This window comes from Artemia franciscana, chromosome 6, assembly GCF_032884065.1.
Source record: "Artemia franciscana chromosome 6, ASM3288406v1, whole genome shotgun sequence".
NCBI lineage: Eukaryota > Metazoa > Arthropoda > Branchiopoda > Anostraca > Artemiidae > Artemia > Artemia franciscana.
The window spans coordinates 7,991,736-8,135,914 of NC_088868.1; the positions used below are offsets into that span (position 1 = coordinate 7,991,736).

Sequence of the window (144,179 nt, forward strand, 5' to 3'; positions counted from 1 at the left end):
TACGTTAAACGAACTATACATTAGATATGGAGGTAATTGTATAAAGCTCTAATATCCTTTTATAAAAGGGAGTCCTTAAGGGGGTCGTCCCTTTTTATAAAAGGGAGTCGTTAATTAATAAATACGTTAAACGAACTATACGTTAGATAGGGAGGTAATTGTAAAAAGCTCTAATATCCTTTTATAAAAGGGAGTCCTGACTGAAAGGTTCTTCTCCCTGAATATGAACCTTTTTGAATATATTGACTACTATACGTTAAATATGTTGAAGCGTCATTTGAAGCGTCTCATCTTCCTAATGACAGCACTACATTTTCGACATAAATAAGAACATTGCTCTCATTCTGTGACCTTGAAAGATGTTTTTAAACTCAGGGCGATGAAAAAAAAAAGGTTTTGTTAAATAGGAAAGGCACAGAGACCTTTAACAATAAGGAACAAATTGAATTGTATGATAAATCTAAGGAGAAATGTTCTTCACCAAATAAAAACGCTATACAGGGCTTAATAAGCTTAAGCAGGGCCAAAACCTGGTTTGCTATATTCAATTTGCCAGAAAAACTTTATTTGGGAACTAAATTGAATCCAAAACTTTTAAATGTGTTAAAACGAATATACCCTGAATCAGAGAAAAAATAAATTTCGAATGAGCTATTACACAAACATATATGAACTAGTCCCCCCAAATAGTATCTGAGGCCTTAGAATACCCTTGCCCTGGGTTAATTTTGTTCCTGGTCTTACTCGTGGTGAGTGACACCTTCTTTAAAATGTATCATCGGTCTGTTGACAGCGCTACCCTTTTTGATAAGGATAGCAGCATTGTTCTCATTCTGTGACATTGAAAGTAGAATTTTATTAACAGGGCGATGGAAAAATGGTTTGTTAAATAATATAATCACAAAGAACTATAACAATGGTGAAAAATTGAATTTTAGGAAAAATCTAAGAATGAATATTCTTCACTAAATAAAAACGATATGCAGGGTATAATTTACCAAACCAGGACCATCCTCCCTTCAGTTAATTTAAATTTGACACATTTATTTAAAAGAAATTGTCAAAGAGAAAAAAAGGGCGTCAAAAAAACTTGGGTAAGGGCCCACTGTCAACCCAGCACCCTTTCTGTAGCCACCCCTGGTATCTTTTTTTGCCGTCTTTATATCCGATTTGCAACATATTTTTTGCTAATTTTAGCAATTCAATAGAAAGTTTTTTTTATTCTATGCTGTCTTATAAAATATTTCTTAAATTAAATTTTATTAATAAAAAATTTGGGTGTGAGAAACTATTCGGAATCAATCATTCTTTAATTTTGTCATGGCTATACACCCTACCTACATGTTTATTTAAAAAACAAAGACGTTGCCAAGATTATATTTGAAAATTAAATACTAAATGAGCATTTCTATTATTTAATATATTTTTTATGGATCTTTAGGTTAGTATAAGACAAAATACATCATCACTGTAATTAATTTTATAGATTGGGCGATCGACGAAGGGCGTTTCCTACATAATTTGTCAACACTGTGCGCTGGGCAATAGCCAGGGTGACGGGTGATCGGCTATTTTTTCAGACTAGTGTCCATGGATTCCACGGATAGATGTTATGGTCCACACAAACACCGTCGGTCTTCTCCAAGTGGTCCTGTCCTTGGTCCAGTTGGTCCACACATGGCTTCATCCTTAACAGAACTTCAGCGGGAGGAGATTTTTCCATAGTTATCGGAGCGCCCATGCTTCAAAGCCATACTTGCCTATTGTCTTTAATACAATTTCCAATATTCTAATCTGGGTTTACAGACTTATTCTCTTATTCTTCTAAGTTTTTTTTTTCAAAAAACACCATGGGCCTTTGTTATTATATTTTAAACATCTTCACTGTACCCACGACTCTACTAATATCACGGAAATGAGGAAAAAGTATACTAATAACACGAAAATGAGGAAAAGATCTTGTTTGAAAAGATCTTTTAATTACAAAAGGTCCGTTAATTACAAATCAGTTACTATTACCCAATTTTACGGGCAGGCCGAGTAAGACAAACCCAGCGCGCCGACTGAATCCATCTGTGAAACAGAATTCTTTCATGTAGTAAATGGCTCAGTCGTACCAATTTAAAATCAGGTCCCAAAAAGGTAATTACAGACCCCTTAGTACACCAGAAAACATATTCGTCCATAAAGAACACACTATTTAATCAACATTTTTATAAATCTATTTTTATTTTTAAGTAAAAATTTAAAATTTTCAACAGTTGGGAAGTTTGAAGCATTTCCACCATTTGAAGAAAAAAAAATAAGTCCCTTTTCACGATACGGCTAGTGATCATTTCAGTGACAGTGACACTACAAAAAAAACACAGACCTTTTAAAAATAAAAATTGCTTATATTTTTCTAGCTCAAATTGTACGGAATGAACGAACTTTCTTTTCTGATATGAAAAAAAAAGTTTGTTACCTTGAAGAAATTTTGAGTTTTTAGCCTGTCTTTGAGATATTTGACGAATTTTATAGCACTTATTTTGAAACTGTAGTAAATAGAGAAAAAAACCGTGTTTCTTTCAATTTAAAAATCATATTCTTGTAGATCTATATCTCTCCTTTCGATTGATATAACAATACCCCGGATTCCTCAACCCGATAACTCGAAAAAAAATATCCTGAATCGTCACACTTAGTTATAGGCTAACCAAGTTGGCATTTTTGGTCTGTATCTCAGAAACGCCCCGACGGCGAACATGCGCCCTGCGATATTCGTATTCAGCATGGTTGGCTACCCTAGGATCCATCCTCAGCACTTTCGTACCTTCCGCCATGGGTGGGTGCACGATACAGAATTTGGCGCCCTGGCTATTACTATGTTAAAAATATCATGGCCAAGAGGCTAGGCCGAGTAAGTACGTTCCAATCTATTTTTTCTGATTAGCTTGTTTTTTTTATGTTTATTGACTCAAAACTGTGAATTCGGCCCATATTATGATACTTCTTTTCCAGAAAGGAATCTAAGCTAACACAGAAGTTTCTCCTAGGGAAGGAGGGTTTTTAAAAAGAACAAACTATACCTTAACGAACTATACGTTAAATATGGAGGTAATTGTAGAAAGCTCTAATATCCTTTTATAAAAGGGAGTCCTGACTGAAAGGTTCTTTTCCCTGAATATGAATATTTTTGTATATATTGACTACTATACGTTAAACATGTTTAATACGTTATGTTAAATACGTTAAACAAACTATACGTCAGATATGGAGGTAATTGTAGAAAGCTCTAATATCCTTTTATAAATGGGAGTCCTGACTGAAAGGTTCTTCTCCCTGAATATGAACCTTTTTGAATATTTTGACTACTATAGGTTAAATATGTTTAATACGTTATGTTAAATACGTTAAACAAACTATACGTTAGATATGGAGGTAATTGTAGAAAGCTCTAATATCCTTTTATAAAAGGGAGTCCTGACTGAAAGGTTCTTCTCCCTGAATATGAACCTTTTTGAATATATTGACAACTATACGTTAAATATGTTCAATACGTTATGTTAAATACGGTTAATTAATAAATACGTTAAACAAACTATACGTTAGATATGGAGGTAATTGTAGAAAGCTCTAATATCCTTTTATAAATGGGAGTCCTGACTGAAAGGTTCTTCTCCCTGAATATGAACCTTTTTGAATATTTTGACTACTATAGGTTAAATATGTTTAATACGTTATGTTAAATACGTTAAACAAACTATACGTTAGATATGGAGGTAATTGTAGAAAGCTCTAATATCCTTTTATAAAAGGGAGTCGTGACTGGAATGTTTATCTCCCTGAATATGAACCTTTTTGAATATATTGACTACTATACGTTAAATATGTTTAATATGTTATGTTAAATACGTCAAACAAACTATACGTTAGATATGGAGGTAATTGTAGAAAGCTCTAATATTCTTTTATAAAAAGGAGTTCTGACTGAAAGGTTCTTCTCCCTGAATATGAACCTTTTTGAATATATTGACTACTATACGTTAAATATGTTTAATAAATCATGTTAGATACGTTAATTAATAAATACGTTAAACGAACATATACGTTAGATATGGAGGTAATTGTAAAAAGCTCTAATATCCTTTTATAAAAGGGAGTCCTGACTGAAAGGTTCTTCTCCCTGAATATGAACCTTTTTGAATATATTGAGTACTATACGTTAAATATGTTTAATACGTTATATCAGATACGTTATGCTAAATACGTTAATTATTAAATACGTTAAACAAACTATACGTTAGATATGGAGGTAATTGTAGAAAGCTCTAGCATCCTTCTATAAAAGGGAGTCCTTAAGGGGTCGTCCCTTTTTATAAAAGGGAGTCGTTAATTAATAAATACGTTAAACGAACTATACGTTAGATAGGGAGGTAATTGTAAAAAGCTCTAATATCCTTTTATAAAAGGGAGTCCTGACTGAAAGGTTCTTCTCCCTGAATATGAACCTTTTTGAATATATTGACTACTATACGTTAAATATGTTTAATACGTTATGTTAAATACGTTGATTAATGATCACGTTAAACAGACTATACGTTAAATATGGAGGTAATTGTAGAAAGCTCTAATATCCTTTTATAAAAGGGAGACATGACTGAAAGGATCTTCTCCCTGAATAAGATCCTTTTTGAATATATTGTCTACTATACGTTAAATATGTTTAATACGTTATGTTAAATATGTTACGTTAAATACGTTAAACAAACTATACGTTAGATATGGAGGTAATTGTAGAAAGCTCTAATATCCTTTAATAAAAGGGAGTCCTGAGTGAAAGGTTCTTCTCCCTGAACATGAACCTTTTTGAATATATTGACTACTATATGTTAAATATACGTTAATTATGTTTAATACGTTATGTTAGATACGGTAATAAATAAATACGCTAAACAAACTATACGTTAGATATGGAGGTTATAGTAAAAAGCTCTAATATCCTTTTATAAAAGGGAGTCCTGACTGAAAGGTTCTTCTCCCTGAATATGAACCTTTTTGAATATATTGACTACTATGCGTTAAATATATTTAATACGTTATGTTAAATACGTGAATTAATAAATACGTTAAAAAAACTAAACGTTAAATATGGAGGTAATTGTAGAGAGCTCTAATATCCTTTTATAAAAGGGAGTCCTGAGTGAAAGGTTCTTTTCCCTGAATATGAATCTTTTTGAATATATCGACTACTATACGTTAAATATGTTTAATGCGTTATGTTAGATACGTTAATTAATAAATACGTTAAACAAACTATACGTTAGAAATGGAGGTAATTGTAAAAAGCTCTAATATCCTTTTATAAAAGGGAGTCCTGACTGAAAGGTTCTTCTCCCTGAATATGAACCTTTTTGAATATATTGACTACTATGCGTTAAATATTCGTTAAATATATTTAATACGTTATGTTAAATACGTGAATTAATAAATACGTTAAAAAAACTAAACGTTAAATATGGAGGTAATTGTAGAGAGCTCTAATATCCTTTTATAAAAGGGAGTCCTGAGTGAAAGGTTCTTTTCCCTGAATATGAACCTTTTTGAATATATCGACTACTGTACGTTAAATATGTTTAATGCGTTAAGTTAGATACGTTACATTAAATACGTTAATTAATAAATACGGATAAACAAACTATAAGTTAGATATGGAGGTAATTGTAAAAAGCTCTATTATTATTTTATAAAAGGGAGTCCTTAAGGGGGTCGTCCCTTTTTATAAAAGGGAGTCGTTAATTAATAAATACGTTAAACGAACTATACGTTAAATATGGAGGTACTTGAAAAAAAGCTCTAATATCCTTTTATAAAAGGGAGTCCTGACTGAAAGGTTCTTCTCCCTGAATATGAACCTTTTTGAATATATTGACTACTATACGTTAAATATGTTTAATACGTTATATCAGATACGTTATGCTAAATACGTTGATTATTAAATACGTTAAACAAACTATACGTTAGATATGGAGGTAATTGTAGAAAGCTCTAATATCCTTTTATAAAAGGGAGTCCTTAAGGGGTCGTCCCTTTTTATAAAAGGGAGTCGTTAATTAATAAATACGTTAAACGAACATATACGTTAGATATGGAGGTAATTGTATAAAGCTCTAATATCCTTTTATAAAAGGGAGTCCTTAAGGGGGTCGTCCCTTTTTATAAAAGGGAGTCGTTAATTAATAAATACGTTAAACGAACTATACGTTAGATAGGGAGGTAATTGTAGAAAGCTCTAATATCCTTTTATAAGAGGGAGTCCTGACTGAAAGGTTCTTTTCCCTGAATATGAATATTTTTGTATATATTGACTACTATACGTTAAATATGTTGAAGCGTCATTTGAAGCGTCTCATCTTCCTAATGACAGCACTACATTTTCGACGTAAATAAGAACATTGCTCTCATTCTGTGACCTTGAAAGATGTTTTTAAACTCAGGGCGATGAAAAAAAAGGTTTTGTTAAATAGGAAAGGCACAGAGACCTTTAACAATGAGGAACAAATTGAATTGTATGATAAATCTAAGGAGAAATGTTCTTCACCAAATAAAAACGCTATACAGGGCTTAATAAGCTTAAGCAGGGCCAAAACCTGGCTTGCTATATTCAATTTGCCAGAAAAACTTTATTTGGGAACTAAATTGAATCCAAAACTTTTAAATGTGTTAAAACGAATATACCCTGAATCAGAGAAAAAATAAATTTCGAATGAGCTATTACACAAACATATATGAACTAGCCCCCCCAAAAAGTATCTGAGGCCTTAGAATACCCTTGCCCTGGGTTAATTTTGTTCCTGGTCTTACTCGTGGTGAGTGACACCTTCTTTAAAATGTATCATCGGTCTGTTGACAGCGCTACCCTTTTTGATAAGGATAGCAGCATTGTTCTCATTCTGTGACATTGAAAGTAGAATTTTATTAACAGGGCGATGGAAAAATGGTTTGTTAAATAATATAATCACAAAGAACTATAACAATGGTGAAAAATTGAATTTTAGGAAAAATCTAAGAATGAATATTCTTCACTAAATAAAAACGATATGCAGGGTATAATTTACCAAACCAGGACCATCCTCCCTTCAGTTAATTTAAATTTGACACATTTATTTAAAAGAAATTGTCAAAGAGAAAAAAAGGGCGTCAAAAAAACTTGGGGAAGGGCTCACTGTCAACCCAGCACCCTTTCTGTAGTCACCCCTGGTATCTTTTTTTGCAGTCTTTATATCCGATTTGCAACATATTTTTTGCTAATTTTAGCAATTCAATAGAAAGTTTTTTTTATTCTATGCTGTCTTATAAAATATTTCTTAAATTTAATTTAATTAATAAAAAATTTGGGTGTGAGAAACTATTCGGAATCAATCATTTTTTAATTTTGTCATGGGTATACACCCTACCTGCATGCTTATTTAAAAAACAAAGACGTTGCCAAGATTATATTTGAAAATTAAATACTAAATGAGCATTTCTATTATTTAATATATTTTTTATGGATCTTTAGGTTAGTATAAGACAAAATACATCATCACTGTAATTAATTTTATAGATTGGGCGATCGACGAAGGGCGTTTCCTACATAATTTGTCAACACTGTGCGCTGGGCAATAGCCAGGGTGACGGGTGATCGGCTATTTCTTCAGACTAGTGTCCATGGATTCCACGGATAAATGTTATGGTCCACACGAACACCGTCGGTCTTCTCCAAGTGGTCCTGTCCTGGGTCTAGTTGGTCCACACATGGCTTCATCCTTAACAGAACTTCAGCGGGAGGAGATTTTTCCATAGTTATCGGAGCGCCCATGCTTCAAAGCCATACTTGCCTATTGTCTTTAATACAATTTCCAATATTCTAATCTGGGTTTACAGACTTATTCTCTTATTCTTCTAAGTTTTTTTTTCAAAAAACACCATGGGCCTTTGTTATTATATTTTAAACATCTTCACTGTACCCACGACTCTACTAATATCACGGAAATGAGGAAAAAGTATACTAATAACACGAAAATGAGGAAAAGATCTTGTTTGAAAAGATCTTTTAATTACAAAAGGTCCGTTAATTACAAATCAGTTACTATTACCCAATTTTACGGGCAGGCCGAGTAAGACAAACCCAGCGCGCCGACTGAATCCATCTGTGAAACAGAATTCTTTCATGTAGTAAATGGCTCAGTCGTACCAATTTAAAATCAGGTCCCAAAAAGGTAATTACAGACCCCTTAGTACACCAGAAAACATATTCGTCCATAAAGAACACACTATTTAATCAACATTTTTATAAATCTATTTTTATTTTTAAGTAAAAATTTAAAATTTTCAACAGTTGGGAAGTTTGAAGCATTTCCACCATTTGAAGAAAAAAAAACTAAGTCCCTTTTCACGATACGGCTAGTGATCATTTCAGTGACAGTGACACTACAAAAAAAACACAGACCTTTTAAAAATAAAAATTGCTTATATTTTTCTAGCTCAAATTGTACGGAATAGAACGAACTTTCTTTTCTGATATGAAAAAAAAAGTTTGTTACCTTGAAGAAATTTTGAGTTTTTAGCCTATCTTTGAGATATTTGACGAATTTTATAACACTTATTTTGAAACTGTAGTAAATAGAGAAAAAAACCGTGTTTCTTTCAATTTAAAAATCATATTCTTGTAGATATATATCTCTCCTTTCGATTGATATAACAATACCCCGGATTCCTCAACCCGATAACTCGAAAAAAAATATCCTGAATCGTCACACTTAGTTATAGGCTAACCAAGTTGGCATTTTTGGTCTGTATCTCAGAAACGCCCCGACGGCGAACATGCGCCCTGCGATATTCGTATTCAGCATGGTTGGCTACCCTAGGATCCATCCTCAGCACTTTCGTACCTTCCGCCATGGGTGGGTGCACGATACAGAATTTGGCGCCCTGGCTATTACTATGTTAAAAATATCATGGCCAAGAGGCTAGGCCGAGTAAGTACGTTCCAATCTATTTTTTCTGATTAGCTTGTTTTTTTTATGTTTATTGACTCAAAACTGTGAATTCGGCCCATATTATGATACTTCTTTTCCAGAAAGGAATCTAAGCTAACACAGAAGTTTCTCCTAGGGAAGGAGGGTTTTTAAAAAGAACAAACTATACCTTAACGAACTATACGTTAAATATGGAGGTAATTGTAGAAAGCTCTAATATCCTTTTATAAAAGGGAGTCCTGACTGAAAGGTTCTTTTCCCTGAATATGAATATTTTTGTATATATTGACAACTATACGTTAAACATGTTTAATACGTTATGTTAAATACGTTAATTAATAAATACGTTAAACAAACTATACGTCAGATATGGAGGTAATTGTAGAAAGCTCTAATATCCTTTTATAAATGGGAGTCCTGACTGAAAGGTTCTTCTCCCTGAATATGAACCTTTTTGAATATTTTGACTACTATAGGTTAAATATGTTTAATACGTTATGTTAAATACGTTAAACAAACTATACATTAGATATGGAGGTAATTGTAGAAAGCTCTAATATCCTTTTATAAAAGGGAGTCGTGACTGGAATGTTTATCTCCCTGAATATGAACCTTTTTGAATATATTGACAACTATACGTTAAATATGTTCAATACGTTATGTTAAATACGGTTAATTAATAAATACGTTAAACAAACTATACGTTAGATAAGGAGGTAATTGTAGAAAGCTCTAATATCCTTTTATAAATGGGAGTCCTGACTGAAAGGTTCTTCTCCCTGAATATGAACCTTTTTGAATATTTTGACTACTATAGGTTAAATATGTTTAATATGTTATGTTAAATACGTCAAACAAACTATACGTTAGATATGGAGGTAATTGTAGAAAGCTCTAATATCCTTTTATAAAAGGGAGTCGTGACTGGAATGTTTATCTCCCTGAATATGAACCTTTTTGAATATATTGACAACTATACGTTAAATATGTTCAATACGTTATGTTAAATACGGTTAATTAATAAATACGTTAAACAAACTATACGTTAGATAAGGAGGTAATTGTAGAAAGCTCTAATATTCTTTTATAAAAAGGAGTTCTGACTGAAAGGTTCTTCTCCCTGAATATGAACCTTTTTGAATATGTTGACTACTATACGTTAAATATGTTTAATAAATCATGTTAGATACGTTAATTAATAAATACGTTAAACGAACTATACGTTAGATATAGAGGTAATTGTAAAAAGCTCTAATATCCTTTTATAAAAGGGAGTCCTGACTGAAAGGTTCTTCTCCCTGAATATGAACCTTTTTAAATATATTGAGTACTATACGTTAAATATGTTTAATACGTTATATCAGATACGTTATGCTAAATACGTTAATTATTAAATACGTTAAACAAACTATACGTTAGATATGGAGGTAATTGTAGAAAGCTCTAGCATCCTTCTATAAAAGGGAGTCCTTAAGGGGTCGTCCCTTTTTATAAAAGGGAGTCGTTAATTAATAAATACGTTAAACGAACATATACGTTAGATAGGGAGGTAATTGTAAAAAGCTCTAATATCCTTTTATAAAAGGGAGTCCTGACTGAAAGGTTCTTCTCCCTGAATATGAACCTTTTTGAATATATTGACTACTATACGTTAAATATGTTTAATACGTTATGTTAAATACGTTGATTAATGATCACGTTAAACAGACTATACGTTAAATATGGAGGTAATTGTAGAAAGCTCTAATATCCTTTTATAAAAGGGAGACATGACTGAAAGGATCTTCTCCCTGAATAAGATCCTTTTTGAATATATTGTCTACTATACGTTAAATATGTTTAATACGTTATGTTAAATATGTTACGTTAAATACGTTAAACAAACTATACGTTAGATATGGAGGTAATTGTAGAAAGCTCTAATATCCTTTAATAAAAGGGAGTCCTGACTGAAAGGTTCTTCTCCCTGAACATGAACCTTTTTGAATATATTGACTACTATATGTTAAATATACGTTAATTATGTTTAATACGTTATGTTAGATACGGTAATAAATAAATACGCTAAACAAACTATACGTTAGATATGGAGGTTATTGTAAAAAGCTCTAATATCCTTTTATAAAAGGGAGTCCTGACTGAAAGGTTCTTCTCCCTGAATATGAACCTTTTTGAATATATTGACTACTATGCGTTAAATATATTTAATACGTTATGTTAAATACGTGAATTAATAAATACGTTAAAAAAACTAAACGTTAAATATGGAGGTAATTGTAGAGAGCTCTAATATCCTTTTATAAAAGGGAGTCCTGAGTGAAAGGTTCTTTTCCCTGAATATGAATCTTTTTGAATATATCGACTACTATACGTTAAATATGTTTAATGCGTTATGTTAGATACGTTAATTAATAAATACGTTAAACAAACTATACGTTAGAAATGGAGGTAATTGTAAAAAGCTCTAATATCCTTTTGTAAAAGGGAGTCCTGACAGAAAGGTTCTTCTCCCTGAATATGAACCTTTTTGAATATATTGACTACTATGCGTTAAATATTCGTTAAATATATTTAATACGTTATGTTAAATACGTGAATTAATAAATACGTTAAAAAAACTAAACGTTAAATATGGAGGTAATTGTAGAGAGCTCTAATATCCTTTTATAAAAGGGAGTCCTGAGTGAAAGGTTCTTTTCCCTGAATATGAACCTTTTTGAATATATCGACTACTGTACGTTAAATATGTTTAATGCGTTATGTTAGATACGTTACATTAAATACGTTAATTAATAAATACGGCTAAACAAACTATAAGTTAGATATGGAGGTAATTGTAAAAATCTCTATTATTATTTTATAAAAGGGAGTCCTGACTGCAAAGTTCTTCTTCCTGAATACATACCTATTTGAATATACTGTATAGTTCAGAGTTTGGCAGTTTTTCTCACCAGGAGGATTTTTCCTATGAGCACTGAAGGTCTACTTTTCAGCAAAGCTCCTGTTGCTCTTTTTAAATGCGTGTGTTTTTTTTTATGAAGTTTTGTGCACATATTTTTGCTAACACCTATCTAAAATCTATTTATATAGTCAATATTCTATTTTTATCCATATATTTTATCGATCAGCGTGTTCCCATATGTCAACCATTACATCTCGGAATTGAAACGAAAAACGCAGGTGCTATACTCTAATAAATATAAAGGTCACGTCTGTGTATCTAAGGGTAAAAGTGTCAGTGTATCTTCAGGTGGGTAAGGCTTGTCTAATATTTCACATTTTGGCCATGTATCTTCAAATGAACAGTCAAATTACAATTTTTGGCAAATCTCCTCTGACATATTTTACATTCGTATGGCTTCTCCCTGGTATGAACCCTCCTATGATCCCTTAAATTCTGACTTTGGACGAAGCGTTTTTGACATAACTCACACTGATATCGCTTTTCACCTGTATGAGATCTCATATGTCTATTCAAGCGGTGTCTTTCAGCGAATTTCTTTTTACACAATTCACACTCATGCGGCTTTTCACCTGTATGGATTTTCATGTGACTACTCAAATGTGGTCCTTGACTGAAGCACTTTTTACACTGTGGACATTCATATGGTTTGTCACCAGTATGGGTCCTTCTGTGTCTAGTTAAATTCTGTCTCCGAGCAAAGCTCATGCTGCAGTATTCACACTGATATGGTTTCTCACCTGTATGAATCCTTGAATGATCAATCAACGCCCGTTTATTGGAAAATGTTTTACTGCAAACATCGCAATCATAGATCTTTACTGCAGCTGAGGACAGCACTTTCTGCAATCGAACGACAGGATTCTCTATCTCTTCTTGTCTAGCATCATACATTCCAGAAATCGTTTCCACTTTGATGAAAGTGAAGCTTCTCATCTGACCTTCATCTTCTTCTATCCAAGGTTCATGGGTTTCTGGTTCTGAAGCTGATTCTATTTCTTCCTTTACATATACCTTCGGATAGTCTGTCATATAAGGTGGCTTGGCTGATGACAGATTCAAATCTATACCAAGAAAAATAATCTTAAAAATAGCAAAAGAATTACCACTGGGTTCTTATCTTAGTCGATTTTTTTTTTTTTTTTTTTTTTTTTTTTTAAATCAATGACTTTAAAATGTAGAAGCAACTGTTCCAGCAAATCTTAATAGATACTGATCAGGTTGTTGTTGGCAAAATAGTTTGCTTTTAAGGATTGCTGTAAGAAATAACGTTTTATCTCCCTCCCTTTCCATAAGAAAAACAAAGACATGACAGAATACACACTGCATATAAGCATGATCAAGGTGCCTATATATAAACTATACATGTGCACATATAGGATCCTGATAAACAAAAGAAGGTTCTTTAATGGCAAAATTTCGAGCCTTGTTCATCTAGACATAAAATATTTTTTAGTTTAAGAATAATACTTATTTGAATATTTTTCAAAATTAAATTATCAAGTCCTTTTATTTTGGCCTCTTTTTAAGATCATTCTCAATTTCAACCGGAAGTTATGGAAAAGTAAACTACAATGTTGCAGTGGCGGACCTATTCTTTTCTTAGGAGGGGCAAATCTACATTTTGCCACCCCTACCATACTATTAATACTGTCAATATTACAGTTTCCGTTTAGAGTGATGGTTAGATATATGTCCTGGAAAAAGATGATATTTATTTATTATTTTTATGTTATATATTAAGTATGCTGGGTTTATCAACTCACAGTTTAATTCCACTACTTTTTGAAGATGCATGGTATTGTCGATTTAAAAGGAACTTTACACTCTCTTACATAGCCTAAGGCATAAACTTAGCTAAATATAGTAGTAGTAGTAGTAAGTAAGACGGCACTAGACCATTAAGGTCCAAACCGGCGGTGCTGATCTCCGTTTCATGGTCCTTCAGCCAGGAAGTGCAATGGGGGGTTGGGGAGCAACCATCGTGTGCTTTCACACACCCTTCCTGCCTACCTTCCCCAGATTTCTCCAGGTACCCATTTAGAGCTCGTGCGACTCTGGCTGAGCTTACAGAGTCACGCTACTGACCCCCCCCCCAAACTAAATAACTGGTCACAACTGGGATTGAACCCGTGCCCCCTAGCTAAATGGTATTGTGTTAGGCTATAAGAACGTGAATCATAACATTTATGAAGTATAGAGTTGAAGTCATTAAGACACCATAAATTTTTTCTTCAATTCTTGCGGATGCCGGATCGAAAGCAGTAGCAAGTAAACCCAAGATCTGTCAAAATGAAGGCAATTTTAAAGCTCTATGAAAAAACCGTAGGGAGCGAGATATTGAGGAGGTGGCAAGCCCCTTCATATATGAAATGTTTTCTGTTCGTTTTATGCTTTAATTTCGCTCTTTACTTTCATTTGAAGAAACTTGTTTTTTTGTTAAATAAAAAGTAGGCACAATCAAGGTCATATCAAAGGGGGGGGGCTGTAAGGGGATTTGAACACTCTCCTTCCCCCACAATGTGTGTCGATTGCAATAAACGTAACAAAAATGAATGAAAAAAAAAATGATTATTTTTTTTTAAAGTTTTTCAGTAAAAAAACCTACTGGGCGACCTAGCGTCTAGCAACCAGTACAAAACATGACCGCAGTCAGAGTATATCTTAGAAAAGAGTCACCTTGTGCAAGGAAACACTTATCTTTCGTTGTTGTGAATTGTACCCAAGGCAATAGATGAGAAAACCAATATTAGGGCTGCTTACATAAGAATATATGGTACCTTTGTCATTACCAGCAGTTGAACCAGATTCGGAGAATCCAGAGACAATATCAATCTGACCAGAGATACAGGGCGAAACAAGTAAGGAAGAATCTTCGCAAATAGGTTGGATAACCGAACTTGTAGGTTCAAACGAGTCTTCAGCGTGGCTTTTTGTTGTGTCTTCAATATCTAAAAGCAGACAACATTGATGGACCTGGCTAGACTTCAAGAAAATTACAAGACAAAAAGGCATATTCTCAAACTTCATTGTGGAAATTTTTTAACTTTGTTTTTAAACTAGAAATGAAATTTTTGATTGCAACCGAATTTTATCAGGACAAATTTGAAAATGCACTGAGGTTTTCTTACAAAACGGAAAGTGAAACAAAGACACTGAATACACCCTTCCAACCAAGGTTATTACCCCTGCACCCCCACACCTCTGAGCTGAATTTCAGAATCTTCTCTCTAAATAGGTAGGTCTCGTATGGATTGTCTTCAAACCATTTCTTTTTAACTTCTAATGCGTCATAAAGAAGATGTTTTCGGGTCCCCTGAAATATCAAACAAGAGCTAATAGCTCATATGGCACTTGTGAGGAGGCAAGAAGAGCTATGAGCCAAGAGATTATATGGTAAGAGCTCTAGCAAAATTCTATAAATCCATATATTGATTTAAAAGGAAAATAAGAGGCTTAATGCCGGTAGAATTTAAAATAAGAGCTATGAGTCATGATGTCCTTCTAAAAATCAAAATTCATTAAGATCCGATCACCCACTCGTATGTTATAAATACCTAATTTTTTCGAATTTTTCCTCTCCCTTTAACCCCCCATTTGGTCGAATCTGGGAAAAAGACTTTATCAAGTCAATTTGTGCAGCTCCCTGACACGCCTACCAATTTTCATCGTCCTTGCACGTCCATAAGCACCAAACTCGCCAAATCACTGGACCCCTCCCCCCAACTCCCCCAAAGAGAGCGAATCCAGTACGGTTCCGTCAATCACGTATCAAGGGCATTTACTTATTCTATCCACCAAGCTTCATCCCGATTCGTCTACTCCAAGTGTTTTCCAGTATTTCCCCCTCCAACTCCCCCCAATGTCAAAAGATCTGGTCGGGATTTGAAATAAGAGCTCTGAGACATGAATTCCTTCTAAATATCATATTTCATTAACATCCTATCATCTATTCGTAAAATAAAAATATTCCAATTTTCACGTTTTCCAAGAATTCCGGTTTCCCCCTCCAACTCCCCCCAATGTCACAGGATCTGGTCGGAATTTAAAATTAGAGCTTTAAAGCGCAAGACCTTTCGAAATATCAAATTTCATTAAGATCTGGTCAGACTTTCGTAAGTTACAAATACCTCAATTTTCAAAATTATCCACCCCCCAACTCCACCAAAGAGAGTAGATCCGGTCCTATTATGTCAATCACGTGTCTTAAGACAGGTTTTTATTCTTCTATCCAGTTTCATCTTGATCTAACCGCCTTAAGTATTTTCTAAGATTTCCGGTTCCCCTCAACTGCCCCCTCCCCCAATTACGCTGGATCCGGTTCAGATTTAAAATAAGAGATCTGGGTCACGAGGTCCTTCTAAATATCAAATTTCTTTGAGATCCGATCACCCGTTCGTAAGTTAAAAATACCTCATTTTTTCTAATTTTTCAGAATTAACCCCCCCCCCCCCAACAACCCCAAAGAGAGCGGATCCGTTCCGGTTATGTCAATCATTTATCTAGGACTTGTGCTTATTTTTCCCATCCCAGCTCCCCCCCCAATGTCACCAGATCCGGTCAGGATTTAAAATAAGAGCTCTGAGACACTCAGAGCTTTGATTTATCCTTCTAAATATCAAATTTCATTGAGATTCGATCACCCGTTTGCAAGTTAAAAACACCTCATTTTTTCTAATTTTTCAGAATTAACAACCCCCCCCCAACTACCCCAAAGAGAACAGATCCGTTCCGGTTATGTCAATCATGTATCTAGGACTTGTGCTTATTTTTCCCACCAATTTTCATCCCAATCCCTCCACTCTAAGTGTTTTCCAAGATTTTTGGTTTTCCCCTCCCGACTCTATTTTTTCCGAATTAACGAGCCCCCCACTCCCCTCCAGATGGTCAAATCGGGAAAACGACTATTTCTAATTTAATCTGGTCCGGTCCTTGATACGCATACCAAATTTCATCGTCCTAGCTTACCTGGAAGTGCCTAAAGTAGCAAAACCGGTACCTACAGACCGACAAAATTCGCGGTTGCTATATTTCACTTGGTGAATACCAAGTGCCATAAAAAGAGTATTTTGTATGGAAGTCTCTAATATTTCTTAAGATTACAGGAGCCTAGAACCCATTCTCCAGGGAGCCCCTTGTGTGCACGTATGTTTGAGGTAGTAATGTTTGACCGTTTCTAATCAAGGAACAAATATATGCAGGAATCATCTTTTTTTTGGGGGGGGGAAGGGGGAAGGTTAGTCTAAAAACTAATATACTTCATATAAGCCAGAAGCAACACATGATTTTTCATCCAATTTACAAAGGTGGAAAAAATCAGAAAAAAAAACAAAAAAAAACATATGGATAATTATATACATTTACTAAATAAAACATATATAAAATTTATATTTAATACGTATTTTAAATTAAAAAATGTTTACATATATAAAAAAAAATAATTTATGCATATCATGACAGAACTAAAGAGTGATTGAAAGCAGTCAAATTAAAATACGTCCGCCAGGGGGTGTTATTGTTTGGATATAAAGAGGAACAACGAGACCCGACGCATGGCCATGCAATATACCTCATTCGTTTTTGAAGCGCCAACGACGGAGAGAAAAAGAACAACTCGTGGCAGTCATCTTGTTGGTCAAAATTGTTCATCTCTAATAGGAAGAAATAATAAAATACAAACAAATTCCGTCTCCCACCATATCTCCAGTGCAGTTAGAACACAAAATTTTAATCTGGCCAACAGAGAGGGAGTACTAGAAGGGCACTAACTACAAAACAGTCCAACTATTGTCACCTTTGTAGCAGAATCTAGCCTAGTTATTTTTCGTAATGGTTCAGAATATTAATTTGTTAGGGTCAAATTTTCCCTAAAAACTGGAAGGTCAAACCAGTTTCTTGGGTCATAAACATCTAGACATTGTCGCAGAGAATCTGGCAGATCTTTCGGTTTTTTCTTTTTAGAAATTCGTTGCCTTTTTTGGCATCTAAAGAAATACTTTTTCCAAGATTTCAATTAGGCTATTCTTCCAACAGTATGTTTGAAAATCCTATCATAGGCAACGTAATTGCGCTGCCTAAGTAAAGAGCGATGTGGGCACAACGTGTTATTTTTTTCACCAAGGCACTTCGTATAAAACGAGTTGTCTTAGAAACTGTAGAAGGAGCTTATGCGATTGGATTCTGAAAGGTCTGCAACGAGTACTACCAGGGCTGGGGGTATTGAAGTGAAACTTTCAGAAAATGTTGAGGGGAAGGTTGAGCTAAATCAAAACATACTATCTGCATACAGATTGTATGCACAAAAACGATCTGTTTATCGTTTTTGTTTATTTACAATACTCTGTACTTTGTGATTTTTTTATACTTTTACGGGTAACAAAGTTCATTCATTCGTTCATTGTCATAAGGGTGTATCAATAATATTTAGGGAACGGCTTACAATATCATGCTGAAACTTCCAGGGATCATGAAGAGGATGTTCAGCCTGCTAAAAGGCAACACATATTACTACTGATATTAATACTGCTTCTACTACCGTTACTACAACACCAGCACAAGGATACTACTGCACCTACTATTACCGCCACTAGTATGATACTAGTACTATTAAGACTAAGGGTAAAAGGTGAAATATTTGAGAGAATACAGAGGGAAAATTTGAACTAAATCTCAACACACTATGGACCTGCAGATACTCAGAAACAGCATATCTCTGGAATGGATTAAGGTATTAAGTTGGAACTTTCAGGGAATGCTTAAAGGGGAAGATCAATTGACCAAAGGGTAACCTTCGCACAACACTACTACTATTACTGCTACAACTACTACTACCACTACAACCACTGCTTTTGTAGCGAGTACTACCAAGGCTGTGGATATTGAAGTGGAAATTTGAGGAAATGTTCAGGGGAAAGTTGAAATAAATTAAAACATACTATGTGCATAGACATTGTCAAAACAGTGCATCAGCAATATCTTTGGTATGGCTTGCCGTATCAAGCAGAAACTTCCAAGGCATCATGAGGGGGATCCTCAAGTGGCCAAAAGGTAACATGATCATATTACTACTGCTATTAATACTGCTCCTAATACTGTTACTGCTACTACTTATACAACACTACAACTGCTACTACTGTTACTACAGCTAATAATACAACGCTAGTACTGCCACAACTACTATGATACTAGTGTGGAGGGTATGAATGTGGAAATTTGAGAAAATATAAAGGAGAAATTTGAACAAAATCAAAACACACTATGTGCATGCAGATTGTCAACAGAGTGTATCTCAGGGATGAATTAGGAAATTAATCTGGAACTTTCAGAGAATGCTTAAGGGGAAGATCAATTGACCAAAAAGTAATATATGCAAACTACCACTAACACTACTACCGCTGATACTACTATTGCTACAACTACTACTTCAACTGCAACTACTACTAATGCTAAGAGTATGAAGATAAAAATTACAATAATTGTTGAGGGAGAAGTTGAACTCAACTAAAACACTACGGATGTACAAGTTATCGAAAACGCATATCAGCAATGCCATAGCAATGGGTTTAAACTTACAGGGCTCGATGAGGGGATTTTTAAATCGACCAAAAGGCAACAGGTTCATACTACTGCTGCTACTAGAGCTAGTGGTACTAAGCCTCTCCGTACTGCTGCGACAGTGACTACAATTACAACAATGGCTAAGTGTATGAAGCTGAAATTATCAGGGGATATTGAGGGAGGAAGTTGAACTGAACCAGAACACGCTGTCTGCATGCTGGTTCTCAAAAGGGGCTTATCAGGAATATCTTAGGAACGACTAGGTGTATAAAGTTGAAACTTATAGGACTTGTAGATGTTGGACTAATCAAAAGGTGATATTTGTATTCATCTACTACTACCTCTACTACAGCTACTACTACTACTGCTATTACTATTACTAATGCTAAAGATATTAAGGTGAAAACCTTAAGGAATGTTGAAACAGTATTGAACTAAATCAAAAGTGCACTTTTGATTTGATTTAATTGATAACTAAATCAAGCACTGCCTTCATGGAAAAATTCCCTTCCCCCATGAAACATTACTTCATGGAAAGATCCTTCAACGTAAACTCCCAGCCACCAGAAATCCCCCTCGGAAACATTTGTATACTCTGCAACAACCAATACTATACGTAAACAATGAGCAAAGTTCACAGCTTGCAGCCCTTCCCGAGGGGAATGTGGAGGATTAAGTAATCCTCTAAGACATAATTATTACATTTTCCGACTATGCTGACCAAAATGCCTATCTAAAAATTTCAATCAGGTGACTTTGGGGAAAAAATGGGGGTGAGAGGGGGCCTAATTGCCCTCTAATTTTTTTGCCACTTAAAAAGGGAGCTAGAACTTTTTCGAAAATAAGGCGAACTTCTTGAGGCTCGTAAGTTTGTATGGGTAAGACTAAACTTGATTAAACTTATACATTTGAAATCAGCATAAAATAAGATTCTTTTGACATTATCTATTGGTATCAAAATTCCGTTTTTTTAGAGTTTTGGTTACTATTTAGCCAGGTCGCTCCTTACTTACAGTTCGCCACCACGAACTGTTTGATGATGAGGGGGATGAGCAACTGACCAAGGGCATGTTAAACTAACCAAAAGGCACTATGTGCATGTTGTCACTATTGCTACTCTTGCAACAGATATAACTACTACTTGTACTGAGGTAAAACTTTCAGATTATATGGGGGGGGGGTGTTGAAGTAAATCAAAACATACTTTGTGCATTCAGGTTGCCCAAAAGGTGTATGAACTATTTTTCAAAAATAGCTTATAGTGTTAAGTTAAAACTTTCAGTACATTTTGAGATGGATGTTGAACAAGCCCAAAGACTATGTGCATACTACTACTATTGCTACTACTGCCACTATTATTGTTATGGCTACAATTACTGAGGCTAAGGTTACGACGTTGAAACTTTCAGTGAACGTTTAGGGGGGTGTTGAATTAAATAAAAACACACTCTGTACAAGCAGGTTACCAAAAAGGCATATCAGCAGTATCCCGGGAAAGGTCTATGGTATTAAGTTGAAACTTTCAGGACATGTTAAGGGGGATAATGAACAAGACAAATTTCAAAATGTGCATATTTCCTATAACTATTAACACTACTGCTATAACTTTTACTGCTACAACTAGTACTGATTGTATACTGGAAGGCTTATAGCATTTAAACCTTTAAATGTCACTTTCAAAACTTCAGGGATTGAACAGTTTTAAGGGTGTTTGCATAAAACTGTCTGGCTGATCTCTAAAAGATGCTTATTTCTCTTCTTTCATTTCTTTGTTTTTATTTCTACATAGACTGTTTCTTAAGCATTTCTGATTTTTTTTTTTGTCTGCATGTTACACAGTCAAATTTGAGAGACAAAAAACACTGCTCTTGGAGGTATCTCAATTATGCCAGATATACAATCAGATCTTTCAGCTGGCATAACTACTGCTGAGGTACATTTGGGATTTGCTGACTGAGGTCAAAATAAACTTAGTGTGCTCTTTAAAAAGAACTAAAAAGTAATCTCGAGACAATAGGGAGATAGATAATTAGATATGTACATATTTATGTGATAATATGTGCACTTGTATTTGGCTGAGCTACCTCTCTCTTATCAGTGAGTATTGCAGAAATAAGCGAAAATTTATTGGTTAATATCAACTGCTGGTGTTTGGTATTAAATTGGATAGATCAAGTGTAAATATTGAATTAGTTTTTTTCTTCCTCATTTACAATTATTATTCTTCATACCCCAACTATTTATTATTAGTTTCCTTTACTAGCCTTAGCTCTGAGGGCATACTTAAATTGTTGCATTACTGCAGGGTTCGGACAGGTCGGTTCGTTTCAAATTATAGGCTCTGTCCCATTTTTATAGGATTTCCCGGGCCCAAATATAGGCCAATTATAGGATTCGGAAGTCCTCGGGATCAGATCTGAGGTAGATGGCGTGGGATACCTGGTCACATAAATTACCAAGTTTCATCCCGATCCCTCCAATCTAAGCGTTTTCCATGATTTTAGGTCCCCCCAAATCCCCCCCAATGTCACCAGATCCGGTCAGGATTTAAAATAAGAGCTTTGAAACCCGATATCCTTCTAAATATCAAATTTCATTGAGATCAGATCACCCGTTCGTAAGTTAAAAATACCTCATCTTTTCTAATTTTTCAGAATCAACCCCCCCCCCAAACTACCCCAAAGAGAGCGGATCCGTACTGGTTATGTCAATCATGTATCTAGGACTAGTGCTTATTTTTCCCACCAAGTTTCAGCCCAATCCCCCCAATCTAAGCGTTTTCCATGATTTTAGGTCACCCCAAACTCCCCCCAATGTCACCAGATCAAGTCGGGATTTAAAATAAGAGCTTTGAGATACAATATCCTTCTAAATACCAAATTTCATTGAGATCCGATCACCTGTTCGTAAGTTAAAAATACCCCATTTTTTCTAATTTTTCAGAATCAACCCCCCCCCCCCCCGCCAACTACCCCAAAGAGAGCGGATCCGTTCTGGTTATGTCAATCATGTATCTAGATTTTGTTCTTATTTTCCCCACCAAGTTTCAGCCCAATCACTCCACTCTAGTGTTTTCCAAGATTTTAGGTTTCCTCCTCCAAACTCCCCCAATGTCACCAGACCCAGTCGGGATTTAAAATAACAGCTCTGAGACACGATATCCTTCCAAACATCAAATTTCATTAAGATCTGATCAACCGTTTGTAAGTTAAAAATACTTCATTTTTCTATTTTTTCTGAATTAATGGGCCCCCCACTCGCCCCAGATGGTCAAACCGGCAAAACGACTATTTCTCATTTAATCTGGTCCAGTTCCTGATACGCCTGCCAAATTTTATTGTCCTAGCTTACCTGGAAGTGTCTAAAGTAGCAAAACCAGGACCGACAGACAGACAGACCGACAGAATTTGCGATTGCTATATATCACTTGGTTAATACCAAGTGTCATAAAAACATCATGCTACTATGAGATTAACCGAACAGACGGACCAAAGGACGATAAGGCGATAAACGATAAAAAGCTGATTCCGACAATCTTCCATACAGGAGAGCCAACTTTGCACTTATATCAGGGACATCAAACTTACGAATTATCTTACCATTGCTATACCATGGGGGGAGATAAAGTAAAAATTTACAATATCTGAAATAAAAAGTCCGAATCTGATTAACATCATTTTTCTTTAGAAGGGGATAAAGACTAGATAGATAAAGGACAGATTGATCACGGAATGTAGCATATAGCCTACCAAGTCCATGTCTAGTACACTTACCTGGATTAGCAACTATCTTAGAATAGCCCATTTGAATAACTGGGCCGTATTCACATCAGCCAGCCAGCATTCAGCCAGGAAACACATAAGTCGCAAGAACTCCAGTCTCATTAAGCAGAGACTGCTAAGCACAACACAAAGCATTAGTTCAGTTCAAAAAGCTCAACAGTTGTAATTAATTACCAATCTACACAAAAAGACAGAAAATTGCAAATCATGAGCAATGTTCTTAGTGCTCTTCAGCCGAAAATATAGGAATAATAGGATTTTAGCCAAAATATAGGCATTTTATAGGAGTGCATTAAAATATAGGAATTTATTGGAATTTAAAGGGGAGTCCGAACACTGTTAGAGAGAGAGCTTTGTTTGTTCACTCGGCTTTGTTTAGCAAATCCGTAAAAAAAGGTACAAACGAATTTGCGTGGCGGTTCGTGCGTGAAGCTATTGGAACCAGTTTATTTTGGTGACGCGTACGGTTGTTGGGCGGTGCAGTAGGTGGTAAGATGTATCGATGCTGGGGTTTAGAGAGAAGAAACTTCCCAAACCTCAGGATAGTCTGGTCGTATCTTTGGGCCAACGTGGGGAGGTCGAGTTTAACAAGCGCTTCACCATAAAATAGTTGTCGATCGCCAATAATAATGAACACGGCTCGCTTTTGCACCGACTCAAGTTCTTGGATGAGGTAAACAGTTCGCAGTGCTGCAGGCCCCCATAGTGGGCTTGCATATTCCAGAACTGACGGACGTATGTAAGATAAGCTAGCAATAGGCACTGGACATCACAGACAAATCTACGCATTGTACTCAAAGACTGCAGACATGCATTTGCGTTTTTAACAACATTTTCAACGTGCAAGCCGAAAGAACAATCACTTGAAAAAGTAACTCCCAAAATCTTTATTGAGTCGACAATCGGAAACGGAACATACGGTTGGCTGAATGTGCGCTTCAACGGATTAAAGCGTAAGACCTTTGACTTATTCGTGTTAATGATCAATTTAGAGACATTGCACTCGGCAATAAACGCAACGAAGAAATCGTCAATGAACTCTTTCTTAACAATCCCGTTTTCAACTAAGTATTTCAATAGAAAAGAGATATCGTCTATAAACTTGTAATGATCCTCATATTCGACTAGTAGGTAGTTGATCACGGCTATAAATACAATGGCAGCCAACTTTGTGCCCTGCGGAGCTCCACATGTTATACTTGTCCAATCGGAGTCAGAATCCCCCTCAAACAGGGCATAAAAACGCTGTTTCCTATTAGATAAGAAATCCATAATCACGGATAACACGCGCTTTTTCGCACCCATTATCTTCAAATTTTGGCCAGCAATCAGGTGGTTAATGAAATCAAAAGCTTTTTGGAAGTCTATTGCACCTAGATCCAGGAACCGATTACCTTTATTCAGCCATGTAAGTATACAATCATACATACGCACTAGATAAATTGTAGTACTGCACTCCTGGAGTCCACCATACTGGTACTTATCGATAGAAGAACTGATTTGGTCGAGCAATCAACGGAGTACAAATGCTTCCGTAACTTTAGCCAGGTAGGGGGTTATCGAGATAGGACGCAATTCATCACATGCTTTAGGGGGGCCCGACTTCGGAATAACCTGGATATATGCCTTTTTCCAAATATCTGGGAAAGTACCAAGCATGAAACACAGGTTAATCAACACGGATAATGGCTTGGCAATGAAGGGGGCGTATTCACGAACATGTTTTACAGGAAGTTCCGAAGGATAGGATGCACTGTTGGGCTTAATTTTCATTAATTCTTTGAAGACGTCTTCTTCAGTGACTTCAATAACTTTCTCTTCTGAGCAGCTGTACAATCGGCTTTTTGGGACTCGGTGGGTGGAGGGTGGGTTGTGCAGATTTCAGTGAAGAAGAGTTCACATCTGTCGCAGTGAGAATATTAATGAGAATATCGTCCAATATTCTCACACTAGAGGAAGTGGATTTTCTCGACATTTTTCGAACATACTGATGCCATTTCTTTGGATTACTGACGCGCATAGGTGACACTGATAAATGGCCTTATTGAAGTTTGGCCTTCCGTATTACAGTGACGGTGTAATTTCGTAGTTTCTTTGTGTTTACTAAATCACCGATAGAATATAGGCGGCATCTCTCACGGATGAGTTTCTTTATGGCAGGAGTAATCCATGGCTTATCAAACTCACTAATGGTAACTGACTTGGTGGGGAAGATTTCGGTGTATTTGGAGTACAGATTGTTGCTGAATCTTTTAGTCTTTTCGTGGATGCTTTAATATCCGTCAACTTCTGGGAAACTATAATTGCCTATCCACTGACCATAGGCTCGAATGGCAGAGTCCGTTAGCGGGCGGGTAACCACGCGGCTTAGTTTAGGCTTGGGCAATGAACTGTGGGCTTTCCACAGAATTGCAAAATGGTCGGGCTTGGCCACTGGTCCGAGAGAAACAGGATTACAGTAGTAGGCCTCACATTTCGTAAGAATGAGATCCAGAATGCTGCCTGAGACGTGAGTAGGCATGTGAACCACTTGTTTAAGGGATAGACAGGATGAAAGCCAGCCTTTTTTCGTCTGGTTGAAGTCGCCTGCTATAAAAAAGCAGGATTACTATAGTGGATCCGAAGCAGATCAACAGTCTTTTGCAAGTAAGAGACAAGGTCTCGGCGATTCTTTGCACTTTCTGGGTAATATACTGATGCTACAATTATGCACGAGTATAAGCGGGGCAAGTAAGTCGGTCTGCACATCGCCCAGATTACTTCATGGTCCGGATTAGCGAAATCAGAAAGGAGTTTACAGGGTATATCTTCTCTTACAAACAGACCAACACCGCCCCCAAGTTTCGATAGACCACGATTAGAGCGAGTGTTCAAGAACACAGAGTATCCAGCCACACAACCTTTATTTTCATCGAGGTTCCATGTTTCAGTAACGGCTGCTATGGCAATGTTGTTCTGGCGAATAACAGCTTCAAAATCTTCTGTTTTGTTGCACAGCGATCTAGTGTTGCAAACGAGGAAGTTAGGAAGGCCACGACGAGCGTTGAATGTAACAGGTCTTAGGATAGGAGGCGTCTCATTGGCATAGTCGTAAACGGGCAAACTGTCGAAGCGTTTGATTACGGGTAAGTCTGTGAGACTCGATTCAGTCAGTCTGCCTACATTGGCGTGGGTGTCACTTAGAGCGGATAAGTTACTCGGTTCCACTAGGGGATTCCTCCTCTCAGAAACGCGTTTACCACTTCTGCAACCGCGACTCGTTTTAATGGGAGGCTTAGAAGTAGCTCTACTGTGAACAGTGCTGACATCTAAAAAAGGGGCGGTTGCAGCATCTGGTGGCTTCGTCAGAAGATTAAAAGTCACCAAGTTCAAAAAAGTAGATGGCGCTACCATATACAGGGGTGAAGAAAGGTCAAATAAAGTATCTTTCTTGTACTTAATTTGCATATTGATGGCACAGAAAACTGTCAGGATAGCCACTGCTTTAACTGGTTACCCAAGTAACTGAAATAACCCAAGAACAAGGGAAGCGTAAGGACCCCCTCACCTATTCCCCGCCATTTACGGGTAGCTGAATACCGGCGGGTACAATACGGCACTTCCGGGGGGTTCCTTCCCCTCTTCTGCTTGTTCTGAGAAAAAATCAGCACTTAATGAAAGGTTTCTCCAAATGTAAAAGATAAACGAATCAGTGTAATTAATCTGCGGACTTTTGGAAGACAGATATATGAAACCGGCGCTATATGAAAAGCCACAAAAATATTGTTCTATGAAAAAGGCGATGTAGATGGCGAGCTGGTCAATATGAGAAAAGAGATGGCGCTGATAGAAACATCCAGAGAAAAAGACCTATACTAGGAATTGGAGAGGGTCTCTCAAATTCTCCTTAGCTAAAAATCTATCTCTAGAGTGTAGAAATCAATAAGAAAAAAACATCAAAGTAATGCAGAAGCTTTATCCCATTAACAGCAAAAAATCAAACTCAACCACAATCACCCTGGATTTAGCATAGATGAAAACTACCATTTACTGGGTTGGAGCAAATGGTTATGACATGGTTACATATAACCCCTAGCTAAGATGCCCCCCCCCCCCAAAAAAAATTCCTTTGCCCCTGTAATTGAGCAAATCTTTTACTATAATTCTCACACTTATTAAAGAGCTACATCACTAATAGAGCTTAACTCACCCTTTTCTGCAACAGGAGGCTCTGAATAGCTTACTGGTTTCACCATTTTTGGAATTGGTATGAATTTTATTGACAATTCTCCAAATGATATTAGTATGTTTGATGATGTGATATCTTCAAAGCTACAAGTTGAAGAAAGTAGAAAACTCCTTTTCTGTGTGATAGAATGTCAGCAAATTATCCTAAAATGCACAAACGACAGTAATGAAAAAAGTAGTAAGTAGAAATAAATCCTCACTATTAGAAAGCAAAAACTAAATACAAGGATGAAATTTTGTGATAGCCTACAGATCAACTGCAATTTATAACAAGGTGCTCTTCTAGAAACATTTCTATTTCTTCCTTTGGAGAACGAATTCACATTAGGATATCAAACAGTTCATGGTAACAAACTGTAGTAAGGAGTGACCAGGCTCATTAGTAACTGAAACTCTAAAAAAAGGAATTTTGATACCAATAGTTACATCAAAAGAATTGCATTTTAAAGCTGATTTTAAATATATATATAAGTTTCATCAAGATTAGTCTTACACATCAAAAGTTACGAGCCTGAGAAAATTTGCCTCATTTTAGAAAATAGGGGGAAACACCTCCTAAAAGTCATACGATCTTCAGAAATCACCCCATCAGATTCAGCATATCAGAGAACCCTATTGTAGAAGTTTCAAGCATCTATCTACAAAAATGTGGAATTTTGCATTTTTTGCCAGAAGACAAATCATGGATGTGTGTTTATTTGTTTATTTTTTGTTTGTTTTTATCCCAGGGGTGATCGTATCAACTCAGTGGTCCTAGAATGTCACGAAAGGACTCATTCTAACGGAAATTAAAAGTTCTAGTGCCCTTTTAAAGTGACCAAAAAATTGGAGGGCACCTAGGCCCCCTCCCACGCTCATGCTCATTTTTTTCCTAAGGTCACCGGATCAAAATTCTAAGATAGCCATTTTATTCACCATAGTCGAAAAACCTAATAAATATGTCTTTGGGGACGACTTACTCCCCTACAGTCCCCATGAGAGGGACTGCAAGTTACAAACTTTGACCTGTGTTTACATATAGTAATGGTCACTGGGAAGTGTACAGACGTTTTCAAGAGGATTTTTTTGGTTGGGGGGGGGGGGGAGTTGAGGGGAGGGGTTACGTCGGAGGATCTTTCCAAGGAGGAACTTCTCATGGGGGAAGAGACTTTCAATGGAGGGGGCGCAGGATTTTCTAACATTATTTAAAAAAAGTGAAAAAATAAATATGAAAAGTTTTTTCTACTGAAAGTGAGGAGCAGCATTAAAACTGAAAACGAACAGACATTATAACAAATATGAGGGGTTTACCTCCTCTTAATGCCTCGCTCTTTACGCTAAAGTATTTTTAGTGACTACAACTACTTATTCTACAGCCTTTGTGATTCAGGGGTCATTCTTAAGGAATTGGGACAAAATTTAAGCTTTAGTGTAAAGAGCAAGGTATTGACAAGAACAAGTCCCCTCATATACGCAATAAGAACATACGAATACAGAAGTTCACTACATAAGTTAATTTGTAAGTTATGTATATTTTTTACTTATGAAAACGTTCATAAAAATTTAAAATTAATGCCTTTTTAAGTAATCAAAAATTGGGGGCAACTAGGCCTCCTCCCTTGCTCCTTTTTTCTCAAAATCTTCCAATTGAAACTATGAAAAAGCCATTTAGCCAAAAAAAATTAATATGCAAATTGCGTTTTAATTATTTATGTGCAGAGAGCCAAGATCAAAACATGCATAAATTCAAAAACTTCCCGAAATAATAAAAAAAAACAAGTTTTTTAAATGAAAGTAAGGAGCAACATTAAAACTTAAAACAAACACAAATTACTCCATATATGAAAGGGGCTTTTCCTCCTCAACGCCTCGCTCTTTACGCTAAAGTTTTTTACTGTTTTAAAAAGTAGAGTTAGGAGAACGAGTCAAACTCTTTGTCTTTGAGTCCCAACAAATTCAGTCCCACATTTTGTATACAAGTCCAGTTGACATTGTCCATCATGAGTCAACCCAAAAATGTCAATCATCCCTTAGTTATATGACTATCTACCTTACTTCAACCCTAGGATAGATGAAAGACTACGTATCAAAAAGTGAAAATTGCCTCATTTTTATACCATCCTGAAAAAGGCATATGCCAGCTTTACCTCTTGCTCAGACTATGTGTCCTGGCTTTATCTCCAATTAGCCATGGCTTGATAGCAACTTGGTTTTATTTCAATTTAAGCAATATCTAAAAATTCCTTCTTAAGAACCACTGTTCTAGGCTTACAACCATAATATACAGAAAAACTGTAGTTAACAGATTCTTATTGGGATTCAGCTGCACTTTGCCCAAACCCCCCTCCTGATACAAAAATATATAGCACTAGTTATGTATTATTGGGATATCTATCTAACTGGATATTTTTTTGCATATATTGAGCAGTCCACATTTCTGACAAATGAATAAAGTGAAAATAACACTAGATATCTTTTTGTATGCTCTTTCTGAATATAATAATTGCTTTTGTTGCAAATTCAATTGTAAGCCCTTTATGGATCCTCAAAGATGATACATTTTTCTTTTATTTTAGATATTGTTAATATACCTTTGTTATAACTCTTGTTAAAACCAGTTTCCTCAAAAATGTGATCAATGGTGACCAAAACAAGAATAAAAAAAAAAAATAGGAAATAAATAATATGGGCTACAGTGCACTAAACCAGTTACCAGCCCCCTACAAATAAAGTAACATCCCCCTCCAAAAAATGAGGAGACTACTTATACCTCACTGATTTCCTTTCTTCTGTTTGAGCAGACAAGGCCTTTTCAGTCAAGATTATTCACCCTTTAACTTTTAACTCCCTCTATGAATTGAAATGGACTATTGCAAGTGGTTGCTCCTTATTTGACTTGTATTGGCTTGAATCTGATTAGATATTGTGCAGTAAATCTTTTGATTCTAAAAGTTGAAATATACCAGTGCTCTGGGTGCAGGTATGGTCAGCTAGACTCTTAGCTGATGGTGAGATTGTGTAATGTTTGAAGCACTTTAACCGTTTATAATGGAGGTCAATCTGTGCAGACGTCTGCATTACATTCAAATAGGCAATAGTCTATTATTTCATGTTTTATATTGCAATGTCTACAAAGAGGGGTTGAGAGGAATGAGCCACCTGAATTTGAAAACTGATGCAAAAAAGCCTGAAAATTTAGTCAATTTGACCCTGAACAAATTCTATGATATATTTTAGATAGGTGCTTGCTGGGGAAGGGAGATAAATTTGGTTTATTCTTATTTAAGTGTACCTTTTATAACCTCCAGCAATATATGAGGATTGGTCTCCCACTTGGCTGGTCAATATTTAGGGAATTTCTTGCAATTTCATCAGTTTGATGGTTATTAGTTATACCAGAGTGGCTTGGAACATTGAAGGCATGTTCTTGTGCCTCTTGAAGAAAAGAGTATGACTGATATTAAGACAGTAAAGTGTTTCAGTATCAATCTTATGTTGAGAAGCTGAGTACAGCAGGTCTAGGCGTGGCAAAGACTCAAAATGTACAATAATATTTCATATATTAGGAACCATGGGATGATTTCATTTATTGTTGATAATCCACTCTCAGTAAGTAGAAACTTAGTACTTATTGGTTTCCTAAGACTAAATATGAGGTAGATTATATCCTTTTGTGCTGTTTCAATTTTTTGCAACTGGGTCTTTGTGCAAGCATCATAAACAATGAGCTCATTATCAATTGGGGCCTTATATGTGATTTATAAAATTGGAGAAAAGTTTTCTCATTACAACCCCAATGTATGGATAGAAGTCTTTTTTTTAACTCTGATTTTCCGATGGATTTTTTTTTTTTTATTTTTACTGCATTTGTGATGTGAAGGTGGAAATGGAGTTTTTGGTCAACTGTAAGACCTAGATAATTTATTTGATTATCCCCTGGAATGGTTATGCCATTTAGCATTAGTTTCGCATTAATAGTTTTGCACTTATGGTAGAATTGGATGATTTTTGACTTGGGAGGTGCAATGGGTAAATCAGATTATTGAGCAAATTTTTCAAATTGGAAGTGACTTTTGCAACTTTGACTGTGCAATTTCAATAGTGTTGCCAATTGCCTATAATACTAGATCATCAGCATATTGTAAATTAGTGTGTGTGAGGTTCATGTCCCAGAGAAATAGGGAGAACATGAGGCAGCTCCAGACTGCACCCTGTGGAAGACCTTTAGTTATTGTAGTTTTTGGCTGCTGAACCTGCATAAACAAAAAACATCTATTTCCAATGAGAGATTTTATGAAAGATAATAGCTTTGGGGTAATCTAAGACTTGAAACATTGGCTAAAAGGATCTAGTTGTTCAAATTGTCATACATCCCTTCAAAATCTAGGAAGGATGCAACAAGGACATTATTTTTTGACAGAGATTCATTTATTGCATTTCTTAACAATACAAAAGTATCTGTAAAGGAATGGTGTTTCCTGATACCACTTTGAATATAGGGTATACTTTTCCCAGCACAGGAGCTGGGAAACAGGCCTAAAATCATTTTAGGCCTGTACACCATGGGGTCAATTTTGGGTATATTTTTCTTTACAATTAAGTGGATGGAAGAGCATTTTCAAACATTGGGGAATGTGTATGTAGCCCATGCAAAACTATAGCAATTTAGAAGTTCCTGTTTATATGAAGGGGTGATTTTTTTTCCATGTAGGGTGAATCTTATTATAGCTACTTGTGGCCTTGGCCTTAATGTGATGTATAGCACTATTCAGTTTAGGAATTGTGAATGGACAGGTTATGTACTCTGAGCCTGGGCAAGGCTGGTATATAGGATTTATGGTTATTGGGGCAGTGTTACTATTTTTATCTGATGTGAGCTTATTGGAAAAAAATTTACAAATAATCTTGCCTTTTCAATACATTATCATAATAGGTATTATTGGGAAAAAGGTCAGGCTAGAGAAGGTTGGGAGAGGTTTTTTCCCAACAGATGTGGCTTATAAGTTTGTTTATGATTTGCTCACAAGTTTCTTGGGAAAGACTATTTGCAACATTATTTCAGACTATTTGCATCCCTTTAATATATTTTGCAGTTGACCAACTTGCTATTCTGTAAGCTTTTGAATTGAATTCTTAGAACTGTTATCTAACCTTTGCTTATTGGGATTTGAATTACATTGTTTCTATGGGGTTTATGTTTCTGGAAATTGGAAGTAGGATAGTAGGTTTATTATTTTATGGTGTTTCCAGACAAGTAGAACTCAGATAGGAAGTTCATTTCTTGTCTTACCTTGGTCAAGTTCTAGCCTTGTATTAGCTTCAAAACATTGTAGTTGTCTGCTGTTATCCTAAGAAAAGTGTCTGCTTTTGGGTTATGTGTGACAGGTGTGAGGGGCACATGTATTGGCAATGTATCCCTACAGTTCTGTCAACAAATAATGCTGGATCATTGAAAGAGCTTGAAGAGTTCTTAAAGTTGAAAAAAAAAGTTTTACTGCTAGACATGTTTAGAAGAATAGAAGTTCTATTTTCTTAGTTAAAACTGTTTCTTTTTTAAATTTTTTTTTTTACTTTTTGATATCATAATTTTATTTGTTTTCAATACAAGTATCTGAAGATTGAATTTTTCTTTTTGATATTTTTACTTTTATTTGTCTTCAATACAAGCAACTGAAGGTTTAAATTACTATTACAGGTTTAAATTATTAAATTACAGTAATTACTAATGATAACTGGAATTAGCATCTAAAACATAATTTCAGTCATATTGTACAACCCCAAATTTTCCCTCAGCTTCAAAACCCTGCCCACATTACACATTTTTAGTTTGCCCCATGGAGGAGGAGGATCAACCAGAAATGGATGTGCTTTTTGAATTAGCATTTCTAAGTGCTAAAGTATGGAAACTATGCTGCTTTGTGGCCTGGTTTCCAGTTTAGACAGCTAGTGATGGAACTAAACAATTACCAAAAAGTTTTACTGCCAGACATGTTTAGAAGAATAGAAGTTCTATTTTATTTGTTAAAACTGTTTCTTTTTTAACATTTTTTTTTTTACTTGTTGATATCATAATTTTATTTGTTTTCAATACAACTATCTAAGTTAATTTTTTTTAACACATAATTTTCTCTATCATTTTAACTTAACTCATTTTAACTTTCAGAGTTAATTTTTTTCTTTTTGATATTTCACTTTTATTTGTCTTCAATACTAGGAACTGAAGGTTTAAATGTAGAGGAACTAGTCTGATCCCAGTCAGAAAACCAGTTGTTTCCCTTGCTGGTCTTCAGGTTAACACGTCTGAGTATGTGAATGAAAGTAAGTGTTGGAAAACTGTTTTGGCATGTCATGTTGTAAGTGTTAGAAAAGTACTTTTATATATTACCAATGCTGCTGTTAGCATAAATTTCAAAGTGGATGAAAATATACAGTGACAGAGCATTTTAGATGAAGTATAAACCATATGTCAGTCAGTTGTTTTGTACTGACTAAAGTGCAGAATAGTGTTCTAATGTTTGGCAAACCATTTTAGTATGCTATATAAGGGTAAGGTTAGGGGGATAAATATTCATGCTCTTGCAAATTCAATTTTAAGCCCTTTTTAGGCTCTTAGCTTCAATCTTGTTTAAACTGGTTAACCCATAAATTGACTCAGTAGGGACAAATTTGAGAAATAATGAATACATGTGAAATAAGCCATATAATATGTTCTACATACTTGGTTAAAGTTAGAAAGGTTAGGTAAAAAGGTAAAATTCTACTTGAGTGACTTCTTGTTATCTCAGAAAGGAGTAAGGTTAGGAAAATGAAACTTTCAGGGTTGGGTCTACAGGCTCAAGTACATCCTGGGAAGGTATTTTAAAGTACCCACCTCTACTCCTTCTCCCTCTAGAGAGCCCTGAAATTTGTCTACATGATAGGTCTATGCATATTGAAATTTTGACAAAACAACATTTTACCTTAATTTTCAGTTACTAATTGTTTTTTCTCTGCCTTTAGTTCTGAAAATGCAATTCCTGTTATTTGAGAAGAATTCTGAGCAATATCAATGTTGTTTTTTTTTCAAAATTTAGGAAATGTATTTGCATATCTTTAAAACCTTATAAATTGGGATTGAGCAAAGTTGTGAAGCTGAAAACAATTTTGTTGTAGTTCATTCAAGCAGAAGATCTATTTTACAAGATCTCTTTTTATAACACATATTTTGAAGGTCATCAAAGGTTAGGGCCTTCTAGAGGGGGAAGGAGTGGAGGTAGGTACTGCAAAATATCTTCTTTGTACATACTTTAGCCTGTAGACCCATCCCTGAAAGTTTCATTTTCCTAACCTAACCCCTTTCTGAGATAGCAAGAAGTCAATCAATCAGAATTTTACTGGTAAAAATCAGATTTGCAACAAAAACAGTTATTATAATCAGAAAGTGCATTAAAAAAGGTATCAAACAGAAAGCTATAGCCTGTTCACTAGTTTAATTTATATGAATCAAGAATTACCAGGTTATATTTAGTTAGGTAAAAATTAAATTTGCAATAAAAGCAATTATTATAATTGGAAAGAACATAAAAAAAGACTGAGGGGTAGGCCTATGTTCACTTTAATTTAGGTCAAGGATGTAGACTGCTCAATATTTACTAATGTTTTGCCTTAGATGTAAAGGTAAGATTCTAGTTAATTGACTCCTTGCTATCTTGGAAAGGGTTTAGGCTAGGAAAATGAAACTTTCAGTGATGGGTCTACCGGCTAAAGTATATCCCAGGAAGGTATTTTAAAGTACCCACCTCTACTCCTTCTCCCTCTAGAGGGCCCTGAAACTTGCCTACATGACAGGTCTATATCCTACCTATTGAAATTTTGACAAAACAACATTTTACCTTAATTTTCAGTTACTAGCTGCTTTTTCTATTTGAGTAGAATTTTGAGCCATACCAATTTTTTTTTTCAAAATTTAGGAAATGTATTTGCATATCTTTAAAACCTTATAAAATGGAATTGAGCAAATTTATGAAGCTGAAAACAATTTTGTTGTACTTCAATTAAGCAGAAGATCTAATTTGCAAGGTTTCACTTTTATAACACATATCTTTAAAGGCCATCAAAGGTCAGGGCCCTCTAGAGGGAGGATTGGAGGTAGTTGCTTCAAAATACCTTCCCAGGACATACTTTAGTCTGTAGATTCACCCCTGAAAGTTTCATTTTCCTAACCTAAACCCTTTCTGAGATAGCAAGAAGTCAATTAACTAGAATTTTACCTAAGTAAATATGGTTGGATATTTTCCTTATCCATTAGGTTCTCAAGAAAATCCACTAAGGCAATTTTCCATAGATGAAAGCCCAGCTCAGGCATAATGGCTCATCACAGAAGTAAACATAGGGTCTATCCTACAATGGCATGTTATAATTCAGCCCTGTTATAGACTGGATGCATAAAAATTACTCAAAACAAAACAAAACGTTAGACTTAACAAAGGAATTGCAATTCGTCAAGTAGTATCATCACCTTTCAAATCTTCCAAAAAACATCTTCAATCCTTTTCTTCTTCTTCTTCATCTTTGGCAGACGTGGGTTTTTCAGTAGAGAATTCAGCCCTTTTCCGTTTGATCCACTTGAACAGGGTTACTGATTCGGTTGCTTCGTATCAAACAGTTCGTGGTAACGAACAGTAGTAAGGAGCGCCCCGGCTCAATCGTAACTGAAACTCTAAAAAACGGAATTTTGATACCAATAGTTCCATCAAAAGAATTATATTTTAATACTGATTTTAAATATGTAAGTTTCAGCAAGTTTAATCTTGCTGAAAGTTATATGCTCGCAAAAGTTACGAGCCTGAGAAAATTTGCCCTATTTTAAAAAACAGAGGAATCCCCCCTAAAAGTCATAGAATCTTAACGAAAATCACACCATAAGATTCAGCGTGTTAGAGAACCCTGTTGTTAAGGTTTCAAGCCCCAATCTCCAAAAATATGGAATTTTGTATTTTTTTCCAAAAGCCAGATCACGGATGCGTGTTTATTTGTTGTTTTTTTCCCTCAGGGGTGATCGTATCGATCCCGTGGTCCTAGAATATTGCAAGAGCGCTCATTCTTAGGGGAATTAAAAGTTTTAATGCCCTTTTTAAGTGACCAAAAAAATTGGAGAGCACTTAGGCCCCCTCCCACGCACATTTTTCCCCAAAGCAACCGAATTAAAATTTTGAGATAGCCATTCTGTTCAACCTAGTCGACAATCTAATGACCATGTTTTGGGGACGACTTTATCTCCCATAGTCCCCGGCGAGGGGCTGCAAGTTACAAAATTTACCATTATTTACATATAGTAATAGTTTTTATGAAGTGTACAGACGTTTTCAGTGGGAATTTTTCACGTTGGGGTGGGAGTGGGTCGGTGGAGGGAGTTATGGCGGAGGATCTTTCCATGGAGGAATTTATCATGAGGGAAGAGAGTTTCTATGAAGGGGGCGCGGTATTTTCTAAAATTATTTAAAAAAAGAATAACTATAAAAAAAAAACTTTTTGGCTTTTGTAATTCAGGGGTCATTCTTAAAGATTTGGGATAAAATGAAAGCTTTACTGTAAAGATCGAGGTACTGATGAGGGGTCAAACCCCCTCATATACGTAATAAAAATACACAAATTTAGAAGTTCGTTACGAAAGTTTATTTGTAAGGTACGTATGTTTATTACTGACAAAAACATTAGTACAAAAAATGAAAAAATCTAGTTGCATTTTTAAATATCCAAAATTTGGAGGGCAACTAGGCCTCCTCCCTCATCCTCCTTTTTATCAAAATCATCCGATCAAAACTGTGAGAAAGCCATTTAGCAAAAAAAAGTAATATGCAAATTTGGTTTTAATTATTCATGTGCAGTGAGCCAAAATCAAAACATGTATTTATTCAAAAACATTCAAAAATTAAATTAAAAAAAACAAGTCTTTTTAACTGTAAGTAAGGAGCAATATTAAAACTTAAAAGGAACAGAAATTACTCCGTATAAGAAAGGGGTTGTCCCCTTCACAACGCCTCGCTCTTTACGCTAATTTTTTAATGTTTTGAAAAGTAGAGTTGTGACAGAGTCAAACTTTAGCGTAAAGAGCGAGGCTTTTTGGAGGGGATAACCCCTTTCATATACAGAGTAATTTCTGTCCACTTTAAATTTTAATATTGCTCCTTACTTACAGTTAAAAAAAACTTGTTTCTTTTATTTTTATCTAGAATCACCTCAGATTTCTTTCAGTAGGTCTTTTGATTCTAATAGTTGAAATATAAGACGATAAATGCTGATTTCTGAATTCTGTGTGCAGGTGTAGTGAGATACTCTTGGCTTATGGTGAAATTTTTGTAGTGTTTGAAGCATTTTGAGTTTACATTGCGGAATATTCTGTGCGTCAGCCGTCAACCTATTACATTCAAAAATGCAATGGTCAATTGTTTCATTTTTCAAATTATAAGACCTGCAAAGGGAAGAATAGGGAATTGCTCCACTTGAATTAGGGAATTGATATGAAAACGCCTGAAAATTTAGCCCATTTGAGCCAGACCCAATTCTATGATAAATCTTAGAAAGGAGCTTATTGGGGAAAGGCAATAGGATCGGTTTATTTTTATTTAACAGTACCTCTGATAATCTCCAGCGGTAAATATCTCTAATGAGGATTGGTCTTCCACTTGGCTGGTCAATATTTAAAGCATTTTTTTTGCAGTTTCATCCGCCTTATGGTTACTAATTATACCTGAGTGGCTTAGAACATATTGGAGATAAGTTCTTATTCCTCTTGAAGCAAGTTTGTCAGTAATGCTAAGAAAGTGAAACGTGTCTATATCTATCTTTTGCTGAGAAGCTGAAGAAAGCAGCTCTAGGCTTGATAAGAGTCAGAATATTTTGCAAATCAACAATCATAAATTCATTATTCGTTAGGTGCTCTAATGCCATGATTATGGCGTTTAACTCAGCAGTCATTACAGACGCATTGTCATGCGATTTCTCTCCCAAAGTAATATTAAGGGTTGGGATAAACGCTCCATTCGCCACTTTCTCATTCATTTAGGACCCATGGACAAAAATTTGGAAATGATTTTATATGTAATTGTGTAAAGCTCGGCAAAATTTTTCTGAATGAAAACAATGGGGGTACGTTCTTTAGTCCACTTTGAAAAATAATTATTTATTGCGGAGATTGGCGATGGGAATTTCTTCTGGGTATTGGCGTGATCATTTGCAATCCCTCTGTACATGAAGGAATTTCTTAACCAGTTATGCAGGGTATGAGAGCTATTGGCTTCAATTTTTGTAAGATAATTAATCAAAAGAAATCTTCTTCTTTCGTTTATTGTTAATAGACCACTCTCTGTAAGCAGAAACTTAGTGTTTGTTGGTTTCCTTAAGACCAAAAATGAGACGGATTATATCATTTTGTGTTGTTTCAATTTTTTGCATATGGGTCTTTGCTCAAGCACCATAAACGATGAGGCCATAATCAATATAGGATTTTATATGTGATTTACAAAATTGGAGTAATTTTTTCTCATTACAGCCCCAAGGTGTGGTTAGTAGTTTTTTTTTATTATTCTTGTTTTTGCATAGCATTTTTTTTATTGTGACGTGAAGGGTGGAAATTAAATTTTGGTCAAGTGTGAGGCCTAGGTAATTGATTTGAATGTCCTCTGGAATAATCATTCCATTTAGAGTTAGCCTTACATTAATATTATTTCGCTTGTGGTGGAATTGGCTGATTTTAGACTTAGTGGGTGCAATAGGTAAATCAGAATTTTGAGAAAACTTTTCAAATTGGAAAAGTGATTTTTGCAACTTTGAATGTGCAATCTTAAAGGTGTTGCCAGTTGCCCATAATACCAGATCATCAGCATGTTGTAAATTGGGGTGTGGGAGGTTCATGTCCCAGAGAAATAGAGAAAGGAGGAGGCTGCTCAGGACTGCACCATGTGAAAGACCTTTTGTTATTGTAGTTTTGGGTGAGGAGGCTGAACCTACACGAACAATAAAACTTCGATTTTCTATGAAAGATTTTATAAAGGATACAAGCTTGGGGAGGAGGAGGGGGGGTTATTCAAGATTTGCAAGTTTAACTAAAAGAGTTTGATGGTTAACATTGTCATATGCCCCTTCAAAGTCTAGGAATCCATGGATTAGGACATTGTGTTTGGATAGGGATTCATTTAATGATTTTGTTAACAATATAAAAGCATCTGTTGAGGAGTGGTTTTTCCTGAAGCCAGTTTGAGCATGTGGTATCATATTATTCTTCTCAACAAACCATAGCAATCGTTGGTAAATCATTTTCTCCATTACTTTTCCCAGCACAGGAGTAATCATTCTAGGTCTATTTGACTCAGGGTCATATTTAGGTTTATTTTTCTTTAAAATTGGTAGAAGAGATGAACATTTCCAAACATTGGGGAATGTGGGTGTAGCCCATGTGTGGTTATAGCAATTTAGGAGTTCCTGTTTGTACAAAGGGGTAAGATTCTTCATCCATGTAGGGTGTATATTATCATAGCTACTTGTAGCATTGGCCCTAATATGTTTTATTACATTGTTCAGTTCAAATATTGAGAATGGATGGCTCATATACTCTGATCCTGGGTGGGGCTGGTAAATTGGATTTATCAAGATTTGAGTGGTGATACTTATATTATTTGATGTTAGGTTTTTTGAGAAAGGGTTGAAAATAATTTTGCCTTTTCGATATCATTGTCATAGTGGGTATTACCGTGTAGTAGTTCACATTGAATAAAATCTTCGAAAAATTAATCGAAGTGTCTCTTCTCTTTCTTCATGAGGAGATTTGACCATGATATTTTTAAGATAGTAAAACCTACATAGCAAGGGCTTTACTGGCGATGTGAAAAAAAAAAATCATGGGCGAACCTTCTCATGAAGAAACAGAATCATTTGAGATTGAAGACCAGTTACTCGTACGAAATTATCTTCTTTGGATTTTTAAAACAATACCTTTTTAATTATCAATTTGTAAAGTTCTACCTTGATTGCCAGACTCCTGCGCAAAATTATGGACCATATAAAGGCAAGATATGTCGACAAATGGGTCCAAATATGACTGAAAGTGAGAGATTTAGTAATAAACTTTGTTAGAGATGTACTTCAAGTCATATAAAAGAAATGAATCCTAAATATTTTTATAAAATAAAACATAAAACAGTACTTAACTATTATTTAAATTCGTGTAGTAAGATGCAAAAATGCGTATAGAGTCTAGTAAGACAAACAAGAGAAACTTACACTTCAGTTCTATTTTCATCTTTATATTACCAATTTATATGAGGGTCGAAATGGATAAAATGTTTATTTTTATGGCTATTAAGACGCATCGATTTCTTTTTGGCGGCAAATAGTTGATTTTTTGTGAAAACGGCGGCTCACCGCTAATTTTTTATGGTAGCGCACTGGCTGACGCCGATATTTATTATTAGGGAAGAGGTTCAAGTCTACTCAAAACACCCTGAGCGACTTATTAATCAAATTAGAATAAATAGAAAAGTCTGTTAAAGCCTTTTAGAACTCTATAATCACCTACTACATAATGATACACATAGATTCAAGGAATGCGCAAAACAAGCAACAACACTCAAAATTCTGATGATCAAAAGTCTTTTCCAGACATTTAATCTCTTGCTTTTTTAATAAACGGTAACGTTTATTTTCCTCCGTGTTTATGCTTTCGCGTTATCTGTTGTTGTGCTCAATAAAACCAAGAAATTGCAGTATCAAACAGTTCGTGGTAACGAACTGTAGTAAGGAGCGACCCGGCTCAATAGTAACAGAAACTCTAAAAAATAGAATTTTGATACCAATATTTACATTAAAAAGAATCGTATTTTAATACTGATTTTAAATATATAATTTTCATCAAGTTTAGTCTTGCCCATTAAAAGTTACGAGCCTGAGAAAATTTGCCTTTTTCATAAAATAGGGAGAAACACACCCTAAAAGTCATAGAATCTTAACGAAAATCCCATCATCACATTCAGCGTATCAGAGAACCCCACTGTAGAAGTTTCAAGCTCCTATCTACAAAAACGTGAATATTGGTATTTTTTGGCAGAAGACCGATCAAGGGTGCGTGTTTATTTTTTTTTCATGGGTGAAGTCAGGTCAGGTACCGACTCAGTAGTCCTAGGATGTTCCAAAAGGGCTCATTCTAACAGGAATTAAAAGTTTTAGTGCCCTTTTTAAGTGACCAAAAAACTGGAGGGCATCTAGGCCCCCTCCCACGCTCGTTTTTTCCCCAATGTTACCGGATCAAAATTCTAAGATAGGCATTTTATTCACAATAGTCTAAGAACCTAAGAACCTAATAATTATGTCTTTGGGGACGATTTACTCCCCCACAGTCTCCGTGGGAGGGGCTACAACTTACAAACTTTTACCAGTGTTTACATAGAGTAGTGGTTATTGGGAAGTGTACAGACGTTTTCACGGGGATTTTTTGGTTTGGGGGAGAAGTTGAGGGGAGTGGGGTTGCGCGGGAGGATCTTTCATGGAGGAATTCGCCATGGGGGAAGAGAATTTCAATGAAGGGAGCGAAGGATTTTCTATCATTATTAAAAAAAAAACAATGATAAAATTAATATGAAAAGTTTTTTCAACTGAAAGTAAGGAGCAGCATTAAAACGTAAAACGAACAGAAATTATTACGCATATGAGGGGTTTACTTCCTCGTCATACCTCGGTCGTTACGCTGAAGTATTTTTAGTAATTTCAACTACTTATTCTAAGGCCTTTGTGATTCAGGGATCAGTATTAAGGAATTGGGAAAACATTTTAGCTTTAGTATAAAGAGCGAGGTACCGATGAGGGGTGAACCCCCTCATATACGTAATAAAAACATACGAATATAGAAGTTCGTTACGTAAGTTAACTCTTAAGTTGTGTATATTTTTACTAATGAAAACGTTCGTAAAAAATTAAAAGTTCTATTGCCTTTTTAAGTAATAAAAAAATTGGAGGGCAACTAGGCCTCCTCCGCCACTCCTTTTTTTTCTCAAAATCTTCCGTTTAAAACTAAGAGAAAGTTTAGGCTGGATTCATCAATCCAGCCTAAGGTCCACACTTTCCATAAAAACCACAGAAGTTAGACCCTTACCACTTTCTAGGAATAAGCTGAAATCAGGGTGCTAGAAAAAAAAAACATGACAAAACCAAAGTGTTGCTCTCGCAACACAAATAAAAACAAAGAAGAGAGAGAAATTACTCAACTGGAAAAAACCGACGAAAAACTGCCTCTGCAGAAAGAAATAGAGGGACATCCGGAGGGATGGAGTTCCATAATAGAATTGACTTATAAACAGGATAACTCTGATCGTTTGGTAAAATAAATCTGGGAGAAGAATTATGTACAAAAGAAGAGTACCTACCTGAGCCTGTCTGTGAAAAAAATTGCCACAGAGGCGGTGGAAGTGTACCTAGAAAAGCAGAATATGCTAAATAAAGATTACTTAAAGATCAGAGGAAGGGTAAAGCAGAGGAAGAAGAAAAGTAGCCTTCACTACCCTATTTCGGCCTCTTTGAAGTGAGCAAAGAAGATATTTATTAGTAATAGGAGATAAAACAGAGCAGCAACAAGAAAGGTAAGGCAAAATAAAAGCATAATAAAGAGAAACCATAACATGTTGAAGAAGAAATGAAATAACCCATTGCAAGATGGAAGACTGGCGAAGCATGAGGGAACGACTGTGAATTATTTGCGGTTTAAAAGAAAGAAAACAGTCAAGATACGCATCAAGAAATTTCACCATAGTAGCTTGTGGTATAATATCATTCCCATAAGTGAGGGTGATTGGCTCCTGTACGTCTCTCATATGGTAAGGGGTCCTACAATTGACAATGGCACTCTTCCGGATGTTAAGAGCCATTCCATTTGACCAGCACCAATCCTTTACTATATCAACAAGCTATTGAGCTATGGAAGTAGCAGATGGCAGGTCCACTGCCGCAATGAAAAAGCTACTGTCATCAGCAAAAAGAACAGGGTGAACATGGGGATGAAGACCATTAACAAGATCATTAATGTAAATTAAAAACAAAAGTAGTCCAAGTACAGAGTCCCGTGGAACACCTTTTAATATAGCCAAAATAGAGGAGAGAGAGAGAGAGAGAGAGAGAGAGAGAGAGAGAGAGAGAGAGAGAGAGAGAGAGAGAGAGAGAGAGAGAGAGAGAGAGAGAGAGAGAGAGGTTTATTTAAACAACAACGTAGCTAACAGCTAATTTGCGTTGCTTCACTATGCTAAATAACACACTAACACAAAAAAAAAGAAAAAAGAAAATATCACTCGGCTTTGTTTAGCAAATCTGTAAAAAAAGGTACGAATGAATTTGCGTGGCGGTTCGTGCGTGAAGCTACAGGAACCAGTTTATTTTGGTGACGCGTACGGTTGTTGGGCGGTGCAGTAGGTGGTAAGATGTCTCGATGCTGGGGTTTAGAGAGAAGAAACTTCCCAAATCTCAGGATAATCTGCTCGTATCTTTGGGCCAACGTGGGGAGGTCGAGTTTAACAAGTGCTTCACCATAAGATAGTTGTCGATCGCCAATAATAATGAACACGGCTCGCTTTTGCACTGACTCAAGTTCTTGGATGAGGTATACAGTACGCAGTGCTGCAGGCCCCCATAGTGGGCTTGCATATTCAAGGACTGGACGGACGTATGTAAGATAAGCTAGCAATAGGCACTGGAAATCACAGCCAAATCTACGCATTGTACTCAAAGACTGCAGACATACATTTGCGTTTTTAACAACATTTTCAACGTGCAAGCCAAAATAACAATCACTTGAAAAAGTAACTCCCAAAATCTTTATTGAGTCGACAATCGGAAACGGAACATACGGTTGGCTGAAAGTGCGCTTCAACGGATTAAAGCGTAAGACCTTTGACTTATTCGTGTTAATGATCAATTTAGAGACATTGCACTCGGCAATAAACACATCGAAGAAATCGTCACTGAACTCTTTCTTAACAATCCCGTTTTCAACTAAATATTTCAATAGAAAAGAGATATCGTCTATAAACTTGTAATGATCCTCATATTCGACTAGTAGGTAGTTGATCACGGCTATAAATACAATGGCAGCCAACTTTGTGCCCTGTGGAGCTCCACATGTTATACCTGTCCAATCGGAGTCAGAATCCCCGTCAAACAGGGCATAAACACGCTGTTTCCTATTAGATAAGAAATCCATAATCACGGATAACACGCGCTTTTTCGCACCCATTATCTTCAAATTTTGGCCAGCAATCAGGTGGTTAATGAAATCAAAAGCTTTTCCGAAGTCTATTGTACCTAGATCCAGGAACCGATTACCTTTATCCAGCCATGTAAGTATACAATCGTACATACGCACTAGATAAATTGTAGTACTGTACTCATGGAATCCACCATACTGGTACTTATCGATAGAGGAACTGATTTGGTCGAGCAATCGACGGAGTACAAATGCTTCCGTAACTTTAGCCAGGCAGGGGGTTATCGAGATAGGACGCAATTCATCACATGCTTTAGGGGGCTCGATTTCGGAATAACCCGGATATATGCCTTTTTCCAAATATCTGGGAAAGTACCAAGCATGAAACACAGGTTAATTAACACGGATAATGGCTTGGCAATGAAGGGGGCGTATTCACGAACAAGTTTTACAGGAAGTTCCGAAGGATAGGATGCACTGTTGGGCTTAATTTTCATTAATTCTTTGAAGACGTCTTCTTCAGTGACTTCAATAACTTCCTCTTCTGAGCGGCTTTTTGGGACTCGGTGGGTGGAGGGTGGGTTGTGCAGATTTCAGTGAAGAAGGAGTTCACATCTGTCGCAGTGAGAAGTTTGCCACTATCATCCAATATTCTCACACTAGAGGTAGTGGATTTTCCCGACATTTTTCTAACAGACTGATGCCATTTCTTTGGATTACTGACGCGCATAGGTGACACTGATAAGCGGCCATATTGAAGTTTGGCCTTTCGTATTACAGTGACGGTGTAATTTCGCAGTTTCTTTGCGTTTACTACATCACCGATAGAATGTAGGCGGCATCTCTCACGGATGAGTTTCTTTATGGCAGGGGTAATCCATGGCTTATCAAACTCACCAATGATAACTGACTTGTTGGGGAAGATTTCGGTGTATTTGGAGTACAGAATGTCACTGAATCTTTTAGTCTTTTCGTGGATGTTTGAATCTCCGTCAACTTCTGGGAAATCATAATTGCCTATCCACTGACCATAGGCTCGAATGGCAGAGTCCGTCAGCGGGCGGGTAACTACGCAGCTTAGTTTAGCCTTGGACAATGAACTGTGGGCTTTCCACAGAATAGCAAAATGGTCGGACTTGGCCACTGGTCCGAAGAAACAGGATTACAGTAGTGGGACTCACAGTTCGTAAGAATGAGATCCAGAATGCTGCCTGAGACGTGAGTAGGCATGTGAACCACTTGTTTAAGGGATAGACTGGATGAAAGCCAGCCTTTTTTCGTCTGGTTGAAGTCGCCTGCTATGATAAAAGCAGGATTACTATAGTGGATCCGAAGCACATCAACAGTCTTTTGCAAGTAAGAGACAAGGTCTCGGCGATTCTTTGCACTTTCAGGGTAATATACTGATGCCACAATTATGCACGAGTATAAGCGGGGCAAGTAAGTCGGTCTGCACATCGCCCAGATTACTTCATGGTCCGGATTAGCGAGATCAGAAAGGAGTTTAAAGGGTATATCTTCTCTTACAAACAGACCAACACCGCCCCCAAGTTTCGAAAGACCACGATTAGAGCGAGTGTTCAAGAACACAGAGTATCCAGCCACACGACCAGTATTTTCATCGAGGTTCCATGTTTCAGTAACGGCTGCTATGGCAATGTTGTGGCGAATAACAGCTTCAAAATCTTCTGTTTTGTTGCACAGCGATCTAGTGTTGCAAACGAGGAAATTAGGAAGGCCACGACGAGCGTTGAAAGTAACAGGTCTTAGGATAGGAGGCGGCTCATTGGCATAGTAGTTAACGGGCAAACTGTCGAAGTATTTGATTACGGGTAAGTCTGTAAGACTCGATTCAGTCGGTCTGCCTACATTGGCGCGGGTGTTACTCGGTTTTCTTTGTCTAGTTTTAATTCGTATTCCAGCTCTTTTCCCACGCCGCCTTCTTCTTTTCTGACCGTACACAGTAACAGGTCCTGGTGGGGCCTTCAGCAGTCCAAGTTCGTTTAAACGGATGAAGGTGGATGGCGCTAATGGTGAAAATGGATAGGGTCTAATTTTAATGAACGTTTTCATCAAACTGCTGATACCTGCTTGGTTGGTCGTCACACCGATTATTAGTCTGTGAGCAACTGCATTCAGCAGTATATGAATTTCTTAGGGTGTTTAATTTGATCTCACACATAAATAGAGCTAAACTTTCCAGATGGTCTATGGCAAGCGCCATCTAGGTTAATGTACGGATGTTGTATATAGATGGCGCTACCACCTAGCAAGGTGAAAAAGGCTCAAGTAATAGATCTAGTATCTAATTTGTATGAAATATCTCTAAGCAAAGTCAGGAACACTAAGTCTTCGTCACTTACACCATCACTGCAGGAAACTTGAGACAAACAGCACAAAAAAGCTAAAAACTGGGATGATAAGGGTCAGCTATTTATAGCGCTCACAGCGCCATCCCATCCATTCAAGTAGGACTCCATGCACTCCAAATAAAGATAGTTTAGACAAAAGAACAGTGGCCAACCATGTCAAAGGCCTTTGAAAAGTCGAGAAATAGACCCAAAACATACAAGCCCTTGTCCAGATTAACGCGCACAGACTCTGTTGCGTCTGAAAGTGCATACAAGGTAGAGATTGAGGGACGAAAACCATATTGATGGTTAGTTATGAGAGAATTTCCTGCAGTCGTATTAGTACTAAACAAAAATGAAATGAGTCTACCACACACTACTTTTTCAACAACCTTAGAGATGATGGGAAGAAGAGAAATAAGTCTTTACTTTGAAATCGAATCACCTTTTGTATGCAAAGGTACAATAGTAGCAACTTTAAATAAACGAGGAAAAATTCCAGAAGAATGAGAGAGGTTAGCTATGTGTGAGATAGGGTTAGAAACAAACTGACCAATTTTTTTTAGGACATTTTTATTCAAACCAAATCTATCAGCTGAACGGCTGCTTGAAAGTTGAGAAATAATGCTAGAAATCTCAGTAGCACTGCATGAGGAAAGAAAAAAAAACCTTGTCTGCCAAGGGAAAACAACTTACTCTACTCTGGGGTGGAATGAGACTGAGGGAAGTGTGGTGAAATACGAATTGAAGGCACTCGCTAAGGATTTTAGTCCACAATGGATCTATCAGCTTTCCCATAAAGACATGAGGAAGACTGTTTGAGTTTCTTGTGGGAAAGAGCTTCATTAACTACAATCCAACCCTTGCGAAAAATCCCCTTACACTTATTAATTCGAAGCGTAAAATACAGCTTTTTTGCTGCACAGACTGAAGTGAACAAATTTTTGTAATGTTTAGACTTCAAAACATCTTCCCGTGTCTTACTTTTACATGCAGCCTTGAACAAAGACACCTTCATATGCAACTCTACACATCCATGGGCATTTGGGTGTAGAATTCCTTGGCCTTTTACTAAGTTAGAAATTTCTTTATCTGTAAAAGTTCTAAAAGAAGACTCACCTTTCTCATCCACAATAATCTCTGTTTTAGGCACAAATAGTGATAGACAAGTAGTGAAGTGACCAGAAAGATCAGTGAAAACAAGACCAGAAGGGAACTTCAAACTAGGAGAATGAGAAACGCAAATATTATCCATTAAATTGGCAAAATTTCTTGTAGGGTCAACACTAGCGAAAAAAAAAATTAAAGAAAGTAGTCCAGAACAAGGAAGTACATCAAAAAGATGGTCACTTGATCCAGCTTGATCACTTGATCCAACATTTGAATTATTGCAATTAAAATCTCCCAAAACGTTTTTTAGAGAGAGTCCCCACACCAGAAAGCTGATCAAGCAAATCGCAGAACAGATGTGTTGGAAAAGGAGGGGGTTTATAAAACAAACAAGCAGTATCACGTAAAAATTGGCTTTTCAGATCAATGACAAAAGAATAAACCGTCCTGCTATTAGACAACACTGATGTAAACAAGGATTCAAGGTCAGATCGTCTACTAAATTTAATATAAGATTTTATGAATAAGATTTTGATTTTATGTCACAGGCTGCCAAGCCTATGACATCAAAAGCATAAGAACTATCAGACGACAAATATGATTTCAGACTAGCCCACTTAACTCTTACCCCACGCACATTCAAACAAAATACATTAAAGTTACCAATTAAAGAGACTGGGGCAATAATTTTATCACAATAATCAATAGTAGTGTAGTCATTGTAACTAGAATTATTCATAGATTCAAGAAGAGGGTCAAATGTGTGAGCCTCCTGTTTACCAGCACTACTTGGTTGATCAAATATAACTGATCTAAGATAGAATAATTCAAAAGAAAAGAGAAATCACCCAGATATACAACACAAGACAAATGCAAACAATATATTTACAAATGAATACAAAATCCATACAAGCAGGCTGAAGTAGCAGAGGATGGATTGAAAGATAAAACATATAGGCAACAAAGAAGAAAACATCTGCAAGAAAAAAGAACAATAACAAACAAGAAACTTCAAGGAAAACAAGAGCTAAGAGCTCATATGGCACTTGTGACGCGGTCGAAAGAGCCAAGAGCCAGGAGCTCATATGGTATGAGCTCTAGCAAATTTCTAAGAATCAATGGATTGCTTTAAAAGGAAAATCAGAGGCTTAATGCCGATCGGGATTTAAAATAAGAGCTCCGAGTCACGAAGTCCTTCTAAATATCAAAATTCAGTAAGATCCGATCACCCACTCGTGAGTTAAAAATACCTCAATTTTTCCTCTCCCTTCAGCCCCCCAGATAGTCGAATCGGGAAAAACGACTTTATCAAGTCAATTTGTGCAGCTCCCTGACACACCTACCAGTTTTCATCGTCCTATGAAGTCCAGAAGCACCAAACTCGCCAAAGCACTGAACCCCACCATCTAACTCCACCAAAGAGAGCGGATCCACACCGGTTACGTCATTTTCGTATCTACGACATTTATAAGCGTTTTCCAAGATTTCCAGTTTCCCCTTCCAACGCCCCCAATGTCAAGACATCTGGTCGGGATTTGAAATAAGAGCTCTGAGACAAGAGTTCCTTCTAAATATCAAATTTCATTAAGATCCGGTCACCTGTTCTTAAGTTAAAAATACCTCAATTTTTCTGATTTTTCCAAATTAACAACCCCCAACTCCAATAAAGAGAACGGGTTAGTACCAATTATGTCAATCTCGTATCTATAACTTGTGCTTATTCTTCCCATCAAGTTTCATCCCGATCTCTCCACTCTAAGGGTTTTCCAAGATTTCCGGTTTCCAAGATTTCTGTTTCCCCCCTCCAACCCTCTATGTCCTCGGATCCGATTCAAATTGAAAATGGAGCATCTGAGACATAAGGTTCTTCTATATATTAAGTTTAATTAAGATCCGATCACTCATTCTTAAGATACCTGGATTTTCATGTTTGCCAAGAATGCCAGTTTCCCACTCCGACTCTCTTCAATGTCACCGGTTCTGGTCGAGGTTTAAAATGAGAGTTCTAAAGCACAAGATTGTTCTAGATATCAAATTTCATTAAAATCTGATCACCCGTTCGTAAGTTACAAATACCTCATTTTATCTAATTTTTTTGAATTAACCCCCCCCCCCCAAAAAAAAACTCCACCAAAGAGAGCAGATCCGTTCAGGTTGTGTCATTCACCTATCTTGGACTTGTGCTTATTTTTCCCACCAATTTTCATCCCGATCCCTCCATTCTAAGCCTTTTCCAAGATTTTAGGTTCCGCCCCCCCCCCCCAACTTCACCTTCACCGGATCCGGTCAGGATTTAAAATGAGAGCTCTGAGACACGATTCCCTTCTAAACATCAGATTTCATTAAGATCCGATCACTCCTTCGTAAGTTAAAAATACCTCATTTTTTTATTTTTCAGAATTAACCCTCCTCCCCCAACTCCAACAAAGAGAGAGGGGCGTTTCGGTTATTTCAATCACGTATCTAGGACCTATGATTATTTTTATCCCGATCCCTCCATTCTAAGCGTTTTCCAAGATTTTAGGTCCCCCCCCAACTCCCCCCAATGTCACCGGATCCAGTCGGGATTTAAAAGAAGAGCTCTGAGAAACGATATCCTTCCAAAAATCAAATTTAATTAATTAACCTTATTTTTATATTTTTTAGAATTAACTCTCCCCCCAACTCCCCCAAAAATAGCAGATCCGTTCCGGTTATGTCAATCCCATATCTATAACTTGATCCGATCACTCCTTCGTAAGTTAAAAATACCTCATTTTTTCTAATTTTTCAGAATTAACCCCCCCCCCCCAACTCCCCCAAAAAGAGCAGATCCGTTCCGGTTATGTCAATCATGTATCTAGGACTTCTGCTTATTTCTCCCACCAAGTTTCATCCCGGTCCCTCCATTCTAAGCGCTTTCCAAGATTTTAGGTCCCCCCCAACTCTCCCCAATTTCAGAGGATCTGGTCGGGATTTAAAATAAGAGCTGTAAGACACGATATCCTTCCAAGCATAAAATTTCATAAAGATCCCATTACCCGTTCGTAAGTTAAAAATATTTCATTTTTTCTATTTTTTCCGAATTAACCAACTTGGTTAATACCAAGTGCCATAAAAATAATAACAAACATGTATAAGGACAAAAACAAATAAAGAAAAAGGCAAAACAATAAAGAAGCAACCGGAGGAAAGAGGTATCAATGGTTTGTGCAATCCAGTTAAATAAATAATGTAAAACTACATGAATGCAAGCATAAGAAAAACTATTAAATCATAAATAGCGTTACAAAACAGAGCTTAATGAAAATAAATAGTGTATTTCAGTCCTGGGAGAGGCTTGGATGCAGTTGACTGAACGAAGACATCAACTTGAGATACCTCTTTAGCAGTAACCCCTTTACCATCATTTCAATGCAAACTTCTGCGGAGAAAGTCCTGTTGTGACATGACAGGTTATTACATAGTTGAAGCTGAAACAATATCTAAAATCGTACCGCAAATTTAAAAAAAAAAAAATTCAGGGACTTGGTTGAATTTTGCAAAAAATTTTAACCTTCTTTCTTTCTTCTTTTCAAAATCTAAGTAAACTTTCTAGAATGGTACGATAAAATACAAAATTCTTTGCCTTCGCTTTTTCGTAGTTTCGCCAGATTGCCCCAATTTAAATAAGAAAGCAAAATCTGTTTCAGACCTTAAATAAGTCATTCGCTTATCGAATTTACTGCTTTTTTTTACTTTTCAGCTTTTGCGGCTGAAGTTGAATAGTGAGCAATAAATAAAATAAAAATAAATAAGCAATATAAAACTTTGACAGCAAGAGTTCAAGAATATACTTTCAACTCTAACCCTCTTAGAAATATTCTTAACTGAAAATCTTTGATCTGAGGTCAAGATTTCAATTTTCACCTTATTTTTATTTAATTTGGGGGTTAATATTTAATGAAATCAATACTAGCAAAATTCATTTATGCCTCATATGAAATTTTTAGTTGCCACCAACTAAGTGAAAACAAGAAGAAAATTTCCAATTTAATAAATAATGTAACCGTCTGTTTATACATCAAATCTTAGTTTCATAAAACCTTATCTACTCTTTAAAAATTTATCAATTTTCTTCCCCGATTTTTTACTGAATATTCATTACATCCTTGAGGTACCCATTAAAAAAACAAAGATGTTTAGTTCGCTTTTGATGTAAAACATATTTTTCAGCTTTTTATATAAGGTGTTAATACCCAAATTAGATGAAAATCCGGTGAGTCATTTCTTTTCCCTTCAAAAGTAAACCAATATTAATAATAAGTAATTCAAAATTAATTAATAATATAATAATACAATAGTATACGGTAATTCCAAACATTAATGGAATTAAATCAAATCAAGAAAATGTAAAATAGTGATCTATGACTTTTAGGGTGCATTATGTATAATTATTAAACCCAACATGTGCAGCTTTTTTTTTTTACATAATCATCAATAATCTATTGTTTTAGAAAACAAAATGTATTAGAAAAACTTACAACCTTGTGTTAAGTTTTAATGAAAAAAAAAAATCCTTGGTGAATGTTATTGTGCTGATGACTCGATGCATGTTGTAAATTTTTTAAAGAGAATTCAATTTTATTCAAATGAAAGAGTCAATTATTCATTGACTTATTGACTTATTATCAATGACTTATTGACTAATAAGTCATTGACTTATTAGAGTCAATGTCATAACGAATGTATGCTATCTGCGTCACCATGCACAAAATTTTGTCTAAGACTTCGTTTTGTCTAAGACTTAAAATATTTGTTGTATGCACTTTGCATCATGCATAAGACAGAACTAAATTGTACATTAGATGCACTGCTCTTTAATAGTTCATATTATAGACTAGTTGGTGCGAGTATGGACTCTATTACATTCATGTGTAAACTTAACTGACTTACTATGATGTTTTTTTTTTAATTGTATTTTAAGTACCGGTCTGTATTTATGTTTTACTTGGGACATAAAGACTCGTAATAACTTATTGTTGTTTGTTTTAAATTCCATATTAATAAATTTTTTATTCATATAAATTCAAGAACAAACCCCCTTACTGTTCATGAAGCCCAGAACAATTTTGACTTTTGAAGAACTCTTTCAATTATTCCAAAGACTCCTTGTCGTCCGTAGGGACCACTTTGGGATTAGCTGATACAGAAATGTGTGAAATTTTGTATCAGCGTGCAAAATATGTGAAACTTCCATATAGGTTACGTCTTCATGAAAAAAGGCTGTATGTAATGCCAAGACCACTTCACAGCCACACTTGTCGATAAAATCAAAATTACTTCCGACTACAGCACCAATTATGTTCCCCGTTCATAATTACTCAGATTGAACATCGATCAACTTTCAAGGATAAAATTATTCACTGATCGATCAGAGTTTTAGAATCGATCGAACTAGATCGAACTGATCGAACTAGAAGGTTTAGAACAACAGTTTTTCGATCTTTGATAAGAATTTGACTAAAGTTAAGAAGACGTAGTTGGTAGAGAATAGTGGGACACAAATTAGTGTTGGAGGAAACTCTTTAAACTAATTTCTTGCATTTTCAATTTTCCTTCTTTAATATAATTGTGACAATCAAGAAAAATACTATCTCATTGATTTGATTTTCCTTTATTATCGACAGGTGTGACTATGATGTAGCTCGGGCTTGATAAATACACTTATTCATTAAGAGTAAAGCGGAAAAAAGGTCTAACATCAAAATGACACACAACTATATTGCTATTTAAATATGCACCGCCTTCGTCATTTCTTAAGTTAAACCATGTTAAAGTTCCATGAACAAAATTTGGGACTGACCAATCACGGTAGAAGTTTCACAGTAGAAGTTTGAAATAATCAAAAACTGGCAGCATAGATTAACAGTATTTCTGTCGATTGGGCGAATTAAGCAAACGATGCAAAGACTTGGCTTCTGTAGACAATGGTCAGGAGCAACTTAGTGTCAAAACATACTTTTTAAAACAATTTTTGTCATGCTAAAAGAATGTTACTTTTTTGTATTTAAAACAATAAAATCAAAGGAAAACATGTGTCATTCATAGAATTTGATTCTAACCAACATACTTAAGTATTGTGGGACTTGGAAATAATGCCAAAGACACTTGATAGTCACACCTGTCGAGTAAAAAGAAGACTTATAAATGATTCATGATTTTCCTAGATTTTAACTTCGCACTTATACTGCAGAAACATAAAATAAAAAGGATAGAAAATGGGTTTAAAAAGCATCTTTTAACTTCGTACATATGATAGAGAAACATAAAATAAAAAAGACAGGAAAAAAGACAGGTTGATACGCTGATTGTTGAATTAAAAGCAACTTGGTCGAAGTAATGAAAGACTTCAGAGCCATGGCTAATTTGAGCAAAGATAAGACAGATAATCTCAGTGAGAGACTATTTTGAATTAACATCCACTTGTTGGAAGTGATGAAAGGCTTGAGAGCCGTGCCTAATAGGATTAAAGCCAAGAGAGATAGTCTCAGTGAGAGGCAAAGCTGTCACAACCCTTTTTACAGTCCTTTGCCTAATAGTGCTATGTCTTCAGATTAAAGATCTTTCACCCTAATCATCTTATCTTGGGTTCATATATACAATTTTCTTATGTGAAATACCACATTCAAAACTCCTAAAACTACTTCAAACAACTCAACTATGTTAATATATTGAATTATTTAGAGTTAGACAGTTTTCATCACTTTTGGGGTTTCACTTATGAGCAGTCAAGCTCTACTTTCCAACAACACTCATGTTGCAGCATTTAAATCAGACTTTCTAATGAAGTTTCATACACATCGTTTATAGACATTTATCTGAAATCTTTTTATAAAGCCCACATTCTGTTTCTACCTATCCATTCTATGAATTAACATGTTCCCAGATGTTAAAAAGCACGTCCCTGATTCCAACGAAAAACATAGGTATAATAATCTTAACTTTAACTTTGGATTTGTGAGAAGCTAGTGCATCATCACAAAACCAAAGCGACTTGGACGCCCTGACAGAAAAGCTCGAAGAATTGCAGCTGTTACCAAATGTAGCAAAATGGTCTCTCGTCCATCTTGGCCGCCAAAATCCGAAGTACTCATACAAAGTCTGAGCCTGGACCTCAAACCAGAAAAGTATATCGGCCTGGTTGTGCGTAAAGCATCAAATACTCTCTGGCTACTCACTCAATTCCTACGATACCTTGACATTCACTCAAAGATCTCTGCATACACAAGCTACGTCAGGCCACAGCTTGAACACATCGCTGTCATCCGGTCGCCATATCTCAAAGAGGATATTGATAGAATAAAACGTGTCCAGAAACGCTTTGTAAAAGGACTTCAAGGATTTAGAAGCTCTAAGAAGGCTCACTCTCCATACACTTGAGACAAGAAGAACAATCTTAGACTTAAAAACCCTCTTCAAGGTAGTTCACGAGAATTTTGGGAACGTAAAAGACGAGCTTGTTCAAATAACTCCCCAAAGCAACAGAAGATCGCACAGTCTGCAATTGGAGCCTGTGAATATGAAGATTGCAAGATCTAATTCTTGCCATCATTCGTTCATACCCCGGGTAATCAGGATCGGGAACAAACTGCCATTCCCAGTCGAAAAGATGAAATCACTGGAAGCCTTCTCCAATAGCCTAAACACAAACATACCGTTTCTCGAGGCTTTCAATGTATAACGATTTTAAATGGCCATCGTGCCGCAGTCGATCCACTTTTCGCCCTGCTATAACATTTTTCTTTAAATAAGGTGTCAGTCATGTGGAAATTTTGTATTGAGAGGTATGAGGAACAAATTATTATTATTATAAGTTATTATAGCACATTGAAAGGTCACATCTGTGAATCTAAGCACAATAGTGTCTATGTATCTTCAGGTAGGTTAAGCTTGTCTAATGGTTCACATTTGGGCAGTTTTCCACCGTGTATCCTCAAATGAACAGTCAAATTAAATTTTCTAGAAAATCTCTTCAGACATATTTTACATTCGTATGGCTTCTCCCTAGTGTGAATTTTTCTGTGATCCTTCAAATTCTGCCCTTGACTGAAGCACTTCTTACACTGTGAACATTCATATGGTTTGTCACCCGTATGGGTCCTCTTATGTACAGTCAAATTACAACTTTTAGCGAATTTCTTATGACATATTTTACATTCATATGGCTTCTCCCTGGTGTGAACTCTTATATGATCCTTCAAATACTGCCCTTGACTGAAGCACTTTTTACATTGTGGGCATTTATATGGTTTATCACCAGTATGGATCTTTTTGTGTCTATATAAATTTGCTCTCGTAACAAAGCTTATTTTGCAGTATTCACACTGATATGGTTTTTCACCTGTATGAATCCTTGAGTGATCTATTAACTCTCGTTTATTGGAAAAAGTTTTATTGTAAACATCGCAATCATAGATCTTTTCTACAACTGGGGACAGTACTTTCTGCAGATGATTGACAGGATTCTCTATCTCTTCCTGTCTGGCATCATACATTCCAGAAATCGCTTCCACTTTGATGAAAGTGAAGCTTCTCATCTGATCTTCATCTTTTTCTATCCATGGTTTATGGGTTTCTGGTTCTGAAGCTGATTCTATTTCTTCCTTAACATATACCTCCGGATAGTCAGTCGTATAATATGGTTCGGCTGATGACAGATTCAAATCTATAATAAGGAAAATAATCTTCAGACTATCAAAAGCAGTACCAACAAATTCTTATTTTAGCCGGCGACTTTTTAAGAAGGGAATGAATTTAATTCATTTAATTCAGTTTTCGGAGAGGAATTTATTGAAGGCAATGAAATTTAGAATGTAGAAGGAACTTTTCCAGCAAATCTTAATAGATACTGAGCAAGGCTTTTGTCAAAAATGATTTGCTTTTGAAAATTAACGTAAAAAATGTCATTTTAACTCCCTCCCTTTCCGAAAGAAAAACAAGAGCTCATATGGCACTTGTGACGAGGCAAGAAGAGCTAAGAGCCAAGAGCTCATATGGTATGAGGTCTAGCAAAATCGTAAGAATCGATAGATTGATTTAAAAGGAAAATCAGAGGCTTAATGCCGGTCAGGATTTAAAATAAGAGCTCTGAGTCACGATTTCCTTCCCGATCACCCACTCTTAAGTTATAAATACCTCATTTTTTCAAATTTTCCCTCTCCTTTTAGCCCTCCATATGGTAGAACCTGGGAAAACAACTTTATCAAGTCAATATATGCAGCTCCCTGACACGCCTACCAATTTTCATCGTCCTAGCACGTCCAGAAGCACCAAACTTGCCAAATCACTGAACCCCTCTCCCCAACTCCCCCAAAGAGAGTTAATCCAATACGGTTAAGTCAATCACGTATCAAGGACATTTGCTTATTCTATTCACCAAGCTTCATCCCGATTCCTCCACTCCAAGCGTTTCCAAGATTTCCCCCTCCAACTCCCCCAATGTCAACAGATCTGGTCGGGATTTGAAATAAGAGTTCTGAGACATGAATTCCTTCTAAATATCAAATTTTATTAAGATCCAGTCACCCGTTCTTAAGTTGAAAATACCTCAATTTTTCTAATTTTTCCAAATTATACCCCCCAGCTCCTCCAAAGAGAACGGATCCGTTCCAATTATGTCAATCACGTATCTAGAACTTATGCTTATTCTTCCCATCAAGTTTCATCCCGATCTCTCCACTCTCAGCGTTTTCCAAGATTTCTGTTTCCCTCCTACAACCCCCTATATCCCCGGATCCAATTCGAGTTGAAAATGGAGCATCTGAGACATAAGGTTCTTTACCTATTCGTAAGATAAAAATACCCCAATTTTCACCTTTTCCAAAAATTCCGGTTTTCCCCTCCAACTCCCCCCAATGTCACAGGATCTGGTGGGAATTTAAAATTAGAGCTTTAAAGCACAAGATCCTTCTAAATATCAAATTTCATTAAGACCTGGTCACCCATTCGTAGGTTAAAAATACCTCACTTTTCCAAATTACCCCCCCCCCCAACTTCACCAAAGAGAGCAGATCTGGTCCGGTTATGTCAGTCACGTATCTTAGACAGGTTTTAATGCTTCCCATCCAGTTTCATCCTGATCTCTCCGCTATAAGTATTTTCTAAGATTTCCGCCCCCCCCCCCCAATGACACTGGATCCAGTTGAGATTTAAAATAAGAGATCTGAGTAACGAAGTCCTTCTAAATAAGAAGTTTCATGAAGATCCGATCACTCCTTCGTAGGTTAAAAATCCGTCATTTTTTTCTAATTTTTCAGAATTAGCCCCCCCCCCACCAATAGAGCGGATCCATTCCAATTATGTCAATCACGTATCTAAGACTTCTGCTTATTTTTCCCACCAAGTTTCATCCCGATCCCTCCAATCTAAGCGTTTTCCATGATTTTAGATCCCCCCCCCCAACTCCGCCAATGTCACCAGATCCGGCCAGGATTTGAAACAAGAGCTCTGAGACACGATATCCTTCCAAACATCAAATTTTATTAAGATCTGATCAACCGTTCGTAAGTTGAAAATACTTCATTTTTTCTATTTTTTTCGAATTAACCGGCCCCCACTCTCCCCCCCCCCCCAGATGGTCGAATCGGGAAAACGACTATTTCTAATTTAATTTGGTCCGGTCCCTGATACACCTGCCAATTTCATCGTCCTAGCTTTCCTGGAAGTGCCTATAGTAGCAAAACCGGGACCGACAGACAGACAGACAGAATTTGCGATTGCTATATGTCACTTGGTTAATACCAAGTGCCATAAAAAAAGACATGATCGAATACCCACTGCATAGAAGCATGATCAAGATGCCTATATATAAACAATACATATCCACATACAGAAATTTGATAAACAAAAGAAGGTTCTTTGGGGCAAATTTTCGATTCTTGTTCATCTAGACATAAAATATTTTTTAAATTTGACTATATATATACACATAGAAATTTGATTAATAAAAGAAGGTCTTTTGGCCAAAAAAGCAAGCTTTTCATTGACTTAAAGGTTCACTGAAAGCATTTTGGGCCTTTACACAGTGAAAAACCCTGACGAGCAAAAGCTTTTTTTTTCGGGTCCAATAAGAAACCTTCTTATAACTTAATTTGCAAAGTATGGAATGGTAAATATCCAAAAATGTGTGCTTAATGAATCAATTCGGTAAGTATTATTGGTTTTACTATGGTATCATCCTATTCACCAAATTTATGGATCTAAAATCTATGGAGCTAGTTGTTGAGGAGGCAGAGCACATTGAGAGCTATTATAATAATATTCAGTTTCGAATTTAGCATTTTATCACATGAAACTGATCGAGATGTCCATTTTTGATCCTTTGATATAATGAACCCTGTGGCAAAACAGTGGATTGGGGTTCTACTTGGCCACAAGAAGTTCAGGGCTCGATTATCACAACCAAAAAGCTGAGCCCCAGTATTGCTTCCTCTCCCTCTAATAAAATAATAAAACAACTGGAACGTCGATTAGACGCCGTGTGCACCATCAATGGCTCTGAAGCATCTTTATCCTCTCATTATCCTGATATCATAGTACATCCAAAAAAGACACTGCCCAGAAAAGACACTGATGTACTGCCCAAAAAAGGCACTGCCCGAAGGAGGAATATTTTTGCCAGAAGGGCCAATAATTGTAATATATTTGATTCCCTGAAAATTCGTAGAACCTAAACATTGTGGCATCAAATAGAATCTTCCTGAATCAAGACTGAAAATACCTTGAGAGACTTCAAATATATTTGTCGGTATTGAAAACATTTGTATGCCTATTTATGCCTCAAAATCATAATTCTGCAAGTGACCTGTCGCATTTGATGAAGTTTCCCTGGCCTCAGCAATCCAATCAAATTTGAGCTCCCTGAATTTATTCAACAACAGTACTATGGTCCAGGGAAAATGACCAGGGTCAATGTCTGACACAACTGAGCAATAAATAGACCCCACATGTCAGTACCACTAAGTTATTCAGAATGCGAAAACACTATTTATGTTTATACGTTAAACAGGATGTTACGCTCCTACCTCTTCAATACATACCTGAAGTGTGGGGTAACATACACTTATATACAAAATGCGTGGGAATCACCTATGATACACGCCTAGTTTCTACCACAATTCCTATAAAGGGCGTACCCAGGATTTTCGGTCGGACGAGGGTGGGGGTAAAAAAAAAATTTCAAAAAATTGAAAATTGCTTATATGAATTTGTGCTACTTTTTACGAATCAAAATAAAATTAGGGGCGGGGGGTCAAACCCAATCAAAGCAGTGCATCAAAGCATGCCAGCCAGAATTTATTTAAACACTATTACTGTATTTTCTTGGAATACACCAGATTTTCTTAAGCATACCCAAACAATGCATGTATGTATTGTAAGGGTTCTAAAATCCAAGAAAAAATATAATGATTAATACATAACTATACTATATAATAATATACTCTCTAAATGTCATTCTAATTAATATGTATAATTTTTACAGTCCCCCTCCCTCATCTTTGCATCCATTAGGTGGGAGTCATCATCTTTCCCTTCTCCTGTACCTCTCTTTTAAGTTTAAGCATTCATTCTCAGTAACTTATGGATCTTACTACACCCTTCAAAATGCTGGTCTTGATTGAATTGAATATTTTCAGGAATTTTACAGTGGATGAAGATAATAAACTAAGAAAAGCAATTAAAAAGGAAATACGTAAATCTACCCAATCCTACTACAAGAATAGGGATGAAGAATTGTTTTCCAATAAACCCAGAAAATTGGAATTTCGAGGTAAAAAGTTGCGTGGCATGAGTCTAGACCAGCTTGATTTCAACCAACCCGAATCCCCACAAGTTACTACTAATAATCTTAACAAGTTCCTTACTTTTATCATCCAGAGCCTTCCGACATTTCCTTATCAATTACCAACTGATGAACTCCCACCTGCTTTCCTCTCCACATCTCCGTCAAAGATCGAAAGAAGAATTGGGAAACTAGGAAAAGCAAGAGGCTGCCCTTTAGACATCCCGTTTCCTCTTTTTAGTGGTTTCAATGACTTCCTTTCAAAGCCCTTGTCTGTTCTTTTCAATGAGATTACTCAGTCTGGCCAATATCCGAAATTTTTTAAACAGGGTTTCATAACCCCAATGAAAAAGAAAAACGAAAAAACGGGTTCTGAAGGTGTTCGTCCTATTTCACTCACTCCTAAATTTTCTGAACTATGTGAAGGATTCCTTGAAGATTGGCTAAAAGAAAAAATCCTACCTGTTATTGACTTGTGACAATTCACGAACCTCAAATCCCTTCCACTTCCCATTACTTTGTTTTTCTTACTGACTCAATTGAGAAAATTCTCGAAAACCTAATTGCTGGCTAAATTTAATTTCCTTCAAAAACCATTTGATCTTGTTGACCACAATATTTTCGAAGAAAAACTTGTAACTCAATATTTCAATATTAATTCTTTCCTGGTTGAATTGGTTGCCTCCTAATTATGACATAGATCAGAGGTAGTCAAATATCAAAATCATTATTCCGGCCCCCTCCCTATCCACAATGGAGTACCCCCAGTTACCCTCCTAGGATCCCTCCTTTTTTCTGTTATGACAAATAGCCTCGCTAAGGAATTTACCAACAGATTAAAATTTGTGGATGACCTAACGGTTGTTGAAACTTGCAATAGAAACTTAGTAAGCACCTATATTATGATCCTTAACGATATTGCAGACGACGCTGCGGACTAAGACAGGAGAGTAAACCCCTCTAAATCTATTATAATACCAATATGTTTCCTTAGAACCTCACCCCTTTTCCCCAACCCTATCCCATCCGATATTTCTGTCTTCCTTTAAAGTACTTGGGGTTGCAGTTTCATCTAATTTAAAGTGGGATATCCACGTTAAAGATATTGTCCGTAGAGCTAATGCATCCATGTCTCCCCATAAGCCCTGGAATAAATTTAACTTTCCCCCATCCCATTCTCTAAGGATCTATGGGTTTCTTTGTCCACCTGCATCTTGAATATACTTGTCCAGTTTGGCATCCTGAAATCTCCCATGATGAATAAGAAATCCACTGAAAAAAAGCCTTGAGGATAATTTCTAAAGAAGCTAACGTACCATACTCGCTCCTTTTAAAAAAAAAGGACCAAGCTGGAAACTCTTGAGCACAGGAGAGGAACGTTGTGCCTCCGTTTACAAACAATACAATAATAAACCTTCGCAAGGGAAACACTTTCCCCAAAAGAAACTCCCCACCCAAACAGCATCTGCCAAGTACTATTTCTTAACCCGTTACTATCTTGTCCCCCATCCGTTGCTTTGCCTCAAGGTATGAAAAGACCTTTGTCAACTTCACTGATGATTATTACTTTATTACGGAAAATGCACAGCTAGTTTTCCTTTTTTTTATTTTTCGGTACAAGTAATACCTAAGTTTTATGTTCGTTTGATACTTTTACTCTCTTCTCCTTTTCATATGTTCTCTTTTAAACCCTTTTAACGTGTATTTTATTTCACTCGTTTTTAATTTCTTTTTTAGTTTTTACCTTATTCACTTTCTGACATTTTGCCACTTAATATTTTTGACTAATGAATGGTTTTGCCATTCTGATGTTGTTTTTGGGAATAATTTGCAAAGTTGTTGTGCCTTTTTTGTGATTATTTTTTTTTTTTGGTTTTATGACTCCGAAATGCGAATTCGGCTCTTCGGGGCTTGTCATAGAATTTTTCTGAAAGAAACAGCTTATCTTATGCATACTATAGTAAATATACAGAACAAAAGAAAACTTTCACTGAAAAGAAATGTTTCACTCTTATCATATTGTAGTCAGCCCCTTCGCTTCACAAATTTCAGGATTCACAACTGAACCAACACTATAGTCACTGCTACTGACAAAAAAGCCCGAATAATCTATGTTTTTGTTGCATTTCGCCATCAGTCGCGTAATCAGAAGCAGAAACTTAGACGATAATAACTTATTTTGGTTTGTGCATACCCTTACCCCCCCCCCCCCCAGAATGCAAATAAGATAGATTACTATTAACAGTGTCAGCCATATGCTGTTTCGTTCTGTTAAACAATGTGGCTTCTTCTTTTTCTTCCCACTTTAGACCCGTCACTGTTCGTGTTTTCCTCTGGTGCTATGTAACTTCGACCTTCAATAAACGCTGTATAGACTCTTCTGTTCACTTAATAAGTTTCGAATTTAAACGTTAGAATAGCAAGATTAGCAGTAACGGACTTAAATGTTTTTCATAGTTACTGAACACAATATTTAAATGAGTGTAACACCACTCGTAGCTACATTATTTTAAGTCCATATGTCGGAATTGGGGTATTACAATGTTTGTGGGATTGAGATTCGGAGAAGTGGCAGTCCCAAGGGTCCTCCCCTTCTCCACCTTGAAACCTGCTTGGATTTGAAGATTTATCTTGGGATTTGATAATCACGCAACTTATTCAATTTTCAGGACTCTGGCGGCCAACCTCCTTCTCACTTTTTGGGCTTCAGAGCAGCAGAGAAAAACACCGGTCTATAATAGAAACACTTGCTAAAAACAAAGCAGATCCAGATATTCCCGACAGGGTATGTTTCAAACTATTAGTATTTTTGTTACTAGGCAATCAGACTTGGCTTTAAGGATTTAGCCTGGGATTAGATTATCTATTCGTGCAACTTCATTATTTCTATTTGGAATACTAATGAACGTCAATTGACAAAATCAAGGTTTCTTTTAGGCTTATATATTCTAGAATAAGTCCAGTGACAAATTACTTCGGGTCATCAGCGAATGTCCCTACAGCTTGTCACACTGGGTCACAATTTTAAAAAACGAAGACTTTCTTCTTCAGCTCTGACATACTAAAAACAGAAGCAAACCCAACATCCATTACCATGAAGGGAAGCTTTTATTGGGCAACCTTAAATCTCGCAACCAGCACAAAATATGACCTTAGTCAGAAAACAGTAGCTGCAAAATATGACCGCAGATGCAAATCCCTCTTAGAATAGAATCCCTCAGAAAAGTGTCACCTTATGCAAGGAAACGCTTATTTTTTACTTGTTTCTAACTGTACCTAGGATAATATGATCCAGAAAACCAGAAACGTTATATTTGGATTATATGGATAGAAATGTACGATACCTTTGTCATTACCAGCAGTTGAACCCAAGTCAGAGAAGCCAGAGAAAGTACCAATCGGAGCAGATATACAGGGCAAGGCAGGCAAAGACAAACCTTCAGGTGGCATAACAGAATTTGTAGGTTCAAACGGGCCATCAGCGTGGCGTACTGGTGTATCTTCAATTTCTGAAAAAAGAGATATTTCAAATTAGAATTTTTATTTAACTTTGTTTTTGAACTAGAAATTGAATATGTGTTTGCTTTGGACCTTTATGGAAGGTTCTCTTGTAAAAACGAAAATAAAAACAAGACAGCTTTTACCCCCTTCCAAAGTAGAAAAACTGGGGCTACTGCCCCAGTCTCTCCTCTAAGCTGAATTGCAAAGAATCCTCGCTAAATAAGTACGTCTCACATGAATTATCTTCAAACAATTTCTTTTTAATTCCTACTATGAAATAAGGAAGATTTTTTTTTAGGTTCCTTAGAATACAGAAAAATGTGTTTCGCATGATAATTTTTAATAGTTCTAGTGCTAGAAGTAATATTTCAAAGACTGTTCTCTATTTCTAGAGCTAGTCCTAGCCGAATGGCTAGCGCCCTGGACTTGAAATGGTTAGAACAGGGGTTCAAGTCCTGGTAATGCTTGTTATTTAATTCGGAACAGGGATCAGTGGTATGACTCTGTAAGCTCATCCAGAGCTGTACTAGCTCTAAATGTGTACCTACCGAAATCGTGGGGGGGGGGAGGCACAGGAAGATAATGAAACAAGTGAAATATATGAAAAACATAAGGAATCAAACCAATAAATTGTAAGGTCATTCATATTTCAAGGGAGAGAGGAAGCCAAGTGTAAAAAAAAGAAAAACCTCGGATATGAGCGAGAAGCGAGACATGAATTCTAAAGATGAAATAGAAAATCAGCAAAAAACTTAAAAAAAAAATTGAATGATTATATATACATTAAGTGCAGGGACCCTGGCGGCTTCGCAACCCGGCCCTGGCACTCGGCAGGATTCTATATATGGATTCTTATTGTCCCTTGTCTTCTAACCGCAAGCATTTTGAGATAATTTGATGTCTTTTCATACTGTAGTCCTTTCAAAGATTATTGATTATAATAACAAATCCAATTTCTAACAACGACATCTACTAAGGTTCAAACTTTTGGTTTTCTTTATTAAGGTTTTTAAATTGTTATAATCTCTTGTTAAAATATATATATATATTTTTGCAATCGCTAGCCGCCTGGCCCCAGCACTTGGCAGGCTTCTATATATGGTTTCTCATAGATCGCTTGTCTTCTAACCATAGATAATTGGCTGTCTTTTCATATTGTAGTCTTTTCAAAGATATTCGATTATTAAATCAAGCCGGATTTTTAACAACGATATCTACTAATCTTCAAACTTTTGAATTTCTTTCTTAAAGTTTTTGAATTGTTATAATCCCTTGTTAAACTATATACAAATATTTTTCCAATTACCTCTTGTTAAATCAGACATGACAAGAGCTAAGAGCTCATATGGCACTTGTGACGAGGCAAGAAGAGCTAAGAGCGAAGAGCTCATATGGTATGAGCTCTAACAAAATTCTAAGAATCAATAGATTGATTTAAAAGGAAAATCAGAGGCTTAATGCCGGTCAGGATTTAAAATAAGAGCTCTGAGTCACGATGCCCTTCTAAATATCAAAATTCATTAAGATCCGATGACACGCCTACCAATGTTCATCGTCCTAGCACGTTAAGAAGCACCAAACTCGCCAAATAACTGAACACCTCCCCCCAACTCCCCCAAAGAGAGCGAATCCAGTACGGTTACGTCAATGACGTATCAAGAACAGTCCCTTATTCTATCCACCAAGCTTCATCTCGATTCCTCCACTCCAACTGTTTTCCAAGATTTCCCCCTCTAACCCCCCTCCCAATGTCAAAAGATCTGGTCGGGACTTGAAATAAGAGCTCTGAGACATGAATTCTTTCTAAATATCAAATTTCATTAAGATCCGATCACATATTCGTAAGATAAAAATACCCCGATTTTCAAGTTTCCTAAGAATTCCGGTTTCCCCCTCCAACTCCCCCCAATGCCACAGGATCTGGTCGGAATTTAAAATTAGACCTTTAAAGCACAAGATCCTTCTAAATATCAAATTTCATAAAGATCTGGTCACCCTTTCGTAAGTTACAAATGCCTCAATTTTCAAAATTACCCCCCCCCAAAAAAAAAAACTCCACCAAAGAGAGCAGATCCGGTCCGGTTATGTCACTCACGTATCTTAGACAGGTTATTATTCTTCCCATCCAGTTTCATCCTGATCTCTCCACTTTTAAGTATTTTCTAAGATTTCTGGTCCCCCCAACGCCCCCCAACGATTTAAAATAAGAGATCTGAGTTACGAGGTCCTTCTAAATATGAAGTTTCCTGAAGATCCAATACCTCCTTCGTAAGTTAAAAATACGTCATTTTTTCTAATTTTTCAGAATTACCCCCCCCCCCCAATAGAGCGGATCCGTTCCAATTATGTAAATCACGTATCACGTAATAATACGTAAGACTTCTGCTTATTATTCCCACCAAGTTTCATCCCGATCCCTCCAATCTAAGCGTTTTCCATGCTTTTAGGTTCCCCCATCCCAAACTCCTCCCCAATGTCACCAGATCCGGTCGGAATTTAAAACAAGAGCTTTGAGACAAGATATCCTTCTAAATATTAAATTTTATTGAGGTCCAATCACCAGTTCGTAAGCTAAAAGTACCTCATTTTTTCTATTTTTCAGAATTAACCCCCCCCCCCCCCCGAACTACCCCAAAGAGAGTGGATCCATTCCGGTTATGTCAATCATGTATCTAGAACTTGTGTTTATTTTTCCAACCAGGTTTCATCCCGATCCCTCCCCTCTAAGTGTTTACCAAGATTTTAGGTTTCCCCTCTTAACTCCCCCCCCCCAATGTCACCAGATCCGGTCGGGATTTAAAATAAGAGCTTTGACACCCGATATCCTTCTAAATATCAAATCTCATTGAGATCAGATCACCCTTTCGTAAGTTAAAAATACCTCATTTTTTCTAGTTTTTCAGAATTAACCCCCCCCCCCCCCATAGAGCGGATCCGTTCCAATTATGTAAATCACGTATCTAAGACTTCTGCTTATTTTTCCCACCAAGTTTCATCCCGATCCCTCCAATCTAAGCGTTTACCATGATTTTAGGTTCCCCCACCCCAAACTCCCCCCAATGTCACCAGATCCAGTCGGAATTTAAAATAAGAGCTTTGAGACACGATATCCTTCTAAATATCAAATTTCATTAAGATCCGGTCTCTCGTTCGTAAGTTAAAAATACCTCATTTTTTTTTAATTCTTAAGAATTACCCCCCCCCCCCAACTACCCCAAAGAGAGCGGATCCGTTCCGGTTATGTCAATCATGTATCTAGGACTTGTGCTTATTTTTCCTACCAAGTTTTATCCCGATCCCTCCACTCTAAGTGTTTTCCAAGTTTTAGGTTTCCCCCTCCCAACCCCCCAACCCCCCAATGTCACCAAATCCGGTCGGGATTTAAAATAAGAGCTCTGAGACACGATATCCTTTTAAACATCAAATTTCATTGAGATCCCATCACTCGTTCGTAAGTTAAAAATACCTCACTTTTTCTAATATTTCATAATTAACCCCCCCCCCTCCCAACTACCCCTAAGAGAGCGGATCCGTTCCAGTTATGTCAATAATGTATCTAGGACTTGTGCTGATTTTCCCCACCGAGTTTCATCCCGATCCCTCCACTCTAAGTGTTTTCCAAGTTTTAGGTTTCCCCCTCCCAACTCCTCGAATGTCACCAGATCCAGTCGGGATTTAAAATAACAGCTCTGAGACACGATATCCTTCCAAACATTAAATTTCATTAAAATCTGATCAACCGTTCATAGGTTAAAAATACTTCAATTTTCCTATTTTTTCCGGATTAACACCCCCCCCCCCCCCCCCCAGATGGTCAAATCGGGAAAACGATTTGACCATCTGGTCAAATTAGAACTATTCATAATTTAATCTGATCCGGTCCGTGATACGCCTGCCAAATTTCATCGTCCTAGCATACCTGGAAGTGCCTAAAGTAGCAAAACCGGGACAGACAGACCAACAGAATTTGCAATTGCTTTATGTCACTTGGTTAACACCAAGTGCCGTAAAAACACATATTTCATGGGTACATCAGAAAAAATGCATATATATATATATATATATATATATATATATATATATATATATATATATATATATATATATATATATATATATATATATATATATATAACCCTTTCATATATGTCATGACAGAACTAAAAGGTGATTGAAAATACCCAAATTAAAAAATGCCCAATACGGAGTGTTACTGTTTGAATTTAAAAAGTAAAAATAAGAACAGAAACACCTGTCCATGCAATAAGGCATTGATGACTTTTGTGGAGCCCCTCAGATCTTTTCCCAAAACTAGGGGGCAATGAATAATTTCTGAGACCACAATGACTAAGCATAACCAGACGAGAAGAAGACATGTGTTAATAAGAAAAACAAGGATAGTTCCAGTCAAACAGTACAAATATTTCGACCAAGACCTCTGCTCAGCCATACTCTATGCAGAAATAGAAAAATAAAAACAAATACTAATTAACCCTAAAAACAACCACTAATTTAAAAGATCTGACATGAAATGGCAATTCAGTCTACTAAATCTGAGTTTTAAATTTACTATTTTTGTGTCAGGTTTGGTTTCATGGAATTTTATTAGGTTGCAAAATGTTGTCATGTGATAGAGAAAAACCTGATTTAACAATTTCATTATAAATGAGAGCAGCTCTTAGTAAAGAAAACTGATTCCTCTAGTTATATCTACTGAGAACTAATTTTTTTGGTATATTTTTCTTAATTCCGTCTGCCTCTCTGAAAACTTGCATGAGACCTTACAAAGGGACAATAATGGAGGTTTATTTCAAACAAAATGAAACAGTATAGGTTACCCTTGGTTTAGCATCTTGATGTGTCAATCAATGGGACCATATTGGTTCACAGCCTTTTTTTCAATTAGCGTTAGTAGCTATTTCCTTCATTTTCGTTTTTCTTGTTTAACTGTTTCAGTGCCAATATACCTGCTAATCAATTTAAACAATTTATCTCTGTAATAAAATAGAAGGCTTTGCACTCTAAAACAGATCAGCAGATGCTTTAGGAATCGAAACATTAATTTCGAACAGCCAAGCAGAACATTAGCCCACTGAGTTACCATAGAGGTTCTGCTTGTGGATTTCAGCCTACACGTAATACTACCTTTCATGAAAAATTTGGCTGATTTTCTTCCGTCATTGGCAAATCACGGCCTAAAGCTGTCAATAAGAATTCTTAAACATTTTTACTCACTGACAAAATTAATAGCTGACAACATGTTCCTAACGATACTCCCAGTGGAAGCAGACGAATTAGTATGATGCATTGGGCTACTTTCCACCAATCGCATCTTTCAAATGTAAATAATATGGATAGGCCAGGAGCTAGTTTTTAAAAATATCTGCATTTTTAACCTGTTGTAAGATAACATAAATTTACCGGAAACAGACTTGTAGAAGGCTATCTGTAGAAGTCTAAAGCCTACTGCGTCATTAGCGCTATAATGAAAACTATATGTGACTCGAACAGTATTGGAAAAAACTAGTAAAATTAAACTGAATAGTTAGTATATAATAATATTAACTCCTGAAAGCTCATCAGGCCAAGATTTTATTTAATTGTACTTTTATGTACAAAATAAAATTGTATGTAATATAATATATTTTCAGTAAAGGGTCAATGATGCAGAAGGCTTTATACTTCTACACTTAGGCAAGGGGAAGCAGCCTAACTCTTGTTATTTATTCATTTGTATTAGTATCGATTGTATGTTTGTTTAGTGTGATTGTTTATTTAATCTCTGTTGTTTATGGCTTTTATTAATTCTTTAATAATAAAAGATTTTTTCGTCCATTTTAAGCTTGATTGGCATATTTAATTTAAGTTTTACTCGTTTTAAGATTAATTTTTTCATTTTGTATGGTACCTGTTCTATGTTGGTTCTCTATGATTTTTTACTTAATATCTATTTGTTCTGGATTTCATTTCTTCTTTATATATATCTAAAATCAGCATTAAAATGCGATTTTTGATGTACAATTGTAACAAAATTCCGTTTTTTAGAGTTTTGGTTACTATTGAGCCGGGTCACTCCTTACTACAGTTCGTTACCACGAACTGTTTGATAGTAATTTCTAGTCGTTTTGAGTTTGAATCATTACAGGTTTTTATTCCTACAGATCTTAAGCTCAATATGACCTTTACTTTTCTTTGAAAAGCTTCTTTTCGTAAAACTTTACTTAATTAATTCTGGCCGTTTTTGATAGCCATTTTTTAAGTTTTCCAAAGTTTACTTTCAATTTTTTTAACATCTAAGTTTCATCAAAGTATCAAAAAGCAACTTTCGTAACTTGCACCTCTTGCCCCATAAACAAAATCTACCTCGTCAATCAGTAAATCAAAATCTGAAAGTAAACAAGATATGAAAGTAACAATAAGCAAGTTTCATAACTTACAGTCTTTTCCCTGGGGGCTAGGGGAGAGGGGAATTTCAACTCCAGAGGCATAGTTATTTGGCCTTTGAACTATTTCAAATAAAGTGGTTATCTAAAAATTTGACTGAATGCCTTTGAGGAGAAGGGGTTGGGGGAGGGGAGGGTTGGACAAGATGACCTGTGATCACTTTTGACTCAAAAGAAGCTAGAAGTTTCAATTTCCAATCAAATGAGCCCCCTCTAAAGTTAATACTACAACCTCTCATGTTACCGATGGGCAATTGGCATCCGTCTCTTTTCAACCCCTAGATAACAACTATTTGAATTTTGGACTATTTGGAAGAAATGGTTATTAAAATTCTGAATCGGATGTCTTTGGGAAGAAAAGGGAGCGAAGAGGGGGGCAGGTTAACCTCTGATCATGTTCGTCTCTTAAGAAGGGCAAAGGAAATTTTAATTCCCAATCAAATTAGCCACATCCAAAGTTCATACGCGCAGGCCTTCCATTAAAACTTTATATGTTAATGATGGGTAACCACCATAATCTACAGCTCTTTCCTCGAGGGCTGGCGGGGGGAGGTGGTTCAAATCCCGAACCATAGTTATTGGAAATCTGAAATATTTTGAAAAAAATGTCAAAATTTCAATCCAACACACTTGGGGAAAAGCGGGCATGAGGGAGGGAAGGGTTAGTTACCCACCAGTCAATTTTTACTCTTAAAAAGAAGCTAGAATTTTCAATTTTCAGTCAAATACTCTCATCACTTTTGACTCTTTAAGGGGTAAATAGAACTTCCGATTTCCAGTCCAATGAGTCTCCTCCAAAGTGTACGCGGGCACCTTTTCCATCTTACATGCACCAGGGGCAAAACCTACAACCCTTGGCCCAAGGGTCTGGGGGATTGGGTTGAATCTAAAGGCATTGTTATATAATCTTAGGGCTATTTTGAGCACAATGGCTATCTCAGATTTTCGATTGAATATATTTGAAGGAAAGAGGGCGTAGTGGGTTTTGCCCTTTGGTTATTTTTGGCTATTAAAATGGGGAACTAGAATTTTCAATTTCCAGTCAAATGAGCATCCTCCAAAGTATATACTGTTATTCATTTCCATAAAACCTTATATACCTCTGAGAAACAGCTTAGAACCCTTGACCCCGTGTTTTGGGTGACTGTGTCAACCCGATATGCATTGGTATATGATAAATAAACTATTTTTAATAAAATGACTATCTCAAAAGGTTGATCGAATTCATTTGGAGAAAAGGGCGAGGGGGAATCTAGTTACCTTCCGATCCCTTTTTATCCTTACAACGGGAACTTGAACTTAAAATTTTCGATCGAAAGAGCTCCCTCCAAAGGTAATAAGACTATCCTTTCCATAAAAACCTCATATGCCACTGACACATAACTTACAACACTTCCCCCCCCCCGGTTTCTGGGGGTTGTGTTGATCACGAGGGTTTTGTTATCTGATCTTTGGACTTTTTAAAACAAAATGGCCATCTAAAAATTAGTATTGGGTGTATTTGGAGAAAAGAAGGCATGGGGCAGGGGTTAGTTGCCCTCTGAGGGAGTGTATCTCCCAGAGTTTTGAATATCTGATCCTTGAACTATTTTCAACAAAATGGTTATCTCAAAAAATTTTATTGCATAAGTTCGGAGAAAAGAGGGCATGGGGAAATTTATCTGCCCTTCAATCACTTTTGACTTTGAAAAGGGGAAATAGAACTTTCAATGTCCAATCAAATGAACCCCCTCCAAAGCTCATACAGCTACCCCTTCCATAAAAACCATATATGCCCCTGGGCAACGGTTAACAATAGCGACGAAGACCACACTGCCTTTCCATAACAAACAAATACAACGTAGAAACAATAGGGAAAGTTTTTTCAAGACAATGGAAATTATTTATGTAGATATTTCGGCCCTATGTCCAAGGGCCGTCTTCAGCACAATACAATACTATATATATATATATAAAAGAACTTACATCAAATTGTAATAATTCCTCTGAAATAGTTACATCTATATTTGTATACATGGAAACAATGTCGAAACTACTAACTATTGTGTTTTCTGAAATACTTGTGCTGCTAAGTTTTTTAATCAAATCTGCCGAGTTATGAATATAGGAATTTTGAGAATACAATAAAGGTTTGAAAGCTGCACAAAGCCATTTTCCAATATTGGCAGCGAGAGCTTTGGTACAAGCTACAATAGGTCTTAAGGGAATACCCTGTTTATTTTTGCTCCCATTCATATATAAATGCAGAAATAAATTTTATCAGAGATATTCTTTTTGGTAATGGATACCCCATTCCTTTTGTAAATAAAATAATTAGCCGTAGAATAAAAAGACATTCTTGTAAAATCGAAGAAGATACTTCACAATGTGAGGCTATTGATAAGCCCTCAAATATTGTCTATCTTCCGTATATCCCAAAGATTACAACAAAATTAAAAAATATTTGCACAAAAAATAATCTGTACGTAGTTTTTACTAATAATTTTAAAATCATCAATTTCTTAAATTCGGGTAAAGATAAGACCCCAGTTACTCGCCAAAGAGGGGTCTATCAAATACCCTGTGATTGCGGAAAATACTATGTCGGCAGGACCCATCAGAATCTAGACAAAAGGTTACAACAGCATAAAAATGACATAGACAAGGCCTTAATTTCAAATGGTTCCAACAATTCCTTTGATTCTGCTCTAGGTTGGCATATATTTAATAATCCGTCCCACATGATACTTTTTGAAAACTCTTCACTCATTAGTAATGATTTGGGAATAAAACAGGTGGTTCGAGAATCAATTGAAATTAATCTCAAAATAAATAAAAATATTTCTTTGAACAGGGACTTGGGGGAATACTCACTAAATTCTTTATGCTCAAATTTAATTAAAAATGATCTAACAAAATATTTTACTAAACCAATTTATAATAGTACTGAACCAACTACGAAAAGGCCTTTGAGACAGGCTGCTAAACAAGCAAGATTAGCTTTAAGAAATTGCATCTAATCATTTTATTCTCTTTAGTTTGAATGAGTTTATATTTCTTCATTTCATTCTTTTCGCCAGTCCTGGTTGAACTTCGCTGAAGTAAGGATGCTAGGGCTATATTTTAAAAAAAAAATTGTTTTAATAAGTGTTTTTATATTCAGTTTTATTCTCACAATTTGATGTAAGTTCTTTTATATATATATATAGTATTGTATTGTGCTGAAGACGGCCCTTGGACATAGGGCCGAAATATCTACATAAATAATTTCCATTGTCTTGAAAAAACTTTCCCTATTGTTTCTACGTTGTATTTGTTTGTTATGGAAAGGCAGTGTGGTCTTCGTCGCTATTTTCGTCTAGCTTATGGGGAGCAGTTGACCTATGATATCTTTTATTTTATTAGTCTAGGTAAAAAACATGCTAATATTATCAATCAACAAAAATTTTTAGAATCCTGTAGAAAGGAAAACCTTATTCCCAAGTCTTTAAGATATAAATTACATTTAAATACCCGAAAAGAAGCGCAATTTGCCCATACACTACAGTTAAAAACCCTAGTCCATATTATTAAGGCCAAAAAACAGAAACGACATATTATTTCTTCAGAGAGAAAATCGTTGGAAACTTTTTTGCTGGAAAACCTGTCCACTGTTGATTTTGCTCAAGTTGTTAGATTAGAAAGGAATTTGTTTAGCCACGATTTTCGCTTGTCCAAGGAACGCCTCTATAAAAAATTAGAGGGCTTACGAAATGAATCTTCGATGAGAAACCGTATTTATTCTCCAAGATTCACTCCTGGGCCTGCTATCGTTAACCTCTCTTCTAAAACATTGGAACCCCAGGAAATCGAAACACTAGAAAAAGGTCCAAAATTTTCTTTTCTACCGAAACAGGTTCCTGTGGCAGATATAGTTTCCTCTCTAGAGTCCGCTTTGCATAAACACTATCCTTCTGTCTCTAACCCGGATGAAGTTAGATCTGGTCTAATAAATATCCTCTATAATAGCCAAAAAAAGTTTAAGCCTCCTACTAATTCCACACCGGAAAATTTGCATGACATAAAAATACTATCTAATCTCCGAAAAGATCCTTCTATTATAATAACTAAAGCAGACAAAAGCAATTCACTTGTTGTCATGAATACAACAGACTATGACAACAAAAATTTTTCGCATTTAAATGACACAATTACATATCAAACAATAACTCATGATCCTACTGATCAGTTCACTAATAATATTATAAATGAATTAAAGCAGCTAAAACAAAATGGTAAAATCACCCCACAACTATACAATAAATTTTTTCCCCGTGGTAGTTTCTGTCCTAAACTCTACGGTTTACCAGAAATACATAAACAGGGTATTCCCTTAAGACCTATTGTAGCTTGTACTAAAGCTCCCGCTGCCAATATTGGAAAATGGCTTTGTGCAGCTTTCAAACCTTTATTGTATTCTCAAAATTCCTATATTCATAACTCGGCAGATTTGATTAAAAAACTTAGCAGCACAAGTATTTCAGAAAACACAATAGTTAGTAGTTTCGACATTGTTTCCATGTATACAAATATAGATGTAACTATTTCAGAGGAATTATTAAAAAACAAAATAGAAGAAAATTACCACTTGATCGAGACTTCAGCGACAGGAATTGATTGTGAAGTTTTAATGACTCTTGTTAAAATTTGTAATAAGTTTTCTATGTATTTTCAATTTCGCGATTCTTTTTATCAGCAAAAAAAAGGATTACCCATGGGGGCACCTTTATCCGGGCTACTAGCAAATATTTACATCGAAAATCTTGAGAATTGGGCATTGAATTCTTATTTTCTAAAACATGTCTATTGGGGTCGTTATATGGATGACGTAATTTCACTTTGGAATTATGGGGAAGCTGAACTTCGGGGCTTCTTAGATCATCTTAACACTTATGACCGAAATTTGCAGTTCACCCTTGAAGTTGAAATTGAAAATAAACTACCGTTTTTAGATGTATTAATTATTCGTAATGCTGATAAACTGGATTTTACTATATATCGAAAGCCAACACAAAACAATAGATATCTTCACTTTAATTCAAATCACCCCCCACAAGTTAAAAGAGCAGTTGTAATTTCCCTCATTGATCGTGCCCTAAATATTTGCTCCCATTCATATATAAATGCAGAAATAAATTTTATCAGAGATATTCTTTTTGGTAATGGATACCCCATTCCTTTTGTAAATAAAATAATTAGCCGTAGAATAAAAAGACATTCTTGTAAAATCGAAGAAGATACTTCACAATGTGAGGCTATTGATAAGCCCTCAAATATTGTCTATCTTCCGTATATCCCAAAGATTACAACAAAATTAAAAAATATTTGCACAAAAAATAATCTGTACGTAGTTTTTACTAATAATTTTAAAATCATCAATTTCTTAAATTCGGGTAAAGATAAGACCCCAGTTACTCGCCAAAGAGGGGTCTATCAAATACCCTGTGATTGCGGAAAATACTATGTCGGCAGGACCCATCAGAATCTAGACAAAAGGTTACAACAGCATAAAAATGACATAGACAAGGCCTTAATTTCAAATGGTTCCAACAATTCCTTTGATTCTGCTCTAGGTTGGCATATATTTAATAATCCGTCCCACATGATACTTTTTGAAAACTCTTCACTCATTAGTAATGATTTGGGAATAAAACAGGTGGTTCGAGAATCAATTGAAATTAATCTCAAAATAAATAAAAATATTTCTTTGAACAGGGACTTGGGGGAATACTCACTAAATTCTTTATACTCAAATTTAATTAAAAATGATCTAACAAAATATTTTACTAAACCAATTTATAATAGTACTGAACCAACTACGAAAAGGCCTTTGAGACAGGCTGCTAAACAAGCAAGATTAGCTTTAAGAAATTGCATCTAATCATTTTATTCTCTTTAGTTTGAATGAGTTTATATTTCTTCATTTCATTCTTTTCGCCAGTCCTGGTTGAACTTCGCTGAAGTAAGGATGCTAGGGCTATATTTTAAAAAAAAATTGTTTTAATAAGTGTTTTTATATTCAGTTTTATTCTCACAATTTGATGTAAGTTCTTTTATATATATATATAGTATTGTATTGTGCTGAAGACGGCCCTTGGACATAGGGCCGAAATATCTACATAAATAATTTCCATTGTCTTGAAAAAACTTTCCCTATTGTTTCTACGTTGTATTTGTTTGTTGGTTAACAATACGTTCCCCGGGGCTCTAGAGGGGGAGGGGGTTGTCGACCCTGGAGTTTTTGTTGTCTGATCTTTGGAATATGTAAAATGGCTATCTAAAAATTTTGACCAGATACATTTCAGGACGGAAGGCATGCAAGGGAGGCTCATTGCCCTCCAGCCATTCTTCACTCTTAAATAAGGCAATAGGATTTGTCAATATTCCATCAAATGAGCCCCTTCTGTAGTTAATATGACCACCCCTTCCATAAAAACCTTATATGCCCTAGGGCATTACTACCGATGCTTGCATTGGGTCTAACGGGATGTCACCCTGGAGTTTTTGTTATCTGATCGATAAACTAATTTAGTCTGATTTTAACCAAAATGGCTATCTCAAAATTTTGATTGGATGCATTTGGGGAAATGAGGGCGTGGACGGGGGGGGGGGAGTCTGGTTTCCCTACGATCACTTTCCACTCTTATAAAGGGAACTAGAACTTCCGATTTCCTATTGAATGAGCGCCTCTGAAAAAAAAAATACCAACATTAAAGCCTTATGGACTTTACTATAGGCAACACTTTCGATTCAAATGCCTATTAAAAAACTAAACCAATAAAAGAGCTAAACTTACCTTTTTTGACAACAGGAGGTTCAAAATAGCTTTCTGGTTCTAACATCTTTGAAATTAATATAAATTTTCTAAAAGTTATCAAAATGGTAGTAGTACACTTAGTGATTGGAGATATTCAAGGCTACAAAACATAGAAAGTAGAGAACTCCTCTTCTGTAAGACGGAATGTCAGCAAATCTTCCTGAAATGCAAAAACTATAAAATAGAACAAAAAATAAGCAGCAAGTAGCAATAACTTTCACTAAGAGAAAGTAAAAACTAAGTACAAGAGTAAGTTTTCTGAGTGCCTTCAGTGCAATACAAACTAATTTTGCATATTCTTATTTCAAAGAAATTATTAATAAAATGTTGAAATTGATGGAAGTTTCCCTACTAGAGCAATTCCTGTAGGTATCCCTACCAAAGTAGGCAACACAATTGATAGCATTTGTAAGGAGTACAATACAGTAGATATCTCTTTTAACATTAGGCCCCAACTGATAAGGATTTTTGAGTTCTGATACTGGCATAAAACAATAGCAAAGACCAATAGAATTGCCAATAAATTCTTCACTGGAAAAAAACCTTACCTAAAGTTTAAACCTTGCATTTATTCATACTCGCATGTTGGTCTACTAGACACCAAAGAGCAGCCACAATAATCCATTGTGGATTCCAAATAATGAAAAAAACTTCCCACCTTAGCTATGCCTCCCACTGGACATCTTGGTTTTAATCGATTGCATCTTGGATCTTTTACCCACACAAGTGAACATTCATTAAACAAAAACGTATGATTTACTATATTTTTTTCAGTTATTTGATATAAGTTGTATATTCTTGAACGCACTTTATCTTTTAAACTTTGCTGCACCAGATGTACATGCAACTCAGTGCAGACAAGCTCCACAACAGCAAACAAGCCGAGTGTTTAATCTACAGCCAATTATGGCGACTCATAAGGTAGCTACAGGTGGTCAAAATTGTTGTCTGATTTATTGTGCTATGGGCTTTTTAGATAAAATCACCATGCAGGTTGCTAGAAACAACAAAATGTGCCAACTTGATTAAACTAATTGGATGATTTAATGCAGATGTATGCATATACACAACAGACTCCACAAAAAGTATTTATTTTAACACCATTGTAGAACTCTAACTGAGTTCTTTTCTTCTCCAGCTTCACCAACTATCAAGTTATAGTACTTATACAACACACAGTATATTAAAAAAAATAATGATAAATTTGCTACTTGTGAATAATGTTTACTGCTGTCACCCAGATTTCACAAACCAGCATAGTTACTTTTATTTATAAGCTGCTTCAGTCTCATGTTACCTTGTTCCACTGTATGACTAAAGGCAGTCCATTATGGCGTTCACTCTGTAACTAATGGTATTCCACCAGCAGGATACAAACATTTTATTTATTTAAGGAGTGACATGGCCACAAGGCAAATCTAAAGCTTAAGCAAGATGGAACAAGGAGAACAAATCTATGTCATTGCCTATTTCAAAGTTAACCTTAGTGTTTACAGCCAACATATTTTAACTTCATTTGACCTACCTCTACTGCTCTCTCTGCCATGGTAAAACTTAAATGGTGCATCCATCTCCAAGCACTAGACAAGCTAAAACTACCAGAGGAAATCTGACACCATCTTCTGGATAAATGGCAAAAAAAAAGGCCAATTTTTTCAATAGCTAATAATGACAATGACCCCCCATTTCAGTCAGGTAATGTCAGCTGGGTAATATGTTGGTTGAGCCGAAGTTAACATTTACAAGTTTATTGTTTTAAGCTTCACACTATTAAAAAATAGTGCTAATTTCAGTCCATCTCTTCTGGCATTTCAGTGTTGACAAGGTCAAGCTCCTTGGGGATTATTTTAATTGCAGAATCCTCATTTTCAATAGAAAATGATCCTTGTTTTAACATTCTCCAGAATCCTACCAGTCATTTTTGGTATCAAGATTCATGTGTGTAGAAATGTATTCCCTAATCAGTTTAGACAATTTTTAATATTGGTAGGGCTTTTATTTCGCAAATGCTTCTGAGAGGGATTTCAATTCATCTAAAGCTTATATAATCAAGAAATTGTCCCTCAACTTAATGACTGTAATAGGCTTAAGTACTATTCCAGAGTTTCTAGTCTGTTGTGTAGTGGGGTCTGTAGATCATGTTTATAAGCCTCCTAAATCATGTTTATATGCTCTATTTTAAGTATGACAAGCCACTTATAGAGTTTTACAAAAATTTAGTTATCTAAGTGTTTCAAACTTAGCAGCACAACACAAGAGGACACCAAGAAAAAAAATTCAAACTTATTGCAGTAAATAGATCAAGGGACAACTTTTGGAGTGTCTGAGCAATGGCTAACTGGAACTCACTGCCAGAAATAGTTGGGAAACAGGAAACCTTGAATAGTTTCAAAAATGGCCTCAATCAATTTTGGAGAGAGCATTTTAACACACATGAATCATAGACTAGGTTATAACCTTACCCTTGGTTTCGATTACAAAACCCAGATAGCCATGGACTCAGAGGAACACAATCTTGATGGAACATCTGACAGCTGTCTAGAGAGTGTTGATACAGGGACATGTCCCTAACAGCACTGAGGATCCTGTATGATAGACTATCTATCAAAAAGGGAAAATTACCTCATTTTTATACTATCCTGAAAAAGGCATGTGCCAGCTTTGTCTATTGCTCAGGCTATGTGTCTTGGCTTTATCTCCAATTAGCCATGACTTGATAGCAACTTGATTTTATGTCACTTTAAGGAATATCTAACAATTCTTTCTCAAGAAGATGATGATGGTGATGCAATATGGCAACACCAGCTGTTTTTTGCTCTGTGAATAATAGTGAATTGTGGCGGACATAGAACACTAACCAAAGAACAAAATTGGCAAATATACTAAACCAAAACTGTAGAACCAGAAAAAAGAACTTTTCCTGTGTAATATGGACCAGTGTTAGACTTCCAGAACCGCGGTTGTGAATAAAAGTGCTGCCACCTACGAGTACGAACTAATTACAGACTTTTCGAGAAAGAACCACAGATGGCATCGCAGTCATCTAAGCGGAAGAAAGACAGTCCGATTAAAGGCCAAGACAAATGCTCAGCGTGCGCGGTAGCATTAGACCCTAACTCATCTGCCCTTGAATGTGATTCTTGTGAAAATTGGCTGTGTATAAAGTGTTTGGAGATGCCCCTGGCTGAGTACAATCTTTTCACAAAGATGACAAGGAGAATTGGTTGCCAGTGGGTATGCCCAGTGTGCAAACTCAGGGCACCGCAGTCGTCCAATCAAAGTAACATTGGTAACCAAGTAAAAACCCTCCTTTCCGAGTTTGAAGATCGAATCACAAAAAAGTTTGATGATTCGTTCGACTTATTTAAGGACAGTATCACAAAAGAAATAAGCGAGGCAGTAAACCCACTCAGTGATCGGATCTCCAACATTGAAAGAGACATGGCATCTAAGTGTTCTGTTGCTGATGTTGATAGCAGAATTTCTAAACTAGTCGCGGAGGGAAAAGTTGGTACTGACCTAGAGGACCAAGTCCTAAAAGTGATGAGGCAGGATAGGGACAGACAACGCAGGAAACTGAACCTCATCGCTTACGGTGTCTCACCTACAGACGATGATACAAACTTTGTGATCCAGCACCTAGCCTCAGATTATAGTCTCCCCGGCGTCAAAATTCTGAACCTGAAAAGACTCGGTGCAAACAACCCACCCACCCAGCAAGTCCCAGACCGCCCTCCCCCGATTCTTTTTAGTGTTACAGACATTGCCACCAAGGTAAAGATCTTGAAAAAATCCGTCGAGCTGAAAGCAGACATACAGTTCCACAGCAATGAGTCCCGAGAGGACAGAGCTAAACGTAAGAGCGCTACAGAGGAACTTAAAAGACGGATTGCAAACGGTGAGACTGACCTCGGAGTACGGAACGGCAAAGTCGTTTCAAAAAACGGTCAGCGAGCTCCACCCCCAGCATTGGGGGCGATGGAGCACTAGATGCACAGCCAGACGAAAGACATGTAAATAGTAGTTTAGTGTCATTTAACAGTGTATTATATAGTAGTTCCATATCAGCTCAAGAACATTCATCGGAATGCAGTTTTGAAACTGCCAAATCTGACACTAGCTGCGTTCTTTCTGTTGAATCGGAATACAACTCGCCAGATTCTTATTCAACTGACGCAGCATCTAGCAAAGCAGACGAAAGTCCGTCATCCAACGATGACGTGCTAGTTCCAGCGGGCTCAGGAAGAAGAAGAAGCAGACAGAAACAAGTGATGAAAGTGTTGTCAACAAACATTGACTCCTTGCCAAACAAGCTGAATGAGCTAAAAGTGTTGCTGGCTCACGAAGATATAGACGTTGTGTGCTTAAGTGAAATTTGCCCAAAAAACTCTCAAAATAGACTGGAGGATAGCCATATTCAGATACCAGGATACACAGTCATTTCGAATCTGGATAGACCCAATGTGAGGAGAGGAGTTGCCATATACATCAAGTCAGCCTTGAAGGTAAATAACATTGACCTTTTCACAAGTGCCAATTATTTTTGGGTAGTCTATCCTGGTTGAATTGACAGTAGGGTCTGAAAAGTTTAGAATTGGCGTGATTTACCGTAGCCCTTCCTCCCCCAACTCCGAAGAATCATTTCAGTATGTGGCAAATATTATAAATGAAATGACAATATGTAACCCCAAAAATGTCATCATCGCAGGAGACTTTAACATGCCGGACACCAGGTGGGTCGATGGTTTAGGCTTTACTCTTCAAAACAACTATACCAATCCAACTCTTGAAGCCTTTGCTGATAACCTGCTGGTCCAGACAGTTGAGTTCCCTACCAGACATAGAGATCATCAAACTCCATCTCTCCTTGATCTCGTTCTGTCAAACAACCCCGAAAAAATTATGTCAACAGCAAACTTACCCCCCCTTGGAGCAAGCGACCATCTTTGTATCCTGAGTGCAATAATCTTGAATCGGATACCAACCAACAAAATCAAACGAACGTTTGTTGATTACAAGAAAATACGCCAGGACCTACAAGAGATTGAATGGGAAAACTCCTTGCAACAAGACACTGAAGCATCCTGGGAGCTTTTCAAGGACATACTACTGAGTCTTGAGTTGAAGCATACGAAAACTTACTTCTCAGAACGTCCCAGAACCCTTCCGTATATGTCACCACAGCTAAAAAAAAGTCATTAATAAGAAAAAGAAAGCTTGGAAAAAGTATAAAAATTGTGAGAGTGCAGCCCATCTAGAGCAGTACAAAAAGGCCAGGAACAAACTGAGAAATGCGACCAGAAAAGCAACCATAAGATATGAGGAGTCGATAGCACTAGAGGCAAAAACCAATCCAAAAAAGTTTTGGAGATATGTCACTTCAAACAACCCAAGCCGCAGGTTGATCCATCATTTTACCTCCAGCGATGGAACCAAAATAACCGACCCATTGGTAATGGCAGATACCCTCAATCAATGCTTCTCGTCAAATTTCTCTAAAGACCCTGGATGCCCCCCACCGGATATGCCAACCACCCACATCAAACGCCCTATGCCACCGATCCAGTTCACAGCTTGTGATACTTACAAGCGCCTAAAAACTTTGGACCCATCCAAGGCAAAGGGACCCGATGGCATCCATCCTAGGTTGCTGAAGGAGACCGCAGCTGAAATAGCGGAACCCCTGACAAGAATATTCCAGATGTCAATAGCTTCCAAAACTATTCCCTCTGACTGGAAAACAGCAAATGTCATGCCAGTTTTCAAAAAAGGACAGAAAGATAAACCACAGAATTACAGACCCATCAGCCAGACTTCTGTCCCATCAAAAGTCATGGAAGGCGTCTTAAATGATGCAATCGTTGCACATCTGGAAACTAACAGCCTGTTATACGATGGACAACATGGTTTCAGGAAGGGTCGCTCTGTGGAGACAAACCTAATTCAATCATATGACATAATCACCAAGATGATTGAGGAAGGCCTTCCAGTTGACGTACTCTTGCTGGACCAAGCCAAAGCTTTCGAGAAGGTAGTACACTCGTACCTGGAAAGGAAACTAGAGTTCTATCAACTCCACCAAGATGTAAGGGAATGGATTATCCAGTTTCTCAAGGATAGAATACAGAGGGTGATGATGTATGATGAGGAGGGGAATCAAATCATGTCAAACCCAACTCCAGTGCTCAGCGGAGTTCCGCAAGGAACTAAACTGGGACCTACCCTCTTCAACATGTTCATCAATGACTCAGCCCAGTCAGTGCAAAATGACCTTAAACTGTTTGCAGACGACTCGAAATTGTTTGGCCCAGTCGCAAACAACCAACAGTGCACAGCTCTGCAGGCAGATCTGCACACCCTCAACAACTGGTCCTCTTCCTGGTCCCTCGAGTTTAATGCTGAAAAGTGCAAAGTCCTACATCTTGGCCCTAAGAACCCAGGAATGACATATACAATGACAGATTGTACTGGGAAGCTCATAACTTTGGAAACTGTCACCGAAGAAAGAGACCTTGGGGTCATTGTTGATGACAAAATGAAATTCCATAGTCACAGCAAATACCTAGCTGCAAAAGGCAACAGGTCCCTTGTTCTCATCAGACGTAATATCACCAGTAGATCTCCCAGGACAATCAGGAAGCTATATACAGGACTGGTCAGACCGCAACTTGAGTACGGAGTCTCTCTTGCCGTTCCCCACTATGTCGTGGACAAGAAGATCCTTGAGAGCGTTCAGCAGAGGGCTACAAAACTACCAACCAAATGTAAGAACCTCTCGTACCCTGAACGCCTCAAGAAACTCAAGCTCCCAACCCTGACGTACAGGAGGAAACGCGGAGATGCAATCCTGACCCACAAGCTGCTGGAGAATGGTGTCACACCAGGGCTTTTTAATAAGTCGCTCTCTAGCCACACCCGGGGCCACACCAAGAAGCTCCAGCAACAAAGAAGCTCACGGAGAGAACGTTCCAACTTCTTCTCAACTCGTGCTGTTCCACTGTGGAATTCCCTTAGTGAAGAAACAGTTCAGTCCAAAACTGTTGACAACTTCAAAAAAGCAATTGACCGAGACTGGGCAGCGATGGAGTGGAAACTACACTGGGAGGCCAGTGGATCTACTCAACAGAACTAGACAACGCACTTCCACCTCCATCACTCAACCGGCGAATCTACAGGATGTTCACCCAACCTTATTCGCCGGCCAGTGCAATTTAAGGTAAATTTAAGGTAAATTTAAGAACCACTGTTCTGGACTTACACCCACAATATATAGAAAAACTGTAGTTAACACATTCTGATTGGGCTTCCAATACATTTTGCCCCTACTGCCCCCCCCTTTGTAAAAATATATAGCAACAGTTATATATTACAAGGATATCTATTTAATGGGATTTATTTTTCCAAATATTGAGCAGTCCACATTTATGACTAATGAATGAAGTGAACATAAAACATGATGCCTTTTTGTATGCTCTTTCTGAATATAATAATTTCTTTTGTTACAAATTCAATTTTAAGCCCTTTATGGACCATCAAAGATGATACCTTTTTTCTTATTTTAGATATTGTTTAGCCTATATACCTTTGGAAAACATCTAGTAAATTTTCATCTGCTTTTCGGAGTGTCCATGCTTCAGAGCCATATTTAACCACTGTCATCACTGTAGCTTCCAATATTCTAATCTTGGTTTGTAGGCTTATCTTTCTATTCTTCCAAACTTTTTTTAACTGTGAAAAAACACCCTGAGCTTTAGCTATTCTACTTTTAACATCTTCACTGCTCCCACCATCTTTACTAATAATACTACCAAGGTAACTGAAGCTCCCAACCTGATTTAAAGGAAATGGGAACTTCCTGGGAGGGTGTAAAGAGGGAGGCTTTAAATAGATTAGGTTGGAGGAGGAGCGTGCGTAGCTGTGTTGGCCTCAGGCGGTTTGGTGCTGCAGTGAGTTATTAGTAGTAGTAGTAGTATATACCTTTGCTAGCATCACTCTTATTAAAACCAGTTTCCTCAAAAACTTGGTCAATGGTGACAAAATCAAGAATAAAAAACCCATGTGAAATATATAATATGGGCTACAGGGTACTTAACAAGTTACCAATCCCCCCACAAGCAAAGTGACACCCCCTTCAACATTAAGAAGACTATACCTTACTGATTTCCTTTCTTCTGTTTCATCAAGCAAGGGCTTTTCTGTCAAGATTATTCAGCCCTTATATTTAACTCACTCTGTGAGTTGAAATGGACAACTGTAAGTGGGTGCTCTTTATTTGGCTTGTACTGACTTGAATCTGATTAGATATTGTGCAGTAAATGTTTTGACTCTAAAAGTTGAAATATCAGAGGATATACACTGGGTTCAGTGCTCTGTGCCCACAAGTAAAGCGACACCCCCCTTCCAAAAACATTATGAAGACTACTTATACCTTACTGATTTCCTTTCTTCTGTTTCATCAAACAAGGGCTTTTCTGTCAAGATTATTCAGCCCTTTATATTTTAACTCACTCTGTGTGTTGAAATGGACAACTGTAAGTGGGTGCTCCTTATTTGACTTGAATCTGATTAGATATTGTGCAGTAAATCTTTTGACTCTAAAAGTTGAAATATCAGAGGCTATACACTGACTTTGATGCTCTGTGCACAGGTATGGTCAGATATACTCTTAGTTGATGGTGAGATTTTGTTTGAAGCACTTTAACAGGCACGTTAAGCTGTGAAGACGTCAGTATATCCCATTCAAATAGGCAATGGTCTTGCCTAGAGGGGATTGAGCCACCTTTTGAAAACTGATACAAAAAGCTTGAAAATTTAGTTCATTTGACCCTGAACAAATTCTATGATAAAGTTTAGATAGGAGCTTTTCGGGGATGGGAAATAAATTTGGTTTATTCTTATTTAAGTGTACCTCTATAATCTCCATAATGGCCCATCCCAGAAGTAAACATGGGGTATATACTACAAAGGCTTGTTACACTGGGATAGAATGGATACAAAAAAATTAATTGAAAAAAATACATTAAACATAGGAACTACAATTCATCAAGTAGTATCATCACCTCTCAAATAGGCCATTCAGAAAAAATTAAACTATGTATCTCTTCTGTTTCTTCATAAAGATGCTTGGTCGCTTGCAGGATTGCAAAAACTTTTTGGGACTAAAGTGTCAAATTCAGCAAAAAAGGACACTTTTAGTGTCATCCTAGAAATTAAACCAATATACCTTAAAAGTTGACAAAAAAAGGCTTTAAATGGTTTTATCGCAGCTCCAGGGCCAGATTTAAGTTCTTCTTTTTCAAGTAAAAGCAAAGCGTTTCTTCAAATAAGTAAAATCCCATGTAAAACCTCAAATCGACTAATACGCGAAGAAGAAAAAGAATTCAGTACAATTTCTCGGGTTCTCTTGAACCTTCGGTTGTACTAGTTATTCTTCTTCTAAAAACTCAGTAAAGCCCTGTTTTTATTATGGTTTTTTCTAGCACCAGAGCTGGCTTTGCTACTTTTTGGCCGACAGTCATTTTTGTCGTTATTGGCAAAAAATTTGAAAGCACAATCTTATTTAAGGAACAGCAGAAGATTCTGAATCATTTGTGCTGCGTTTGCGGTGTTACAGGAACGTATCGAATAGTTGGAGTACCATTAAGATGAATGACAAAATGTGTTGTTTGGTTTTTACGTTTTTAGCCAAAATGACTACTCTGTATGGCGAGAAAACGAAAATGGTGATAAAATCTGTCTTCACTATGAGCCGCCCCAGCCGTCTCGGCTGGAAAACGCCATAATGAAGACAGGGCTTAAAAGATTTGTACCAGCAGACCACAGATACGGTGTCTGTCGCTGCCGACAAGGGCCAACACGGCCCTTGCTCCCTTTTTCCCTTCAGTAGCATATAAGATCTTCTGCAAAATTTTGTCGACCATTTCCTGCAGACCGATATCGAAAAGCGAGTGAAACGTGCTTGGTTTGGAACGTGCTTTACATCCTTTTCACCTGGCTTTTGCCAACGCGTTTGGTAACGCTGCTCTTGCAAAAATACACAACCACGGTGTTATTTCATCCAAACATTATTGTGTTCATGATATCAATTAACTAAGAGATCACACTTGATAAGGAGAGAAATAATGACAAGACAAACATCACTTGTTCTGTATAAAGCTAATCTATTCTTCAAAAAACAAAGAAATGTCAAATTCTTTGCAAATATCACATGTGCTCAATCAAATGTTGAAACAAAAAAGAAAAAACACAGAAAACCAAAGAAAAAGGCTTTTTAGTGTGAAGAATAGGTATGGTTTTTCGAGGAAAATCTGTTTCTCTTTGCCCAGTCGACGGCGTCTCTAAAAGACAACGGAAAGGCTTATTTAATCGCAATCCTTTTCACCAAAAGCAGAATGGTGCACAACAAATGTCTAAGCAAATCCGAAATATTTTTCCACTAGGCTTTTGCCATCTTCGCGGCCAAGATGGATCGACCAGTCCTAGTGCTAGGGGCACCTAATACTGCTGTAGGAGCACTTGAGCGGTCCCAGGTCACCCGAAAATCCTCTAAAGCGGTCCCAGGGGGGCCTGGAATGGCTCTAGGACCCTGGGGTTGCTTTAGGGGAAACTAGAACCACTCTAGGGGGGTCCTACTGCGGTCCCAGGGCACTCAAAATGGCCCTAGAATGGTCCCAGGGATGCCTGGGATCGCTCTAGGGTCCTGGGGATGATTTGGGGGAACCGCTTTAGGGAGCCCCTAGTGCAGAACCTGGCCACCCAAAAAGGTCCTAGACCATTCTCAGGGCGACTTGAGACAACCTAGAGCGATTGAAGGGACCCAAAAAGCATCCAGAGGGCACTCCAAGAGGCTCCAGGGCATGGCAACCTGTGTCATTTTGCTAGCGTAAGAACCTGCTCATATTTCTAGTATATGAAAATTTGGATAGGTCCCTGCAAGCCACACGGCGTTGAACCTCATTTTTCCAGTATATTTGAAAGTTTAGATAGGTCCCCCGGTCACACGGTGTAAGAACCTGCTCATTTTTCCAGTACATTTGAAAGTTTAGGTAGGTCCCCCGGTCACATGGCGTGAGAACCTGCTCATTTGCAAGTATATTTGAAAGTTTAGATAGGTCCCCCGGTCACACGGCGTGAGAACTTGTGTGGGATTTTCAAGTATACTTGAAAATTTTCAAGTATTTTTGAAAATTTTGTGAAGTTGACCTAAAAAACACCAAAAAAAGCCGCATAGTTTTTTATTGCGTATTTGAATCGGGTCCCTTGTCACACACCCCCCAAAACACGAAAAAAACGAAAATATTTAGTCCATTAGGTTGACTTTGGAAGAACCTATTGAGGTTTACCCTTGTCCAAAAATGATTAAGCAGCAGCAAATTAGATCAGGATCAGATAGTTTGCTACTAACTACTATCCAGGCCGCATCTCTTTGCTAAATGGCTTTCTCTTAGTTTTGATCAGACGATTTTGAGAAAAAGGGTGGGTGAGGATGCCAAGTTGTCCTCTAATTTCTCAAATTTGACAAAAGTTAAGAAGACATAATTAGTAGAGAACAGTGGGACATAAATTAGTGTTGCGACACTAATAAACTCCTAAACTCCTAAAACTAATTTCTTGTGTTTTTTATTTTCCCTTTCTTAAACACAATTGTGACGCTAAAATCAACAAGAACACCATTTCATTCATAAAATTTGGCTTTTTTATGGATAGGTGTGACTATCATGTGGCTCGGGCATAATAGTTATGTCTATTCATTAAAAGTAAAGCGGAAAAAAGGGCTAAAATCAAAATTACAGACAACTACAAAGCCATTTAAATATGCACCCCCTTCGTAATTTCTCAAGTCAAACAATGTTAATGTTTCATAAACAAAATTTGGAACTGACCAACCAGATCCTAGATTCACGGCAGAATTTTGAAATAATCAAAACTGGAAGTACAGATTAACTACAGATTATTTAATTTATGATTAATTTAATGATTAAAGTACAGATTATTTCAGTTGATTAGGCGAATTAAGCAAAGATGCAAAGACTTAGCATTAATAGACAATGGTAATGAACAACGTAGTGTTGAAACATAATTTTTAAAACAATTTTTGCCATGTAAAAGAATATTACTTTTTTGTCTTTAAGACAATAAAATCAAAGGGAAACATGTGTCATTCATAGTACTTAATTGATAGAACATATTTAAGTTTGATGGGACTTGGAAATAATACCAAAGACACATGATAGTCACACCTGTCGAGAAAAAACAAGACTTATGAATGATTCATGATTTTGCTTGATTTTAACTTAGCACTTATACTGCAGAAACATACAATAAAAAGGACAGGAAACGGGTTTAAAAAGCATCTTTTCATTTCAGACTTATACCACAGAAGCAAAAAAAGAGGATAAAAAAAGGGTTTAAAGAGCATCTTTTAACTTCGTACATATGCCACAGAATCATAAAATAAAAACGACAGGAAACAGGTTGATCCGTTGATTTTTGAATAAAAGCAACTTGGTGGAAGTAAAGAAAGACTTCAGAGCCATGGCTAATTTGAGCAAAGATAAGACAGATGATCTCAATGAGAGACTATTTTGAATTAACATCCACTTGTTGGAAGTGATGAAAGGCTTGAGAGCCGTGCCTAATAGGATTAAAGCCAAGAGAGATAGTCTCAGTGAGAGGCTAAGCTGTCACAACCCTTTTTGCAGAGTCCTCTGCCTAACAGTTTTGTCTTCAGATTGAATATTTTTCAGCCTAATCGTCTTATCTTGGGTTCGACCATATGATTTTATGATTTTATTATGTGAAATATAGCATTCGAAACTACTACGACTACTACTAACAACTCAACTATGTGAATATATTGAATGATTTAGAGCTAGGCAGTTTTCTTCACTTTTGGGATTTCACTTATGAGCAGTTAAGCTCTATTTTCCAACAACGTTCCTACTGCAGCATTTAAGTGAGATTTTCTAACGATGATTCATGCACAATGTTTATAAACATCTATCCTAAATCTTTTTATAAAGCCCATATTCTGTTTCTATCTATCCATTCTATAATGTGTTCCCAGATGTGAAAAAGCACGTTCCCATATCCAAACGAAAAACATAGGTACAATAGTCTAACATACTGTCATGTTGGTCATAATATGTCACTAACATCATTAACATTGGTCACTTACATTGGTCATATCTGTGAATCTAAGCACAAAAGTGTCAATATATCTCAAGGTAAGTTAGGCTTGTCTAATGGTTCACATTTGGGCAGTTTTTCACCGTGTATCCTCAAATGAACACTCAAATTAAAATTTCTAGAAAATCTCTTCAGACATATTTTACATTCATATGGCGTCTCCCTAGTGTGAATCCTTCTGTGATCCTTCAAATGCGACCCTTGGCTGAAGCACTTCTTACACTGTGAACATTCATATGGTTTGTCACCTGTATGGGTCCTCTTATGTGCAGTTAAATTACAACTTTTAGCAAATTTCCTTTGACATATTTTACATTCATATGGCTTCTCCCTGGTGTGAACTCTTATATGATCCTTCAAATGCTGCCCTTGACTGAAGCACTTTTTACATTGTGGGCATTTGTATGGTTTGTCACCAGTATGGGTCCTCTTGTGTCTAGTTAAATTTGGTTTCATAGCAAAGCTTATTTTGCAGTATTCACACTGATATGGTTTTTCACCTGTATGAATCCTTGAATGATCTATTAATGCCCGTTTACGGGAAAATGATTTGCTGCAAACATCGCAATCATAGATCTTTTCTGCAACTGAGGACAGTACTTTCTGCAGCTGATTGACAGGATTCTCTATCTCTTCCTGTCTAGCATCATACATTCCAGAAATCGCTTCCACTTTGATGAAAGTGAAGCTTCTCATCTGATCTTCATCTTTTTCTGTCCCTGGTTTATGGGTTTCTGGTTCTGAAGCTGATTCTATTTCTTCCTTTACATATTCATCCGGACAGTCATTCGTATAAGATGGTTCGGCTGATGACCGATTCAAATCTATAATAAGGAAAAATAATCTTCAGACTATCAAAAGCAGTACCAAAATTTTTTTTTATTTTAGCCGGCGGTTTTTTAAGAAGGCATTGTATTTAGAATGTAGAATCAAGTGTTCCAGCAAATCTTAATAGATACTGAGCAAGTTTTTTGCCAAAAATGATTTACTTTTAAAAATTAACGTAAAAAATGCCATTTTATCTCCCTTCCTTTCCAAAAGGAAAAAAAGACATGACCAAATACCCATTGCATGTAGGCATGATCAAGATGCCTATACAGAAACTATACATATGCGCATATATAGACTTGATTAACAAAATAAGGTTCTTTATAGAAATTTTTTTAATATTGTTGTTCTTGATATTAGACTTTTAATTGTAATATATATATTTTCTTTAAGTCAAATTTTTAAGTCCTATCATTTTGGCCTCTTCTTTAAGGTCATTGTCAGTTTCAATTAAATTTATATATAGTACACAAAAACGTTGCCAGTTTTAAGCCATAGAATAAGCAAGCATTTTCATTGACTTAAAGGTTCATTGAAAGCATTTTGGGCCTTTAGATAGTTGAAAACCATAAGGAGCAAAAACATTTTTTTCGGCCCAATAAGAAACCTGCTGGTGCCTTATTTTGCAAAGTATGTAATGGTAATGTGCCTTATCAAAAAGTTTTTGTTTAATGAATCCTTATAAATTCGGTAAGGAATATTAGTCTTAAAATTGTATCATCCTATTCACCAAATTTATGGATCTGAAATCTAGGGAGCTGGCTGTTGACGAGGCAGAGCACATTGAGAGCTGTAAATAATAATTTACATTTTCGAATATAACATTTTATCACATGAAACCAAACGAGATATTTATTTTTAGTCCTTTGATATAATAAACCCTATGGCAAAACAATAGTTTGGCGTTCTACTTGTCAACACGAGGTTCAGGGCTCGATTACCACAGCCAAAAGGCTGAGCCTCAGTACTGCTACCTCTCCTTCTAATAAAATAATCCAACAACTGGAACGTCGATAGACGCTGTAAGCACTATCAATGGCTCTAAAGCATCTTTATCCTTTTATTATCCTGATATAATATTACATCAGGACATGTAGTCACTTTTAAAAATGGCACTGCCCGAAGAAAGAATGTTTTTGCCAGAGGGGCCAATAATTCTAATATCTTTGGTTCGCTGAAAATTTATCAAACCAACACATATATGGCATCAAATAGTATCTTACTGAATCAAGAGTGAAAATACCTTGAGAGACTTCAAATATATTTTCAATATTGACAAACATTTGTTTTTTCAATATCGAGAAACTTTTATGCCTAAAATCAAAATTCTGCAAGAGTGACCTGTCGCATTTGATGAAATTCTCCTTGCCTCAGTAATCTAAATTTGAACTCCCTGAAGTTATTCAACAACAGTACTCTGTGCTAGGGAAAATAACCAGGGCCGATACTTGACACAACTGAACAGTAAATAGACACCGCATCTCAGTAGCCCTAAATGATTCAGAACGCAAATTTTTTTATGTTTACGGGTTAAACAGGAAGTTACGCCTCCCCCCTTCAATAAATCCCTGAAGCGTGTGGCAACACAAAAATTACTCCGTATATGAAATAGGTTGTCCCCTCCGCAATCCCTCACTCTTTACGCTAAAGTTTTTAATTGTTTTAAAAAGTAGAACTGTGGCAAAGAGTCGAACTTCAGCATAAAGACCGAGGGATTGCGGAGGGGACAACCCATTTCTTATACGGAGTAATTTCTGTTCGTTTTAAGTTTTAATGTCGCTCCTTACTTTCAATTAAAAAAACTAGTTTTTTTATTCAATTTATGAACGTTTTTGAATTAATGCATGTTTGATTTTGGCTCTACGCACATAAATTGTTAAAATGGAATTTGCATATTAATTCTTTTTTTGGCTAAATGGCTTTCTCTTAGTTTTGATCAGACGATTTTGAGAAATAAGGGGTGGGGAAGGAGCCCTGTTGCCCTCCAATTTTTCGGTTACTTAAAAAGGCAACTAAAACTTTTAATTTTTAACGAACGTTTTTATTAGTAAAAAATATACGTAACTTAAGAATTAACTTACGTAACAAACTTTTATATTCTTACATTTTTATTATGTATATGAGGGGGTTTGTCCCCTCGTTAATACCTCGCTCTTTACACTAAATTTTAAGTTTTGTCCCAATTCTTTAAGAATAACCCCTGAATCAGAAAGGCCGTAGAATAGATAGTTTAAATTACCCCTCGTATAGAACCCCTCATATGCGTAATAATCTCTGTTCGTTTTAAGTTTTAATGCTACTTCTTACTTCCAATTGAAAAAACTTTTCATGTTTATTTTTTCATTGTTTTTTTTTTATAGTAATGCTAGAAAATACCGCGCCCTTTTCATTGAATTTATCTTCCCCCATGACATATTCCTCCAAAGAAAGATCCTCCCACATAGCCCCCTCCCCTCAACCCCACGCCCAAACCAAAAAAATCCCACCGAAAACATCTGTACGCTTCCCAATAACCATTACCGTATGTAAACACTGGTCAAAGTTTTTAACTTGCAGCCCCTCCCCCAGGGACTGTGGGGGAGTAAGTCATCCCCAAAGACATAGTTATTATGGTTTCCGACTATGCAGAACAAAATGACTATCTCAAAATTTTGATCCGTTGACTTTATGAAAAATGAGCGTGGGAGGGGGCCTAGGTGGCCTCTAATTTTTTTGGTCGCTTAAAAAGGGAACTAGAACTTTTCATTTCCGTTAGAATGAGTCCCCTTGCGACATTCTAGGACCACTTGGTCGATACGATGACCCCTAGGAAAAAAAAGAAAACAAAAAACAAATAAACACGCACCCATGATCTGTCTTCTGGCAAAAAATTCGAAATTTCACATTTTTGTAGATAGGAGCTTGAAATTTTTGCTATTGCGTTCTCTGATACGATGAATGCGATGGTGTGATTTTCGTTAAGATTCTATGACTTTTAGGGGGTGTTACCCCTGTTTTCCATAATGAGGCAAATTTTCTCAGGCTCGTAACTTTTGATGACTAAATTTGATGAAACTTATATATTTAAAATCAGCATGAAAATCCGATTCTTTTGATGTATCTTTTAGCATAAAAATTCCGTTTTTTAGAGTTCCGTTTACTATTGAGCCGGGTCGCTCCTTACTACAGTTCTTTACCACGAACTGTTTGATACACCAAATTATTTGAAACATACCAAACAATACATGTAAGTATTGCGAGGGTTCTAAAATCCAAGAAAAAATATAATGATTAATATTTAATTATATTATATAATAGCATACTCTCTAGATGTCATTCTAACTATATATATATATATATATATATATATATATATATATATATATATATATATATATATATAATTTTTACAGTCCCCCTGAGCTTTACCTCCATTGGGTGGGAATCATCATCTTCCCCTTCTCCTGTAATTCTCATTTAAGCATTCATTCTCAGTAACTTATGGCTCTTACAGCCCCCTTCAAAATGCTAGTCTTTTTTCTTTGGTAACGTGGCTGAGTACTGAGGATTGGTCTGACATTTATAATTTGCACAATCATGGTGAAAAAAATCACTACCTTTTTTCAAAAAGTTAAATGATAAATATCTAAGTTCTCTCCCAAAAAAAGATTCAAAAAGTGCTCCAGACACAAACCATTTATTAATCCACCCATAAAGCACTAAATAGAAAACAATGAATCTTTTCAGAAATTTTAAAGTGGATGAAGGTAACAAACTAAGAAAAGCAGTAAAAATTGATATATGTAAATCTGCCCGATCCTACTACAAGAATAAGGATGAAGAATTGTTTTCCAATAAACCAAAAAATTGGTATTCCGAGGTAAAAAAAACTTGTGTGGTAGGAGTCTAGACCAGCTTGATTTCAAACTACCCGAATCTCCAGAAGTTATTGCTAATAATCTTGACGAGTTCCTAACTTTTATCGTCCAGAGCCGTCCAGCATTTTCCTATCAATTACCAACTGATGATCTCCCACCTGCCATCCCCAACATATCTCCATCTAAGATTGAAAGAAGAATTGGGAAACTAAGAAAAAAAAAAGTGGCTGCCTTTTAGATATCCCGTTTCCTCTTTATAGTGGTTTCATTTACTTCCTTTCAAAGCCCTTGTCTGTTCTTTTCAATGACATTACTTAGTCTGACCAATATCCGAAAATTTGGAAACAGGGTTTCATAACCCCAATGAAAAAGAAAAACGGAAAACCTGGTTTTGAAGGTGTTCGTCCAATTTCACTCAATCATATGTTTTCAAAACTATATAAAGGATTCCTTGCAGATTGGCTAAAAGGAAAAAATCCTACCTCTTACTGACCTGAGACAATTTCGGGAACATCAAATCCACTTTTATTTCCTATTACCTTGTTTTCCTTACTGACTCAATTGGGAAAATTCCCGAAAACCTAATTGCTCGGTAAATTTAATTTTCATTGACTCTCAAAAAGCACATGATTTTGTTAACCGCAATATTTTAGTTGAAAACTTGTAACTGATTTTAATATTGATTCTTTCCTGGTTAAATCGGTTGCCTCCTAATTATCAAATAGGTAACAAGCAGTCAAATATTAGAATCATTATTCCGGCCCTTCCCTGTCCGCAATGGAGCACCCCCAGGTACTCTCCTAGGACCCTTCCTTTTTTCTGTTATGATAAATAGCCTTACTGAGGAATTTTCCGACAGATAGAAATTTGTGGATGACCTAACGGTTGTTGAAACCTGCTATAGAAACTTAGTAAGCAACCCTATGGGCATCATCAACGATATTGCAGACGACGCTGCGGACTAAGACACGGCAGTAAACCCCTCTAATTCTATGACAATGCCAATATGTTTCCTTAAAACCTCACCTCTTTTCCCCCAGATATTTCTGTGTCTTCTTTAAAATTACTTGGGGTTGCAATTTCCTCTAATTTAAAGTGGAATATCCACGTCAAAGATATTGTCCATAGAGCAAATGCGTCCATGTCTCTTTTTAAACTCTTAAATAAATTTAACTTTCCCCCATCCCATTCTTTAAGGATCTATGGGTTTCTTTGTCCACCTGTATTTTTGAATATGCTTGTCCAGTTTGGCAACCTAGCATCTCCCATGATGAATCAGAAATCCATTCAAAAAGAGCCATGAGAATAATTTTTAAAGAAGCTAAGGTACCATACTCACTCCTTCAAGCTGGAAACTCTTGAGCACAGGAAAGGAACGTTGTGCCTCCGTTTTGCAAACAATATAATAATAAACTTTTGAAAGGAAAACATTTTTCCCAAAAGAAAATCCCCACCCAAAAGGCAGCTGACAAGTACTATTCTCTGTCCCCCATCCATTGCTGTTCCTATCTTGTCCCCCATCCGTTGCTTTATCTCGAGGCATGAAAAAACCTTGTCAACTTTATTGCTGATTATTACTTTATTACGGAAAATACACCGCTAGTTCCTTTTTTTATTTTTCCGTACTGGTGATACTTAAGTTTTATGTTCGTTTGATTCTTTTGCTCCCTCCCCCTTTTTATATGTTCTCTTTTAAACCCTTTTAACGTATATTTTATTTCACTCTTTTTTTATTTTTTTAGTTTTTATCTTTTTAACTTTCTGACATTACGCCACTAACTATTTTTGACTAATGAATGGTTTTGTCATTCTGATATTGTTGTTTTTGGCATTATTTTTCCAATTCTTAAGTTGTAGTGCCTTTTTTGCGATTTTTTTTTCGGTTTGATGACTCCAAAATGCTAATTCGGCCTTTCAGAGCTTCTGAAAGAATCTCTTTGAAAGAAATAGCTTATCCTATATCCACTATAGAAAACAAATAAATATAAAATCGAATGGCCCTTTAAAATATACAACCTGAAAAGTATAAAAATGCTAGCATCTATATTCTTAATAATTGGAAACGAAGTACATACCATAGTAAATACACAGAACAATATACTTTCATCCTAGTCATATTGTAGTCAGGCCCCTTTGCTTCACACTATAGACACCACTACTGACAAAAAGCCCAAATGATCCATATTTTTGCTCCATTTAGCCATTAGTCGCGTAATCAGAAGCAGAAATTTAAACGATAATAACTTATTTTGGAACCTTTTACAAAACTCATTATTCCTACCTATTCTTGATTCATTTCAAGTCATTATATCTCCTCATTCCACTCATTAAAGAAGTCTACCTTCTGTTTTCTTTTCAGTTGGTCCATACCCCCCCCCCCCCACTCGCTTCCAGAATGCATATGGGATAGATTACTATTGGCAGTATCAACCATGTGAAGTTTCGTTCTATTAACAAATGTGGCTTCTTCTTTTTCTTCCTACTTCAGACTCGTCACTGTTTGTGCTTTTCTCTGGTGCTTTGTAACTTCCCCCTTCAATAAACGCTATACAAATGCTTCTGTTCATTTCATAAGTTTTGAATTTCAACTGTAGAATAGCACACTTAGCAGAAACAAACTAAAATGTTTTTCCTAATTACAGAACATACTGTTTAAATGAGTGTGATACCACCCGTTGCCACATTATTTTAAGTCCATATGTCGGAATTGGGGCATTGAAATGTTTGTAAGATTAAGATTTGGAGAAGTGGCAGTCCTAGGGCCCCACCCCTTCTCCCCCTGCAAACCTGCTTCAATTTTCAGATATCTTCTTTTTGCTACTAGGCAATCAGACTTGGATTTAAAGATTTAGCCTGGGATTTGATTATCTAATCATGCGACTTCATCAATTTTCAGGAGTCTTACAGTCACACTCCTTCTCACTTTTGTGGGCTTCAGAGCAGCATTATGTTTCAAATTATTTGTATTTTGAAATACCAATGAACATCAATTGTCAAGTTCAAGGTTTCTTTTAGAATTATATCTTCTAGAATAAGTCCAATGCAAACGACTTCAGGTCATCAGCGAATGTCCCTATAGCCTGTCACATTGGGTCTCAATTTTTTTTTAAACAAAGATTTTCTTCTTCAACTCTGACATACTAAAAACAGAAGCAAATCCAATATCCATTACCATGAAGGGAAGCTTTTATTGGGCAAACAGCACAAAATATGACCTTAGTAAGAAAACGGTACCTGCAACATGTGACCACAGCTCCAAATCCCATTCAAAATAGAATCCCTCAGGAAAGTGTCACCTTATTGAAGGAAACGCTTATCTTTTACTTGTTTCTAATTGTACCTGAGATACTACGATCCCGAAAACCGGAAAGATTATACTTGGATTATTTACATAGAAATGTACGGTACCTTTGTCATTACCAGTAGTTGAACCCAGTTCGGAGAAGCCAGAGACAGCAACAATCGGAGCAGAAATACAGGGCAAGGCAGGCAAAGACAAACCTTCATAAATAGGTGGCATAACAGAATTTGTAGCTTCAAACAGGCCATCAGTTTGGCATACTGGTGTATCTTCAACTTCTGAAAAAAGAGATATTTCAAATTCGAATTTTAACGTGATTTGGTTTTTAAACTAGAAATTGAATATGTGTTTGCTTTGGAATTATATTGGACAAATTTAAAAAGGTAATTGGAAGGTTCTCTTATAAAATGAAAATGAAAACAAGACAGTGTATACCGCCTTCCAAAGTAGAAACAAGGGTGCTGCCCAAGCCTCTCCTCTATGCTGAATTGCAAAGCATCCTCGCTAAATAGGTACGTCTCATATGGATTACCTTCAAACAATTTCTTTTTAGTTTCTACTATGATATAAGGAACATTTTTTTAGGTTCCTTGGAATAGAGAAAAAAGTGTTTTGCATGATAATTTCTAATATTTCCGGTGATAGAAGTAATGGTTCTAGGACTGTCTCTATTTCTAGAAAAAGTCCTAGCCGAGTGGTCAAAGCACTGGACTTGAAATGCTAAGAACAGGGGTTCTAGTCCTGGTGTCACTCGTTATTTAATTTGGAAGAGGGAGATCAGTGGTTTGACTCTGTAAGCTCATCCATAGCTGTACCAGCTCTAAATGGGTACCAGGTGAAATCTGGAGGGGGGGGGGAGAATACAGGAAGCATCAGATTGACTACCCCCCAGAAACGCATTGCACTCCGGCCGAAGGCAGTTCAGTGCCTGCGCAACGCAGACGCATAATAATCTCTGATCGTTTCTAATCAAGGGACAATTATATACGGGAACCATCTTTTTTAGAGGAAACAGGGGGACAGAAATCAGACAAGATGATGAAAACAGTGAAATATATGAACAATATAAGAAATCAAACAAATAAATTGTAAGGTCATTCATATTTCAAGGGAGGGGGATGGGCAAGTGGAAAAAACAAAAATCTTGGATATGAGCCAAAAGCAAGACATGATTTTTCATCCAAATTCTAAAGATGAAATAGAAAATCAGCAAAACCGAAAAAAAATATATGGAATGATTATATATAAATAAAGTACAGGGCCACGACACTCGGCAGACTTCTATATATGGATTCTTGTTGTCCCTCGTCTTCTAACCCCAGAAAATTTGAGACAATTTGCTTTCTTTCCATACTGTTGTCTTTCGAAACATATTTGAATATAAGAGCAAAACCGACTTCTAACAACGATATCTACTAATCTTCAAACTTTTCGTTTTCTTTATTAAGGTTTCTGAATTGTTGTAATCTCCTGTTAAAATATATACAAATATTTTTGCAACCACTAGCCGCCTGGCACCAGCACTCGGTGCGTAACAGGCTTCTATCTATGGATTCTCATTGTCGCTTGTCTTCTAACCGTGGATAATTTCCTGTCTTTTCATACAAAGGTCTTTCAAAGATATTTGATTATTAAATCAAGCCGGATTTTTAACAACGATATCTACTAAGCTTCAAACTTATGACTTTCGTTTTTAAGGTTTTTGAATTGTTACAATCCCTTGTTAACACATATACAAATACTATTCCAATTACCATTTGTTAAATCAGATTTAAAAATAAATACACATGTTTCATGTGTATATCAAACTGAAAATATATACACACACACACACACATATATATATATATATATATATATATATATATATATATATATATATATATATATATATATATATATATATATATATATATATATATATATACCCAAAATGCCCAAAATTTGTGATTGAAAATACCCAAATTAAAAATAGTTTAAAAGATAAAATAGTTTAAAAGAATTTAAAAAGGAAAAATAAGAACAGACACACATGGCCATGATATAAGGCATAGGTAACTTTTATAAAGCCTCTCAGATCCTTTTCCAAAAATACGTGGCTATGAGTAATTTCTGAGACCACAATAACTAGGACGAGAAGAAGACATGTGTAAAGAAGAAAAACAAGAATAGTTCCAGCCAAATAGTACAGATATTTCAACCAAGACCTCGGCTCAGCCATCATCAGTGCAGAAATAGGAAAAAAGAACCTCCCACTAAAACAAATACTAAAACGTACCATAAAAGCAACCACAAAAATAAAAGATGGGACATTAAAGGGCAATTCAATCTACTAAATCTGAGCTTTCAATTTACTGCTTTTTTGTCAAGTTTGGCATTTTATTAGGTTACAAAATGTTGTCGTGTGACAGAGAAAAATCTGATTTAACAAGTTCATTATAAATGAGCTCAGCTCTTAGTAGAGAAAAATGATTTCTTCAATATCTCTACTAAGAGCTAATTTTTGTATATATATTTCTTTCGTCTGCCTCTCTGAAAACTTGCTTGAGACCTTACACAGGGTTAATAATGGAGGATTTTCTTGATGTGTCAATCAACACGACCATATCTGTTCCCAGTTTTTTTTTTCAATTAGCCTTAGTAGTTATTTTCTTCATTTTCATTTTTCTTGTTTAATTGTTTGTTTCAGTGCCAATATTCCTACTAATTAATTCGAGCAATTAATCTCCATAATAATGTCCAAGCCTGTGCACTCTACAATAGATCAGCAGATGCTTTAAGAAACGAAACATGAATTTCGTATAGCCAAGCAGAACATTAGCCCACTGAGTTACCATAGAGGTTCTGCTTGTGGACTTCAGCCTACACGTAATACTACCTTTCATAAAAAATTTCGCTGATTTTCTTCCGTCATTGGCAAATCACGGCCTAAGGCTGTCAATAAGAATTCTTAAACATTTTTACTCACTGACAAAATTAATAGCTGACAACATGTTCCTAACGATACTCCCAGTGGAAGCAGACGAATTAGTATGATGCATTGGGCTACTTTCCGCCAATTGCATCTTTCAACTGTAAATAATATGGATAGTCCAGGAGCTAGTTTTGAAAAATATCTGCATTTGCTTAACCTGTTGTAAGATAACATAAATTTACCGGAAGCAGACTTGGAGAAAGCTATCTTGAAAAATCAAGCCTACTACGTCATTGGCATTATAATAAAAACTATATGCGTTTTGAACAGTCTTGGAAAGAACTAGTAAAATTAAACTGAATATTTGAGAGAGAGAGAGAGAGAGAGAAAGATGGGTTTATTAATATAAATAACAAAACAAAACAAGCAAATGGCCCGAAGCAAAGCTTGTTTGGGCTTACAACCCCAATACAGATACAAATAAAAACAATACGAAAAAGAAGAAAAAAAAGAAAAGAAAAAGAAAATAAAAAAGAAAAGAAAAGAAAAGAAGAAGAAAAAAAATCAATTACCCTGCATTTCAATCGAAACGGAATTACACTTCAAAAGAGACAAAACAAAAAGAAACTAAAACCAACTTGACCAGTATCGCCAAAAACAAAACCAACATCTTGGCTCCACTTGAGGTCCACTCTAATTCCCACCAAAATTCAAGAAAATTATCCATGTATCTCAAAGTCGTAGGTAAACAATTCCATGCATGGGGTCCTAAATGCCGAATAGAAAATTGAGATCTACAGGTAATAGCAAGCGGACGACGAATTATATCGGACTGTCTCGTAGAATGTGTATGAATATCACTTCCTAATTCAAACATACTTTTAAAACATATTGGTAAACAATTTTGAAAATATTTATATATAAACAGGCTTTGATAAAAATATTTGATGCATAACGATATTAACTGTTGAAAGCTCATCAGTTCAAGATTTGATTTCATTGTAATTTTATTTTCAATGTTTTAATACCTGCAAAATAAAAATGTTTGTAATATAATGTATTTTCAGTAAAGCGTCAATGATGCAGAAGGCTTTATACTTCTACACTTAGGCAAGGGGAAGCAGCCTAACTCTTGTTTGTAGCGATTTTTATTCGTTTTAAGCTTGATTTGCATATTCAATTTAAGTTTTACTCGTTTTAGAATTTATTTATTCCTTTATATTAATATTGATTGTATATTTGTTTCGTATGATTGTTTATTTAATTTCTGTTCGTTATAGGTTTTATTTATTCTTTAATAATAAAAGTTTTTTCCATTTTAAGCTTGATTTGCATATTTAATTAAATTTTTTACTTGTTTTAAGATTTAATTATTCATTTATATGGTACATGTTCTATGTTGGTTTGCTAAGATTTTTTACTTAATTTCTGTTTGTTTTAGGTTTCATTTCTTCTTTAATAGTAATTTCTAGTCGCTTTGAGTTTGAATTATTACAGGTTTTTATTTTTACTGATCTCAAATTTAATATGACCTTAACTTTTCTTTGACAAACTTCTTTTTTGCAATTTTTTTTCTTAATTAATTTCTGCCCGTTTTTGATAGCCAAATTTTCAAGTTTTCCAAATTTCCCTATTTCAATTTTTTTTTTTACCACCAAAGTTTCATCAAAGTATCAAAACTAGTATCAAAGTAACAAAGGAAACTAAGTATCAAAGGAACAAAAAGTGACTTTCGTAACTTATACCCCTTGCCTGGAAACAAAGTCTGCCTCGTCAATCAGTAAATCAAAATATCAAAGTAAACAAGATATGAAAGTAACAATAAGCAAGTTTCATAACTTACAGTCTTTTCCCTGTGGGCTATTGGAGAGGGAAGTTTCAACTCCGGAGGCATAGTTATTTGGCCTTTGAACTAATTTAAACAAAATGGTTATCTCAAAGTTTGACTAGATCCCTTTGGAGAAAAGGGGTTGGGGGAAGGGGGGTAAGAGAAGATGACCTGTGATTACTTTTGACTCTAAAGAAACTAGAACTTTCGATTTCCAATCGAATAAGCCCCCTCTAAAGTTAATAAGACAACCGCTTCCACAAAACTTTATACGTTAACGACAGACATTTGCAATTTATAAACCTTGCCCCTTTTCAACCCCTGGGTTGTAATTATTTAAATTTCGGACTGTTCTGAAGAAAGGGTTATTAAAAATTCTAAATTGGAATGCATTTGGGAAAAAAGGCGCGAAAGGGGAGGGGGAGGCAGGTTACCCTCGGATGTCTTTGTGAAGAAAAGGGAGCGAAGGGGGGGGAGGTTAACCTCCGATCATGTTCGACTCTTAACAAGGGCAAAGGAAATTTCAATTTCCATCAAATGAGCCACCTCCAAAGTTTATAAGCCCATGCCTTCCATAAAACGTTATATATTATTAATGGGTATCCAGCATAATTCATAACTCTTTCCTTGAGGGCTTGGTTCAGTTGGTTCAAACGGGAAAGTTGGTTCAAACCCAGAACCATAGTTATTTGACATCTGAGATATTTTGAAAAATGACTATCTCAAAATTTCGATCCAACACACTTGGGGAAAAGCGAGCATAACGGGGTGGGGGGGTCTAGTTGTCCACTGGTCATTTTTACTCTTAAAAGGAAACTAGAACTTTTAATTTTCAGTCAAATAAGCTGCCTCCAAACTTCTATGCCCACCACTTCTATGACAACCTGATACGCCCTGAGGCATAACTTACAACCCTGTTCTGGGTTCTGGGCAGTGTGTCAACCCTGAAAGCATTGTTATATTATGTTTGTATTATTTTGGACAAAATAGTATTAACTTCTGAAGTTATTACAACCACCCCTTCCATAAAAAACTTATATGCCCAGGGGCATTATATATGCTACCAATGCTTGCATTGGGTCTGTGGGGTGTCACTCCTCGAGTTTTTGTAATCTGATCTTTGGACTGATTTGGTCTGATTTTGACAAAAATGGCTATCTCAAAGTTTTGATCAGGTGCATTTGGGGAAATGAGGGTGTAGGGGGGAGGGGTTCTGGTTTCCCTCTAATCACTTTTCACTCTTAAAAAGGGAACTAGAACGTCCGATTTCCTATCGAATAAGTCCCCCCATACCCAAAGTTTATAGGACCCCTCTTCCATATGAATTGCCTAAAAAAAAAAGTAACAATAAACATCAAAGCCTTGTGACCTTAACTATAGGCAACGCTTTAGATTCAAACACTTATTAAAGAATTGGACCAATAAAAGAGCAAAACTTACCTTTTTTAACAACAGGAGGCCCAGAATAGCTTGCTGGTTCTACCATCTTTGGGATTAATATAAATTTTCTAGAAGTTATTAAAAGGGTAATAGTATACTTAGTGATTGGAGATATTCAAAGCTACAAGACAAAGAAAGTAGAGCATTCCTCTTCTGTAAGACAGATTGTCAGCAAATGTTCCTAAAATGTATAAACGATATTAATAGAACAAAAAATAAGCAGTAAGTAGCAACAACTTTCATTAATAGGAAGTAAAAACTAAGCACAAGGGTAAGTTTTCTGATTGCCTGCACTGTAATATAAGCTACTCTTTTGGAGTTATAGTAGTAGCAGAAGAAGCAGAAGTAATCGTAGTAGTCTTAGCTTTAGTAGCAGCAGTAATAATAATAGTAGCAGTAGAAGCAGTAGTATTATGATGCAAATATTGTCTTTTGGTTAGTTCAATATCCCCCACAACAAGCATTGTAAGTTTTAATTTCACACCTGAAACTGTTGCTAAAGTATTGCTGATATGCCCTTTTGACAAACTGCATATGGATGGCAGGCAGCCATCCATACAACAGAAATTTTCACTGAATTGTCACCTTCATACCATTAGGTATGGTTGTAATAGTAGTCCCAGCAGTGGTATACCTACTCAACTTAATACAATTAGCCATTGCTATTATATTGTCAATTTGCTCTTTTGATAACCATTATATTCATATACTTCTTGAAACTTTAATTTTAATACTCTTAACCTTACAAGTAGATGTGACAGAAAAAGTAGTTGGAACAATAATGGTAGCAGCAGTAGCACTAGTAAATTTTGCAGCAGTAGTAGTATTAGTAGTAACGTGCACATATTGCTTTTTGGTCAATTGATCTTCCTCTTTAAGTATCCTCTAAGAGTTCCAACTTAATGCACAAATCAATTCTTAAGATAAACTATTTTGACAATCTAAATACACATAATGTATCTTGTTAGTTCAAATTTGCCATCAATATATTCTCAAGTTTTACCTTCATAGACTTAGCCTTAATTGTACTTATTATCACACTAGTTTTGGTGAAGTAGTTCTAATGTAAGTGCTATATCAGTGTAATAGTAGCAGTAGTAGAAGAAGTATTAATAGCAGTAATAGCGTGTGCATATTCCCCTTTGGTCAGTTGAACATTGCTTTAATGATGCCTAGAAATTTCACCTTGACAAAGCCATTTCAAAAATTTTGTTGATGTGCACTTTGGACACCCCTTTTGATGCCCTTTTCATCTTAATACTCTATGACTTACAACTTACTGTAATTGTGTAGTAGTTGGAGTAGTTTAGTAACAGTAGTAGTATTAGTAAAAGTAGCAGTAGTATTAGTGTTAGTAGTGACATGCATATATTATCTTTTTGTCAATTGATCTTCCTCTTTAAGTATTCTTCAAAAGTCTCAACTTAATACCAAAATCAATTCTTTTCATGGGCCCTTTTGACAATCTGCATGCACATAGTGTGTTTTAATTTAGTTGGAATTCCTCCTCAATATTCACCTTCATACATGTAGCCTTAAATGTACTAGTATCATAGTAGAAGTGGTAGTAGTAGGAACAATGGTAGCAGTAATAGTGTATTATTGTTAGTAGTAACAGTAATAGCAGCAGTAATAATAGCAGTAGTAGCAGGTGCATTTTGCCTTTTGGTCAATTGAACATCCCACTCATGATGCCCATAAAATTTCCTCTTTATATGATAAGCTGTTCAAAAAATATTGCCAATACACCTGTATTTGTAATCTGTATAAATCTTTCTATCAAATCAATTAAATCTTTTGATTTATTTCAACTTTCCCCTCAATGTTTCCTAAGATTTTTTTTTTCAATATCCTCTGCCTTAGTAGCACTTACTACAGAGGTAGCAGTTTTAGCAATAGAAATGGTAGTAGCAATAGTACTTGTGATAGTAGTAGATGCAGCAGTAGTTGTAGTAGTGGCATGCAAATATTGTCGTTTTTATCAATTGATCATCTCCCAAATCATTTCCTGAAAATTCCAAATTAATATACTCATTCATTCCTGGGTTACACCCTTTTGAAAACCGATATACACATAGTATGTTTTGATTCAGTTCATCACTCCCATCTACATTCCCTTAAAGACTCATCTTAGCATTCTTCATATATTGGGAAAGTAGAAGTCAGACATGCATACCTTTTCACAATAACATATACAATATGTAAACAATGAACAGATTGAAAAACTTAAAGCCCTTGTCCTGAGTCCCCAGGGGGGGGGGGACATCCCCAAACGCATAATTACTGAACCTTTCAACAATGCTGAAACAAACTGATGTCTTAAAACTTTGTGTGAAAATTTGTTTCGGAAATGACAGGTGTCGTAGCGGGAGGGGGGTGATTTCTCAAGCCCTGGGCATTAATTAAAGCCCTTGCTTCAAAGCTCTGGGGGCTGTGTCAACCCTGGAAGCATTGTTATATAGTTTTTAGACAATTTTGTCTAGAAAAATCATATAATAATGCCTCTGTGAGGACAATTTTGTTTAAAATAGTCTTAAAATCATATAACAATGCCTCCAGGGTTGACATAACCCCCCAAAGCCCTGGAGCAAGGGCTTTATACTGGTGCTACTACTACAGCTAATAAACCTAAGGGTATTAAGGCAAAAATTTTGGGCAATATTATAACTGTATTGAAATAAATTGAAACACACTATGCCTACATAGGTTGTCAAGAGGACACATCAGGACTGGTTGATAGTATCAAGTTAAAAATTTCATTATGTATTGAAGGGGATGTTTAAAAAGGTCCTATGCGCATACTACTACTAATGCTACTGCAACTATTACTACTACACAAGCTAGGGGCATTAAGGTGAAACTTTCAAGGAATATTTGGGTGGAAGCTGAATTAAATCAAAATTAACTATGATCATGTTGACTGTTGATGGGGTGACAAAGCAATATCACAATAACAGCTTAAATTATTAGATTAGACCTTTCAGGGTAAGTTGTGACAGATTTTGAACTAGCCAGAAGACACGGCTTTGATACTATTTCTATAGTTACTGCAACTAATGACACTAAGGGCATTAAGTTGAAACGTTTAGGAGGAGTTTCAATTATACAAAAAACTATATACATGCACGTGTTAAAAGGGCATATAAGCAATATCATAGACATCACTGCTTTATCATAGCTAGTAAAATCATTGACATTTGAAAGGAGCTAATTTAACTGGAAATTCAAAGTTCTAGTACCCTTTTTAAGAGTTAAAAGTGATTGGTGGTTAATCAGTCCCTTTCTTTAGTTCATAATTTTCCAAACACATCCAATGAAAATTTAGAAGAGCCATTTTGTTCAGCATACCTGAAATGTCTTGTAACTGTTTTTCTAGGGCTATTGTGCAGGTCAAACCCCCCACAGTTATGCTATTGCACATTATGTTTAAAAAATAAATGTTGTCTTAAGCTTAAATCTAAAAGCACTGTTTGTACACTGATTGCCAATTAGACATCTTGGCAATATCCCAAGAATGACTGAGGGTCTTATGTTCAAACTTTTGGGGCTACTTTTGCTCTTAAAACTTAACTAAATCAAAACAGTGTAAGTGTGTCCAAGCAGTCAAAAATCTTAGATAGATTTTTTTCACAAATGGTATTAAGTTTTAGCTTTTAGGTCAACTAGTAGAGGTATAAAACAAAATTAAACACTACTAAAATGTGTACAGATTTTTAAAAGGGTGTATGTTGTTAAATATTGTTGAAAAGATTTAAACTATTATTTCTTTTTCCCTGAAAAGACTCTGTCAATATAAAGCAACCAGCTATGATCTACTGATTTTCATTAGAAGTGTAATTTTTATATTTTTCGGTTTTATTTTCATACTCCTCTGTGTACATCTTTTGTATGTAAAGAGGGAATAAATAAATTATTCTTATTATTATTAGCTAAGAACTTTTCCTACAAAATAAGTTTTCAAAAAAAAAAAAAAAAATGAAGAGCTTCATTATAGTTAACTGTCTCATCTCTGTTATCACCTTTATGCACTAGGGTAATATATCCTAACTTTTGTTCTGCAGGTTAAATGTAAACTTTTGAAAAAGCTGAGTAAAAGGACAAGACAGTTCATCATGTGCTTCTTTTAGAAGTGGAGTGTATATACTGCCTGGTCAAAAAAATTTATTTGGGTTCAGGTCTTTAAGACAGGTTTTAAGGTCAACTCTACTGATAGTAATAGGTGGCATTACAGTTATGACGTCATACTTGGGGGGATCTGAGAGTGGATATTTTCAACAGGTGTGAAGATAGAGGCAAATTGATCAATAAGGGAATTTTCTGTTGCCTGGGGATTATCAATTTTATATCTATTATGTACCAGCCTCCTCTAATGGTCCTATATTTAACCCAAGGAAAGTCTAAAAGCAAAATTAAAACAACAAAATTCTTATTTTCAATATCCAGGATATATCCACTTATCATATTATTATGTTTATTTCCATTGTTACATACTTTCTAAAATAACTTAAAACAATATTTTGGTAAATTAGGCAGTCAACCGCACATGGAGATAAATTGATACTGAGAAGATAAGCCATTTAATATATGAGCTAGGAGGTAGATCATGACTGTATTGGTAGCCTATAATGAAGAAATATATTACTCGGGCTATATATGGGACCATAACATGGGTGTAGCGTTTTACCAATTATATGATTTATTTAAACCCAGGCATCTAGAACAAAAGTCATTATATAGCAACAGCAAGCAATTAATATCAAGTAAGCAAAGCAAAGCAAGCAGGCATATCATTATTTAACATGCATAATATTACATCCTCCTTCTTCCCTAGAAGAAGATTCTAATCACTTACTGGCAGTGGAGACCCAACTGTTAGTACTATTACTAACGTCTCCAAGAGAAGGCGCTAGGCTCGCTTCTCTTCACTTTGTACGGACACAAAACAAACTAGAGAACTCCTCATATAGCACTGACTTAACACACACTCGAGAGAAGGCGCTTGGCTCACTTCTCACCAGGTATTATATACACTATGTACAGACTTCAACTTCTCTTCTTTTGAGATTTTTGTTGGTAAGTTCACAAGTTCAGTTTGATTGGTGGCTTACTCTGCCTCCCGTACCTTGATTTAGTTACTGGTATAACCACTGGTACTCCCTCCTTGGGTGGGCTTGGGCTACTGGTAGTACGGAGCAGGGCTGTTCTGTCAAGTGAGGGAATGTCTGATGATGCGGTAAACGGTGTTTCGTCTGCACGAGTTAGGTTCGACGCTGGGGGGATCGCAGTAGGAGTAACTGCATCGCTTCCAGTGCATTCTACTGGACTACGTCTGTTCTGTACTGGTGTTGATGGCTGTGCATTTGATATGTGTTTCCGATTCCTCTGTAGAATTGTTCCAGCTTCAGTTTCGATATGGTACGATCTAGGGCGTGCTGCTGGTGCTATGATGCTGGCGGTGCTCCACTGGCCATCAGTTTGTTTCTGGAAGGTCACTGTGTCCCCCGAGTGGAGTGTAGGCCTAGACTTGGCTTGTTTGTCGAAGTATCGTTTCTGTCTTGACTGGGCCTCTTCCCGCTTCAGCAGGTACTTTTTAGTTGGAACCACCTGCTTCCGCAGGTGCTTTTCTGTGCAAGGTAAGGTGGAGCGTAATTGGCGGCTCATTAGCAGTTGTGCAGGGGCGGCGTAGTTGTCTACGGGTGTATTTCTGTATTCCAGTAGACCAAGATACGGGTCATCTCCGCCTTCACTTGCCTTGGTGAAGATGTCCTTGCAAGTGTGGACAGCCTTTTCTACCAGTCCATTGGACTGTGGGTAGATAGGGCTGGAGGTCTTGTGCCTTATGCCCCATTCTTTGATGAACTGTTCAAACTCTGCAGATGAGTATTGTGTTCCGTTGTCTGAGATGATGGTGTGGGGGATCCCATGTCGAGCAAAATGTGCTTTTAGTTTAATAATGACTTCTTTGGATGTCACGTTTTTCAACAGGTCGACTTCAAAGAAGCGGCTGTGGTAATCGACTGTTATAAGATATTTTGCTTCATTCCAATCAAATATGTCTGAGGCTACCTGCTGCCATGGTACTAATTGGATCTGGGAGTTCATGAGAGGCTCTTTCTGGTTGTTACGGCTATGTTTCTGGCAAGTGGGACAGTTTTTGATTAGCGTTTCGATATCACCATTCATCTTTGGCCAGTACACGAGCATCCTGGCGCGTTGCTTTGTCTTTTCCATACCAAGGTGGGAGACGTGAAGTTGCTTGAGGATTTGGGGTCGCATCTTCCTTGGGATAACGATCCTTTCACCTTTAAATATGATGCCATTCATGTATGACAGCTCGTGTTGAAGGTTCCAGTATGCAAGGAGATCCATGGCACATTGCTTTCTGGTGTTGGACCAACCACCTTGTATGGCTTCTCTGAGATGAATCAGGTGCTCATCTTCCTTGGTATGAAGTCGTATTTCCTCGAGCCTTGCATCGCTAACAGGAAGTACGCGTGCAATCTGGTGGACATACACCTCGATTTCTCTATGGAGCTTCTCGTCAATGTCAGGTAGGTGCAGCCTTGATAAAGTGTCTGCGACTGCGATTTCTGTCCCTGGTCTGTAACTGAACTCTAGGTCATAGGGTTGAATCTGAAGCATCATTCGTTGAGCTCTGGCAGGTGCTTTTTGAAGTGGATTTCGTAGGATGGTTTCAAGTGGGCGGTGGTCTGTGGTTACTTTTACATGCCTGCCATATATGAAATGATGGAAGTACTTGCAACCGAAGACTATTGCGTATAATTCCTTTTCAAGCTGTGAGTATTTCTGTTCAGCTTTGCTAAGGGAGCGTGATGCATATGCGACAACGTTGCCGTTTGACGAGATGTATGCTCCTAGACCGTGTGATGATGCGTCCACAGTAAGGTCGATGGACTTGCATGAATGGTCAAAGTATGCTAAGTTTGAGACTGTTGAGTGTTTGATGTTTTGGAGGGCTTCGTCATGCTCTTTGGCCCACTTGAACTCGGTGGCTTTACTGAGGTCACGCAGGGTTTTATTCTGTGTTGATAAGTTTGGGATGTATTTTGCAAGATAGTTTAACATACCCAACAGAGTTGCAAGTTCTTCTGAGTTTGATGGAGTAGGCATGTTGTTAATAGCTTCGAGTTTGTCAGGATCTGGCTGCATTCCTTGTTCACTAATCACATGTCCGAAATATGTCACACTTGTCACACAAAAGCTGCATTTCGCTTTGTTGAACTTGATACCTTTTGCTCTGGCTCTCTCAAGTACAGCTACTAATCGCTTATTGTGTTCCTCAAGGGTTGAACCAAAAACCAGAAGATCATCAATGATGACAGCAAACCCATCTAATCCCTCGAGAGCCTCTTCCATTCTTCTTTGGAATTCATCCTGGGCAGAGATGATGCCAAACGGCATCCGTTTAAAACGGTATCTGCCAAAGATGGTATTGAATGTTGTTAAGTCTGCAGATTCATCATCCAAGACTAGCGACCAATACCCCGACCTTGCATCCAGTTTGCTCAAGTATTTTACCCCATGGAGTCTGGATGTTACGTCTTCCAGGGAGGGAATAGGGTAGAATGGTCTTCTGATTGACTTGTTCAAGTCTACAGGGTCAATGCAAATTCTTAAACTGCCATCCTTTTTTTCTACGGCGACCATCGAATTCACCCAGTCAGTTGGTTTAGAGACTTTTTCAATTATTCCTTGTTCTTCCATCCGTTTAAGTTCTGCTTCTAACTTTCCTCGAAGTGATGAGGGAATTCTTCTTGCTGGGTATGCTGTAGGGACTGCATCGTCCTTCAGATACAGATGGCACCCTCCATCCAATTTTCCTATTCCTTGGAAGACATCATTGTAGCTACTGATTATGTCATCCGTTTTTGTCTTGTCGATTGCATGCATGTCCTTGCATGTGCTTTTCTCAACTTTACTGACATTCAGTACAAGTTTGACAATATTCAGGTCAATGCTTGACCGGAATCCGAGAATTGGCACTGAATCCGTTTCAACAATAAAGAATGGTAGGGTTTCAGCCTTGCTTGATTTGTGCTTGCAGCTCAGCTTGCATACACCTCTCACAGGAATTTTGGATCCACAGTAGCTTGTGAGTTTCTGAGAACTTTTTTTCAGTGATGGCGGATGTGGTAAGGCGTCAAAATACTTGGCAGGTAGAATGTTAGCTTGTGCCCCTGTATCGACCTTGAATTTGACAGGTAAGGAGTGGTTCACCTCCAGTGTAATAAGGGCTTCATCTCTGCTCTTATTGGTGTTGTTCTCTATGGCATATAAGAAGACATCCTCATCTTCGTCACTATTGTTGGCTGGGCTCTCCTTGTATTCAATCACTGCATTCATTGATTTGTTGCTTTTGCACACAAATGCAAAGGGATTTGGCTTTTTGCACTTTGTGCATGTTTTTCCCTTTGCAGGACAAGTGTGGCTAGGTGAGTATACTCCTCCACAGAAGTAGCATTCCTTTGTTTTTCTAGATGACACAGATGCATCTTCGTATTCTCTGACTGGATATTTGTACTTCTGGACAGCATCAATTTCTTTCTTGATTTGTTGTGGTTCTTGTACTTCAAATGTTCTTAGCTGTGCCTGGGTTGTTTGGTAAGACCGGCATTTATCAACAGCTAGTGCCAAAGTTAGGGTATCACCTTCCAGAAGAAGTCTTTCTCTAATTTTAGGGTCTCTGATGCCACTAACTATTTTGTCCCAAACCATTTCATCAGCGCTATCATAGTTGCAAGCCTTCACCAGGATTTTCAGTTCTGTGATGTATTTCTCTACACTTTCTCCTTCACACTGGTCACGTTTCTGGAATATATATCGAGCAAATACACTGTTGGTGACTGGTGCAGCATATTCGCGGAATTTCTGCAGGTAAGTTTCTACATTGTTTGTTTCTGCAGCAGTGAGTGGGAAGGTGTTGAATATCTGGCGCCCTTTTTCTCCTGCCCAGATGAGAAGGTAAGCACATTTGCTTTCTGCCGTCTTTCCAGACAGGGGTCCCAGAAACATCAGTTTGGCATGCTCTTCAAAGCGTTTCCATTCATCGCCGAGGGAAGCTGAATCCCAATCAATACTTGGTGGCTTTGCTTCCATCTTCTGACACCATGTAGCGTTTTACCAATTATATGATTTATTTAAACCCAGGCATCTAGAACAAAAGTCATTATATAGCAACAGCAAGCAATTAATATCAAGTAAGCAAAGCAAAGCAAGCAGGCATATCATTATTTAACATGCATAATATTACAATGGGGAAGTAGTGTATTTGCAAGTGAATTGATTGTGATATTTGGAAAGAGCAGACAAAAGAAAACAAATTAACATGTTCACCTTAGAAAGGCTAAAATACTTTATTATCCATCTAGTCTGATGTTTATGCTATGGCATAAGAGTTAGCCTACATCTCATCCATCTAGGATAGTTTAACATTAGGTATTTAGCATAGAATATAAAGTATTTAGAGCCATGTTTGATTTACTTTACAAGTTAATTAAAAAGTGGATGTGGCTGGGTTAACTTTGCATTTTTTTTTTTTTTTTTTGTCAAACAGATTCTTAGTTAACCAAAAAGTTGACTACAAAATGTTAAGAATTCTTTGTTCTTAGATATGTACAAAGAATTTCTTGCTGGAAATTTCAAAGTTACAGCTCATTCTTTGACATCAAAGAAAGAGATGCAATAATTTGGCTTGTATGCTAATGCCCCTGGGTTGAACATTCCATGGTAAAAGGCTTGCTGCTTGCAGAATATGGTAATTCATTTAAGGTCTCAAAGATACCCCCACCTCCCTTATGTGCAAATATCTGCCCTGAATTCAAATATACCCAAATTGGTACATATGGGGCTGGGGGTAAGGTTTGTTTCCAAGAACAAATGGGTAAATTTTTTGCAGTTCATATTATTGACTTACCAAAAAAGTGAACATACCACTCAAAGCCTTTTTTATGTTATTTATGAATATAAAAATTGCCTCTGTTGCAAATTCAAATTTAAGTGCTTTTTGAGCTCCTGAAAATGACCAAAATATGGGTAAAAAAAAGACTTAAATATTGGTCAAAACTTTGAAACATAGGTGTCAAAATTAGGGTTTCATCATAAATCCATTTTTTTAATTATATATAATTCAGAAGCACTGATTTTCCACAATTAAGTTGGATAAATAAATCTTATTTTGCTGTTTATGCTCTTTTTTCTTCCTTGATACAAAATTTTCAATTAAAGTATGCATTTTTGGTCAGTTTTGACAATATAATACTATATTTTCTCAGTGCCAAAATTATTTATAGCTAGGTTAGGCTGGGTTAGGTTAAATAGTGCTTAAATTTGAATTTGCAATAGAAGCAATTATATTCATAAAGAACATAAGAAAAGGCATTGAGTGGTATGTTCACTTGATTTGTAAGTCAATAATATGAACAGCAAAAAATCTACCAACAAATGAATGTTAAGGTAAATTCTAGTTTAGTAACAATTCAATATCTTTGAAAGGGATTATGTTAGGAAAATGAAACTTTTGGTGATGGGTCTATGGACTAAAGTATGTCTTAGGAAAGTATATTGAAGAACCTATCTTGGTAAAATTCTAGTTAATTGAGTTCTTGCTATCTCAGAAAGGGTTTAGGTTAGGAAAATGAAACTTTCAGGAATGAATCTACAGACTAAAGTATGTCCCAGGAAGGTATTTTGAAGCAACTACCTCTTCTCCTTCTCCTTCTAGAGGGCCCTGACCTTTGATGACCTTTAAAAATAAGTGTTTTATAAAAGTGAAACCATGCAAATTAGATCTTCTGCTTAATTGAAGTACAACAAAATTGTTTTCAGCTTCATGACTTTGCTCAATTCCATTTTATAAGGTTTTAAAGATATACAAATACACTTCCTAAATTTAGAAAAAAAATTGATATGGCTCAAAATTCTACTCAAATAACAGGAATCGCATTTTCAGAACTAAAGGCAGAGAAAAAGCAACTAGTAGGCTAACTGAAAATTAAGGTAAAATGTTGTTTTGTCAAAATTTCAATAGGTATAAGCTAGACCTGTCATGTAGGCATATTTCAGGGCCCTCTAAAGGGAGAAGGAGTGGAGGTACTTTAAAATACCTTCCCAGGACATACTATCTCTACTCCTTCACTCTCTAGAGGCTAGTGACCTTTGATGACCCTTAAAAATTTTGTGTTATGAAAGTGAAACCTTGCAAAACAAATCTTTTGCTTAAATGAAGTACAAGAAAACTGTTTCTAGCTTCACCACTTTCCGTAATCCTTATTTATGAGGTTTCATAGATGTGCAAATACATATCCTAAATTTAGAAAGAACCCCTAGATATGGCTTAAAATTCTAATCAAATAGGCTATCAGGAATTGTATTTTTAGAATTAAAATGAGAGAAAACAAAACTGATAACTGAAAATTAAGATAAAATGTTGTTTTGTGAAAGTTTTAACCTGCTAAGTAGGCAACTTCTAAGATTTAGGAATCAGAAGAGAATTAACACAGAAAGCTTGAAAATTCCTTCCCAAAATATGTTTTTAACCCTACTAAACTTTGACCAACTTTTTTTGACATTACTGAAAGTTTTGTTGTACTAAACTAGCCCCTTTCCAAGATATCAATAAGTAGCTAAACTAGAACTTTACCAAATATTAAATTTGGATTCAGGATGCAATTCTGATAAAGAGGTAAGTTTATTTCTTAGCAAGGCTACATGAAGTCTAATAATATAAACCATACCATGAAAATGCAGCTGTTGATTCAAATTGCTCTCTCAGAGGCTGTATGCTACTTTTAATGTTAGAGTTTACTTTTCTTCTAGTAAAAGAATACAAGAGGTCAAACTTTCACAAAATGCTTGATTTCTTGTTTGGTCCCAATGATTTTAGCCTAATTTATTATTATCACTGTAAGAGGGGTCACCTCCCTGAGCCTGATGGTCTGTTTTTAGTTTCTTCTTACTAATGCTAGAACAATTTCAAATATTTTGCCAAAATTTCCAATGCATTTGCAAAATCCTGGTGACGACTTTACTTTCTAACAAATAAAGCGCTAAAAGCCAAAAAAGTAGACTTGCTTGTTATCTCAATTTTCTTCAATTCTAGTTGAATATTTGTTTATATTCTAAAGAATACAAGAAATCTCTTAAAAATATCCCTTGGGCACCTTGCCATATTGATAATTGAAAATTTTCTGAAGACCTATACGGTAACTTCCCATCAAAACATAAATATTCAACAGTAGCGAAATTTTCATTCAGAAATGGAACACCTCGCACACGCGGGAGGAGAAGTATTCCTTTGCGTACCAGCAGTAGCTTAGCTTGCTTAAACACAGCCTAAATAGCAAAGCAGGTGGAGTCGTGAAGAAATTTGTGCGACTGATGTGTCCAAAAAATCTTTAATGGAGAATATGGAAATTTAAGATGCTGTTTATTATTGATGCTACGCTTCCCATTAAGACTAGCAGAGCTTAGGAAGAATATCACGTCATAGGAGAAAACACTCATTAGAGTAGCCTAATTTAAATGAACCCTTGAGCAGACTCACCAAATACGAAACAGAGGCCATGCTGTAGCGTTGCCTGTAGTAAAGCCTAAAAGACTTCAATGTTTTATAATTTATTTTTTCCACAGTCACTTTTTATGTCAAGAGTGATCGTATGAACTTCGACTAGCCTAGTGTATTGAAAATCAGAAGTCCTAGTGCCCTTTTAAGAGTCAAAAAAGGTTTTCAAAAGGTTTTAGTCACTTTGTTTGGCCTCTGTTAGATTTTACTAATGTTGCAAACCGTCAAAAAGTATTTAATTGGAGTTCGGTTTATCAAGGGAATCTGAGGCGAAAATGTTCATTTCGTAATAAGAAAATGAGGAAACTTACAATCCTAACTTCTTCAGGCTGTCGGAATGATATTTCAGGACTTGGCTCTCCCAACGGGGCTGACAAGCAAAATATTTACTTCTTTTTACTGTCAAAAATTTGTTTTCGAGTCTTACTATGGCACTGAGGCGATGAAATTGATATCATTACTTTTTTTTGGTTGTCTGTTTTGGTTTTTTGGGCTTACTTTTTTTACAAAGCAGATTGGTTTCTACAGTAATTTTTGTTTTTGAGGGGATTTTTATAATAGAAAGTCAATGTATGGGAAGTGCAAAAATTTTGAATTCAAGTTTTGGATTTTGGCCAGGAAGTGGTAAGCCCCTTTACTGTCTATTTTGATCTAATTAAAGCTCTGCATTATGTGACATATCACCTCCTCTGTTCATCCTAAAACATTAAATAAAGGCCAAATTCTTTGAAACTTCAAAAAAAGTTCGTATAAGTATATCCTTTAAACTTTGCATATGAGTCGAAATACTCCTTCCAAGGTCAGAGTAATCATTTAAAAAATTAATTTTCGAAAAATTGTTTATAAAAGAAGGCAAATAATTATGTATTTAATTTTTTATCCAGCTGGTACAGACGGGTCTCTAAATTCTCAGTTTGAATCAGTGGAATGGCATCGATTTTTTTTTCAAGCACTTACTAATAAAATGTTGATAAAAAGTAGAAACTCAAAAAACTTCAGTTAACAACGAAAACGCAATACAACTACAATATTACTTCAGAATTTCACCTTCTCAATACCAACCAGTAACAAAATATAGTTATATTTTTGTATAGGGGTTGCATGTATTTGTCCATAAAATTGTCTAAACTGTTATATATACCGCTGAAGATTTTTATTCTTATTTTGATATATGTCATCTAATCATATTTCCATGGTTAGTTGTTTATAGATTAAAAATTTTTACAGGACAATTCTCTTACTTAATGCTAAATCTGAGTCAAATTTCAAATTTTTATTTTTGTGCTCAACACACGTATCAAAATATAAATGTTTTAACTGAATATCTGAAAATCTCAAGATAAAAAAAATTAATTAGAAATCTACCACAGCTTGAAACCTTGAGAATTTACATAAGCAATCTATACCTATCAAATACAAAAATAACAAACACATAATTATTTGTTTTTTAAGGAATATTTCGACACATATACTTAGTTTGAAGTAAATACCTACATGCATCTTTATTAGAGTTCATAATTTTCTGACGATTCTGATTTTTATTCGAGTGTTTTAGGATGAATAGAAGAGGAAATACTAATGAAGAGCTCTAAACTGACAGGACTCTAGACTGACAGGAATAGCCATTAAAAACATTCACCGAAATATTGAGGTAGACATCGACCGTGTAATAAACAGTTGTTGTGGGAGTGGAAATAGAGAAATAGACTTTTTCTTATAAAAATGTGAATTCTGTAATTTAAGCGAATTATATTGAACTTTAAAACGAGGAAAGATACACGTCGTTATGAAAAGTATAATTTTGATTAGCGAATTTTTGAGATTTAAAACCCTCGTTTTAAATGTCTTCTCTGCATTTCTATCTCTTCGCTCTGTTTTTCTTGCTACAATCCTAAGAAAAAAACTAGTATTTAATGTTTAATATATCTTTTATGAAGATACAAGTTGTATCTTTATCCTCATTTCCTACTCTTCGTTACTATCATAGTTACTAAGCGATGCCACATCGCTTAGCAACTTACACTAATTACGCGACATGCTGAATGGTTTGACTTATACAAATTGTTACAGAGAGTGCACGACCCCAAAAGATGGTTCAAAACTAATTTTATTTTTTTGGTAATAAAAAACTTAACTCACTCGCTATAGCGGTTGGAAGTGCAAAGGCAAAAAATTATGCAGAAAATACTAAGTATCTTTTTTTTATAGACGGTGAACAGCTTTTTACTCTTTTTTTTATGGCGGGATGATTTTTATAACTTACCTTTTTTCGTATCAATATTTTTATACCATTTTAATTTTACAAGCTAAAAAACATTTTTTGTTAAATTGTATTTTTATCACTCGCGACCCCATAATTTTGCTACGCGACCCCAAATGGGGTCGCGACCCATAGTTTAAGAAGCCCTGATCCAAACCATACTGCTTTATTTAACTAGGCTAGCTTAACTTCGCATGACAAAGTATTGTCCAGCACTACAGAGAAGCTGTTGAAATCTATAAATACCAACATTTAGGTCTAGCTTTGAACACAGATTCAGGTGATTTAAGAATAAATAAATCTTATTTCATTTTTCGAAAAGAGAAGCTGATACTTCAGTGATCCATGAAATAAGTGTTGAACCACTTCCCCAATAACATAATCAAATACATCATCAACCCCTTAGGTCTCACAGAATATCCGCAAGAAATGAAATGGTTAAAATCAGAAATCATGTGACCTAGTTCTCCAATTTATTCAATTGCTACTTCGTTTGTTTGAGTGAATGGAATTTTTTTTTCTTTTAATTCTTAGTTGTTCGTTAGTATCCGTCGTTGGCAGTTCAATATTGTTTGGATTTTATTTAATTCGCGTATATTATTGAATAACTCACTTTATCGTTTGTTAGGTATTTGATTTAATTCTTTAAATTTTTGGTTTTTTATTGAATTTTATTTTATTTTTTGGCCGTTTTTTTTATTGGTTTAGGTGTACTTTCCGCACTTATTTTTTTGTTTTTCTTTGATCTTATTATTTTGTTTGCACTGAAGAAGAGAGGCGGTTGTTCTCTCGAAATATTCACTTTCTGTGTTTTCTTCTTTATTTTCATTTGGCCTTTAAAAACCACATTTTTGATCGTTTTCTTTCGTTATGAAATAAAAGACCAAGGAGAGTTGTGTCAGTGATAGTAAGAAAAAGGTTTATTTCACAATAGAATTATTAACTTGATTTCCATTTCATAAAATTTTTATCCAGTTCCTTGGGTACTTTCATCAAAGTAACTCTAACAGTAACACTAACCCCAATGATCTGTTGCGACAATTCTAGTTTTAAATCAGTGGTGTTTTTTTTGTGTTCTTAGTTTATTTTAGTTTTTTAATCTTTGTTTCTTTTAGGCTGATGACTACTCGTTTTTATATACACCAAATATCCGCTTCGTTTTGGTTTTTTCGCTACTTGCCGTAAGTCTCGTTTTGTCTGTTTTCTTCATTGAGTTTTTTCTCTTTGTTTCTTTATCATGGCTGGCCATTTCGGCTTTAGATCTTTAATTTACCTGTTCTATGTTTTCTTTTTTCTATGACTGTTTATTTAATTTCTGTTCGTTTTGGGTTTCATTTATTCTTTAATAGTAATTTCTAGTCGTTTTGAGTTATTGCAGGTTTTTATTTCTTCTGATCTTAAGTTTAATATGGTATTTACTTTTCTTTAGAAAACTTCTATTTCGGATTTTTTTTTTAATTAATCACAAAAAAAGATAATAAAAACATAAATGGAGTTTATATTACCTATGAAAATACTGGATGCAAGAAAAATGGATTTCTTTTATATATCGGTTTTATTGCATCTATTATTTTCGTCGGCCTCATAAAATACAATTTATTTATACTTAAATAAAACATAAAATATACTCATAAATACTTTATTTAAGTTTGACTTGCATCAAAAGAGTAAAATTTTAGCTTTACTCGTTTCATCTATATTAGTACGTGTAATATTTACGTTTGACGTGATTATTGTTTTTAATTTCTTCAACTATTGGGTTCCAATTATTATTTGAAAGTACATTCTGGGTCTTCTAAGTTTGTTACTATTATAGTACTTTGTTTCTGCTAGTCTTAAGTTTTAATTTGGCCCTTTACTTTTCTTTGGAACATTTCTTTTTCGGAAAGCCTTTTAAAATTTATTTCTATTCGTTTTTTATTGCCAAAGTCTTATTATTGTTTAATAATGTAGAATATTTTTCCTGTGTTTCAGGTTTTTGGCTTATAAATTATAATATTGGATTCTAATTCAAATTCTTAAGTTACAAAAGACTGATTTAAGCATTGCATTTGACTGTATTCAGTATAGTTGTCATACAAATTTTGTTCAATTTGAGATCAAAATTTAAAACGGCTCTTGAACTGAGATTTTGATTCAACAGTAATTTAGAGATAATAAGCTCGGAAGAATCCCCCCGGGAGAATAGTCAAGAAACAAGATACAGATTAAAATAAAAAAAGAGAATAAATGTATATGAGAGTTATCACTCAGTTCTTTTCATTTCTGACATTTTAACTTTTCTATTGGGGATTGTGAAGTGAGCATTTGATAGGTGTTTTAAAGAAAAGATGTTATTCTGACAACCTGGATGCAAAAGACATCTTTTGATATAGTTGAATAACTCCCCCTCATCATTCCCAGAAAGTTTTGACTAAATACTATCAGCAGTTCCTGAGATACTACAGATACGCTGTTTTATTTTTGTCTCTCCCCTGTTTTTTCATGGCCATAGAGCCTTACGGGGGAGTCTATGTTGATGTGTTTTTTTACAATTTTACTGGTTGAATAAATTGATTGATTGATTATGAGAGTTAGGATACACACGGTGTCTTTTGATTTAGCCCAACATCTCCGTTAATATTCTTTGAAAGTTCCAACTTAATAACCTTAACTGTTCCAAAGATATTGCAGACAGCCATTTTGAAAACCTGAGTGGACGTCTTTGATTTAATTTAGCATTCCGATCCATATTTCCTGAAAGTTTCATCATCCTAACTGTTACTGAAGAATTGCAGATACGTCTTTTTGATAACCTGCCTGGACGTATCTTTTGACTTATTTCACCATTCCAATCAATATTTCCTAAAAGTTTCATCTTATCAATCTTAACATTTCCTGAGAAATTGCAGATACGTCCTTTGAACAACCGGGACACCCACAGCGTCTGTAAGATCAATATCTCTCTCAGCATTATATTTAAGATTCGATTCAATGCCCTTAACTGTTTTTGGTATATTGAGGACATACCTTTTTCACAACCTAGATACATACAGTATTTTTATTTAGTTCAACTTCCATCATAACAGCCCAACTTTTAGTGTTTTTCAACTTAATACCGATGACCATTCAAGAGATAGACAATCACTTTTTGACAAACTGGATGCACCTAGTGCCTTTTGACTTAGAGCAGCACCCCTCTCAGTGTTCTCTGAAATTTTCAACTTACTAACTTTAGCAGTTTCTTGGGTATTACAGACATGCCCTTTTGAGCACCTGGAGTCTTTTGATTAAGTTCAACATCCCCTGAAAGTTTTAACTTTATAATCTTGTTCATTTTTGACATATTGCTGATAAGCCATTTGACAACCTGAATGCACTTAAACCCTTTTGACTTAGTTTATACCATTAGTAACGGTCACATTCAGAAACGTAATCACAGTAGTAATAGTCAGAGCCATAAGTAGTTGGAGTTGCAATTGCAAATAGCACCTTTATTAGCGGTCGCATTCACAAGTAGTCGCAATTGCAGTCACAGTAACAGTCGCGATTAGTCATAGTCGCAGGAGCAAAATATGCCTTTTTAAAACCTGGATACATATAGTGTGTTTTAGTTTAGTCTAGTATCCCCCTAGCAGTCACTTAAAACTTCAACTGGATACCTGTAAACGTTCCTGAGATGCATAGAAACCCGCCCTTTTGCTAACTTGGATGCACACAGTGTCTTCTGATATACTGGAACACCCCCTCAACATTCTCTAGAAGTTTCAGCTTAATATTCTTAGCAGTTCCTAAAATATTACAAACAAATCCTTTTGAACAACTAGATGCATATAGAGTCTTTTGATTTAGTTCAAGACCCCCCTGAACATTCCTTGAAATTCTTAACTTAAGACCCTTTGGCATTCCCGAGATATTGCATATACACCCTGAATTCCTGAATGTACTTAAAATCTTTTGATTAAGTTCAACAGTAGTAGAAGTAGTAGCAGTTACTGTCACAGTCCCATTCAGAATAGTAGTAGTAGTCCGAGTCGCAAATAGTCGCAGCAGAAAGTGGTCTCCATCTTAGTCACAAGTAGTTGTAATCTTAAGTGGCCAGAGTCACAAGTTGTCGCAAGGAGTCAGAGTTGCAGTCCCAGGTAGTCACATTTGCAAGTAGTCGTAGTCAGTCGAAGTTACAAGTAGTTGCAGTCACAGTCACAGGTAAATACTTTTTCAGACGAAACTGCATTTCTATCCGCAATTAGAATAAAACTTTATAATACTGAGCAAAATCTCTTCAGAGAGGCAAAGGTTTTTCATTGTTTCAAAACTTTTTAACCCATTATTAACAGATTTTCGTGTCAGTTTCACAGTTACAAGTAGTCGCAGTTGCAGACAAAAGAAGTCAATGTCACAATGAAAGTCGCAAGTAGTCCTAGTCGTAATCACAGCAGTAGCCTTCAAAAATTTCTGCTAAATACCTTTTTCCGTTTCTTTTTTTTCCGTTTCTTTTTTTTCCGTTTCAAATTTTTCCTTTTTCCGTTTCTTTCATACTACAGATACATCCTATTGATGTTTCGAATGTACAGAGTGTCTTTTGATTTGGATCAGCATTTATCTCAAAATTCTCTTAAATTGCACTTTAATATCCTCAGCCTTTTTAGAGCCACCGAGAGCTCCCTAATAAATCCTTTATATAAGTGATCGGCGATTCGCATAAATTTCAGTCCTTGTCCTGGGGGCCATGTGGGATCACATCATCCCAAAAGCATATATATTGGACTTTTAAACGATTCCAAGAGCAAAATATCTATCTAAAAATCCTAATCAGTGCAGAGGGACGGGGGTCTCCTTAAAAGGGCGAGAGGTTTGGGGTCAGTTACACTCTAATCACTTTTCAATATTCCCTGAAAGTTTCAATTTAATGCACTAAGCCCTTCTTGTGAAATTGTAAATACACCCTTTCGCAGACACCTTGGAGGACATCCCCTGACATTTCTTGAAAATTTAACCTTAATACCATAAGCCTTTTCCGAGACCCAGGTTCACATATGCCCCCCTTCCTAAAACCCAACCCTATATAAAAGAAATATGCAACTTGCATAGCTTATAATCCTTGCCCGAGAGGATGTGGGGGCTCATGCTATCCAAGTTGGCATAGCGATTGGACCTTTGATTATTATTTTTAGACATAATGGCTAAGTAAAATTTTAATCAGATGCGCTTGGGGGTAGGGCAGCTAAAAAGAGCATGGAGAAGAAGCTGATTGCCCTTCGAACACTTTTGTCTCTTTAAAAGCACGCTAGAACTTTCGAGTTCCAATCAAATGAACCCCTTCCGAAGTTTCTGCAACCACTTCTTTTATATATAGTGGATGTGGGAAAAAATTACAAAATTATTGGTCCGTAATTTGTCCGTAATTTGACAACCAGTATGCACTTAGCTTGTTTTGATTTTTCTCAGCATTCCCTTGACATTTCCTGAAAAATTCATGTAAATACCCTAAGCCTTTTTGGAGACACAGGTTCAAATATGCTCTCCTTCCCTAAAAACCAATTGTATACGTAAGCAATGTACAACTTGCATAGATCACCGCTTTTGTACCAGGGCTGTGGGGGTTCATGTCATCCCGAAAGGCAGTTATTTCATCTTTGAATATTTTGGACAGAATGGCTACCTCAAATTTTAATTGGATGGGCTTGGGTAAGGCACCTAAAAAGGTATGGAAGGGAAGCTGCTTGCCCTATGATCACGTTTTTCTCTTGAAAAAGGCACTAGAAGTCTTAAGTTTCAAAAAAAAAAACTTGCAAACGCCTTATTGCACTTGATCATCGTTAAACGTTCTCCCTTTAGTTGTCCCACCCCAATAGCTATCTGTCTTTCGTAATCTGGTGTGAAATTTTTTTTATATAGACACAAATTATAAGTAAAAAAAAGTTTTATTTATGAGTGCACTTGGTTTCATATCAAAACGGTCTTTCCTCACTGCAAAACATGCTTCATCCTAATGATTCAAGCATTTAAAATAGATTCCTTCACATGATTATAACGAATGGCAGATCTGGGAGGATGCTACACCCTAAGCCCTCCCGAATTCATGGTGACTTATACTTACATTTATATAAACTTGTAAAAAAAAAGCAAAATTAAACCTCACAACAGATTCTAGCCTACAAATGTGACAGCAACATTAAAATTCTAGCATAAACATTTATCAAGCACAAGAGCAGGTCATTCATATCCTGTCTTGCAAAAAGATCTTACTAAGAACGAAGCTCAATTTCTTAATGTCATAGAATATTTGAATTCAGCCCCTAAATACAGGATAGTCAATCTGAACCGAAAGCAAATAGGACCCATCATCAGATTGAGTCAAAATTACCCTCTGGTTGATATAAAAGGGTGTTTTCCTCAGACTGGGTTAGTTCGTCGATTCGTTGATTTGAACTTGTATATTTTTCCGCATATGAGTTTTCATATGACGGGCCAAATACGTTCTTCGAGCAAAGCTCTTTTTACAGAACTCACATTCATGCGGTTTTTCTTCGGTATGAGTTATACTATGATCAGTCAAAGTCTGTCGACGACGGAATCCCTTTTTGCACACTTGACACACATAAGCCCGTTCCCCAGTGTGAGTTTTCATATGAGCATTCAAATAACTCTTTCGAACAAAACTCTTCTTGCATAATGGACACTTGTACGACTTTTCTACGTTATGGATTACACTGTGAGTAGTCAAGAGCCGCTTTTGAGTGAAACTCATCTTGCACAATCGGCATTTGAACGCTTTATCGCCAGTGTGAATTTCCATATGTCTAGCCAAATTCTGTCTGTTAGTAAAACTCCACTCACAAACCTCACATACATAGGGCTTCTCTCCAGTATGTGTTCTAATATGCTCAATTAGTCGAGAGTTATGAGAAAACATTTTTTTGCAGATAATACACTCGTGTTTTTTCGTTGTCACGGCTTGCAGCACTCCCTCCTCGTTACTTGTCATGTCTTCCATAGATTTACAAAGTGGGTCCAGGTCTTCCTTAACGGTTGTGTTGGCATAGTCAGTTATAAGAGACATTTCGAATTCTAGTAGTAAATCAGCATTACCCAACAGCGGGTCCATCTTCATACCTAAAACAAGGGGAATTAGTCTCTTGAGTCTCATCAATCGTCAACAATGAGAATTATAACTGTTCCTCTTTTTTTTATTAGTTTCCCATAGTTCTATTAGCAAAGTAACCATGTAGGTGATAAATCTCTTTAGTACATGAATAAAGTAGATATAAGGTTGTGTTTTTTGGCTTTCTTAGTTGAAAACCCAAATAGACGAAAATGCTGCAGTTTACATTATCGAGTATTTACTATTTTACAGTCCTGGCAACACCCAGTTGACAGGAATTCTAGCTCCCTTTTGTTTTCCCATTTATGAGCACAAGTACAAACAAATTTTTCCATTCAAGCAAAAAAAAGAGAAAAAAATCCAAATTTTTGAATTTTTTTAAATATTTTAACTATAGATTTTATAGATTAACTTTGCATTTTGTTTTTTCTATTTTAATTGCCTCTACTATATTTCTTTGGCAAGAGTGGTTGGCATGCTATACTTGAAATCCTTTGTCTGTGAGGACGAGGGTTCGAGTCCTGGTGTCGTTGGTTATTTGGTTCGGAACGGGTGCAAGTGGCGTGACTCTGTAAGTTATGTCAGAGCATACCCAGCTCTAAATATTTACATGGAGAAATCTGGAGGAGGTGAACAGCAAGGGTGTGCGGATGCACAGGATGGCTGCCCCCCACCCCATTGCACTACCTGGCTGAACATCCATAAAACAGAGATCACCGCCACCGGTAAGGACTGTAAAGTAAAAAGTCATATTCTTTTCCTATATTTCGCCCCGAAGAAGCCTGGTTTTACACAGGCGAAATATCCGTCGTTTTTTTCCTTCTACTAGCCCTAGACCTGTGTTTCTTTTTTCTTGAAATTTCTCTCTTTGTCTTGTCATGGCTGCCAATTTGGCTTTGGATTTTCCAACCGTAAGCTTGTCGTAAAATCATATTTTTCATTGCTAGCATAAGTCCTAATTAGTCAGTTTTGCAAATACAACTATCGAACAATATCAACATGAATACACTTCTCCTTATAAACATAATATAGCAATAACCCATAGAAAATCCGTAAAATAGTTAATAATCAGATGAATTTATGTAAAAGTGAACAAAATATAAATTTTAGCAAAATTTTTGTCTTTAAGTATATTGCAGGAAAATGATCTAGCTTAGGTGCTGATCTCCGTTTCTTGGCCCTTCAGCCAGGAAGTGCAATGGGGGGATGGGGGCCAACCATAGGTAAAAAGGAATGCTAAAATAGATTTAAAGAAAATCATAGAAGAGTGAGGCTCTGAATATACTGGAGCACAAGGTGACTCGGTACTAATGTGTCTTGTCCTTCTTGCTACTAAATAAGCATTCAGTTGCGAAGAGATAAGTTTAATAATTTTAATCAATAGACATTTATTATCCTAAGGATTCAAATTCAAAGTAAGGAGATTCATCATTGCTGTTTAACATGGAGGGGGGCATGGTAAAACTAATTCACCTAGAGGTCATAGTTTTCTGCCATTGCTACGCAGAATCCCTTTTTTAGTTCTTTTTCAGAGAAATAATATGATTTGATTCTCCCTCTCCCAGTCAAGGTAGAAGGCTGATTTATTACACATTTTTAAGTAATGGAAACCTAAACGGATATGTAGTTTGTTTTATTCCATAGGTGGTCCAACACTCTTTGGCGGGAGGGAGGGGGAACTTCCTCCAGAGGTTGTTAAGTAAAAGTTTGAAAATACAAAATGATACCAATTTGGCCGCAGTTTTTTAAGGCGGGAGGTCATTTGACTCAACATTGAGAGAAATTATCCCATGCTGTATGAGGTATGGTTTTACTGAATAGCTGAAAACTTTCCAGTATATTCGACTACTTGCTTTATTAGTACTTTTAGTACAAATGGATCATTCCTAAAAATTGAGAAACTACTTCCTTAAAAAATACTGCTGGAAAGAGGTTTTACCTTTAAATGAGATATTAAAGACCCAAGGTTGTTTGTAATAATGGCTCTGGACTCAATAATGTTATAGCTATATTCCATCCGTTTTAGATATATCTGCTATATATCTGTTGGTTTATACTCTGCTCTAGCTATATTTATACTCTGGGCTCAATTATCGAATTATCGCTAATTATCGATATCGATAATTAATTATCGAATTATCGATAATTATCAATTATCGCTTATCGAAAGCGCAGCACTGGTTTCTAAGTGTTACATGTGCTGCTTGTACATTCTATATCATGAAAAGAGAAATCACCAATGCAACAGCACAAAGAAAAAAAAAAAAAAAAGAGACAGAAGGAGAAAAGGAAGACTGTTTTCCTAAATTAGTGAGTAATATAGACCAGCACTTGAATGAGGCCTTAACCCTACTCATCCATACAATCACATAGGTCAAACAGCATAGCCATACACAATCAACCATAAAGAATAATCCATGGACAGGCAGTCATGTCGTCAATAAGTATAAGTCGTCATTTACCAAACAATCGAAAAAATAATATAGACAAATAATTTATATAAACAAATTTTACTGTATAAAATATCGTAAGCGAAATTCCTATTTCAAGTTATTTAAATAAGTAATTGAAATTTAGTTGTTCAATTAGCGATGCGATATTCTAAATATAACATCAGATAAGAAGCAATACTGGAAAAGGTGCTTTAATTAAAGGTGCTTTAATTTTTTATATATACATTTTAAATGTTATCACTTTTTTGACTTTAATAAATAAAAACTTCTTGAAAGTTTAAGGATTAAATGTCTGTATATGTATACTAAACTGACAATCCACGGTCTTTTGTTTTTTCGTTTTTCATTGAAGTGCAAATTCTTTACGAGTCTTGAGAAGGCATGGGGGTAGTCAGGACTACTCTTGTTAATTCTTGCTCGTTTTGAGTTTGAATCGGTTATTTATTGTAATTTCTATTCGTTTTGGGTTTCATTTACTTATTGATGGTAATTTGTGGTAGTTTTACACTTGGGAGATCATTTGACTTTATATCTTTTTATTTTTGGTTTAATGAAGCATTGAAGCTCTTTACTATTCTTTGACAAACTAATGTATAATTTAAAATGTATAGCAAAATATATTTCAAATGTTTTCGCTTTTTCGACCTTAATAAACAAAAATTCTTGAAACTTTAAGGAATAAATATCCATATATGTATAGTAAACTGACAATCCACTGTCATTTTTTTTCACTCAAGTGCAAATTATATTCTGGTCTTGAGAAGGCATGGGGGGTTGTCTGCACTACTCATGTTAATTTTTGCTCATCTTGAGTTTGACTCGGTTATTTATTGTAAATTCTGTTCGTTTGGATTTAATTTATTTATTGATGGTGATATGTGGTAGTTTTACGCTTGGAAGATTATTTGACTTTATTTCTGCTCATTTTTGGTTTAATGGAGCTCTTTACTATCCTTTTTACTATTAACAAATAGTCAACAAAGACTATTAAGAAAGCAAACAGTACAACCAATAAAAGGCTGTAATGGAGGCCACAGAAGAAATTAAACATATAGTAATGTCGTTTTTTTGTTGTTGTATAAATACTTTAATAGAGCCGTCCTGGCCGAGTGGGTTGGTGCGCTGGATTCGAGATCCCTTGTCTGAGAGGACGCGGGTTCGAATGCCGGTGTACCCAATTCTTCGGTTTGGGACGGGAGTCAGTGGCGTAACTCTGTAAGCTTAGCCAGAGTCGACCCAGCTCTAAATGGGTACCTGGAGAAATCTGGGAAGAAAACAGGAAGGGTGTGCGAAAGCACAGGATGGCTGGCCCCCAACCCCCCATTTCACTTCCTGGCTGAAGGGCCAAGAAACGGAGATCAGCACCGCCGGTAAGGACTGTAAAGTCTAATGCCGTATTCTTTACCTTTTTTTTTACTATCCTTTAAAAAACTTGAATTGTTGAAAGTTTTTAAATCAAATTTCTGTTCTTTTTTTATTGACACAATCTTTTTCGTTGAAACAATTTTTCAAGATTTTTGTATAAGAATCCATTGTAGCTTGTTCTTTGTATGTCGGAGAAACTTTTTCATCAATGTTTAATCCTGACACATAAAGTATTGTTTAATTTAATACCTCTTCACGTTGACCTGAAAAATAAAACAATATTATTCACAAAAAATTATTTCTATGCTCTGGAAAATTTTGGATATACTTACAACCTTTTCATTTATTTAACTTGTAAGAGCAGAAGTAGTAATAGTAGTAGCCCAGAAAGTTTCAACTTAACACCTGCATTCATTATCGACATATTGCTCAGGTGTCTAATTGGCAACCATATGCGCGGTAACTTTTAATTTAGTTTTAAATCATAATGGGCCGATTAGATAGTTACGGGGGGTTAACGTACCCAATATCCATAGAGACGTAGTTACTGAACCGTTCTATTATGCTGAAGAAAATGACTGTTGAATTTTTTTCGAATATTTGCAACTAGTCAATATAATTGCAAATTTGCTATTTGGAAATGTGTTTGGAAAATAAATTGGCTTGGAAGGAGTGCTGCTTGCCTTCCAATATATTTTGGCTCTTACAAATGGCACCAAAGCAATTTGATTTAGTTCAACATCCACCTAAATATTCCTTGAAAGTTTCACCTTAATACCCTTAGCTTGCGTAGTAGCAATAGTAGTAGTACAATTGGTAGCAGTGTGCACATAGAACTTTTAGTTTCTTCAACACCCTCATCAACATACGCTGAAGCTTTATACTTAATACCATGAACCGTTATATTATACCATGACACCATAATACCGTAAACGGAAGTATTTCTGATATGTCATCTTAATAACCTGTGTGTGCATAGTGTGTTTCGATTTACGTCCATAAAGTTCCAATATTTCCTAAATTTTCCGCCTTAATACCCTTAGTTTTGGTAGCAGTAGAATTAGTAGCAGTGACCTTAGCTTTAGTAACAGTAGTAGTTGTAGAAGTAGTAATAATAGTAGCAGTAATAGTAGTATTAGTAGACGCAATAGGAATAGGAAGCAAATATTTTATTTTGGTTAGTTCAGCATTCCCCATAACAAGCACGGTTAGTTCCAACTTCATACACCAAACTATTCCTAAGATGTTGCTGTTACGCCCTTTTCACAACCTACATACAGACAAGGGGTAGTGATTAAGTTCATCACCCCAAAAAATTCCTTGAAAATATAACTTTCATACCCTTATGCATAGTTGTAATAGTAGTCAGAGTAGGAGTTTTTGTACAGTAGAAGTATTTATAGTAACAGCGGTAGCACTAGTCGCAGCAGCAGCATTAACGTATCGCCTTTACAAGTAATTGCAATAGAAGTAGTAGTAGTAGTAAATGTAGCAGTGACAGAAGTATTAGCAGTAGTACCCACATATTACCTTTGGTCAGATAATTTTCCCCTTTTAACATTCTTTGAAAGTTCAAACTTAATAACCAAGTCAACTCCTGTTATACACTCTTTTGACAATGTGCATGCACAGAGCCTCTTTTGATTTAGTTCAAATTTCCCTTAGTATTGTAAATGGAATAATGTGGAAGCGGTAGCAACAGTAGTAGTGATAGTGACAGCAGCAGTTGTAGCAAGCAAATATTTTTTTTTTGATCATCTACCTTATGATCTACCAAAGTTCCAAACTAATATACCCAGTCATTCATGAGTTACACCCTTTTGACAATCCATATATACATAACGTATTGTGATTTCAACTCTTCCCTCAACAGTCTCAAAAAGGCTTACCTGATTTCCCTTCGAATTTTCGGAAAATAAAGTTCAAACATGCATACCTTTCTCAATAACATATCCTATACGTAAACAATGAACGAATTGCCTAAACTTACAGCCCTTAGCCTGGGGACTTTGGGGAGGTTTACATCCCCTAAGACTTAATTACTGGAATTTCCAACAATGTTGAACAAAATAGTTCTCTTAAAATTTTGATCAGATGTGTTTTGGGAAAAGATAGGCATGTGGGAGAGGGGCTGGTTGCCCTACATCTACTTTTGACTCTTACAACCCTTGCCCCTGGACTCAGGAGGGTTGTGTCCACCCTGAAGGAAGTTTTATATGCTCTTTGAACTATTGTGAACAAAACAAATACTTCAAAATTTTTATCAGGTACGTTTGGGGAAAAGAGGGTGTCAAAGGGGGCTAGTTGCCCTCCATCACTTTTAGCTCTTAAAATGGAACTAAAATTTAAAATTTCCAATAAAATGAGCTTCCTCCAAAGTTCACAAAACCAACCCTTTCATAAAAAGCTTATAAATCCCAGGGGCATCACTTACAACCCTTTCCCAGACTCTTGGGGGTTGTATTAACCCAAAGGCCTTGTTATGAGACCTTTGGACCGTTTTTGAACAAATGACTATCTTAAAATTTCTATCGGATGCATTTGGAGAAAATAGGCTGCAAGGAGGGGGTGTTGCCCTTCAAAAACTTTGAATTTTAAGAGACGCATTAGAACTACTGATTTCCAATCCAATGAACCCCCTCCGAAGTTTATACGACCATCGTTTTCATAAAACCTCATATTAACCTGGGGCATAAGCTACAACCTTACCCTGAGGGCTGTGGGGGGAGGGATTTTGTCATCTTCAAAATAATCACTGGTTGCCCTCCAATCCCTTTAGACTTAAAAAGGACACTAGACGTTGCAATTTCCAATCAATTGAGCTCCTTTTGAAGTTTCTAAGTCAACTTCAATACGAAGTGCCATGGTCTAAAATCAAAAAAAGGGGGATAGCTGCCCTCCAATGACTTCGATTTTTAAAAAGGGCATTAGAACTTCTGATAATCAGTCCAATGAACCACCTTCGAAGTTTATACGACCACCCTTTCTATAAAAAAAACCTTATGTGCCCCCTAAGTACAACTTGCAACCTTTTCCCTGAGGGCTGTGAGGAGGGGGGTTGTCATCCTAAAAGACATAATTTCCAGACCTTTCAACTACTCTGATCAAAATGGATGTGTAATTTCTAGAGTTTTTAACTACTCGGAGAAAACTGGATGTCTTTGGGGCAATGATGGGCATGAGGGGAGGAGGGCTGGTTGCCCTCCAAGCACTTTCAACTGGTAAAAAAGACCCTAGCCCTTTCAGTTTCCAAACGAATGAGCCCCTTTCGAAGTTTCTATGACAAGTCCTTCCGTGCGAAGTGTCCTGATCTACCTCCCCCCACCACCAAAAAATAATACATTGTGCCCACATCACTCTTTATTTAGGCACCGCTATTGCACTGCCTAAGATCTTTAGACTGTTTTAGAACAAACAGCTATTTCAAAATCTATTTCGATTATCAGATACATTTCGGGAAAATAGGACGTGTGGGGGGGGGGGTTGCTGCCATCTGATCATGTGAACTCTTGAAAATACCACTAGAACTTCTGATTACCAATCTGGTAAGCCCCCTCCGAAGTTATTACGACCACCCTTTCTATAAAAACCTTATACACCCCTAGAGCATAACTTATAACCCTTGTCCTGAGGGCTGAGGGGGGGGGGGGTATCAGCCTCAAAGACACAATTTTAACAGAATGAATAGCTTAAAATTTTGATTAGATGTGTTTGTGGAAATGATAGACGTAGGAGGGGGTATGGTTGCCTTCCAATCTCTTTCGACTGTTAAAAAGGGTACTAGCCCTTTCAATTTCCAATCGAAAGCCCTTTCTAAGTTTCTACGACAACTCCTTCTATACAAAGTGGCCTGGCCTACAAAAGAAAAATAATAAATTTAAAAATAAAAAATACATTGTGCCAACATCGCTCTTTACTTAGGTAGCACTGTTGCGCTGTCTATGACAGACAATTTTTATTAGAACAAAAAAGAACAAATTACAGAACAAAAAAAGAACAAAAAAAGAACAAAAAAGAACAAAAAAGAACAAATTACAAAAAAGGATTATATTTTGCAACTTTAGCTGGGTTGGCTGGTAAAACACAAAAAGCATTTAAGAGCCTTTGTTTTATGATTCTTCCTTAGGTCCAATCTCAGGGGATATTATGGCTATAAACTTCAAAATATAGTTCTTTTAATAAGATTAAGGACTAAGCCACAGGCATCGAGCCAACATATCTAATTGATATTCTCTAATACTTTATAGGTTCGATATTATACCTGTTTCATGGTTACTTGCTAAATCCAACTGAAAGGAATCACACTCAAGTTCAGGTTGTGTAGATGTGGTAGGACTATCAAGTGTAGGAATATCTTTCTCCTTCGGTGATAAAACAGATTTTTCACTTCCAAAGCTCTCTTCAGTATCACTGGGCAATCTGTCTTCGAGTTCTAAAAAAAAAACAAAAAACTAGAACAAGAGCTAAGAGCTCATATGACACTTGTGACGAGGCCGGAAGAGCCAAGAGCTCATGTGGTATGAGCTCTAGCAAAATTTCAACAATCAATAGATTGATTTAAAAGGAAAATCAGAGGCTTACTGCCAGTCGGGATTTAAAATAAGAGCTCTGAGTCACGAAGTCCTTCTAAATATAAAAATTCATTAAGATCCGATCACCCACTCGTAAGTTATAAATACCTCATTTTGTTTCTAATTTTTCCTCTCCCTTCAGCCCCCCAGATGGTCGAATCGGGGAAAACGACTTTATCAAGTCAATTTGTTCAGCTCCCTGACACGCCTAACAATTTTCATCGTCCTAGCACGTCCAGAAGCACCAAACTCGCCAAAGCACTGAACCCCAACCCCTAACTTCCCAAAAGAGAGCGGATCCAGTACGGTTATCAATCACGTATCTACGACATTTGCTTATTCTACCCACCAAGTTTCATCCCGATTTCTCCACTCTAAGCATTTTCCAAGATTTCCGGTTTCCTCCTCCAACTCCCCCAATGTCAACAGATCTGGTCGGGATTTGAAATAAGAGCTCAGAGACATAAGTTCCTATTAAATATCAAATTTCATCAAGATCCGGTCACCAGTTCTTAAGTTAAAAATACCTCAATTTTTCTAATTTTTCCAACTTAACACCCCCCAGCTCCTTCAAAGAGAACGGATCCGTTCTAATTATGTTAATCTCGTATATATAACTTGTTCTTATTCTTACTATCAAGTTTCATCCCGATCTCTCCACTCTAAGCGTTTTCCAAGATTTCCAGTTTCCAAGATTTCTGTTTCCCCCCTTCAACCCTCTATGTCCTCAGATCCGATTCGAATTGAAAATAGAACATCTGAGATAAAAGATTCTCCTATATATCAAATTTTATTGAGATCCAATCACCTATTTATAAGATACCTCGATTTCACATTTTCCAAGAATTCCGGCTTCCCCCTCCAACTCCCTTCAATGTCACCGGATCTGGTCGGGATTTACAATGAGAGTTTTAAATTCCTTCCTCCAACCCTCTATGTTCCCGGATCCTATATATCAAGTTTCATTAAGATCCAATCACCCATTCGTAAGATAAAGATACCTCAATTTTCACGTTTTCCATGAATTCCGGTTTCCCACGCACCCCCCCCCCCCCCCCAATGTCACCGGATCTGATCGGGATTTAGAATAAGATTCTAAAGCACAAGATCCTTCTAAATATGAAATTTCAAAAAGATCTGATCACCCGTCCGTAAGTTACAAGTACCTCATTTTTTCTAATTTTTCCGAATTACCCCCCCCCCCCCACTCAACCAAAGAGAGCGGATCCGGTCGTGCTTATTTTTACCACCAAGTTTCATCCCGATCCCTCCACTCTAAGCGTTTACCAAGATTTTAGGTTCTTCCCCAACTCCCCCCAATGTCACCGGATCTGGTCGGGATTTAAAATAAGAGCTCTGAGACACGATATCCTTCTAAACATCATATTTCATTAAGATCCGATCACTCCTTCGTAAGTTAAAAGTACCTAATTTTTTCTAAATTTTCAGAATTAACCCTCCCCCCCAACTCCCCCAGAGAGAGCGGATCCGTTCTGGTTATATAAATCACGTATCTAGGACTTGTGATTATTTTTCCCACCAAGTTTCATCCCGATCCCTCCACTCTAAGCGTTTTCTAAGATCTTAGGCCCCCCCCCCAATATCACCGGATCCAGTCGGGATTTCAAATAAGAGCTCTTGAGACACGATATCCTTCCAAACGTCAAATTTCATTAAGATCCGATCACTCCTTCATAAGTTAAAAACAAATCATTTTTCTAATTTTTCAGAATTGACCCTCCCCCCAACTCCCCCAAAGTCAGCGGATCCGTTTCGGTTATGTCAATCACGTATCTAGGACTTGTACTTATTTTTCCCACCAAATTTCATCCCGATCCTTCCACTCTAAGCGTTTTCCAAGATTTTAGGTCCCCACCCTCCCAACTCCCCTCAATTTCACCGGATCCGGTCGGAATTTAAAATAACAGCTCTGAGACACGATATCCTTCCAAACATCAAATTTCATTAAGATCCGATCACCCGTTCGTAAGTTAAAAATACCTCATTTTTTCTAATTTTTCCGATTTAACCGTCCCCCCACTCCCCCTCAGATGGTCGAATCGGGGAAGCGACAATTTTTAATTTAATCTGGTCTGTTTCCTGATACACCTGCCAAATTTCACCGTCCTAGCTTACCTGGAAGTGCCTAAAGTGGAAAACCGGGACAGACAGACCGACTGATAGAATTTGTGATCGCTATATGTCACTTGGTACATACCAAGTGCCATAAAAACAGAGTGGAAGGTTGGGCCCCAATATGGGATAACACTATATGTTCTCTTGTGGAAGCTACTTCAAATGCTTTTATCTTGATTGGGTGGGACTAAAGAGACAATACGAAGAAAAAACCTTTTTTTGTTGTTGACAGAGGCACTTCAAAGATGGGTGGGAGACCATCTTCTCTGGAATAGGTGGAGAGGGATCCTTTTGGACAAGGTCTTTGGACGAAAAAGAATTCTTGTAGTACAAGTATTGATTCAGTCTACAATTAGTGGCACAAGAACTTAACATAGGATCATGCATCTGTACATCTGTACGCAACACTATAGTGTGTCATCTGTACACAACACTATAGCCAACAATCTCAACATGAGAATTTTGGTGCCACGCAAAATTGGTGCCAAGGCAATGAGTGACGGACATAAAAAACAAGTGGACCTGCATTGTGCACTGGAAGAATTTTTGGAAGGTTAAGAAAACTTTTTAACAACATAATGACAGACAATGAAACACGGGCCTTCCCATACATCCTTCACACCCATGACCAGGGCTTGAAGTGGCATAAAAAGAGGGTATCTGTGCTTCATGAAGGAAAGAATAGTGAATCCTATGGTGAAGACCCTGTTCATTGTCTTTCCTGAAAAACTTGAGATGGTAAATAGAAAGTTTTTGACAGTCAATAGAAACCCTACCACGGCAACACTATGAGCCACATCGCAACTTATGTGGCAGTGTACCTGGCCAGGAATACTCTTTGCAGTACTAAATCTTCTGAGGCCAACAACTATTCCTTCATCCCAATTTATTCCAAACCTCCCTCTTTACATCTCCCAAGAAGTTTCCATCAAATCCTTCCTTACGACATCCTCTCACCCCATTCAAAGACAGTTGGCTTTTCAGTTGGCCCTGAATAGTCGGTCGACAAGGATAATCTTTAGCAATCTGTGATTCTTCATCCACAAAACATGTCCTGACCGCGATAGTGGGTCTTAACTTTACCATAGCCTCCGTCTAGCCCTCATTTAAACCCGGTGGATTTTTTTTCAATTCCACAATTAGAAAATCACTCTGAAATGTCTTTATTCTAAGGATTTTGCCACAATACAGAAGGCCAAAATCAACTCTTTTATTTACTTTTAATTACAAAACCAACTACTTTTAATTACAAATTTCTTTAAATTACAATTACCAATTACTTTTAATTACATTTTTTATTTTAATTACAAAACCAGCTCTTTAATAACGTAGTATTAATTGTATTACATAAAACAATTTCCAGAATTTGCGTTTCGTTTTTTAATAGTGGAAATCACGTTAGCAGCAGTGCATTGACACCCAAAAGAACTATCTTGAATTATATTGAGCTGATGTTAAAATCAAGTGAATAAATTCCTGTTTATTAATTATTCCTGTCTACATACCTTACAAGAGCAAAGAAAATTTTAAAAATCAAGAGACTTTCTAAGTTTCCATGGACCTCGACAAAGAAGCACATTACAAATCAAAAACTTAACAGATATATTGTTTTAATGACCAAAATTAAAATCTGCTTTTGCGCATCAAAGGTAACCTAAACTTCAAATGAAGAAATCTAATCTCGTAGGGTGTTGAATAGCGAAAAAACCAATGGAGAATTTTTAAATTCTTCTTCCACATGAGGCAGTCCTTGTAACTTTTAATTTGGCTTGTTCCTACAATTTACTAGGTATACCAACCAGTTTTATATCACTAAATACTGTTTATAGCTATTAGAGTGCTATATGAAACAAATATTAAACTTACCCTCATTAGTTGCAGAGGTGTTGGAATGGCTTATTGGTTCCATCATATCTGAATATAAATAACTTTACAGCAGCTTCTTCTTTAGTTTCAGAAGTTTTATTCCAGTGACATTTTCAAAAGGTATGTCAGGAACAAATTTGGGTACTCTCTGTTTTTTAAGAAAAATACCATCAAAAAAGTCTTAAGTCCTGAAAAATAAAAGTAATTAGGTCTTCACTAAATATCACGATATTGTAAATTACATATATAACAACAAGGTGCAGTAACAGCATAATTCTTACCTTATACAGTTAATCTACCTCTTTTTAATTTTTCTTGTGAAACTACTTTGAAATTCGAGCTTGTTCATTTGGTGAAAATTGGCTGTGCAGTTTTTTTTTTTTTTTTTTCTTCATTTTCAATATACCTAGTAAAAAAATGTCTACAGTCGCCAAGTAAAAATGGCAAACAATAAAGAAAAAAATAGGAAAACGTGAAAACTCAAGAGAATTCAGCTTAAAACAAAATAAACTTAAGCTTGCATATAAAAGAACATTCAATGAAGGTAAAGCAAACTGATAAAAATAAGGGAAACATTTTGTTAATGCCATAGTTAGTTTAGAAGGTGAATCTTTGAAGAATTGAAAGAAATGAAGGTGAAAGTGAACCAAAACTATTATCTTTGTGAGCATTATGAGTTAATACTAGAGATGTAGATGTTCACACTCATAACTTATGAGAGAAGGGGGATGGGTCAAAAACAGGGAAGAAGTAAATTTAATAGGCCTAATTTTTTCACATTTCCAAAGAAAAACCATGAAACTTTTCTCCTGTTTTGGATTCAAGGTACTTATCTGTTATAGCACCTATTTTGAGTTCTTCATCTAATTAGAAAATGTTTCTCTGACTAATTGTAACGAAATATCTCAAAATATGATGAAAATATAATACTTTAGAAACAAATTTGGGCTACATATTTGCACATTACAGGGGAAGGGGTTAAAGTATAGCAGGTCTACATGCAAAATGTGTTAGGTACAAATATTCTACATATTGTTAGGCAAGAATTGTTTCCTAACTTCACAATGTCCAAACACTTTACCTCCACCTCCCCTAATGTGCAAATATATAGCCCAAATTACATATTTCCCGTCTATTCTGTCACTTCTCTTTGTCTTGTCTAACGCTAAGCTGAGAGAAAACAACGAAGAAACCGATTCTATAGTGCTTTAATGGATGAAGAGCGTTACATAGGCGCTATAACAGATAAATCCCAAATATAGTATTTGACACATAGCTAACATTCAATTTCCATTTTTGTTTGATTGTAGCTTCATTAAAAAAAAGTCTGAACTACAAAACAAGCAGCAAATGATAGCAAAGGTCTACCAATGTGCTTTTTAGTAAATTAAATATAAAAAAAACAAGTTTTTTAACTGGAAGTAAGGCCTTTTTAAGTAATTAAATAATAAAAAAAATTTTAAACTGAAAGCAAGGACAAAAGAAAAAGACATTAAAGCCCTCCAATTTTCTGATCAACCAGTTCGTGGTAACAAACTTTAGTAAGGAGCAACCCAGCTCAATAGTAACCAAAACTCTAAAAATGGAATTTTAATCCCAGTATATTCATCAAAAAAATCGGACTTTTATACTGGTTTTGATTATATAAGTTATAGTATTACCCATCAAAAGTTAAAAGCCTGAGAAAATTTGCCTTAGTTGAGAAAAAGGGGGAAACGCCCCCCAAAAGTCATATAATCTTAATGAGAATCACACTATCCAATTCAGCTTATTAGAGAATCCTACTGTAGAGGTTTCAAGCTCCTATCTGTAAAAATGTGGAATTTTATATTTTTTGCCAGAAAAAAAAGATCACGGATGCGTGCTTATTTGTTTTTGTTGTTTTTTTCCCAGGGGTGATCGTATCAACCCGGTGTTCCTAGAATATCGCGAGAGAGCTCATTCTAACAGAAATTAAAAGTTCTACTGTCCTTTTTAAGTGACCAAAAAATTAGAGGGCAACTAGGCCCCCTCCCACGCCCTTTTTTCCCAGAGTCACCGGATCAAAGTTTTGAGATAGCTTCTTTGTTCAGCATAGTTGAAAACAAAATAAATTTGCTTCTAAGAACGACTTACTCCCCCATCTCCCAGGGGGAAGGGCTGCAAGTTATAAGCTTTGCCCATTGTTTACATATAGTATAGGTTATATACGAAGCATATTGACGTTTCCAGGAGGGATTTTTTTATGGTGGGGATAGTCGGGGGTTACGTGAGAGGGTCTCTCCATGGAGGAATTTATCATGGGGAAGGGAATTTTCCTGAAGGGGGCGCTGGTTTTTTAAGTATTATTAAAAAAAATGAGAAATTAAATATAAAGAACAGCTTTTTCAACTGAAAGTAAGGAGCAACATTAAAACTTAAAACGAGCAAATATTTATTCTAATTTAACGGTCAATACCTCGCTCTTTACGCTAAAGTATTTTTAGTAATTTTAAAAGAGCTATTTATTATAATTAAACGGCCTTTGTGATTCAGGGTTCATTCTTTAAGAATTGGAATAAATTTCGAACTTTGGTCAAAAGAGCGAGGTATTGACGAGGAGGTAAACCCCCCCCATATACGTAATGAAACTATACGAATATAGAAATTCGCTACGTAAGTTAATTTGCAAACTACGTATATTTATTACAAATAAAAACGTTTATAAATACAATGAAAAATTCTAGTGGCTTTATAAGTAGCCAAAAAATAGCGGGCAACTAGCCCACCTCCCCCGCCCCTTTTCCCCAAAATCGTCCGATCAAAACTTTGAGAAAGCCATTTAGCCAAAAAAAAAAAAAAATGAAAATTAATATTCAAATTTTGTTTTAATTATTTATGTACGGTGAGTCAAAATAAAAACCTATATTAATTCAACAACGTTCAGAGTCTAAATTAAAAAAAAAGTTTTTTTCAACTGAAAGTAAGGAGCAACATTAAAACTTAAAACGAACAGAAATTATTATGTAGGCTATATGAGGGGATTTGTCCCCTCGTCAATACCTCACTCTTTACGCAAAAGTACTTTTAGCAATTTCAAAAGAGCTAATTATTCTATTTAAACGGCCATTGTGGTTCAGGGGTCATTCTTAAAGAATTGAAACAAAATTCAAACTTTAGCGTAAAGAGGGAGGTATTGACGAGGTGCGAACTCCATCATACACGTAAAAAAAAGAATATAGATGTTCGTTACGTAAGTTAATTTGTAAGTTACGTATATCTATTACTAATAAAAACGTTCCTAAATTAAATTAAAAGTTCTAGTTGTTTTTTTAAGTAACCAAAAAATTGAAAGCCAGCTAGGCCCCCTCCTCCGCCTTTCTTTTCACAAAATTGTCCGATCAAAACTTTGATGAGCCATTTAGGAAAAAAAGTAAAATTAATATGCAAATTTCGTTTTAATTATTCATGTACGGTGAGCTGAACTGAAAACCAGAATTAATTAAAACGTTCAGAAATTAAATAAAAGAAGTTTTTTTTAATTGAAAGTAAGGAGCGACATTAACTTAAAACGAACAGAAGTTACTCCGCATATGAAAGGGGCTGTTCTCTCCTCAACGCCCCACTCTTTACGCTAAGGTTTGGCTCTTTCTCACAACTCTACAGTTTAAAACAATAAAAAACTTTAGCATAAAGAGCGGGGCGTTGAGGAGGGGATAGCCCCTTTCGTATACGGAGTAATTTCTGTTCGTTTCAAGTTTTAATGTCTTTCCTTACTTTAAGCTATTTTCTTTATTACTTAAAAGGCCACTAGAACCTTTAATTTTATTTACGAACGTTTCTATCAGTAATAAATATATGAAACTTCCGAATTAACTCACATAACGAACTTGTATACTCATATATTTTTATTATGTATATGAGGGGTTCGCCCCCTCGTCAATACCTCACTCTTTACACTAAAGTTCGAATTTTGTTCCGATTCTTTAAGAATGACCCTTGAATCACAAAGGCCGTTAAATTATAATAAATAGCTCTTTTAAAATTACTAAAAATACTTTAGCGTAAAGAGCGAGGTATTGAGGGGGAGACAAACCTCCTCGTACACGTAATAATTTCTGTTCATTTTATGTTTTAATGCTGCTCCTTTAACTTTCAGTTAAAAAAAACTTGTTTTTATTTATTTTATCATTGTTATTTTATGGACGTCATTGAATTAGTAAGTTTTACAATCTAATCTCAGTGAAGAAAAAGGTTTAAAAGGATTATAGTACCTGACTTGAACTAATTATTACTCTTGAATCATTTTTCCAATTTTACTCATAAGCAAGCAGAAAAGGGGAGTTTTCTGTCGCAAGGGCCGTTGTACCTGTCGGGACAACGTGGTGATCCCCCCTTAAGCGGTGTCTCCCTTAAATTGCACGGATACAATAGCAAGAAACTACGCTTCCTTAGCTTATTATTGTCTGGTTTTTATGATATCAACTTGGGACTAGAAACGGACATTCTCTCGGCTGTTTGATGGAGTGCAAGTTATTGCTTAACATAGTGCTGAGCTATTTATATCGCATGATGGAGACTGGTGTAAAATCTGACTCACTTATCAAATTGTGGGTTCAGTTCTTTGAAAAAGATACAATTTTGGAAGCAAAAAAGCGCTGTATGATGAATCTGGATATGATGAGTGGTGTGTTTGACATGTAGAAGAGGAGCAAAATGTGACTGACATAGCAAAATGTTGGCGAGGTGTGCAAAGAACCAGAAAATATTGCTGAAGTTTGTGA

At 36.1% G+C, this 144,179-nt stretch overlaps 5 protein-coding genes across 11 annotated transcripts in view; all 5 read right to left on the bottom strand.

The window, feature by feature from the left end:
• Positions 1–12,095: 12,095 nt before the first annotated feature.
• On the bottom strand, positions 12,096–36,140 carry LOC136027988 (zinc finger protein 239-like). 2 transcript variants are annotated; one of them, XM_065705499.1, is made up of 4 exons: positions 36,004–36,140; positions 27,490–27,671; positions 14,742–14,912; positions 12,096–13,025 (listed from the first exon to the last, which is right to left on the bottom strand). In XM_065705499.1, the coding sequence occupies exons 2-4, from the start codon at positions 27,533–27,535 to the stop codon at positions 12,265–12,267; spliced, it is 978 nt and encodes a 325-aa protein (XP_065561571.1). In that variant the 5' UTR covers positions 27,536–27,671; positions 36,004–36,140; the 3' UTR covers positions 12,096–12,264. The 2 variants fall into 2 exon arrangements, with proteins under 2 accessions (XP_065561571.1, XP_065561572.1); XM_065705500.1 differs by having other exon boundaries at positions 35,981–36,085.
• A 7,669-nt stretch (positions 36,141–43,809) lies between these two features.
• Positions 43,810–44,877, bottom strand: LOC136028476 (uncharacterized). The gene has a single exon (XM_065706317.1). It carries the CDS (start codon positions 44,875–44,877, stop codon positions 43,810–43,812), a length of 1,068 nt encoding a protein of 355 aa, XP_065562389.1.
• An 11,088-nt stretch (positions 44,878–55,965) lies between these two features.
• LOC136027989 (zinc finger protein 239-like) lies at positions 55,966–87,085 on the bottom strand. 3 transcript variants are annotated; one of them, XM_065705503.1, is made up of 4 exons: positions 86,990–87,085; positions 77,746–77,926; positions 64,332–64,496; positions 55,966–56,871 (listed from the first exon to the last, which is right to left on the bottom strand). In XM_065705503.1, exons 2-4 carry the CDS (start codon positions 77,789–77,791, stop codon positions 56,072–56,074), a joined length of 1,011 nt encoding a protein of 336 aa, XP_065561575.1. In that variant the 5' UTR covers positions 77,792–77,926; positions 86,990–87,085; the 3' UTR covers positions 55,966–56,071. The 3 variants fall into 3 exon arrangements, with proteins under 3 accessions (XP_065561575.1, XP_065561573.1, XP_065561574.1); XM_065705501.1 differs by lacking the exon at positions 86,990–87,085 and adding an exon at positions 86,826–86,915; XM_065705502.1 differs by lacking the exon at positions 86,990–87,085 and adding an exon at positions 86,785–86,868.
• Positions 87,086–90,553: 3,468 nt separating this feature from the next.
• LOC136027990 (zinc finger protein 239-like) lies at positions 90,554–117,127 on the bottom strand. 4 transcript variants are annotated; one of them, XM_065705508.1, is made up of 5 exons: positions 116,876–117,092; positions 105,123–105,303; positions 102,493–102,622; positions 99,048–99,218; positions 90,554–91,778 (listed from the first exon to the last, which is right to left on the bottom strand). In XM_065705508.1, the coding sequence occupies exons 4-5, from the start codon at positions 99,157–99,159 to the stop codon at positions 90,988–90,990; spliced, it is 903 nt and encodes a 300-aa protein (XP_065561580.1). In that variant the 5' UTR covers positions 99,160–99,218; positions 102,493–102,622; positions 105,123–105,303; positions 116,876–117,092; the 3' UTR covers positions 90,554–90,987. The 4 variants fall into 4 exon arrangements, with proteins under 4 accessions (XP_065561580.1, XP_065561579.1, XP_065561576.1 ...); XM_065705507.1 differs by lacking the exons at positions 102,493–102,622; positions 116,876–117,092 and adding an exon at positions 117,098–117,127; XM_065705504.1 differs by lacking the exon at positions 102,493–102,622 and having other exon boundaries at positions 117,059–117,125.
• An 8,719-nt stretch (positions 117,128–125,846) lies between these two features.
• The window catches only part of LOC136027991 (zinc finger protein 184-like), a 27,736-nt gene continuing 9,403 nt past the window's right edge, over positions 125,847–144,179 (bottom strand). Inside the window, exons 2-4 of the mRNA XM_065705509.1 lie at positions 139,438–139,625; positions 135,126–135,296; positions 125,847–127,057 (exon numbers count right to left, since the gene is read on the bottom strand). Of these exons, the coding sequence (XP_065561581.1) occupies positions 126,348–127,057; positions 135,126–135,296; positions 139,438–139,483 (927 nt within the window). The 5' untranslated portion in view covers positions 139,484–139,625 and the 3' untranslated portion in view covers positions 125,847–126,347. The remainder of the gene's footprint in view (positions 127,058–135,125; positions 135,297–139,437; positions 139,626–144,179) is intronic.

Excerpts from the sequence above, each read along its gene's own strand:
- LOC136027990 (XM_065705507.1), bottom strand. The coding sequence starts at position 105,168 with ATGGTAGAACCAGCAAGCTATTCTGGGCCTCCTGTTGTTAAAAAAG. Across the intron at positions 99,219-105,122 it reads GCCTCCTGTTGTTAAAAAAG|AAGTTGAAGATACACCAGTA; the intron begins GTAAGTTTTGCT and ends CTCTTTTTTCAG. Across the intron at positions 91,779-99,047 it reads AACTACTGGTAATGACAAAG|ATTTGAATCGGTCATCAGCC; the intron begins GTACCGTACATT and ends TCCTTATTATAG.
- LOC136028476 (XM_065706317.1), bottom strand. The coding sequence starts at position 44,877 with ATGTACGATTGTATACTTACATGGCTGGATAAAGGTAATCGGTTCCTG.
- LOC136027988 (XM_065705499.1), bottom strand. The coding sequence starts at position 27,535 with ATGGTGAAACCAGTAAGCTATTCAGAGCCTCCTGTTGCAGAAAAGG. Across the intron at positions 14,913-27,489 it reads GCCTCCTGTTGCAGAAAAGG|ATATTGAAGACACAACAAAA; the intron begins GTGAGTTAAGCT and ends GTCTGCTTTTAG. Across the intron at positions 13,026-14,741 it reads AACTGCTGGTAATGACAAAG|ATTTGAATCTGTCATCAGCC; the intron begins GTACCATATATT and ends TTCTTGGTATAG.
- LOC136027989 (XM_065705503.1), bottom strand. The coding sequence starts at position 77,791 with ATGTTAGAACCAGAAAGCTATTTTGAACCTCCTGTTGTCAAAAAAG. Across the intron at positions 64,497-77,745 it reads ACCTCCTGTTGTCAAAAAAG|AAATTGAAGATACACCAGTA; the intron begins GTAAGTTTAGCT and ends CTCTTTTTTCAG. Across the intron at positions 56,872-64,331 it reads AACTGCTGGTAATGACAAAG|ATTTGAATCTGTCATCAGCC; the intron begins GTATCGTACATT and ends TCCTTATTATAG.